Source organism: Balaenoptera ricei, chromosome 15 (genome assembly GCF_028023285.1).
Source record: "Balaenoptera ricei isolate mBalRic1 chromosome 15, mBalRic1.hap2, whole genome shotgun sequence".
Taxonomy (NCBI): domain Eukaryota; kingdom Metazoa; phylum Chordata; class Mammalia; order Artiodactyla; family Balaenopteridae; genus Balaenoptera; species Balaenoptera ricei.
In genome coordinates, this window is record NC_082653.1 from 50,776,264 (window position 1) to 50,890,758 (window position 114,495).

The 114,495-nt window shown below is 53.8% G+C and overlaps 2 protein-coding genes and 1 long non-coding RNA gene across 12 annotated transcripts; 2 read left to right on the forward strand and 1 right to left on the reverse strand.

The window, feature by feature from the left end:
- The first annotated feature begins 4,885 nt into the window (after nucleotides 1-4,885).
- Nucleotides 4,886-86,844, forward strand: RAB11FIP3 (RAB11 family interacting protein 3). Of its 7 annotated transcripts, none has more exons than XM_059896385.1 (16): nucleotides 4,888-5,501; nucleotides 46,507-46,600; nucleotides 55,317-55,411; nucleotides 63,702-63,859; nucleotides 67,802-67,951; nucleotides 70,818-70,952; nucleotides 74,156-74,191; nucleotides 74,640-74,675; nucleotides 77,849-77,942; nucleotides 78,785-78,888; nucleotides 81,737-81,877; nucleotides 84,057-84,138; nucleotides 84,706-84,843; nucleotides 84,937-85,092; nucleotides 85,179-85,319; nucleotides 85,394-86,844. In XM_059896385.1, exons 1-16 carry the CDS (start codon nucleotides 4,935-4,937, stop codon nucleotides 85,505-85,507), a joined length of 2,241 nt encoding a protein of 746 aa, XP_059752368.1. In that variant the 5' UTR covers nucleotides 4,888-4,934; the 3' UTR covers nucleotides 85,508-86,844. The 7 variants fall into 7 exon arrangements, with proteins under 7 accessions (XP_059752373.1, XP_059752368.1, XP_059752369.1 ...); XM_059896386.1 differs by having other exon boundaries at nucleotides 55,320-55,411; XM_059896387.1 differs by lacking the exon at nucleotides 74,640-74,675 and having other exon boundaries at nucleotides 4,889-5,501.
- On the reverse strand, nucleotides 82,684-90,812 carry LOC132348650 (uncharacterized). The gene is made up of 3 exons (XR_009497515.1): nucleotides 90,608-90,812; nucleotides 85,365-85,662; nucleotides 82,684-85,190 (listed from the first exon to the last, which is right to left on the reverse strand). It is a non-coding gene; the product is annotated as an uncharacterized LOC132348650 (long non-coding RNA).
- A 257-nt stretch (nucleotides 90,813-91,069) lies between these two features.
- Nucleotides 91,070-112,562, forward strand: CAPN15 (calpain 15). 4 transcript variants are annotated; one of them, XM_059896381.1, is made up of 13 exons: nucleotides 91,070-91,324; nucleotides 99,219-99,513; nucleotides 105,073-106,501; nucleotides 107,288-107,496; nucleotides 107,580-107,763; nucleotides 107,843-108,066; nucleotides 108,785-108,910; nucleotides 108,982-109,134; nucleotides 109,505-109,666; nucleotides 109,779-110,005; nucleotides 110,202-110,368; nucleotides 110,447-110,625; nucleotides 110,707-112,562. In XM_059896381.1, the coding sequence occupies exons 2-13, from the start codon at nucleotides 99,332-99,334 to the stop codon at nucleotides 110,882-110,884; spliced, it is 3,420 nt and encodes a 1,139-aa protein (XP_059752364.1). In that variant the 5' UTR covers nucleotides 91,070-91,324; nucleotides 99,219-99,331; the 3' UTR covers nucleotides 110,885-112,562. The 4 variants fall into 4 exon arrangements, with proteins under 4 accessions (XP_059752364.1, XP_059752366.1, XP_059752367.1 ...); XM_059896383.1 differs by having other exon boundaries at nucleotides 110,711-110,801; XM_059896382.1 differs by lacking the exon at nucleotides 91,070-91,324 and adding an exon at nucleotides 97,528-98,141.
- Nucleotides 112,563-114,495: the final 1,933 nt, after the last annotated feature.

Genomic DNA, 114,495 nt, shown 5'->3' on the forward strand with positions numbered 1-114,495 from the left:
CTGCTCAGTATTCCATCGCAACAGACTTCCCCTCAGCCAGCCAGCAAGCTCTTCACAGGACTATGGAAACCAGGGCTGCCTCAAACACCCCTTTCCTGCCTCCTCTTGGACCTTGAAGGTGGAGAAGCAGGAGTGCCAGGTTAAGGGGACACAGAGCTTCAGCTGTATTAGTTCTGTGAATCCCCACACTTGGCTGACATCAAACTTAATTTCTACTGATTGATGTCAAATGCTGTCATTACTCATTCCCCTGATTATCAGCGTGGTTAAGCATCTTTTTATATGTTTATTGGCCAATTGAGTTTCTTCCTCTGGAACTGCTTATTTGTATTCACTGCTGATTTTTCTACTAGGTTGCTGTTCTTTTACTGTTTTTTGAGGGATTCTTGTGTATTCTGGAAATAAATCCATTGTCAGTTACATCTGTTTTAAATATCTCTTCCCAGTTGCTATGGACTGAATTGTGTCCCCCCAAATTCATGTGTTGAAGCCCTAGCCCCCAAAGCAATGGTATTTGGAGATGGGGCCTTTTGGGAGATAACTACCATTAAATGAGTTCATGTAGATGACCTCCCATGATAGAATTGCTGCCTTATAAAAAGAGGAAGAGGGAGAGATGGCTCTCTTCACCATGCTAGGACACACCTAGAAGGAGACCCTCACCACAAGCTAGGAAGAGGGCTCTCAACAGGAAGGAATTTGCTGGTGTGAAAAGTAATAAAAGGAAACCTCACCAAAATGGAACCAGGGTTCCAGAAGGGGGAGCTTTCATGCACATACCACTCAACATCAGCACAGATCCCAACATGTCCCAGCAGGAAGGGATACTACTTTACTACCCAGCAGGAGGAAGAAAAATTTCTCTTTGACCAGCAACAGTCCAGCCAATGAGAGACTGTCACAACTCAGCCAATGAAAAGCCACTGCACCTAGGACTCCCAGTTTCCTCCAATGGGCTCTTTGTTTATGACAGCTCCTCTCAACTCCTCCTTCTCCCCTATAAAAGCATTTCCTTTCCTTTGCTGGACATAGTCTCCAATTACAACTCTTTGTGGCTTCTGAATAAACCCACGTTGCTGGTAAAATAACTGGCTTTATTTAGGTTAACACTGGCATCTTGATCTTGCATTTCCCAGACTGCAGAACTATGAAAAATAAATGTGCTTTTTAGCGAACCAGTATATGGCATTTGGTCACAGCAGCATGAGCAGACTAAGACACCAGTCTATGATGTGTCTTTCATCAAACAGAAGGATAATTTATTTTTAATTAATTTTTACTAAGGCATAATTTACATACAGTAAAATTCATTCTCTGTAGCGTATAGTTCTGTGAATTTTGACAAACACATTCAGTTATAGAACCACCATTACAATCAAGATATGAAACAGTTCCTTCACTTCAACAAATTTCCCTCTCCCCCAGCCCTCCCACCCCCTATTTGATTTGTGTCCTTAACTTTTGGAAAGCTTAAATTTTAAAGTATTTAAGTCATTGTCTTTTTTTTTAATGGTTTGTAATTTTTATTCGAAACTTTCTTGCGCCAAGGTCATAAAGATATTTTTCAATGTCTTCTAAAAGTTTTAAAGTTTTGCTTTTTTTTTTTTTCTGGCCACACCTTGTGGCTTGCAGGATCTTAGTTCCCTGACCAGGGATCGAACCTGCACCCTCAGCAGTGTGGAGTCCTAACCACTGGACTGCCAGGGAATTCCCTTGCTTTCCACTTTTATGTCTTTGATCACTCTAATTATTTTTGTATCTGATATGACATAGGGATCTAGTTGTAAGGTTTCTGTACAGACAACTAGCACCAGCTATAGGAAAGTCCATCTTCCTTATGATTAGCAAAGCCACCAAGGATAAAAATGATGGGTTTGACTACCCAAAATGAAAGATTTATGTCTAATCTTCCCCAACAGGCAGAGTTCATGAAGGGGTCACAGGCAGGGAGAAGATACTTGCAACATCAAAAACATGAGGGATTTTACCTAAAGAAAAAGTCAGAGAACTCAAAAGAAAAGCAAGTGCTACAACTGGGCAATTCACAGATCCTAGTGGTCAGTAAACACAGTAAGAAACACTCAACCACATTAGCATTCAGCTAAATTCAAATAAGACAAGATGAGCTGCCATTTTAAGTTCATCAGACTAGCAAAAATGGGGGAAATCATATGTAATGTCTACTGTAATTTTGGTGTATTTCCTCCTGGTTTTTAAAAATGTGCATTAAATAAGATAGATTTGTGATCAAATTTAGCCTTGCCTGTCACCTTCCCCTTCCTCCTGTCAGTGGCCAGATCTCACCCAGATGGTGGAGAGGCCCTATCCCAGGAGAGACATGTGCATTCTTCCACTGAGGCTTCCTGACCTACTTTCCCTTTGCTCCCTTGTCAGGTCCTACAGGGCTGTGCTACACAGCTAAGAATCTGCTGAGTCACCTTGCTGGTCTTCATTTTCCCATCTTTCTCCATAGGTCAAAGGTCACCAGGGAAGAGGGATCAAGGAGACCCATTTGCTTGAGAGTTCCAAAAGGTAAGTGTTTAACCCAGGTACCTTTCAAAAAGAAAGACTCACAGAGGGAGGTTTTCACAGACATTCACTCAGACCCAAAAGCCAACAACTGTGAGCTGCGCCCCATCCTCTCCCTTCCTCTTCTGTGTACCTGTTACATGGCTAAATTAAAATGTGCATGGCGTGGGCGTGGAGGAGCAGGTTAAAATGGCAGCAGGGGCTGCTTCCCTTGAGCTGGTTCATTTCATCTTGAATGTTAGAGATCAAAAATGTCTAAAGGGAGGACTTCCCTGGTGGAGCAGTGGTTGAGAGTCCACCTGCCAATGCAGGTTTGCTCTCTGGTCCGGGAAGATCCCACATGCCATGGAGCAGCTAAGCCCATGCACCACAACTACTGAGCCTCTGCTCTAGAGCCTGCGAGCCACAGCTACTGAAGCCCACATGCCTAGAGCCTGTGCTCCACAACGAGAAGCCACCGCAATGAGAAGCCCGTGCACCATAACGAAGAGTAGCCTCCGCTTGCCACAACTAGAGAAAGCCCGTGCGCAGCAACGAAGACCCAACGCAGCCAACAATAAATAAATAAATAAATAAATAAATAAATAAATAAATAAATTTTAAAAATGTCTATAGGGGATGCTCGAGGTCCAAACGCCAAGTCCAAGTGCCCAGGAACTTGTTACCTTTAATGTTTCAGGAACAGTCTCTTGAAGTGGTCTAAGCAGGAAGGTGCATGCTTTCCATGCTGGGGTTCTGTTTGGGTGCATCAGCCAGCCAAGGAATGCAGATTTTTCATGAATTGGCACAGCAGCAGTAGGAGTGCTGCTTCCTCAGGGCGCAGCCCTCGCCTCATTTGGTTTTACCTCCCCCACATTAATACCCTTATTTAGAAAGGTTGACACATCACTATAACTACCTCTGAAAACTGTATCTGGCCAAAGGCACCAGTCCAATTTCAGATTCTTGCCAAACTGGAGATAATTTATTTTCGTCGAATGCAGTATCTTCCTCATGAAAGCATACAGCTCTTATAAGAAATTGAGAATATAGTTTTTGGGTTGCGGGGTGGTATTCCCTTGCCCTTCTTTTCCCCAATGCCAACCTCACAAAATCTGGTGCCACGTGCCCTGTGATTTTGTCACGGGAGATGAATCAGTTAATTAACACACTGCTCCTCACGGTACACTTGGAAACAGGTTCAGTTTCCTTTGGTTCTTGCCAGAGATGCTTATGAACATACCCAGTGCTGGTGCTTTCCCCGATACATCTCATTACAGGCTCTAAATGGAGCCTGTAATGTTAAGTGCACCTCGCCTGAGGCCTGGCAGCTCACCGGCTCCTATCCAGCATGTCTCCGCTTTCATGCCTGCTTCAAGGTTCCCATGTTGCTGCCTGGCGCCCTGTGTCCCCACTGACGATAGTGACATCTAGAGAAACAGATGTCAGTTGTCAAAGACAGCCGCAGTGCTTGGGAGGCTTGACTGTACACTAGTGATGAACACTGGATATCCTACGGGGAAAAAAGCCCTTGTCATAGATTTAAAAAAAGGTCTCAGTGTTTGGCCACGCGTTCCTTCGGTCATAAGTTTCATTTTCAGGGCCCTTCCAGACTCAGGCGGTGGCTGCTCTTGCTGCCGCAGGTCAACGCCTGGACTTCTCCGCGCGGCGGGCGTCTGCGGAGGGCGCCACTTGCACTTCCCCCGCCCCATTAGGATCGTGTTTGCTGCTTATCAATTTGTGGGAGCGCTTTACACTTGCAGGACTCAGTCCATCCGTCCCGTGCGTGGGTCGATGACGTCACGCCCGGGCCCACAGCCTCCGAGCACACCCGCCTCTTGCTCCCAAACGCCGGTACACGACGAGGGACCGAAGACCCCAAACCGCGCGGCCGCGCCGGCGCCTGCCTTTAAAGCAAGGCGGCGAGGGGCGGGGCCAGCGTGCGGCGCGACGTGCTGACGTCAGGCCGAACGGAGGGCGGGGCGAGGGCGGTGGCGTGCGCTCCGGTACCGCGGGTGCCTTCTTGTCGTCCGCCTAGGCTGCATCCCCCTCAGCGTCTACCTCCGCGTCGTCGTCCTCATCAGGGTCTTCCTGCTCCTCCTCAGGGTCCCCTCTTCGGCGTCCCCCTCCTCGGCGTCCTCTCCCCTCCCTCCCCTTCGACTTCCCTCGGCCGCCCGCCGCCGCCATGGGCCCGCGCCCGCCGCGCCGCCGGGCCGAGGACAGCTGAGGCGCGGCGCGAAGATGGGCGAGGGCGGAGCAGGGCCCGAGCGCCAGCCCGAGCAGTCCGGGCGCCCCGCGCGCGCCCGCCCGCGCCGCCGCGGGGATGCCCGCGCCCGCCGCCGCGCCTTGAGCGCCTTTGTCTGCCGCCCGCGCCGCCCGCCGCACCACTGGCCTCGCGGGCCCGCGCCGCGGCTGGGGGCGCGCCCATGAAGATGGACCCGGGCTGGCCGGCCTCCCCAGCGGGCGGCCCGGGCCCCGACCCAGAGCCCGGTGGGCCCGGAGCGCCCGCCGCCCCTGCCCCGCGCCCTGGGCTCGGCCCGCAGGACCTCGCGGCCGGCGCGGATGCTGGGCGAGCTCCGGGGCGGGAGCGGCGGCCGCAGCGCTCGAGCCGGGACCCCGACCCCGACCCGCCGCTGCCGGAACTCGGTCCGCTCTTTTCCTGGACGACGGAGCCGGAGGGTGACGGCCCCCCGCACAGCGCGTCTGTCCGCGCGCAGGACTTCAGCCGCAGCCATCACCTGAGGGGCGAGGTCGACTTCTTTCCTTCCTTCGCGTCCCCCGCGGTGGGCGAGCCGGCCCTGGAGCTGGGTCCCGGGGACCCGGACCGGCACTCGGACTTTAGCCAGACCCGCCCCCTAACGAGCGAGCCCGCGGGGTGTCCGGAGGACGGCCCCCGCCTCCGAGCCGTATTCGATGCCCTGGACGGGGATGGGGACGGCTTCGTCCGCATCGAAGACTTCGTCCAGTTCGCCACCGTCTACGGGGCAGAACAGGTAACTCGCAGCGTGGCAGCCGGGCCCCGCGCGGTGGTCGCGGAGTGCAGGTCCCGCGTTCTCTTTTGATTCATTTCTGCTCTCACCTCTGGTTGAATTTCGCTGAAGCACCTCTTCCCCCTTTAAAGAGGTTCTATTCCCGGGAGTCAGTTTCTTTCCCTGCCATCCCAAGCCACACAAGCTGATCTTTCCTAACTTGAGAGGAGCTCCTGGCGTGGGGACATGCCCCTAGGTTGCCGGATAAAAGTACCCCCTGGATGGAGAAGTGCCAGCGGTTCCCCCAACTGAGGGCCCAGGTCTGGTTTGGCTGAAGTAATTCACTTCTTCGGTCTGCAAAGGCCAGGCTGCACTTGGACGCTTAAGATCATGTTAATCTATTTTGAGCGTAGTTACTTTACTGTGTATGTTTGGCTGTTTTAGGTAGATTCGTTGTTGGGGAGACAGTGAACGGGAAAAACGGTCATTTCCATACCTTCTCTGCGGAAGGGAAAGGGATGAACCCCAGCGGGAGGGGAATGAGCCTAAGAGCACAGTGGTGAATACAAACTCGAGCAGAACTCCATCAGAGCCATCTCCACTCTTGTAGGACAGGTGAGGTGCTGGACAGGTGACGGGAATGCACAGGGCAGTGTGGCAGGAGTCCTGTGCAGCTCCCAGGGCTGCGGCTGCTCTGGGAGAAGGTGGGCCTCAAGATCCAGGCCTTCCCCCATCTCAGCACTTATGAAAGTTTATGTGGAGACAGCAGCAAGGCTGTGTATGTTCTGCTGTTAACCCAAATAGACATCAAATAGGTTACTGGTGTTCATTTTTAAATATTTTACTTAGTAGTGGGAAATCACAAAAGGTTGATCTGCTAGCTTCTGTATTTTATTGACTTTTCATACATGTGGGTATTTGTTAAGTGGGTGTTCAGGTACATATGCATGTTTAAGCCAAGAGGTAAAATTGACATCCTGCTATTTAGGGTGTCTGCCATAACCTTAAGAACCTTTATAAAGGATCTGTGTGCCCCCTGAGTATTCACAGTGTCCATTGAGCTGTCATGTAAAGAACTGGGTCGTCCTGAGTCAGGGCTGCTTGTTGAGTTTTCAGCGTGGGCATGTCCCTGTGGGCATCCTGAATGTTGGCGTCTAGGTCAGTGTGAGCTCCTGTTTAGCTCTGGGTTGAAGACATTGCTCAGGACAGGTCTTCCATCTCTTAGTGTAATGGGCAGAGAGAGAGATATGTGACTGCCAGTTTCCTGTATGGTTAGTATGGATTGTGATTGCTGGTCTAAGTTTTTTTTTTTTTTTTTAATAAATTTTAAAATATTTTATTTATTTTTGGCTGCGTTGGGGCTTTGTTGCTGCACGCGGGCTTTCTCTAGTTGTGGTGAGCGGGGGCTACTCTTCGTTGCAGTGTGCATGCTTCTCATTGCAGTGGCTTCTCTTGTTGGGGAGCATGGGCTCTAGGCACGTGGGCTTCAGTAGTTGCAGCACGTGGGCTCAGCAGTTGTGGCTCGTGGGCTCTAGAGCACAGGCTCAGTAGTTGTGGCGCACAGGGTTAGTTGCTCCACAGTGTGTGGGATATTCCCGGACCAGGGATTGAACCTGTGTCCCCTGAATTGGCAGGTGGATTCTTAACCACTGCGCCACCAGGGAAGTCCTGGTCTAAGTTTTTTTGATGCTTTTCCTTCTTGCCCCTCGGCTGGAGAGCACCTTGGGTATCCTTGGTTGTTTCTCATTAGTGTGATGTGTCTTCTCTGCAAACATTCCCTTCCTCATTACACCAATCAAGAATGTTAGGAAAGTGGCACATTTGTTCTTCTTTTTTATTTATTTGTTTATTTATTTATGGCTGTGTTGGGTCTTCGTTTCTGTGCGAGGGCTTTCTCTAGTTGCGGCAAGTGGGGGCCACTCTTCATCGCGGTGCGCGAGCCTCTCATTATCGCGGCCTCTCTTGTTGCGGAGCACAGACTCCAGACGCGCAGGCTCAGTAATTGTGGCTCACGGGCCCAGTTGCTCCGCGGCATGTGGGATCTTCCCAGACCAGGGCTCGAACCCGTGTCCCCTGCGTTGGCAGGCAGATTCTCAACCACTGCGCCACCAAGGAAGCCCTATTTGTTTTTCTTTACCATAATCTGACTCTTAATAGAGTGCCTTATAGCTTATATGAGGCTCATTTATGTTTTCACTGGATTATCAACCTTTCTCTGAGGTGGTAGGAGGCAAAAGGGATTCATCCCACTTTACAGATAAGAAACTGGAGGCCCAGAAAGGTTAAGTTACTTTCCAAGGCCTCACAGATTGTCAATGCAATAACAGGGACTACACCTAGATCTTCTGGGCTCATAATGTTTAGGTGGCTCTCAACTTCCTAGGTTTGGTGCTCCTAAATAATCTCACAAAGTTTCATCTTATTGACTTTCATAAAACCATTTTCATTTGAGAATCACCTTTTGTTGTATCATTCTTACTGATCACAGTGGGAAAAATTTGGGTTGTTATTTGGGGCTGAGCTTTTTCTAAATACAAAGTAGAAATGAGTCAACATTCTTTGCTCTGGTAGCCCCTGGTGGAATTTTAAGTTTGGGGGTAAGGCCAGGATGACTCAGGATTTGGTGGGGATAGGCAAGTGAGGGAGATCTCCTGTGGCATTGCCCCTTCTGTCTGCTCTCCCAGACTTCTCAGGAAGAAGCAGTGTTGGATGTGATCTAAGTACTGGACTTGGACAGGCTTCCTGGGATGGTGGAGGAGAGCTCTTGTTTTGGAGCAGATAATTAACAGTGTAGCAAAAGGTTAATTTTTGTGTCTGTGTAAGCTTTGCTAGCCTTTATTATGACTCAGTCTTGGTTTTCCAAGTCCAATGTCAGAATACATTATAGAGGAGCAAAGAGAAGAAGTATTCCTTGATAGTGAAATAATTTAGAGAAAAGTGAAGAATTCTACCTCATGATAAATATTTTTAATTTTTTAAAATGAAAAGTATTGAACATACATAAGAGTAGAGAGCATAGCCTAGTGAAACACTCTACCTGCCCCCAAGCCATTGCACAGTTTCCGAAGTCTTGGTTCATTTGTGAACTCCCTACTCCCCACCCCCAGATTACTTTTGAAGCACATACCTGACATATCATTTTACCCATAAATATTTCAGTATATATCTCTAAAAGATAAGAATTCTTTTTTAAACATTTATGATTTTTTTTTAACTGTAGGAACAGTTTGGATAAGCTGGATAACAGCAATAAAGACCGTAAGTTGCTGTACTTTTCCACCTTGAGATTTCAAAATACTGAGTTCATGAGTCTCTTAGGCCGGTCACATTACTGTCCTTGATGATTGCAACTCAATTATCTTGATTATTGTCAAATTTTCAAAGGTAGCACTTTCAGTATCTTTTATGTAATCTGTTTATGAAGGAAGTGTTTTAAATTATTTAAGTGGATTATCTGAATTTTTAATAGAAGCAGTTCCCATTCATAATACAGGCGGCTTTTGTGTCCCTCTTTCTTTAGCAATGTCATGGTGTGTTTGGCTCTCATTACCTCATCTGGTGATAGATCAGGTGTGGTGTAATAGAACACAGTGTTGGCAGGAATTGAAAGGGGAAAGAAGACTACAGCAGAGCTTTCTGGTTGTATTTTCTTGACCAGGAATTTATAGTCACATGTGCCCAGGCACTAGTTCTGAAGTTGCAATAGGTTATCTTTAAGGCCTTGACTATCTATGAAGATTCCTCATTGACGTGACCCCTTCGTACTGAGAGGACTGATGCTTTTGTAGTCATCACCAACTTATCATAAAGCAGAAATTGTAAAATAAACTGTGAGAGTATTGTGAGAAAGGATTCATTTCTTTTGGTGTTATTTTTCAAAGGAATTAATTATAATTGTAAAGATTATTTTCACAGTATAACACTCACTTAAGCATTTACATTTTAACAGTCACGGGTCCTTTCCAGAGAGCCCTGCACGTTGGAGCTGTGAATGCCCTTCAGTAACCTTGTGGGCCCTGTCCATCTTCCTCAGCACTTGCAAAAGGAGGCTGCTGGAGGAGGTGTCAATGCACAGAAGGTCTCCCTGCTTTTCATTCCTTTCCATTCCTCTGCTGGTGGGCAGTTGGAACTCCCTGGGGACGTTTGGCCGCACCTTTTAGTTGCTTCAGTTTCCTTTCCAGTTTCTGTCCTAGTCTTGGGTTTGCATGTGTGTGTGAGAGAGAATGAGTGTGCGTGCGGGAGCAGGTGCACGTGAGAGCTGGTGGTGTGTGTGTGTCTGGGTCTGTGTGTCGGAGGAATTGCTAAAAGGCAGATGACGTTCCTTTCTGTGCTTGGATCTCAGGCAATTTTGTTACTGTCTTAAAAAATGCCTTTTTCATAGTATAAAAGTAACACATGCTTATTATTTTTAAAAACTGGAAAATACAGAGTGTTATAAAATATAAAACAAAAAATGACCAATAATCCCACTATCACAAGAAAAGCACCATTAGCATTTTTGTGCATTTCCTTCCAGACTTTTTTGTATACACACACACATAACTGTATAGAAGTACACAATTGAGGTCATATTGGGTAGAAGCTGAATTATTTTTATAGATGTTTATTGTTTATTTTCTATTATTATTTTTAAATGTTTATTTATTTATTTATTTATTTGGCTGTTCCGGGTCTTAGTTGTGGCATGGGGGACCTTCATTTCGGCATGTGGGATCTTTTAGTTGCAGTGTGCAGAATCTTCAGTTGCAGCATGCGACCTGTTAGTTGCGGCATGTGGGATCTAGTTCCCTGCCCAGGGATCGAACCCGGGCCCCCTGCACTGGGAGCACGGAGTCTTAGCCACTGGACCACCAGGGAAGTCCCAGATGTTCATTGTTTAAAAAAATAAAAGTAAGTAACACCAGTAAGCAAAATATAAAAATAAGAATCACCTATAATCCACCATCCAGAGATAACTATTTAAGTATTTAATGTGTAAATTAAAATATATGTAATAATGCTTCATTGTCCAAAAGTGGTATAATTCCATGTCTGTTGTTTTGAACCTGCTTTTTGACCTGTTTTTTAAAATTGAAGATCTCAGATGTATACATTTGTCCCTCTGTATGGAGGGTAGGATTGGTTTCAGGACTTACCCCCCTTGGATACCAAAATCCATGGATGCTCTAGTTGCTTATACATAATGGTGTGATATTTGCATATAACCTATACACATCCTCCCATATACTTTATTATTTTTTGTTCTATAGTATTTTTTATTGAAACATTGTTGATTTACAATGTTCTGTTGATTTTTTTGGTTTTGTTTTGTTTTATAATTTTTTCCTCCTATATGCTTTATTATTTTTTTTTTTCTCCTATATGCTTTAAATCATCTTGTTTTTTTTTTTTTTTTTTTAATTATTATTTATTTATTTATTTTTTGGGGCTGTGTTGGGTCTTCGTTTCTGTGCGAGGGCTTCCTCTAGTTGCGACAAGTGGGGGCCACTCTTCATCGCGGTGCGTGGGCCTCTCACTATCGTGGCCTCTCTTGTTGCGGAGCACAGGCTCCAGACGCGCAGGCTCAGTAGTTGTGGCTCACGGGCTTAGTTGCTCCGCGGCATGTGGGATCTTCCCAGACCAGGGCTTGAACCCGTGTCCCCTGCATTAGCAGGAAGATTCTCAACCACTGCACCACCAGGGAAGCCCCTCATCTCTGCTTTACTTATAATATTTAATACAATGTAAATGCTACATAAACAGTTATAAATACAGTGTGAATGCTATGTAAATAGTTGACAGCAGGTGACAAGTTCAAGTTTTGCTTTTTGGAACTTTCTGGAATTTCTTTCCCCCAATTTTTTTTTTTTTTTGGCCACTCTGCACAGCATGTGGGATCTTAGTTCCCCGACCAGGTATTGAACCCATACCCCCAGCAGTGGAAGTGCAGGGTCTTAACTTAACTTCCCTGGACCACCAGGGAAGTCCCCCCAGCCCCAGCCCCCAAAATGTTTTTGATCCTTGGTTGAATCCGTGGATGTGGAACCCACAGATACGGAGGGCCAGCTGTACTTTAATGGAAGCCTAAGGCTTACTTGTCCTCAGGGAGATTCAGAGTCATGTGGGATTATTCCAGTGTAGGATCTAACATTTAGGAAGAATTAAATTCCATGTGGAGTACACGGACCACATTGTAAAGGGCACCAAGTTAGGGGTTGCTTCCTTTTCAAACACTTATTTCTTTAAATTCTGGGCACAGGGTCTAAACATTAATTATAATCGAAATATCAGACAAAAGGGTTAGGCACCCACTGAAGACTGTTTAGGTGGCCATTGAAAGTACTTTCATGATAATTGCAAAGTCTCCAGAGTAGCCTAGATTATCACTTCTGATATAAGTGAATAGTCGTATATAAATTCATTGTATGTATACCACAATTTTAACTGGGTAAAAGTTATCCATGTGAAAATAAAAGTCTTAAAGGAAGTATTAAAAATTATTTTTCAGGGCTTCCCTGGTGGCGCAGTGGTTACAAATCTGCCTGCCAGTGCGGGGGACACGGGTTCAAGCCCTGGTCCGGGAAGATCCCACATGCTGCGGAGCAACTAGGCCCGTGCGCCACAACTACTGAGCCTGTGCTTTAGGGCCCGTGAGCCACAACTACTGAGCCCGTGTGCTACAACTACTGAAGCCCATGTGCTGCAACTACTGAAGCTTGTGTGCCTAGAGCCCGTGCTCCGCAACAAGGGAGCCCACTGCAATGAGAAGCCCGTGCACCACAAGGAAGAGTAGCCCCCACTTGCCGCAACTAGAGAAAGCCCGCGTGCAGCAACGAAGACCCAGTGCAGCCAAAAATAAATAAATAAAAATAAATAAATGTATTTTAAAAAAATATTTTTCGTTGTGTGGGTGCATGTGGTGGAAATGGGGTGGTTTTATTTGAAGTATTGGCCAAATTCTCTATTATGTTACTCATTTTATTTATTTTGAAAAGTAGTGCCTGTACATATACCATAAATTTCAAACAGTATAAAAAGGAATCTAGTAAAAAATTTCATTGTCATTTTTAGAAATAAAAAATGTAAATAAACCCGAAAGACAAAATATTTACATGTTTTACTTTGACTCTGTTAAGGTATTAGATCAATATACAAAATACATCTAAAGAAACTCAGATTTTCTAGTAAACTTATGCATAGAACGTTGAATTAGCATGTTCAGATGCTTATTGAAGATGGAATTTTAATTTTAATTTTAAAAATTTATTTTATTTATTTTAAAAATGTATTTATTTATTTTTGGCTAAGTTGGGTCTTCGTTGCTACGCGTGGGCTTTCTCTAGTAGTGGTGAGCGGGGGCCACTCCCCGTTGTGGCGCGCAGGCCTCTCATTGCGGTGGCTTCTCTTGATGCGGAGCACGGGCTCTAGGTGCGCGGGCCTCAGTAGCTGTGGCTCATGGGCTCGAGAGCGCAGACTCAGTAGTTGTGGCACGCAGACTCAGTAGTTGTGGCTCACGGACCCAGTTGCTCCACGGCACGTAGGATCTTCCCAGACCAGGGCTCGAACCCGTGTCTTCTGCATTGGCAGGCAGATTCTGAACCACTGCGCCACCAAGGAAGCCCTTTAATTTTTATTGATATTTGGAGAAATGCGTATGAAAATGCCTGTAATTCTTGAAGGTTGGCATTGAGCTTTCATCAGCATCTAACATAAGTAAGTACGAACTTCCTGGTGAAAAGAATTGCACTGATTGCATTGGAAGTTTCAAAAGCTTTTGAGATTAGTCGATTAGTGTAAATGGATTCAGTATCATGGTTAGGGAGAAAAAGAAATTTTTTCAGTAGGTACATTTTGTTTCTTCTGTCTAAATATTTAATACTTGTTTTTGGCAAGTTGGTATTACTCTGGTTACAATCGTGTGGTGGTGTGTTTTTCGTAAGTTTCAAAACCAGGGCTAATGTTGAGCCAGTGTCCTGTCTGTGCTGATGGATCAGCTGTCCTGGCTCCTTGTCTGTAAACCTCTTGCTGGGCAAGCTGAACCTTGGGCTGAGAGCAGCAAGCCTGGAATGGGTGCTGCCCCCTTTCAGCAGGGACATATTGTGGGCAAGGTGTCCTGGATGGCTGCTCTAAATATGAGACAAACCAGAGGGCCAATAACATTTTAGTATTATTAGCTGTAAGTTACAGGAAGCACTGTCACGATGCATATTAAGTTCTTTTGCATACAGTGTCTGTATGTCTATTACTTGGGATTTCTAAAATCCCAGGTATTTTTAGCTATTTTCTTGAAGTCCCAGCTATTTTTTAAAGACCCATGTCTTCAGAAGGATTTAAGGGTATATAACTCCTGTAATTCTAGTTTGTTAAATGACCTACTTTGCTTTTTCTTTTGTTGGATAATTTTTAAAAGCATTTACAAAAGTTTTAGAGCCTTCTGTGCCCACAGGTAAATAGTCCTGCTGTAGTCAGAAGTAAGCTTGCCTGTTCATATCCCTGTTCTGAACTAGGGCTCCATGGTGTTGGGACCTCACCCAACCTCACCTCATCCATGGTGTGGATGTCAGAGGCTTTCATGATCCATTGTTCTTTTTTATTTCACATACTTTATTCTGATTTTTCTTTAAGCGAGTTTAACCAGCTTAAAGCCTAAAACTCCGGTTGTGAATGATGTGGTGGCACCTGTTGGCTGAGTGTGTTGGCAGGTGGTTTATGTGTTTGGACCAGAGGCATTGTTCAGGACTGTAAAGGCCTTTATTGCCATAAATCACTGGGTCAGTAAACAGAACAGTGGCTTAGCATTTTACTGTCACTAGCAATCCAGGGATGTTTTATAAACCTTTTTGTTTAGATTAAGCTTCTTGCCAGTGAACTGATTAATCATATATATTTTAATTTTTTAATTTTGAATTTTTTAATTAAAATTTTTTATTGAAGTATAGTTGATTAACAATGTGTTAATTTCTTCTGCACAGCAAAGTGACTGAGTTTTGTGTATATATTTACATTCTTTTTCATATTCTTTTCAATTATGGTTTGTCACAGGATATTGAATATAGTTCCCTGTGCCACGCAGTAGGACCTTGTTGTTTATATATTTGTCAAGTTAATTGGTAATTTTGGGCTTCCCTGGTGGCGCAGTGGATAGGAGTCCACCTGCCAATGCAGGGGACATGGGTTCGATCCCTGGTCCGGGAAGATCCCACATGCCGCAGAGCAGCTAGGCCCGTGCACCACAACTACTGAGCCTGCACTCTAGAGCCCGAATGCCACAACTACCGAAGCCCGCGTGCTTAAAGCCTGTGCTCTGCAACAAGAGAAGCCCCCACTCCCCGCAACTAGAGAAAGCCTGCGTGCAGCGACGAAGACCCAACGCAGCCAAAAAAAATTTTTTTTTAAATGGTAATTTTTATTTTACTCATAGATTGCTTGAGCCACAATAAAAGTAAATAAAAATTTACACTGATTAGAGAGATTAGCATTTCCTTTGAAAGCCTACTAAAGTACCTTTAAAAACTTCAACCAGTGAGAATATTTTTCTCACTTGACGAACAGATGAGGATGGTTCGAAGGTGTGAGTTGCGGGAGAGATCTGAGCAGAGGATGGCTGGCCTCCTGGCTCTGCCAGAGTTGATGGCTGGCTCTGTGTCAGGTCCATCCTGGACTTCCTGACCACGCCCGCACAGGAACACAGGTCTTCATCTGGGAGAAGCGGGAAGCACAGCCAGCCCAGGACACCTCTTTGGCCCCAGTGTTCTGGAGTAGGAGCTCTTAATAAAATTTTTTAAAAACATGTGAATCACAGATAAAAGGCTGATATAAAAACTCTTAAAAGTCAAAAGGAAAAGAGACCAAAGGTGATAGAAAAATGAACAAAAGATACGAAGACATTCCACAGAAGAAGGTACACAAATGGCCCTTAAATATATGAAAAGATGCTCAGCTTCACTTATGATAAAAGAAATGCGAATTAAAATCGCTGGGATAGCATTTCTCACTCTTGGCATATATGTAAAAGCTTGAACACATTCTTTTGGTGAGGCTTTGGGAAACAGGCACGCTCTCGTATTGCTGTGGGAGTGCAGGGTGGTACAGTCCTCTTGGAGGGGAGCTTGGCAGTATCTGTGTGTGCATTTGCCCTCAACTTCACAGTCCCACTTCCAGTCATTTACCCTGAAGATGTACCTCCCCAGGTGCAAAACACCGGATGCACGGGGTTATTCACTGCAGCATTATTTGTGATATAAAAATGGAAACAACCTAGATGTCCACCCAGGATGAGTGAACCAAGGTACATCAACTTAACTGAGAACTGTGCAGCTGCAAAAATAAAAGAGGAAGATTCCTATGAACTGGTAGAGAGTTATTTCTAAGATGTATTAAGTGAAAGAAGAAAGTATTGATACAAATTAATATGCATACTATGCAGTAGGAAAGAATGGGTGCTTATAGGAGGCCTGCTAGAGTAAACAACGGATATAGAAAGTAGAATGGTGGGTGCCTGGGGAGGGGGATTAGTGTTTGATAGGTAGAGTTTCAGTTGAGGAAGATGAAAAAGTGCCAGAGATGGATAATCGTGATGGTTGTACAACAGTGTGAATGTACTTAATGCCACAGAGCTGTATACTTAAAAATGGTTAATTTATCCCAGTTTAAAAAAGAAAAAGAAAAAAAAAAAGATCTGAGGTCCAGAACACTGAGTGACGGACTTCAGTCTTCAGTTCAGAGGAGGAGGAACTGACGGGAAGAAGAAGGACCCTCCTGACCCCCAGAGCAGGCTCTTCTCACCTACCCTCTCAGCCTCTAATCTGATCCTCAACCCATCCGAGGTTTCCATAGTCAGAGGCTCCAGGACAGGGCCTGACTGAAAAGAAAAAAAGGGAGAAAGAATGTGAAATAAGAAAGAAGAGGAAGTAAGAATATGTGTATATTGTAAATCAAGTATACTTCAATAGAAAAAATTTTTGACTATATATATTGCTTCTCTTAGCAAAAAGAAACATAGGAAGGATAGACTAGAAACTAATTAAAATAACTTATCCAAGTAGGTGGGGGCAAGGGGTAAGGGATCTGGATGAGAGTGAAACTTATCCGAGCATGCCTTTTTCTTGAGGAACTTATAGTAGGTACAGCAGCACCATAAAGCCTTTTTAAAATTTTATTTATTTATTTATTTATGGCTGTGTTGGGTCTTCGTTTCTGCGTGAGGGCTTTCTCTAGTTGTGGCAAGCGGGGGCCACTCTTCATCGCGGTGCGCGGGCCTCTCACTATCGCGGCCTCTCGTTGCGGAGCACAGGCTCCAGACGCGCAGGCTCAGTAACTGTGGCTCACGGGCCCAGTTGCTCCGCGGCATGTGGGATCCTCCCAGACCAGGGCTCGAACCTGTGTCCCCTGCATTGGCAGGCAGACTCTCAACCACTGCGCCACCAGGGAAACCCCCCCGAGTATGCCTTTTTATATAATTCTGACTTTTTAAACCATGCAGATATTCTGCATATTCAAAAAGTAAAACAACAATGATAGAAAAAAAGACTAATATTGAATTCAAATAGAAACAGGTGAACCTAGAAGTATATTGAATTAATAACATAACCACGTAAGAAAGAGTAATTCCAATCACACACACAGTACTCTGTATTCCTTTAGTGGGATATATTCAGAAGAAAAAAAAGAACTACAGAGAAATATACTACAGAGTAGGTTTGTTGTTGATAGAGTAGTAGTTCTGAAGTGACTTTGGCTGTATTTTAGGATAAAATGAGCACATGTACTGGTGTTGGGAACCAGGGTTCTCTGGGAGGAAAGAGATGAAATGTGAAGAAGAGGTGAGGAAGAACCCTGCTGTCTGGTGATTTAAATCGGAGGTATGAGTATGAATACATGATTAACAAACATTCCTAACCCTGTTTTCTGAGAGGGTCTAGGGGCAATGATACCCCAGTAGCACTGAGTACACCTAGTCCCCAGATCTTGGTTGCCAAATACCATTTTCCACTAAAGGGATCAGGGATCCTTGGAGAAATGACGTATTCCAGGTTCTGGGCAGGGAAAATTCAATGTGAGCCTGGATTATCTTGTATCAGAAAGCAAGGAAGTGTTCAAAAATTGATGGGGACATGTCAAAAAAAAAAAGAGCAGCTTGAATGGGTTCCTAATGGGCAAATCTGGGGCATTTTGAGCACAAAAAAGAATAACGATCATGGATACGTTGAATTAAAAAAGTCCATGGCACAGAGAGTAAAAATCACTCATAGTGATACTCCAAAGGGGGTGCATGGGGCTTCTTATAGACAAATGCCAGTTAAGGTAGAAAGTGGGAAAGATTTATACAATCAGTATTTTGCAACCACCAAGGTAATAATTGATTCAGGCAAGGATCATCAGTGGTTGTCAAAAAACGTGGTTTAAACATTTTGTTGGCGGCAGGGACGGCAGGATACTCACACAGTCTAAAGTGTCTTTCCAGTGATGATTGATTACAAAGGGAAAAGATCTCTTTACGTTGGAGAAGTCTGGTGGCTTCCGCCTTGAGCACGTGATCAAACTCAGACTCCCCAGTAGTGGACAGACTATGCCCCTCCATGGGATGCAGTGGGAGGGACAACATTCTTGCCAAAAATGTTTGACCTGAGTCAAGTAATGAGAAAAAAATCAGATACATGCTGTAGGGCATCTACAGGACAGCTGCTTGGACTCCTCAAATATGAGTATTGTGGGACTTCCCTGGTGGTCCAGTGGATAAGACCCTGCACTCCCAATGCAGGGGGCCCAGGTTCGATCCCTGGTCGGGGAACTAGATCCCACATACATGCCACACTAAGAAGTCCGCATGCCGCAACTAAAGATCCTGAGTGCTGCAACTAAGACCTGGTGCAGGGCTTCCCTGGTGGCACAGTGGTTAAGAATCCACCTGCCAGGGCAGGGGACACGGGTTCAATCCCTGGTCCGGGAAGATCCCGCATGCCGCGGAGCAACTAAGCCCATATGCCACATCTACTGAGTCTGTGCTCTAGAGCCAGTGAGCCACAACTACTGAAGCCCATGTGCCTAGAGGCCGTGCTCCGCAACAAGAGAAGCCACCACAATGAGAAGCCCGCACACAGCACAAAGACCAGTGCAGCCAAAAATAAATAAATAAATAAATAAATAAATAACGACCTGATGCAGCCTAAATAAATAAATAATAAATATTAAAAAACCCCTCATATAATAAAATATCAGTGTCGTAAAAAGGGTCGGACACGTAGATTGAAGAAGACTAAAGAATCATGACCACTAAGGCCTGGCCCTTGACTGGATGCTGGATTAAAAGAAAACAAAACAAAACTACAAAGGCTATTATTGGGATGGTTGGGAAATTTTGAGTATAGATGGAACACTTGATAATAACTGTTAAATTCCTTGTGGGTCATAATACTGTTGTCATTATGTAGGGGGGTCTTGTTCCTAGGAAATACATGCTGGAAGGGTTAGAGAGGTATCAGGACGTCTGTGGTTTACTTTCAACATTCCCACAGAAAAAGCACGTGTGTGGAAAGAGACTTATAGCAAACGTGGAAAGACGTTAGTCATTGCTGACTCTAGGGGAGGGATGTAGGTGTTTCTTGTGTTCCTCGAACTTTTTCAGTGAGCTTGACGTATTTAAAAATAAAAAGGAAAAATACAATATGGGAAGTTCATTGATGTAATCTACACTACATCTTGTACGGAATGTTAGGTTGTGTGGCTTTTATCAATCTTAAAAACAGCCAACAAAAAGAAACAAAAACTCCTTTATTCCCAAACAAGTGAAAGGAATGTTACACCTATGCACCCAGGTTTTCCTTCTTATTGACTCAGTGCCCCGTCTAGCATTGTTGGTTCATCAAGTACACAGGGTATGCCATGACCCCTCTCTTTGACACAGGGGTTGAAATGGGAAATTAAAACTCCTCTTAAACTAGGAATAGCTATGTGATAAAACCATATTCTTATTTATCAGGAGATTCTGCTTCCCCAAGGGGCGTGAATATCTTGTTCAGCCCACAGGCTCACTGAGAAGGGAATTTAGAGAGAGCCCCTTTCCTCTCTCTGGTGACAGTGCTCAAATGGGATAAACCCATACTTGAACAAATGTATGAAAGGACCTTAGAAATGCTTAGGGACCTAAAAATAACTTATTGTTTCAGGGCAACTTCATGTATTTTATGCTTTGTGTTTTGTCATGAAAATGGCTGGGTGCTGCTGTGGAGCGTGTACATACACATACCTTGAGTGTGTATGGCGGGTGTTGCACATTGCGGTCCTGAGGTTCGTTCACTGTGGGTTTTAGGTATCAACAGAGTGCAGCAAAATGGACTTGTGTGGGGTTGGTTTAAGCCACAAAGATCCTGTTGTCACTGCTAGTGATGTAGAAAGCCTTTAAAGATGGTAGAGTATATATTGTGACCTTTGGGTGATGGGCAGGAGACTCCTTGTGTATGTAGGTTGTCAATGCCTTAGACCACTGATTCATCAACTTTTTGTCTCAGACCCCTGTACATTGTTCAGTGTCGTTGAATACCAAAGAGACTTTGTTTATTTGGGTTATTTCTGTTGGTCTCTGCTGTATTAGAAATTAAAACTAAAAACATTTAAAGTATCTTTTTTTTTTTTTTTTTTGCTGTGTGGTGCAGCATGTGGGATCTTACTTCCCAGATCAGGGATCGAACCTGTGCCCCCTGCTTTGGGAGCGTGGAGTCTTAACCAGTGGACCACCAGGGAAGTCCCTAAAGTATCTTTTTATTAATTCATTAAAAAATAATCTATCACATGTTAACATTAATGGCATTTTTTTGAAAAATAACTGCTTTCTAAAATAGAGGAGTGCGTTATTTTACATTTTGGCAAGTGTCTTAAATGTCTGGCTTGATTGACGAGAGCTGGTTTCTTTAATATCTGCTTCTGCAAGCGATCTGTTGTGTCATGTAGCCTCTGGAAAACTCCACGGTACATTCGGGAGAAAGTGTGACGAAAGAAGGCAAAGGACGTCTTAGGATGTTATGGAACTAGCGTTGATCTTGCAGACCCTCCTTCCTCAGACACTAGGGTCCCCTGGGGTCCCTGGACCACTGGTTGGTTGAGAACAGCTGTCTTACACTCCTGAAGTGGCTGAGTTGTGGCTTGATCTCACATGTTTACATGCATCCGAATCACCTGTAGATCCCGTAAACACTGGCTGCTGGTCCGCCCCAGAGTGTCTAATTGATTTGGTCTGAGTGGGGCCTGTTTCCTTGGCACAGTTCCTGGCGATGTTGCTGCCCCTGGTCCTGAGGTCATGTTTGGAGAGCCACTGTCCCAGAGAGTTTTGAAAATGTTTGCATCTCTTTAAAGTCCACGCTCCCCAGTCATATTTTAACATCCCTCTTTTCCTCACTGCTGTATTTATCTGGACATTAATTTCACCAGTGTTTACTTGGGGCCCACTCTGCCGGCCCCTCAGGAGGCCTCTGGGCTGCCCTCTGCCCTCTCTGCTTTGTCTGGTAGAAAAGCACAGACAAGAAGCCAGGACCCCGGCGGAGAAGTCTATCCACCTTGGCCCGTTCTTCCTGACGTGTCCCTGCTACTCTCTCACTTCAGCTTGCTACGTGTGTTTGGTAATTACTTTATATTCTTTCTTTCTTTTTTAAAAATTATTTATTTATTTATTTATTTATTTATGGCTGTGTTGGGTCTTCGTTGCTGCATGCAGGCTTTCTCTAATTGCGGCAAGCGGGGGCTACTCTTCGTTGTGGTGCGCGGGCTTCTTATGGCTTCTCATTGCGGAGCACGAGCTCTAGGTGCGTGGGCTTCAGTAGTTGTGGCAGGCAGGCTCGGTAGTTGTGGCTCATGGGCTCTAGAACGCGGGCTCTAGAACGCAGGCTCTGTATTTGTGGCGCACGGGCTTAGTTGCTCTGCGGCATGTGGGATCTTCCTGGACCAGGGCTCGAACCCGTGTCCCCTGCATTGGCAGGCGGATTCTCAACCACTGTGCCACCAGGGAAGTCCTATTTTATTTTTTTCTTTTTTTTTTTTTTTTTAAAGACTATTTTTCGAGGGGATGATTTTTTTTTTTTTTTTAATAGCTACTTTATTTTTTATTTATTTATTTTTGTTTGTGTTTGGGTCTTCGGTTCGTGCGAGGGCTTTCTCTAGTTGCGGCAAGCGGGGGCCACTCTTCATCGCGGTGCGGGGACCGCTCTTCATTGCGGTGCGCGGGCCTTTTCACTATCGCGGCCCCTCCCGTTGCGGGGCACAGGCTCCAGACGCGCAGGCTCAGTAGTTGTGGCTCACGGGTCCAGCTGCTCCGTGGCATGTGGGATCTTCCCAGACCAGGGCTCGAACCCGTGTCCCCTGCATTAGCAGGCAGATTCTCAACCACTGCGCCACCAGGGAAGCCCTATTTTTTTCTTAATTTATTTACTTGGCTGTGCGGGTGGGCTCCTTAGTTGCTGCAGGCGGGCTCCTTAGTTGCGGTATGCGAACTCTTAGTTGTGGCATGCATGTGGGATCTAGTTCCCCGACCAGGGATCGAACCCAGCCCCTGTGCATTGGGAGCATGGAGTTTTATACACTGCGCCACCAGGGAAGTCCCTACTTATTTTAATTTTACGTTTCCGTTTGATTTTTTGTCACGTGTATAGTTTAAAAAGTCAAATAGTGTACCACACGTCATATGACGAAAGTAGCTGCACTCTCCTGACTGCCACCTCCCGCTCCCAGGCTCCTGGCTGTTTCCTCTGTTGGTGTTTTCCTCCAATTTTAGGTACTTTCTATTGACTTTTTCCTGTGGAAGGTACACCCACGTATTTCCCTTCCGTCTCCTCCATTCTTTCAACACGGTTAATCCCAGTCTTGGCTAAGTAGGCATTCTGAGTTTATCTTATTTTGACCACAGATATTTTTGATGGCTGACCCGTTTAGTGTGCTGTGATTACACTTCCTTTCTAATACAGCCTTTTGCTTTTCCTGGAGTTAGTGATCACATTATGTTTCCCTTTGCTCAGTTTTCTGCATACCTGTCAGTAGTTCTTTCTAGCCTGTCTGCTGGGGTCTGACTGTTCTGCTTGTACCCTGGGGCTCCAGCGGGGCTCACCTCCCACCTCTAGGAGTACCTGTGGTTGCATCTCCTAAGTCGGCCTCCCTGCCGGGGCTTCCCTGTTAGACCCTCTACCAGGCTTTCCTTTTCAGGTATGACGCCTAGTGCTGGGTCGTCCGGCATCCCCTCTGTGCGCTTACATCTCTCTGTTCTCTGCTCTAAGCAACTTCCTGCTTGTCTGTTCCTGTGCATCTTCTGGAACCTTGGGGCCTTGCCTCTGGAGTTGTGTTTTCCTGGACTTCGAGAGGGAGTGGAGAGAAGCTCCCGTGTTCTGCATTTAACTCCGTTTTGGCCCTTCTCTCTCCTCAGTGTCCCAGACATGCATTTGTCAGGACAGGCTTAGGCATCTGCCTGCAGGCTTTTCTGTCTGTTCCACCGTCATCCTGTGACCCAGGCAGAGCAGGACTTGTCAGTGTCCCCTGGCTGGGGGGACAGGACCAGATGCAGGCTCTGCTACCCCTTTCCATTGTCCCCCAAATGTTATCTGCAGGAAATCTGGGTCAACAGATGATTTGATTTAGCCTTTCTCGTCTGTATTTCACATGTGTGTGAAAGTTTTCATATTTTGACAAAATCCACAAACATGAACTTAGGTTGTTTAACCTTAGAATATTCCATTACATTGCTGTGCTGTGATTGGTCAGCATTTATTTTTTCCAGTGTTTCTTTACTAGGAGTAATGCTGCTGTACCCCCAGCTACACGGGTCACTTTTCATGTACCTAAGTCCTAAGCAAGAGCTAATTTTTGTGATGGGGAAATGGAGGTTATTGCCTTGTGCTTGGAGTCGTAGACATACGGAAGAGTTTTACTCAGGCTTTTTTGGCATTTCAGAGCTTTTCTGTGGGAGCCGAAGTAGGTACTAAAGAGAGGAGACAGAAAGCCCTTGGCTGTGCTTCTGGAAATACCTCAGCTGCTCAGCGAGGGCTTCCTGTTACTGGCTCTGAAATGCAGTCCCTGGAGAACCTGCAGGCAGTGCTCCCTGCCCACAGGTCCTTCTCTTCCCGGTTTGCAGGAGCTCAGCCCTGGACGGTGCTGGGAGTGTGACCCCAGGGCGCCGGCACTGAGGGAACTGAGCCCAGGGCATTAGGAGTCCTTTGTGCTGTAGCACGTGGCCTCTGGATGTAGTGTTCTTTCATGTTTGGGGCCCCTATTTTTCCATCTATAAGGTGGATGTTATATGTGTTCAAGGGCACAAAACCGTCAGAGGGACCTGGGTGTGGCTTCAGGCTCGGGCACCTGCCATTCGTTCACTCAGCATCTGTGTGCAGTGGCGTCTGTGAGCACCTTCCCCATCCAGGCGGTGCCGTGGGTGCGGGGACGTGGGGACATGGTGGTGAGGAGGGCTGGCCCGCTTCCTGCCCTCCTCAGGACGTGGGACAGGTCGTCCCCAGGAGCTGCAAGCTGATACAAGTGCCGCGCAGGAGAAGCAGAGTGTTTGAGGTTGTGTAACAGGGAATCCAGCCTAGTTGGGAATGTTTCCCTCAGGGAAGTCGGTTTATTCTTGTTTATTCTTCTTCTTTTTTTTTTTTTGAGGTAACTCTTGAGCCTACATACTGAGGCTGAGTGGAATTAGTGAAGCAAAGGGTCGGGAGGAAGAGCACTCCAGGTGGAGGCACAGCCTGTGAAGAGGCCTGAGTGGGAGGAAAGAGGGCGCTTGAGGGGGATGAGGAGCCGCGGGGGCAGAGGAGGCGCTGGGCCAGGCCTAGCAGGGGATTTGGTCTTTAGTCCTAGGGCGGGTTGAAGGCGCCGAGGAGTTTAAGTAGAGAAGGGTCGGAAATGAGACTGACTCTTCCAGAAGATGGTTTGTTTGGAGAGGACAGGGGTGGATGGGGAGACCCGACAGGAGGCCGGTGAAGGGTTCGGCCAAGGCTGGTGACCGCTTGGACTAGGTGGTGCTCAAGGGGATGGAGCGGGGGGAGGCTAGAAGGGACCCCGGGGGGCAGTAATGGTCCCATCCTGTGGCCGAATAGGTGTGGGCGGGATGGAGGGCGTAGGCCTGGGTCTGGGGGGCATTTCCATGGATGTCCAGTGCTCTCTGGCCTGGAGCTCAGAGACCAGTCTGGGCTGGACGTAGAATCTGAGAGGTCAGTATGTAGAAGGACTCAGCAGCACATAACACAGCCAGGCTCCAAGAATGAAGAAAGTGCGTCCTCTCAACACCGGACAAGCCTCCGGCGGGTGACCCTTGACAGCGTCCTGAGATCCTGTCCGTCTGGGCTGCAGCAGCCGGGTCCCTGTGTTTCTGTCTAAGGAACTCTCCCCCAGTCTTCCCAAGGCCCACTGGACCCCCTCCCCTTTGTTGGCCAGTTTGCTTGTAGGCACTCCCCGGGCTGGTCCCTGCAAGTAGGGTCCCTGGACTGGCAGCAGGGCCCAGAGGCTTGTTAGGGACACAGCATTCACTCTGCAGGGTGAGGCGTGTGAGAACCACTGGGTGACCAGTCAGGACCACTCTGCTGGCCTGGCTCCAGGCAGCCTTGCTTGCTGGGCCTCCCCTGCACTAACAGGCCATTCCTTGCCTCTAGCATTCTCTGTTCCCCTTTCCCCACTTTGCTTTTCCCCTTAGCACTTGAACCATCTAGCAAAGTCCATGTTTTACTTATGCTGCTATTTGTCATCTCTGTCTCCATTCCCACCTGCCCACCATGAACGTGCCTGGTGGGCCTCCCAGATATTTGCAGACACACATGGATGAAGGAAGGAAGACCTGGACAGGATGGGGGTCTGTCAGCAAGGACAAGGGGGAGTGGTGTGGGCGACCAGCTGTGGCCGATGGTGTCCAGCTGGAGTCACCAGTGAAGCCTCTGGAAAACACGAATGTTGAGGCCCCTGGGGCATGGAGATCGCAGAGGGGGCTGAGGAAGGGGGTGTGAGGGCCAAAGGCTGGTGGCCCTGGCAAGATACTCACCTGCTCCAGGCCTCTGTCCAAGTGAGGGTCCTGGCAGTGCCTGGTTCACAGGTGCTTGAGAGCAGTGAATAAGGCAGGTGTGGTGCTGACACAGGTTGGGGGGTACTCTGAGTGACTGAGGGCTCACTGCATGCAGAGCCGTGTTCTCTAGATTTTAATTCCCTTTGGGACGCCCTAGAGGAACTTTAAAAAGCTGCATGTATATTTATGGCCTGTGGCTCAAGGGCCCTGGGGCGGTGTGTGGTTACCTGAAAGGTGTGCAGGAAGCTAGTGCTGGCCTTTTAGGGGGAGTTGCCAAAAGAAATTAGGAACACATTTCCTGCCTTCTAGGAATTAATGGTTTGGGGGCTGTTTGAAATTGGGTAGGAAGAGTAAATACTTTTCTTTTAAAGGGAGGCTCTGTTTCTTGTCTGTGGTTTCTGTGTGTTTGTTTTTGCCGTGTCTTGATTACTTGGGACCCTTCAACAGATCAGAACCTATTTTTTCCTTTGGTTGATTTTTAATTAATTTCTATTTTGTGAAAAACATTTATTCTGCCTCCTAAGAATCTCCTGTTTCCAATTCTGTATGTATGAGTAGCATATTCAGTGTTAACCTTTTCATTTCCTAAGTATAGTCATGCTCCAAAACCATGTTCCATTTACCTGGTTATGTGTTAAGTGTTATTATGTTGTATTATTAATGTTACATGTGGTGAGCTTGTAAATAGTTTCAAAAATTGGGAACTGCTTAAAATGTTTCTGGACCTTACCTTGCTGTGTTTCTTTTCTTTGTATTGAAAACTTACTAAGTGGCTCAAAAGACTTGGGATACCATGTTGGGGATGAAACTGGTTTCTGTGGAAGCCAGAAGTGCAGGGAGAGGTGGACCAGGCGGCTCCTTTCTTCCCCTCCTTCCCCTCTCCCCTGAGGACAGGTGATGGTGGGCACTCCGTGGCCTGGCTGGCACTCTAACTTCCTGAAGGACGCCCTCTTGCTGGAAGAGAGCCCCTTGCTTTGCCCCAGCGTCCTGCCTCTGGTTTCTCAGAAAGTCGGAGATGCATCTTCCTCACAAAGCTGCTCAAGAGACACAGAGAGACCCTTCTATCCCTTAAGGAAAGACAGACTCACTTCTGAAGATGCTGTGTGCTGAGTCTGGGCGGCACAGCTGGGGAGGCGAGCTCTGTCCATGCCTGCCCACCTTCTTCCTCATCCAGCCTCTTGAGACCTGAGAAGATCAGCTTGGGTCCGTGTTCCTTCAGCCTTTGATGCTCCTGATGACTGAAGTCATATTTGTCCATTACTGAAAAAACAAATGTTCCAGAAGTGTACATCCTAGGACATGAAATCTCCCCCAGTTTCTGTTGACAGTGGAGCGTGTTCTGTCTCCACATCCACCCCCTCCCCGAGAAAGTGCTGCTTATTTATTTAAAGACCCACAGATAGACAAGTCACAAAAATTAAATATGGATTTGAAATTTCCTGTAATGGTAATAAAATAATCCCTTATGTCTGATACTCTGTAGTTTCCACTACAAAGAGATTTTGTACACAAACCCTCCTGCGAGCTGGGACGTGCCCAGTTGGTGGCGCCGTGCATGGGCTGGAGTACTTCGCCCTGCCCTGCTCTCTCCTGTCCTGAGCCATACACACTCGTGGCCCCGGGCCCTCTTCCTGTGATGTAATAACACAGTCTGCCCTTTGATTGTGTGTTTAAGGAAGGAGGAATCCAGGTTCAGATTCACAACCTATGAAATAGGAGGGTCCCTACATGGCACTGTTTTTTGGAGGTGGGGTTAATATTCCCGCTTGTGGGTGTCTCGGGGAGTCTGGGGATGGTGGTTGGAGTTACTTTTTTTTTTTTTTAAATAAATAAATAAATAAATAAATAAATAAATAAATTTATTTATTTATTTATTTATTTTTGGCTGCGTTGGGTCTTCGTTGCTGTGCGCGGGCTTTCTCTAGTTGCGGCGAGCGGGGGCTACTCTTCATTGCGGTGCGCCGGCTTCTCATTGCGGTGGTTTCTCTTGTTGCGGAGCATGGGCTCTAGGCGCACGGGCTTCAGTAGCTGTGGCTCAAAGGCTCTAGAGCGCAGGCTCAGTAGTTGTGGCGCACGGGCATAGTTGCTCCGTGGCATGTGGGATCTTCCTGGACCAGGGCTTGAACCCGTGTCTCCTGCATTGGCAGGCGGATTCTTAACCATTTTGCCACCAGGGAATCCCCTGGAGTTACATATTAACAAACAGGTTGTTTGGCTCCTTCAGCCCCGTCCTGTCTGGTCCCGTGAAGTCCTCCTGGGGCCAGGCCTCTGCTCCTCCTTCTGCTCAGAGAGTCTCAAGCTGCAGTGGCATCGGATGGCCTGGATGGCTTGTTAGAACACAGTGCCAGGTCTCACCAGCAGGTCCCCTTTTCAGCAGGTCCTGGGTGGGACCTGAGAGTCTGCATCCCTAACGAGTGCCCAGGAGGTGCTGCTGCATCACTGGGAGACTTCTGCCCCAGAGCCGTGCATCTGGACCCTGGCTGCACACAGTGACCCGAGGGCCCCGCTGTGCCGTGGGCACTTTCCGTCCCACTCTCTGGGGTGGGACCAGGAACAGAGGTGGAGAGCTTGGCTGCGAGGGAAAACCCTTGTCCTGCCCAAGCAGATGTGTCGAGGGTGAGACCAGGATGTTGTTGCGGAGCCGCTCTGAGAAGACACAGTTGCTGAGAGAGGCTGCATCTGAACCTGGAGCTGTCAGACCCAAAGTCCCATTACTTTCCACTTTGGGGCGCTGCCTCCTGGGGAGAAAGTCCCAGCACTGTGGTGACGGGTGACTGGGGCCTCGCTAGCTGAGTGTATTAGTGGGGCCTTTGAGGCCTTTTTAAGTCACCAGTAAACAAGTATGTTTTTTGGTCAGGCTTGAAAGTCAGTGTTTGGGCCTGGGCACAGGCTTCCTTTGTGGCGGTCACCCTGGAGGTTCCCTCCTGGCTCCTGCCCCTCTGCCTCGCCCAGGCCCAGTCAGTGTGAGGGGTACTTGTGGAGAGAATGGGGGGGCGGGGGCGCACATACTTTGAATTAAAGCACTTTTTCCTTTCCTTCTGGAGCCTTGGGTACTTCTCGTGAAGGCTGCTGCTGTTTGCAGAGAAGCAGAGGCTGGGCAGCGCTGTGTGCAGGAGCTGGCTCTCCTACTCAGCTGTCCACGGTCCAGGTGGTGGTGCTTTCCTGGGAGCAGCACTCCAAGGGAGTCGGGAGGAGATAAATTGTTTTCTGTGCTGTCGGAGCAGCCCTGTTTGCTGAGCTGTGGGAAAGCACAGAGCTGTGCTTCCCGTGTGTGCATGGGGTTCACGGGCAGCGCCTGTGAGTGACCCTCTGGGCAGGAGCTCTGGCTCCGCTGGCTGCTTATCAAGTGGCTCTTTGACCACAGAGGGGACCTCAGGACAGTCTCCCTTGTCGGGTGTGGTTCTCCCAAGAGTCAGGAGAGACGCTGCGGGGGCAGGTGGCTCCCTCTCCTCCCCTCCTCCACCCGCCCTTCTTCTTTTTCCACTTGTTTACGGTTGTGTTTCATTCCAGTTTTGGGTGGGTTGGTTTACTCTACTAAAATCCAGGAAAAACAAGGCTGACTTTTTTGCTGTGGGAAACAGAAAGCCCTTTTATGAGAAAGTCCATCCTTATCAGCGTGATACACTCTGGCTGGTGAGGAGAGAAAAGCCACAAAGTCACCAGACATTTTCCTCTTGGTGATTTTATTTTTAAAAACTGCCTTCAAGGAGCCTGCCTTATGATGCCTTTTGCGAGAAGTACTGGTTAGTGGGGCTTAATCCGCATTTGGAGGAACATTTGGCTTTCTCTTTTACACTAAGAACTTTCTCGTAGGAGGAATCTTAGCATTTGTAACATGTGAATCAAGAACCTGTTCTCAGGTTGGTATTGCCTTTAAAGCAATAACAAGATAATGTACATTTACATAAAAACATGCAAATAAAGGAGAAAACGAAAATCTCATCTGGCATTGTGAATCATTTCAACCTTCTAGGCTTTAAGTCATTATTTATATAAGAGAGATAAATAAAACCAGAGTCACAATTAACTTACAGTTTTAATTTACTTTAAATCAGTATATTGTCATCATCTCTCAATGTTGGCAGATTTACTCCTACAACATGATTTTAATGCCTACTTTTCCATCATATGAATGAATGTGCTAGAATTTATTCAGTTAATCCTCTGTCTTTGGTATTTTAGGTTTTCATTTTTCTGCTGTTATAAGCTTTCTCCTAGCTGAATCTTCCTGCACAATCTTTATTATGTCTTTAGGTTAAAGTCTTAAGAATGGAATTGCTGGGGAAACATGTATAAATCTTAAATGATTTTTTAAATGTTTTTAACACCAAATTGTCCTCTAGAAAAGTATTGCCAATCTGATACAGGGACAATGGTATATCAGTGTAGTTTTAACTTGGATTTTTCTTATGAGTGTATTTGACCTGATGTTTCTCTAAAAGTGTTAGTGAACAGTATTTTTGTGTGTGTATCTTTTGTGTCATAGTGAGTGCTGACTGGCCTCCATTTCTTAACCTGTGATGTGGGGGTCGGCTCAAGCAGCCTCTAAAATCCTGTGGAGCTGTAAAAATGTTATGAGTTTCTGTAGAGTTCCTTTCTTTTGTGCTATTATCCCTTCTTATATATTTCAGATGGATGCCATCAGTCTGTATCATTAAGGAATAAATACTGTCTTTGTTTTGGTTTAGCATTCTGCTTTTAAAGAGCAAAGTGCAGAAGATGAAGGCAGAGAAAACAGGATGATAGTGGACAGAATGAGAGCCTGAAGAATTTTCATTTTGTGCTGACTTAGAAGTTTTCTCCACTGTTGCATGATCTCTTGATAATTTTTAAAAAATTGTGATGATCATAGACATTAGGCCAGTTCTACAGTTAGCTTTATTTAGCTCCAAGGTTTAACGCTTCGCATTTTAGAGCTTCTGGAGTTTTTTTTCAGTCCTCTCAAGATTTGTCCTAGGTACTCTCACAATCTAGGAACTGTCACTTTTAGGTTTAAACAAATCTCAAAACAAAACAAAACTACTGAAACCCAACCACAGACTACATGGGTGTGGCTGTTTCTGACCTGGTCTGGTGCTGGGGAGTGACATCTGAAGGGCGTTGTCCCCAGTCAGGTGGCTGAACCAGGTAACTGTTGGCTCCTGTACTGGGTTTCCTGTGGGGAAACGGTTCTGCGAGAAGACCTGAAGGACTGCGGGAGAGAGCCTGTCTTCTGGGCACTCGCGCATTTGTTCCCAGCTGTGTGCCACCCTGGGCCAGGTGCAGGTCGAAGCCCCAGCGAGCAGGATGGGGCACGTGGGGGGAGAGACTGTGCTGAGTGCAGTGTGGGGAGTGGAGGAGGTATGTCCTGATGGTCCTGGGCTGGGGGTGTCGGTCTTCCTGGGTCTTCTGGGACCTGCATGGGAGGATGTTCTTTTGCGTCTTGTCATCTCTTCTTTCCCCTGCTGATTGCCTTGGCCTCTCTGGCCCGCGTCACAAGTCGGTTGTCCAAGTGAAGCAAAACACTGGCACTACTTGAGGGCGGGGCTCTACTTGAGGTTTGCCTTGTTTCTGGTGGTGACTTTGCAGCATCAGCTCTCCTTGTAGAGGGTGTCTTCTTCCGGGGACTTAAAGAGTGACGCTCGCAGGCCGTCTTCCCAACGTCGCCCTTGGTACAGCTCACCTGGGGGGCTTGGCTCACCTGGGCAGCCTGCGAGGGGCAGAGGACCATCTCAGGGCTCTTTGTTTAAGCAGAATGATCACATAATGAAGTCCTTGTGCCACTTGTAAATCTGTGCCTTCAGATACACCCAGGAGGGAGCTGAAGGCACAAGGGAAAGAGTTTTGGGTCCCAGGCTGTGCTTACCCAGTGCCCTGGGTTGTAACCGTCTGGAGCACACAGGGGCAGCCTTAGGGCCAAGGGCGGTCAGGTACCTTAAAGTAGGGGTTTTATCTGTTGTTTCACATGGCCTGTGGCGCTGTGTCTCTTCTTATCTAGAAAAGTGAGTATGTGCAAATCAGAGGCTTTGCCATGTTCTGGAGCCGTAGCTGCTGGAAGGCCCTGAAATGTGTGCCCCCAGCTCTTTCCTGTGCTCGTGTGATCTTCCTAGGAACAAAGCGAGGGTTGTACCACACTTTTATGAGAAAGTCCATCCTAATCAGCGTGATTCACTCTGTGAAGAGCTTGTTTTCAGTGGCGACTCATGCCATGCCAGCCTGGGCCCAGGAGCCACCAGTAGCAGCCTGGGCTTCTGTGGTGGTGTCTTTCTTAGACACTGTCCCTACATGGTGACTCTGGGCTGCCTGCTCCACCAAGGAGAGAGAGGCCTTTCCTTGAGGCAGAGCACAGGGTCCAAGAGGACATTGGTTCCCCAGTGGGGAGGTGGGGGTCTCTCCCCATAAAGGGGGACATGAAGGTCCACTCTGGGCAGCCACCTGCTCTGGGAGACGCAGGTGTTCTTCTGGGGCATGGTTTGATCTGGCTGCATTAATGGGGTCTCGACCAGCCCCCCGCTGTTGCGTCCAGCTGCTGGTCCCTGTGACAGAGACCTCCTTTCACTGAGTAAATGTTTACTGAGCACCTGCCATGGGCCAGGCACCATTCTCACCCTGGGGTATAGCATTGAGCAAAATGGACCATGGCAGTGGGCCCCTGCCAAACGGATGAGAATAAAGGTTTAAAATCAGCATTCAGTGCAGCAACATGGATGCAGCTAGAGATTATCATACTTAAGTGAAGTAAGCCAGAAAGAGAAAGACAAATACTGTCTGATATCACTTAGATGTGAAATCCAAAATATGATGCAGATGAACCTATCTGTGAAACAGAAGCAGAATCACGGACATAGAGAACAGACTGGTGGTTGCCAAGGGGGAGGGGGTTGGGGGAGGGATGGAGTGAGAGGTTGGGGTCAGTAGATGTAAGCTTTTATATAAAGAATGGATAAACAAGGTCTTACTTTATAGCACAGAGAACTATATCCAATATCCTATGATAAATCATAATGGAAAAGAATATATATAAAAAAGAATATATATATGTATAATTGAATCACTTTGCTGTACAGCAGTAATTAACATTGTAAATCAACTCTACTTCAATAAATAAATATATAAATAAATGTTAATAAAGTAAAATAAAATCAACATTCAGGTAAGCTGAATTTCTTCCAAGAGGAGTGGATTGACTTAAAACAGTAAGGGTGGAAATGGTATCTCAATAAAGTGTTATTTTAAAAAAGTAAGTTGGGTGTGGTCGGTTGACAGTGGCCCCGGAAGACATCCAGGTCCTATTCCCTGGAGACTGTGAACATTACCTTACATGGCAAAAGGGACTTTGTGGATGTGATTAAATTAAGGGTCTTGAGATGGGGTTATCCTGGTGGGCCCTCAGTGGAACCACAAGGGTCCTTATAACAGTGAGGTGGGAGGATAAGAGAACTTGGCTGTGTGGCGATGGAAGTCGGGCTTGGGGTGTCCAGCCTCAGTGAATGCTGGCAGCCAGACGGCCAGGGGGCAGACTCTGCCCTGGAGCCTCAAGGAGGGACCAGCCCTGGCAACTCCTTGATTTCAGCCTAAAGACTCATTTTGGACTCTGACCTCCAGAACTGTAAGAGAATAGGTTTCTGTAGTTTTAAGCTACTAAGTTTGTGGTAATTTGTTATAGCAGCCACAGGACGCTAATACAGTAGGGGAAAGTGTCCATGATCCAAGAAAGGAAAACAACCAGTTTCAAACAGAGGACATAAAATTCAAAGCGCTTCAGTAGCTGTGGAGGGAGACTAGGAAATGGGAAAAAACCACTAGCGTTTTACACGTAGACCCTCTTGAGAAGTAATATGATAATATTTACCCAGGTTGCTAAATGTCATTGTGTTAGAATCACACTGCATGTACATTTTTTCTTCTTAAAATTATACCATTATATATTTGCACATCCTTGTTCATAGCAGCACTATTTACAGTCAGCAAAAAGTGGAAGCAACACCAGTGTCCATGGTCAGATAAATGGATAAACAGAATGTGGTGTATGCATACAGCGACTGCCATTTATCCTTAAAAAGGAAGGACATTCTGACACACACTGCAACACGGACAAACCTGGAGGACATTTTGCACAGTGAAATGAGCCAGACACAAAAGGACAAATCCTGTATGATCCCTTCTACGAGGTCTCTAGAACATCAGATTCAGAGACAGAAAGTAGATAGAGGTTGCCAGGGACTGGAGGAGGGGGTGGGGAGTTACTGCTTAGTGGGGACAGTTTCAGTTGGGAAGATGAGAAAGTTCTGGAGTTGCTGGGAGTGATGGTGCACAGCAGTGTGAATGTACTTAATGCCACTGAGCTGCGCACCTAAGAATGGTTAAGATGGTAAATTTTATGTATATTTTATCACAACTAAAAGATTTTTGAAAGCGTGCCATCATAGCCTTTCTGAAGGTAAAGTAGCAGTAGGCATTAAAAGCCTTCGGAAAGTGAAGGCTCAATGAGGCAGCCCCATTTCTAGGTCAGAGTGAGGAAAGCCGCAGAAGCTCTGGACGCCTGCGCTGTCATGGTTACATTGGTTCGTGATTGTGCGTCACCTGCCTGGCCTGCCCTGCCGCATGCAGCACTGAACACCGCTGGCTGTTGAGTCTCACTTCGCTAGTTCCTCACCCAGGGCTGGAGGCCCAGGGCTGCTCCTCCCACTTTGGTCTCACTGACTCCCAGGCTAACACTGTAAATGTGGCCTCTGTGCTGATGACCCCCAACATCACTTCTCCATCCCGGCGCACTCCTGGATGCTGGGCTCATGCTGGGATGTCAGATGGACGTCTCAGACTCATGGCTGAAGCTTTGAGTGCCACCTGTAGTGTCCCCATCTCAGTAAACAGCAGTCCCACCCTTTCAGCGACTCGGGCCAAAACGTCTTTCTCTCACCTGACTTCTGATCCATTTGGGAAATGCTGCTGGCTCTGTCGTCAGGGTACGTCCAGAGTCCCACCACTTCTCAGGCTTCGCCTGTTGCTCTGCTTGCCTTGTGGGAGCACTGCCTTATTGCCCCACCCTGCAGCCTTGGCTCACAGGCAGCCAGATAGTAGTGTTAAGGCAAATCCTGTGACTCCTGTGCTCGGAGCTCTCCCAGGGCACTGACCTCCTTTCTGCTGCCAACCCCTCACTCCCTCTGCTCCAGCCACTGGCCTCCTTGAGGCTCCCTGTGTGCCATGGGCTCGCCTCCTCCGGCCCTTTGCACTGGCCGTGCCCTCTGCCTGGTGTCTGTCCAGGCTGCATTCCCGCCTGGGACTCAGGGTCCTCCACCACGCTCATTCAGTTCCTTGTGGTTGTAGGGCTGATATCCCTGTTTTCTTGCTGGTGGTTGGCAGGCAACAGCCCTTGGGTCCTACTGGCCACCCTCAGGTCCAGCCACGTGGCCCTCACAGCACAACAGCTTACTTTTTTGTGACCAGCTGTCTGCTACAGTTAACACACGCACTGGCCTTCATGTTTGCCGCACACGGCTATCCCATCATATTCACGAGCCCTCTCAGGACCCTGTCCCCATAGCGTCCAGTCCTGGAGCAGCGGACAACACAGAGCCAGGTCTCTGCCCAAGGCACCTGTAGTAAGGTCCCCAGTCGACAAGCCCAGCTCGTCAGCTTTTTTTTTTTTTAAAGATTTATTTATTGATTGATTGATTGATTGTTATGTTGGGTCTTAGTTTCTGTGCTAGGGCTTTCTCTAGTTGCGGCAAGTGGGGGCCACTCTTCATCGCGGTGCGCGGGCCTCTCACTATCGTGGCCTCTCTTGTTGCGGAGCACAGGCTCCAGACGCGCAGGCTCAGTAGTTGTGGCTCACGGGCCTAGTTGCTCCGCGGCATGTGGGATCTTCCCAGACCAGGGCTCGAACCCGTGTCCCCTGCATTGGCAGGCAGATTCTCAACCACTGCGCCACCAGGGAAGCCCCTCGTCAGCTTTTTAGTGACCACTTTTAAGTATAGAGGGACGGTCAGGGACCTCAGATACTTTAGGGAAGCCTCCAACAAGAAAGGCAGAGACCAAAACCAAAAACAAAAAAGAAAAAGTGGAAGGCACTTGAAGGGAACAGAGTCAGTGCAGAGAGCAGAAGAAAACTTGGAAAATGAAACTTGATTTATGTTGTCAGATTAAAGAACACATCACATTCAGAGAACTAGAACACACCCTCAGAAATTAAAAACGAAATAAAAGCATTTCTTTAATAAGAAATTAAAAACAAAGATCAAGTCAAGAATACATCCCAGAAACTTCTTTAAAAGGCAGAGATACTAGGAGATGAAAGATAAGGACGAGGGCGTGATTAATGAGGTGCACTGCTGGACCAACAGGTGTGGGGAGGGGCCCAGAGACACCGTCATAGGGACCTTCAGGAGGACTGCGTCTCCAGGTGAAAGGGCTCTTCCTGTGAGGAGAAAGTACCCCCAGCAAATATGGCGAATCCTGCCAATAAAGAGAAGGAGATTAAAACAGGCCGCACACAAAGCATTACGATGGGGTTGGTATCAGAGGCCACAGCACGTTCAGGAGTGGGGTGGATGGCCTTCCCACTGCATCGGGACAGGTTTCCACCCTACAGCCGGGTGCAGGCACCTGCCCAGGTAAGGGGAGAGTGCTGGCCTCAGATGAGGATGCTCAGGGTGCACACCACACACCCCCTCCTCACGAAGCTGCAGGGCCTTTTCTGAGATGAGGGGCACTAAGAAAGGAGGATGCTCAGGGTGCATACCGCACACCCCTCCTCACGAAGCTGCAGGGGCTTCTGTGAGATGAAGGGCACTAAGAACGGAGGACACAGGGTTCCCAGCATGGAAGGTGGGAACGCAGGCTGGGAGCAGCGGCATGAGAAAACACAAGGAGTCGGGTGGGGCCGGGGGGTGGGGGTCTGGGGAAGGTTGGATAGAGCAGTAGGTGTGTGGACAATGGAGGCATGGAAAGCAAGGGAATTGCTAAGCAGAGGAAGAAATTATGTAAGAAAGGCAGTGCTCTCCAGTGAAAAATATTTCTGTACTCCATGATGTGAACGCTGCAGAAGGCCTAGCTAAACTGGGGTGGGAGGGTGGTGTTGAATTCTTGCTTTTCACCATAGGAGGCCAAAATGCAGCATGTAAATTTGACAAGCCACGAAGTAGCGCCAGGAGCACATTAGTTAGACGTAGAGGCAGTGAACCCCCAAAACCATCCGAAGCTGAAGAGCAGAAAGAAGGGCTTCCGAACGGAGCCAGGCGGGCGGGAGTGAGGGAGGTCTGTCCTGCTCCAGCTTGCAGCGCCGCGGCTGCTGAGCTGCATACCTGTGCGTACCTGTGCTGGATAACTGTGCGGTTTCTTCTTTTCCTCCTTTACTTATTCTAAGGGGCCTAGGTTAGGCTGGGAGTCCAGGGGTGTCCTGTAAGGAATGACGCCTCCACTTCTGTTATGTGCGGAGAGGTGACAGGCTGGAGGGCACACTGCACGCTGCCCTCACGTGTCCGGGAGCAGGGCCTGATCGTCCTTGATCCAGAGAAGGGCCATGAGGGGGACCCTTTCGTAGCCCCTTGGGGGGCCCATAGTGCCCCTTCTGGGAGTTGAGATGCAGGGAGGGCTGGAGAGGCCTCTGCGTCCAGCAGTGCCTCCTCTTCACCCTGATTAACGTGGTTGCATAAGTTGAACAGACATGTTCTCTGTTACTCCTGTAAATTCTGTTTCATCTTTTCAGCACGTTTGCATAAAGCTTGAGTGTTTCCACTTGACTATTTTCCCGAGTATTCTCATGTGCATTTTAAGATTTTATTGTCTTTAAAATAACATGGAGACGGCTCTGTGAATATACGAAAAACCACTGAATTGTACCCTTTAAATTGGTGAATTGTATGTCCATAAAGCTGTTAAAGAAATAAGGTGGGAGGAATGGCTGCATCCCCTGAAGTGGCTGGAGGTGCCCCTGCCCCAGACCCCAGCCTCCCTGACCCCCACCTCCCGCACCAAGATCTTCAAACAGCAAGCCTCCAAACTCCTAGCGATGACAGACGTAGGGAGACAGCAGCTTCTGGTGTCCCTGTCCCAAAGCACAGCAAGAAGAGCCTCCCAGTCACAGGGTACAGCTGGGCTCTGAGTGGGCGCCTTCCATCCACAAAGGACACGGCTGGCGACACTGCAACACCTGTGTCTAAAGACAAAAGTGGATTCCTGAATGTGATACATGAGGAATGACCTTGTCCATCTAAGACCAGCACGATGCTTTTATTTTAGAATTTTCTAAGCCCTCCCTCTTAAACCAGGTGTGGTTAATCAGTTCATCGTGACAGGTGATCTAGGATCACCCCTCCAGGTGCAGAGGCAGGTGGCCTCTGGCTGCCTCGGGCGCTGGCTGGTCCCTCCAGGTGCTTGGGCAGAGCAGCCCAGGACAGCTGAGAGGAGTTCTTGGCAGCAGGGAAAGCCATTGTATATATACGGCACGTAGTTTAGCTGCTTTATAGATGCTCCTAGAAAGCAGGTCAGATGTCTCTAGGTGGGCGAGCTGCAGCGCTCATTGTGGACATTCGGGATGAGCTACCATCAGCTTCTCTCCCACCCACGCCTGCCCACCCTCACGTCGGTATGAAGTTTATGTATTGCTACAGGAGCCCCTAGAACATTTTGCTTCTTGTCACCATGGCTGCTGCTGCTTATTTTTTCCCCCCATGGAATACCACATTTTATACATTCTTGGGTGGATGGACATTTGGGTTGTCTCCATTTTTTTGACCATTACAAATAAGGCTTCTGCTATCCTTCGTCTACAAGTCTTGCTTTGGACGTCTGTTTTCATTTCTCTTGAGTAACACCTAGAAGTGAAATGACTTCTTTTGTGTGATTGTGTGGTAGGAATAAGGCTGACCTTCTTAGGAATTTCCAGACAGTTTCCCAAAGTGGTTGTGGAATTTTCCAGTTGGCAGCAGAGTGTAGGAGAATTCCAATTCTCATCCTCCAAACACTTGGTGTGCGTGGTGTGGCCAGTCTTACATTCTGGCCATTCAAATACACATGCACCTCACTGCAGTGGGAATTTACATTCCCTAATGGTTAATGACGTTGACTTGAGACCTGAGTCTTTTGAAACTTGTTCTATGGCCCAGTATATAGACTGTCTTGATAAATGTTCCATGTGCACTTGTCAGGATTCTACTTATGTAGGCTGGAGTGTTCTGTAAATGGTTGAGGTGCTTCTGATAAAACACAAGCTATTTTGAAAATGTTACAGTTCAAGGACAGTAGTAACGAGCAGGTGCAGGAAGAAGGGTTGCTCTCCTTGTGAAGGGCTGTGCTTTCCCATGATTTCTGTGACTGGGGCTTCTGTGGCTGGAGTTAGCTGTGGTTGAAGAAGTTGTTCTGGCTTCTTCTGCAGATTATGTCTGCACGTCTGTAGCAGAAACAATATAATTTGCCAGTAAATTTCTCTTGTTAGAATAACCGCGTGGAAGCTGGGCCCGCCTGCCTGCAGCTGGTTGCAGAGTGGGGTTCTCTCCTGGGGTGTTTCTGTGGTCTCCTGTGTCTGTCTGCCCGACGGGGTGTTGGCTGGCTTGGATGGGGTGTACTCCTCTGAGCTTGGTTTTCTGTCTCTTCTTTGCAACAAAGGGCAGGTTCTTAATTTCCAGCCTTGTTGTTTTCCTGAAGGCCTCTGAATGGAGTACTTTTGGGCTTGGAGAATAGAACCATCCCCCAGTCATTAGCTGCATGGACATTGATTTATCCTCCAAATCATAGAGAAAAATAAAGTGGATTTTTTTTTTTTTTTTAATTTTGGCTGTGTTGGGTCTTGCTGCGCATGGGCTTTCTCTAGTTGTGGTGAGTGGGGGCTACTCTTCCACGCGGTGCGCGGGCTTCTCATTGTGGTGGCTTTTCTGGTTGCAGAGCACGGGCTCTAGGCGCGCAGGCTTCAGTAGTTGTGGCACTCGGGCTCAATAGTTGTGGCTTGCGGGCTCTAGAGCACAGGCTCAGTAGTTGTGGCGCATGGGCTTAGTTGCTCTGCGGCATGTGGGGTCTTCCAGGACCAGGGATCGAACCCGTGTCCCCTGCATTGGCAGGTGAATTCTTAACCACTGTGCCACCAGGGAAGCCCTAAAGTGGAGTTTAAAAAAAATGAATGCTTTGATTCATCCTTGCTCTTTCTAACATGGTAACTATTTAATAATTTGTTTAAAAAGCATTGGTTAATGTTTAGGAATGAATAGCTTGGTACTTTGTGTCCAATAGGTAGCTTCATTGTTGAAATTCTTAGGAATCTTAAGGACAGATTGGCCACTGTGGATTTCAGGTCCCCAGCAAGCGAGGAGCTTTAGGAATGAAGGCCTTCGTGAGATAAGGAGGGAGGATTCAGACTCCATGGTCTCAGGAAGTCAGCTTCTGAGTGGACTTCCAAGCCCAGTGTCTCAGGAACACACAGGCCCTGGGATGGGGGAAGGCTAGAGAATCCTCAGCTGTGGGTCCGTCGGCTTGAGCTGGTCCCTGTCCACGCACGTCAGCAGATGGGGGAGAGGGCTGACTGTGGCAGCGTCCACCAGCCTGCCCAGCACAGAACAGTGCTTGTGGGGGGCCTTGGCCAGAGTGGGTTCTCCACTGCTGAGCGCCCTGTTTGCCTGTACCCCTCCCCGAGTGTGCCCTGTCCATGCGCCAGCCCTTTGTGGTCCAAGGTCCGCCCTCTCCCTGGCTGACTGCCTCCTCTTTTGCTCCCTCTCCTCCCCCCGTCTTTCCTCTCTTTCTTTCTTGCTCTTCTTTGGTCTTTTTCTCCTTTTCTCTCTTATTTTCATTACGGAAAGTTCAAGCCTATAGAAGACTAGAGAGAATTGTGTGATGCCTCCCTGGTGTGTGCCCCCCTGCTCTGACACTTCTCAGCCATGCCAGCCGGGTACATACGTGTAACCACATATATGCCTTACCCCCTAAATATTTCAATAAGTATATATCAAAAAAGCAATGCGCTGGGACTTCCCTGGCCGTCCAGTGGTTAAGACTCCATGTTTCCAATGCAGGGGGTACGGGTTCGATCCTCGGTCGGGGAACTAAGGTCCCACATGCCACATGACGTGGCCAAGAAAAAAAAAGAAAAGCAATGCACTTGGAAAAATTACCAAAATATCATTGTCACACCTATAAAAATTAACCACCATTCCTCAATATCATCAAATAATCAGTATTCAGTATCCTGCATCAGTCAGTATTCAAGTTTCTAGTTATCTTATAAATACGATTAAAAGCTTTAAAAATGTGAGTCCAGATCCAAAAAGTCCCTGCATGGTAGTAGGTTGATGTATCTCTCCTGAGTCTCTCTTTTTTTAATTAATTAATTTAATTTATTTATTTTTGGGTGCTTTGAGTCTTCGTTGCTGTGTGTGGGCTTTCTCTAGTTGCGGCGAGAGGGGGCTACTCTTCGTTGCAGTGTGCAGGCTTCTCCTCGCGGTGGCTTCTCTTGTTGAGGAGTACAGGCTCTAGGCTTGCGAGCTTCAGTAGTTGTGGCTCGCAGGCTCTAGAGCACAGGCTCTAGTTTTGGCTCGCAGGTTTAGTTGCTCCACGGCATGTGGGGTCTTCCCGGACCAGGGCTCGAACCGGTGTCCCCTGCGTTGGCAGGCGGATTCTTAGCCACTGCGCCACCAGGGACGTCCCTCTCCTGAGTCTCTCAATAAAGGTTCCTCTCCATCTTTTTTTCCCTTAAAAACAGCAGGTCCCTTGTCTGTCCCTGTCAAGGGTCTCACGGACTGGGTTTTGTTGATTACACCCCTCAGTATTGTTAACACATGTTGATCATTGTATTTCCTGTAAATTGGCAGTTGGATTCCGGGTGGATTCAGGCAGTGTCTCGCGGTTCTATCAGAGACACATGGTGTCTGGGTGTGTCTTCTGTGCCCTTGGGGGCACTGAACATCGTATTGTGTGATGTGTGACGTGTTGTTACCTCACCAAGGATCGCGGGCAGGACCTGCTGTTCTGATCCCATCGCTGCTGTGCTTAGTAGATGGGATGTTCTGTACAGAGCTATTGCCCTCGTTCATCTACTGTGGCCCCATTATGCCTGTGTAGGGAAGGCAGGCCCACCGCTGGATTCTTTCCCTTTATGGGTTAATTTTCACAATAATAAGCAGGTTCCCTAGTGTCTCCAGTGATAAGTGGTGACTTTTACTGCTGTCACTCCATTGTGGGTTGAGGCGAGTTTGGTGTGTCCAGTCAGTGCTCAGGTCAACTCACTTTCAGGTTGGCTCCTGAGTTCTTTGATGTGACCTGACAAAGTCTTTCACAGCATCTTTGCTCTCAGGGATGACAAGATAGTCCAGGCTCAGCCTGCACTTTCCCTAGCACTTCTCCAAGGGTCCTGGTTCCCTCTAATGGGAATTGGAATGTAAATACCTTCACCTGGGTGTGAGGGGTGCTGACTGCTAAGTGGACAGAATAGAAAGCGATTGTTTTGTTTTTAGTACATCATGAGTGATGCTTCATGGTGGTACTTAAAATTCAAAATCAGGATAATAGGGTATTTGCCTGGCATCTTCAGTCTTATATCTTTTTCTCCTTTTTCAGTCGTGTTGGGGATCCCAGTCCTCAACAACACATGGGATGGTGGAATTCGAATATCCCTTGTTACTCGGTGTTGCTGCCAGAAAGGTTAATGATCATCTAATTTTCTTTTATAAATCACTTGATTTTTGCATATTCAAAGGATTTTTTTCTTTTCCTTTAAAGTCTAAGAAATTCACCAGAGTAAGTCTTGTATGAGGTCTTTTGGGGATGGGAGTTGATATTCTTAGGGACGTGATATATTCTCTCAATAGGTAGTTGACACCTGAAACATGGTAAGTCAACTGTACTTCAATTAAAAAAATAATAAAATAAAGTCTCAAGGAAAAAAATAAGGAAAAAACCAAATATGTAGTTAAAAACATTTTTTTTATTCTAGGGAATTTTTCTTAAGTATAGTTTTTTCTTTTTAAAATTACTTTTTTTTCTTGTTTTTGAATTTTATTTTTTATACAGCAGGTTCTTATTACCTATCTATTTTATACATATTAGTGTATATATGTCAATCCCAATCTCCCAATTCATCCCAGCCCCCCACCCTTGGTGTCCATACGTTTGTTCTCTACATCTGTGTCTTTGTTTCTGCCTTGCAAACCGGTTTGTCTGTACCATTTTTCTAGATTCCACATATATGCATTAATATACGATATTTGTTTTTCTCTTTTTGACTTACTTCACTCTGTATGACAGTCTCTAGGTCCATCCACGTCTCTACAAATGACCCAATTTCGTTCTTTTTTATGGCTGAGTAATATTCCATTGTATATATGTACCACATCTTCTTTATCCATTTGTCTGTCGATGGGCATTTACATTGCTTCCATGACCTGGCTATTGTAAATGGTGCTGCCATGAACACTGGGGTACATGTGTCTTTTTGAATTATGGTTTTCTCTGGGTATATGCCCAGTAGTGGGATTGCTGGGTCATAGGGTAATTCTATTTTTAGTTTTTTAAGGAACCTCCATACTGTTCTCCATAGTGGCTGTATCAATTTACATTCCCACCAACAGTGTAGGAGGGTTCCCTTTTCTCCACACCCTCTCCAGCATTTGTTGTTTGCAGATTTTCTGATGATGCCCATTCTAACCCGTGTGAGGTGATACCTCATTGTAGTTTTGATTTGCATTTCTCTAATAATTAGTGATGTTGAGCAGCTTTTCATGTGCCTCTTGGCCATCTGTATGTCTTCTTTGGAGTAATGTCTATTTAGGTCTTCTGCCCATTTTTTGATTGGATTGTTTGTTTTTTAATATTGAGTTGCATGAGCTGTTTATATATTTTGGAGATTAATCCTTTGTCTGTTGCTTCATTTGCAAATATTTTCTCCCATTCTGAGGGTTGTCTTTTCGTCTTGTTTGTAGTTTCCTTTGCTGTGCAAAAGCTTTTAAGTTTCATTAGGTCCCATTTGTTTATTTTTGTTTTTATTTCCATTTCTCTTGGAGGTGAGTCAAAAAAGATCTTGCTGTGAGTTATGTCAAAGAGTGTTCTTCCTATGTTTTCCTCTTAAGAGTTTTATAGTGTCCGGTCTTACATTTAAGTCTTTAATCCATTTTGAGTTTTTTTTGTGTGTTTGGTGTTAGGGAGTGTTCTAATTTCATTCTTTTACATACAGCTGTCCAGTTTTCCCAGCACCACTTATTGAAGAGACTGTCTTTTCTCCATTGTATATCCTTGCCTCCTTTGTCATAGGTTAGTTTACCATAGGTGTGTGGGTTTATCTCTGGGCTTTCTATCCTGTTCCACTGATCTGTATTTCTGTTTTTGTGCCAGTACCATATTGTCTTGATTACTGTAACTTTGTAGTATAGTCTGAAGTCAGGGAGTCTGATTCCTCCAGCTCTGTTTTTTTCTCTTAAGACTGCTTTGGGGGCTTCCCTGGTGGCACAGTGGTTGAGAATCTGCCTGCTAATGCAGGGGACACGGGTTCGAGCCCTGGTCTGGGAAGATCCCACATGCCACGGAGTGGCTGGGCCCGTGAGCCACAACTACTGAGCCTGCGCGTCTGGAGCCTGTGCCCCGCAACGGGAGGGGCTGCGACGGTGAAAGGCCCGCGCACCGCGATGAAGAGCGGTCCCCGCACCGCAATGAAGAGTGGCCCCCGCTTGCCGCAACTGGAGAAAAGCCCTCGCACAAACTGAAGACCCAACACAGCCAAAAATAAATAAATAAATAAATAAAGTAGCTATAAAACATACAGGAAGCCAATCCTAGTTAAAAAAAAAAAAAAAAGATTGCTTTGGCTAATTAATTTATTTGTTTGGCTGTGTCAGGTCTTAGTTGTGGCATGCAGGATCTTTGTTGCAGCATGCGGGACCTTCATTGCTGCATGAGGGCTTCTCCAGTTGTGGTGCATAGGCTCCAGAGCGTGCAGCCTCAGTAGTTGTGGTGTGTGGGCTCTGCAGTTGTGGCACGCAGGCTTACTTGCCCCGAGGCATGTGGGGTCTTAGTTCCCCGACCAGGGATTGAACCTGTGCATTGGAAGGCAGATTCTTAACCACTGGATCACCAGGGAAGTCCCTTAAGTATAGTTTTTTTTGTTTTGTTTTGTTTTGTTTTCTTTTTTTAGTTTATTTATTTATTTTGTTTTTGGCTGCGTTGGGTCTTTGCTGCCGCACGCAGGCTTTCTCCAGTTGTGGCGAGCGGGAGCTACTCTTCGTTGCGGTGCGCGGGCTCCTCATTGCGGTGGCTTCTCTTGTTGTGGAGCACAGGCTCTAGAGCGCAGGCTCAGTAATTGTGACACCTGGGCTTAGTTGTTCCACGACATGTGGGATCTTCCCAGACCAGGGCTTGAACCCGTGTCCCCTGCATTGGCAGGCAGATTCTTAACCACTGCACCACCAGGGAAGTCGCTAAGTATAGTTTTAATATTTGCTCTTTGCTTTGATTTTTCTTCTGAGGGACTTCTAATATCCATATATTAGATCTTCTTTGCCTTACTTCAGTATTTGTCAGTTTCCCTTGAATCCTTTTTATCTTTCTATTCATTTGTTTCTTAAGAGCTTTGTTGAAGTATAACATATACACCAAAAAATTCATCCATTTAAAGTGTACAGTTCATGAATTTTAGTAAATTTATAGAGTCATGCCCTTCACCTCAGCCTAGTTTTATAACATCTCTACACCCCAGAAAGATCTCTTGTGCTGTTTGCAGTCAACCCTTGCTTCTACCCTAGAATCCCAGGAAACCACTGAGCTCTGTAAGTTTGTCTTTTCTGAAAATTTTCTGTAAGTGAAAAGATATGATTTGTAGTCTTTTGTGCCTGGCTTTTTATCTAGCAGAATGTCTTTGAGGCGCTTTCACATTGTATGTGTGTCAGTATTTCATTCCTTTTCATGGCTGAAGAGTAGTCCTTTGTATGGAGGGACCACATCGTGTTTATCCGTTCCTCAGCTGGTGGACATCTGGGTTGCTGCTGCTCCTTGGCTGTTTTGAATAATGCCGCTTGCTGGAAACATTTGCATACACGTCTTTGTTTGGACCCACGTTTTCCTTTCTCTTGCAAAGATCCCTAAGAGTAGAGTTTCTGTGTTGTGTGGTTGGCCATGGTTTTCCAGATTTCCCAGACCATTTCCCACCCTTCCTGGCAGCGTCGGAAGTTCCTGTGCCTCCACTTCCTCGGCAACACTTGTTGTTGTCAGTTGTCTTCATTACAGCCGTTTATGGTTTTAGTTTGCATTTCCCTAAGGACTCAGGATCTTGACCATCTTTTCATGTGCTTATCAGCCATTTATATATCTTGTTTGATGAAATGTCTATTTAAATCTTTTGCCCATTAAAACGAATTGTGTGTGTCTTCTTGTTGAATTTTAAGATTTCTTTATACATTCTGGATGCAAGTCCTTTATCAGATATATGATTTGCAAATATTTTCTCCCAGTCTGTGTCTTTTAGTTATACTAATGGTGTCTTTTTTTTAAAATTAATTTTTATTGAAGTATAGTTGATTTACAGTGTTGTCTAAGGGTGTCTTTTAAAGAGCAAAAGTATTAAATTTTTATGAAATCCAGTTTATACTTACAAACAGAAACTTATCTTCTTTTTGGAGAGTTTCATTCTCTGGAACATCATGTGTGAATTATCCCACTTACTCTATTATTTCTGATGTCCAGAGTCTACTTGCTGGAGTCAGTTTTACTAAGGCCTCTGCACGGCTGGGGTGCCTGTTGGGATGGGCAGGTCTGTGCTGTGCATAGCGCCTGGATCCTGACTGCAGTAATGCCTAAAACTTCAGCACACTCAAGAAGCATGGCTTTTGGCCTGAGAGCAGGGTCTTATTCCGTGGTTTGTGGTTCATGGTTCTGGGTACCGTTGGCAGCATCTCCCCAGATGCCACCTGTGCCCTGGCTGGAGCTGTTGCTGGCACTCCAGTCAGAGGACCCGATGGCCCTTACTTTCAGCACCGCCCCTTGCAAGCTTCCTGCTTCTCTGAATGTGGTGAGATGTCACATGCACGACCTCCCGACCACCCAAAGTGTGAAGGCTCCGATAACATTCTCACTTGGCCATTGCAGGTGAAGGACTTAACGAGGTACTTGGATCCCAGTGGGCTCGGCGTGATTAGTTTCGAAGACTTCTACCGAGGGATCACAGCGATCAGAAATGGAGGTCAGTCACCCCACCGTGTGCTTCTGTCGCCTCACTCCTTCCTTAGCCCCCTCCCTCAGCCCCCTGCCCCCCGATTAGTGACCCTCACTCCTCAGACTCCTTTTGCTGAGCTTCACAGCCTCCTCCTCCTTAGAGCCCCTGAAACATCCCAGGTTTCAGGAGGCCCTCTCTCCCACCTCGTTCTTTGCTCCTCACGCCCTGTACTCCAGAATTCACTGACTCAACTACTTATTTGTAATGTTAGAAGTCTACTGCCCCTTTCCCCAGAAGTTTTTTTTGTTTTTGTTTTTGTTTTTTTAATTTATTTGGTTGCACCAGGTCTTAGTTGCAGCAGCCTGGCTCCTTAGTTGCAGCTCCAGGGCTCCTTCAGTTGTGGCTTGCCGGCTTCTTAGTTGCAGCACATGGGCTCCTTAGTTGCAGCTGGGGGGCTCCTTAGTTGTGGCATGCATGTGGGATCTAGTTCCCTGACCAGGGATTGAACCCAGGCCCCCTGCATTGGGAGCATGGAGTCTTGTCCGCTGTGCCACCAGGGAAGTCCCCAGAAGTTTTTTTTTTATGAAAACTTCCAAACATACAAAAACATTGCAAGACTTACACAATGAACACCCACACGTGTGTTTGCTGTCCACAGTCTGCAGGGAACATCTTCCTGCATTTGTGTCATTATATATCATATATCCACCCATACATCTGTCCAACAATCCATCTTTTTTTTTTTAAATGGGATGCATTTTAGACAGGTATACTACCATACACTCCCCCAAACACCTCGTCCTGTGTATCAGTCATTACTTAGAGTTCAGTATTCGTTTGCAGTCTTATTTTGAGTCAAAATTTACCTTTTGTGAACGCACAAATCTTGTGTGCCCATCTGTGAATGTTGATGTTCTCCTGCTGGGATGCAGACCCCTGCCCAGAGCCTTACTGCCCCCAGAGACAGCTCCCTGCCGGCCTTCCAGTGATCCCCTCCCTCCTGCCGGCATCTCCTTGGCTGGTTCTGTCAGCATGGATTAGCCTTGCCTCTTGTGGACATCACATAAATAAACCATTGGCCACACTCCTGTGTTGCGCTCGCCCGCGTGTGATGCTTGCGACTCACCCGTGCTGCCGCGTGTCAGGGCACTCTTCCCGTGTGGAGCTGTGCTCGCCTGCATGCCTATGCAGTTTGTCTGTCCGCCCCCCAGGTGATGGACAGTAATATGTCTCCAGTTTGGGGCCACAATGAATGAACCTTCTAGTGACGCTGGGGTCCAAGTCTTTGTGTGGACAGTGTTGTCATGGCTTTGCGGCCTGTGCCCAGGGATGGGATGGCTGGTCGCGTGCTGGCTGTGAGCTTAGTTTCGTACAGAACTGCCAGAGCGAACACTTCACACTCTCACTGGTTGCCCATATGCTGTCCTTTTAAATAAAATCCCGAAGCTCTGAATAGAGCTTTCCTTCTCATTCCCCATCTGTGGCCATGTGCTGGGGTGAGGGTGGTGGGAGGTCCCAGTCTCAGGCTTGTTCCCTCCTCCTGCTCTCGGTGGAGGAAGAGGAGGACGGACGTGCAGACCTGGGTGGGGCCATCAGTTACCTGATGGGGCTGGGTCAAGGGATGCCCTTGGGTCTTATCAGCAGTTGTTGGTAGTGTCACCTGTCTTGTCTGTCCCCGCCCCCAAGTTATTGCCTAGCAGTGTCACGTGGGCAAGGTTTCCTAAACCCCAAGTCCCCACTGGCTCTTTCTCCCAGTCAGTCTGCACGCACGCCATCGGAGGCCCCGCACAGCCTGGGGACCCCATGCGTGCACGGCACATGCCCAGGCCGTGTAGCTGCCCTCAGTGTGGTGGGTGGGGCCGGGCTGGAGGACCCCACGGGCCAGGTCCGGGCTGGCAGCCCTCTCTGGGCCGGCTGGCACGAGGCTGGTCCAGGTGGGGGGCAGTCCCAAGGCCCGTGTGGTGAGCTGGGTAGTACCACCCAGAGGTGGTACTGGGGTGGGGGGTGGGCGAGGTGAACCCTGGGCTCCAGGCTGAGAGTCCGCAGGCGGAGGCTTCGTGCCTGTGTCTGGATCTGTGTAACCAGTGGGTTGTAGTCCTTCAGTGATTTTTTGGAGGTTAGGTGTGCGGTTAAAACAGAAAGTTGTTTAAAACTTCATCCCTTGCGCAAAGTTTTTTGGTGGCTTCATGCAAATTTTTGCTTCTCCACCTCCAGTGTGTCTTGGTGCTTCCTGATATGGTGTGCTCACCGCCCCACAGCAGGCACCCGAGCCAGGCCTTCGGGAAGGTCACCGGGGGCTGGGGCCACCGCAGGCACGCCCAGGACGCTGGGGGCTGGCTTGTCCGCCCACAGCTTCCTCGGTTAACCTTTGGGAAACTCTAGGTGTGGGCTTTTTTCTCTTAGTTTTAACAAACCAGTGTGATTTTTTTCTTTGACTCATCAATTATTTTAAACAATTTCTAAATGTATTTTAAGATCTTGTCAATAATTTGAATCTAATCATGTGTGTGATAGTCAGAGAATGGGATCTCTGTGCTGTGCCTGGAGTTTGAGGTCTGCCGTGTGACTGGTTTTCACGCGTGTGCCGCGTGTGCTTGAGAGCTTCCCGATGGGTCCCTGGGTGTCCGGACCCAGCGGGGCTGGAGCCGCTGCGTTGGGTTGCCTGGTCTCAGTCCCGGGGGTCAGTAAGGAGGTCACATGTCCCGGAGGAGGTGGCTCTGTGGGTCTTTGTCTTCAGCAGCTTCATTTCACCTTCACCCCATGTGATGGGTTGGCCGCAGGTTGGTGGTGATGGGAGCCAGGGCCCCAGGACTGGTGGGTTGTTGGAGAAGGATTTGCAGCTCTGCCCGAGGGCTTGGGGGTGGGAGGGTGGTGGGTGCATAGGGGTCAAGCCCAGGACACCAGCAAGCAGTCACTCATGCCAGGAAAAACAAGACATGGAGTAAGAGGAAAATGTGCTTCTGGAATACTCTCGGCCAGAGGGGATCAATGTTTATGTGGTCACAGTAATTAAACAAATTGAATATTCAGGTAAGTAGAGACTAAGCCATTTTGTGGGGAAGAAGTTGCTAAAGTCCCTGAGTGCTGTTCCGGGACGTCAGCAGAACATTCTAGAATTCAAGAACTTACAGGAATTGCTGGGACACTCGGCCTGACATGAGCCAGGCTAGGCATGCTGCTGCCCACCCTCAGCCCATGGCCTCGGGGGGGAGTGGTGTGGACCATTCCCTGGGGTGACCACGGAGCAGCTGCTGACCACGGGGCACCTTCCAGCCAGGGCCGAGACCATGCTTTCTCTGAAGGGTCAAGGCCCCTGGGTGTGGGCAGAAAGGAGCCCAGGACAGTGGCCAGCGAGAGACAGTGCCGGGGCTATCTGTGTGGCTCTGAGGCCCTCTCTGAGCCTCTCTGAGCCCACATCCCCAGTTCTGTTGCTGGGCAGTGGCTGCTCTGTTCTGATAGGCCCACAGGTGACGAGAAACAGAGCAAGCTCAGCTGTAGGAATTCCTGGGGGGTCCTGACCTATGGGGTCCCAACCCTGGGCCTCAGGAGTCAGAATGTGCTCCCTGGAAAACTCATGACCAGGCGGGCGCGACCCAGTGCGCTGTCAGAGCTCTCCAGCCACCAGCCCGTCAGGCCCCGGCGTGGGAGCAGAGTGACCCCCATCTGTTGAGCCGGAGGGGTGCCAGCTGCTGTCCCCGAGGCTGTCCCCTGGTTGCACGTGTCTCGAAGTTTCGTGTGCATAGATTTATCAACCTGGTGAGAGAAGATGGTTGTCTGAGAATGTCTTGTCTCCTGGGTCCTGCTTGTCCCTTGTGGTCAACCTTCCACCTGATGCTGAGATGGGGCTCGCCACACCCCTCCTCCCTCCTTGCCTTGGCCTGGGCCCTTCCCTCTGCAGCTGCGGGGCCCTCTGTCCTCACTTCCTCCCGAATCAGAGCCTCCAGGTCAGGACAACTTTTTTTTTTTTTTTTTTTTAATATGTTTTTGGCTGCGTCGGGTCTTGTGGCATGCGGGATCTTTCGTTGTGGTGCGCAGGCTTCTCTCTAGTTGCGGCGCGTGGGCTTAGTTGCCCCACGGCATGTGGGAATCTTAGTTTCCCGACCAGGGATCGAACCAGCGTCCCCTGCATTGCAAGACTGATTGTTAACCAGTGGACCACCAGGGAAGTCCCCAGGTCAGGACAACTAGGTGAAAGTTCCGCCTCTGGGGCCCACACACATCACTGAGTCTCATTATTTTTACGTTCTTTTTTGGTAACATTTCCACTGTAATTAAAAATAAAAGCTTCCTAGGCTGTCCCAGAGTTAGCCTGAATGCTCCGGGAAGTGGTGCTGTGATTCTTCAGTGGCACGAATATTCTGGAACAGCAGCGTCCCACGCGGTGGTGTGGGAGGGTGAGGCTCGGTCTCAGCATGATGCCACACTGCAGCTGGTGTCCCCCTGCCCCAGTTTAGCCTATGCAGAGCAGACCCCACTCCTGAAGTGTGTGCCGGAGGGAGCAGAGAGGGTGGGGGGTGGTGGGCAGGGTTGGTCAGGGGCCCAGCCTGGCCAGCAGATAGGGCGGGGTCCTCGGGTGGGCAGGCTACGGGGAGGCTGCCATGATGAGAGCTTGAATCAGGCGGATGAAGGGGCTGCGGCTGTGGGAGGGGGCAGCTGAGACCTGTCAGGGCCGTCGGCTTTGCCGAGAGGACCATTCCAGGCTCGGGGACACAGCACCCGTGGAGCTGGCTTTCTAGTGGAGGACAGCCCGGACAACCCCGGGAGGTGATGGGACTCGGGGGACGGTGAAGCTGGGGGCACACAGGTCTCCCGGAGAGCGTCTGGGAAGGGGACCTGGGGTCACGCTGCACATTTGGGGCTGCAGGGAGGCCGGGGGGCTGGGCTGGGCAGCGTGGGTGCCTCAGGAGACTTGGCCTTTTCTGGAGTGGGCAGTGCTGGTGGGGACGCCCCTCCCCACACAGTGGGTGAACTGCTGGGCAGTTCAGGGCTGTGGGCCCTGCTTTTCCTTTTTTTTGTTTTTCTTGTTTTTTTTTTTTTTTGGCCTCACTGCTTGTGGGATCCCAGTTCCCCAACCAGGGATTGAACCCAGGCCCTGGCAGTGAAATTGCGGAGTCCTAACCGCTGGACTGCCAGGGAAGTCCCCCTGCTTCTTTTTTTTTTGGTAATTTGACGTCATCATTTAACTTTTGTTACGAATGGAGAGTGAAAATAAAATTAGAATAAAAGCAAGTCAGAGACGATTTTGAAATTGTTAACTCGTAGCATTTGGGAGAATGGGAGCATGATCACCTGAACTGCTTTCAGCCAGAGCTCACCTCACGTCTTCCTGCCGGCACGCCTGCCATGACCATGGCCGGCCTGTCGCGTCTGTCAGACTTTCGTTCTGCGTCCTGGAGTGGAGCACTGACTCCGTGTACTGACCCAGTTTTGCAGAGGAGTGCAGGAGTCTGCTGTCCTCACCACAGGCCTCGTTTCAGGAATAGAATGAAATCAAGGGTGGTTGTTACAAATGGGCCATTGCTCTGGCTCATCCCCCACCCCCAGGCTCTGGAAGAATAAGATAAATAAACAGTAAAAACTGATACTTAATTGAGAAAACTGATAGAAGAACCATATTTAGTTCCCATCAAGATCGTAGAAATGTGAGCTGCGTTCACATGTTCCTCCACTGCATGCGGCAGGACCGCCCCCCCGGAATCTGAGCTCGTGTCCACCATGGCTAAGATGATTGGCTGCTTTCTGAGAGTTTTGAATTCTCTGTTTCAGTTTTTGGAAGTGCAAGCAAGACTTAACATTTGAAAGTGGAAAGATAGGCAGAGTCAGCCTAGCGTTTTACAGCTTTGCGCCGGGGTAAGTGGTCTTCTCCCTCCCCTGCCCCAGATGCCAAAGCCTTCCGTCCACAGTCACCTTCTCCCCATGGTTCTGCCATAGTTCACCTGCACCAAAGACCAGGCCTCCAATGAGGGGCTGCAGGGCTGTGGGCTGGCGTGGTGGGCAGCGAGCACGGGGTCCAGGTCCAGCCTGCCACGCTCTGAGGCTCCTTCACTCCAGCCACCGTCTGAGCCACACTCCCCTGGGGAAAACGGTACAAAGCAACAGCAGCAAAAGTACCTGTGATTCTTTTTTTTTTTTTTTTTATAAATTAGTTTATTAATTGCCACAATGGTATAATGCAGTATTTTTTTTTTCCATTTTTTTTAATTTATTTATTTATTTATTTATGGCTGTGTTGGGTCTTCGTTTCTGTGCGAGGGCTTTCTCCAGTTATGGCAAGTGGGGGCCACTCTTCATCTTCATCGCGGTGTGCGGGCCTCTCACTATCGCGGCCTCTCCTGCTGCGGAGCACAAGCTCCAGACGCACAGGCTCAGTAATTGTGGCTCACGGGCCCAGTTGCTCCGTGGCATGTGGGATCTTCCCAGACCAGGGCTCGAACCCGTGTCCCCTGCATTGGCAGGCAGACTCTCAACCACTGCGCCACCTGGGAAGCCCTACCTGTGATTCTTAAGACGGAAGCAGCCAAAGGGCTTTTGCAGTCTTGAATTTGGAGCAGCATCTCACGGTTACTGAACGTGTAAATGTTTGAATCCGCTTGACTGTCGAGGGGAAGCATGATTATTCTGTTCAAATTGAGAACTCTTCAAAAACAGGACATAGGGCTTCCCTGGTGGCGCAGTGGTTGAGAATCCGCCTGCCAGTGCAGGGGACACGGGTTCGAGCCCTGGTCCGGGAAGATCCCACATGCCGCGGAGCAGCTAAGCCCATGAGCCACAACTACTGAAGCCCGCGCGCCTAGAGCCCATGCTCCACAACAAGAGAAGCCACTGCAATGAGAAGCCCGTGCACTGCAACGAAGAGTAGCCCCCACTCGCCACAACTAGAGAAAGACCGCGTGCAGCAATGAAGACTCAACGCAGCCAGAAACAATAAATAAAATCATAAAATAAATAAATTTATATAAAAAAAAAAAAAAGGACATAGCCATGTGTCCTTCCGCTGAGGGTCCGGCAGCATCCATCCCCCTCCCCAGGCTGTCCTGTGGCTCCAAGCCTCAGAGCCCAGCTGGGGACGTGGTGTCCAGACGCCAGACAAGAGCGTCCTCTGGCCAAGGAGGCCAGTACTGACCCTTCAGAGTCCTTTTCCCAGGAGCATCAGGAGGCTTGCTGGTCCACTTGGTCCTCAAAGGCCTCTACTCCATACAAATAAGTGACTGATGTTTTGTTAGGTCACGTGAAACACACTCGACAAGGAACTGATGTGTTTGAGTAGTCACTGCTGTGATCCGTGTTGTGGGTTTTCCTCACCACGCAGTCCTCTGTGCTCTGTGGATACCACCTGGGACACCAACTGCCCAGGTGCCCGGGTCATCCTCCCTCCTGTCTGACTTGACTGCAAATCGAGAGTTCCCACAACTTCCTCCGCAGGTTTGATAATTTGCTAGAATGGCTCATAGAACCCAGGGAAGCGCTTTACTTACTGTTACCAGTTCATTATAAAGGATATTATGAAGGTTACAAATGAACAGCCAGGTGAAGAGGTATATGGGGCAGGGTCTGGCATGGAGAGGTTTCTGTCCCCATGGAGTTTGGGATGTGCCACCCTCCTGGTATCTGAGTGTGTTCCCAACCCGGAAGCTCCCCGAACCCCTTCATTTGGGGTTTGTGTGGAGGCTCCATTACACGGGCAGGACTGTTTAATCCCTGGCCATTGGAGATTAGCTGTGTCTCCAGCCCCTCCCCCTCCCGGGAGGTCAGAGGTCAGGAGTGGGGCTGAAAGTTCCCCTGGCAACCAGCCCCCATCCTCTGAGAGCCACCTCACTGGTGTGAACCCAGGTAAGGCTGAAAGGGGCTTGTTAAGAATAAAAGATGCTCCTTTCACCCCTTCACTCAGGAAATCCCCGGGGTTTTAGGAGCTCTGTGCCAGGAACCAATGGAGACAAAGACCAAATAAATATTTCTTATGATATCACAGTAATGAGACAGCTTCAGGAAACATAGGCGTCTTGCATGCTCTTTGGGACGGGCTATGCCCTGACATTGCCTAGAGGCCGTGGGAGCAGAGCTTTTCCTGCAGAAGGGCCGCTGCTGTGGGCTCGTGTCTGAGAAGTGGGGTCTCTGGTGCTGACGTCAGCATTATCCAGCATGAAACAATAGCGTTTCCTTCAAACTTATTATAAAATAAAATGTGTTGTAGAAGATAAAGTTAAGTAAAAAAGGAGAAAATAAAAGCTGCCGTGGGTCCAGCACCTTGGACAGATGTTACCACACTGACACCTCCCCAGACAAGACAGATTCTTTAAAACGTGGAGTCTGGGACTTCCCTGGCGGTCCAGTGGTTAGGACTCGCGCTTTCACTGCCAAGAGCCTGGGTTCAGTCCCCGGTTGGGAAACTAAGATCCCGCAAGATGCGTGGCGTGGCCAAAATAAATAAATAAAACGTGGAGTCTGGCACCTCATTCCTTCTCCAGCCGGGGTGGCGTGGCAGAGCTTGGTGTCTTACTCCTTCTCTTTACAATACTGCCAGCTCTTTAAGGAACAGCCCTCTTGTCATTCGGGCTCCCCCCCCGGCCCCCTGAGAGCTGGCCCAAAGCCTTGTTTCCCTGGGGGCTGCACTGCTTGCCTCCTTCCCCCCGGGTTTCTCATGGCCAGTCCAGGTCCCGCTCACGTCCACCATGCACGCACCTTCCCCCTTGACCTCTCTGGGGATACTCTGGGCCACCTGCTGAACAGGGTCTTCTTTCTCTAGCAGATCCCGACGGCCAGCTCTGCAGCGTCACGCCTGCCCCTGACGAGGAGCCGCCAGCCTGCCCCGAGGAGTTCGATGACTTCGTTACCTTTGAGGCAAGTGGTCTTCCCCAGAGAGCTGAGCGGGCATCTGACAGATACACCCTCTCTTCCTCATGTACCCTAAATCCTGCTTCACTCGTTGGTCCCCACGGCTGTTTCTTTTTTTTTTTTTTTTAATAGATCTTTACTGGAGTATAATTGCTTCACAATACTGTGTCAGTTTCTGTTGTACAACAAAGTGAATCAGCCATATGCATACATATGTCCCCATATCTCCTCCCTCGTGAGCCTCCCTCCCACCCCTCCCTATCCCACCCCTCTAGATCATCGCAAAGCACCGAGCTAATCTCCCTGTGCTGTGCTGCTGCTTCCCACTAGCTAACTATTTTACATTCGGTAGTGTATATATGTCGATGCTACTCTCACTTCGCCCCAGCTTCCCCTTTCCCACCCCGTGTCCTCAAGTCCATTCTCTGTATCTACGTCTTTATTCCTGCCCTGCAACTAGGTTTATCAGTACCATTTTTTTTTTTTTTTTTTTAGATTCCATATATATGCGTTAGTATACGGTATTTGTTTTTCTCTTTCTGACTTAACTTCACTCTGTATGACAGGATCTAGGTCCATCCACCTCACTACAAATAACTCAATTTCATTTCTTTTTATGGCTGAGTAATATTCCGTTGTATATATGTGCCACATCTTCTTTATCCATTCATCTGTCGATGGACATCTAGGTTGGTTCCATGTCCTGGCTATTGTAAATAATGCTGCAGTGAACATTGTGGTACATGTCTCTTTTTGAATTATGGTTTTCTCAGATATATGCCCAGTAGTGGGATTGCTGGGTCATATGGTAGCTCTATTTTTAGTTTTTTAAGGAACCTCCATACTGTTTTCTATAGTGGTTGTATCAATTTACATTCAGCAGTGCAGGAGGGTTCCCTTTTCAGCACACCCTTTCCAGTATTTATTGTTGGAGATTTTTTGATGATGGCCATTCTGACCGGTGTGAGGTGATACCTCATTGTAGTTTTGATTTGCAGTTCTCTAATAATTAATGATGTTGAGCATCTTTTCATGTGTCTCTTGGTCATCTCCACGGCTGTTTCTGTGGGGAATGGCATGAAGGGCAGGCAGGCAGGGCTCATTCTGACACTGGTGGGGACGCTGTGGTTGGCTGGTGTCTGTTGTCCATGCTGTGCACCCGGGGCTGGTGGCCTGTTGTCAGCAGAGGGACAGGCTCGCCTGTGACATTGCTGTCCCCTTCTGCCAGACTGCCAAGCAAGGCCAGAGCACGAGCTCCTTTGTGAAATGAAGAGCTTCTGAGAGTCCCTGTGAATGGTAACACCCCACAGGATCCCACTGCCCTCCTCTGTGTCTCTGTAGCTTGTTCCCTGCTCTGAGAAACTGCCCAGGTATTAGTCATCCCTCAGATGACACAGGTTCACTTCCTGACTGTCTCTCACTTCTGCCAGCACAGGCCTCCAAGCCACCTGGGAGCGTTCACCCCTCACAGCTTTGTCCCAGAGTCCCACCTGGGCCTGAGCCCCTGAGGGCAGGGACCACCCCACCTTGCGTTCCCCATTCAGCAACAGCTGGTGTGTTCATTCTGTGTGTGGCCTGGTGGTGCCAGGCCCAGTCCTGGTACATGGAGGCCAAGTGCCCAGCTGGGATGTGTGCTGGCTGTGGCATGGTGTGGCTGCGCAGGGCTGAGGATGTGCAGACCTTGACGTGTCAGCTGTCAAGTCAACTGCCAGACCCCGAGACTGTGGGATGGCGAGGCATGGAAGGCTCTGTGTGGAATGACACACCTTGAACTTTCCAGAAGTGCAGCTAGGTCGGGGGAGAGCCTGCTTTTCTTGTTCAGAGCGTCTGGAGAACCCCGTCTCCTCACTTAGTGGTCGGCCAGCAGCAGACCTCTCCAGCACGTTGACACACCAGCACACACTTTACCATCAATGTCGTCCGTTTTGTTCTTCTCTCGTATTTCCGTGTGGGCGTTATATTGATTCTTTGTATTTTATGTGTAGGTGTCATGGGTTGAATGGTACCCCCCAAAAGGTCCATCGGAACCCGTGAACGTGACCTTATTTGGAGAAAGGGTCTTTGCAGATCTCATTAAGGATCTCAAGATGGGATCATGCTGGGTAGAGTGGGCCCTGAATCCAATGACCAATGTCCTTTGAAGAGGGAGATGACACATGGGGGAGAAGACGGTATGAAGACGTGGGCAGAGCTGGAGGAACACGGCTGCCAGCCGAGACATCCCCTAGCCACCAGGAGCTGGACGAGGCAGGAAAGGTCCTCCTCTGGAGCCTCAGGAAGAATTCAGCCCTGCTGACACCTTGATTTCCAACTTCTGGCCTCCAGGTCTCTGAGAATATATTCCTGTTGTTTTAAGCCACCAGTTTATGGTAGTTAGAAATTGGCAGCCCTGGGACTTCCCTGGTGACGCAGTGGTTAAGAATCTGCCTGCCAATGCAGGGGACACAGGTTCGATCCCTGGTCTGGGAAGATCCCACATGCCACGGAGCAACTAAGCCCGCGAGCCACAACTACCCAGCCCACGTGCCACAGCTACTAAAGCCTGCGCGCTCTAGGGCCTGCGTGCTGCAACTACTGAAGCCTGCGTGCCCAGAACCCGTGCTCCGCAACAAGAGAAGCCACTGCAATGAGAAGCCAGTACACCACAACAAATAGTAGCCCCTGCTCGCCGCAACTAGAGAAAGCCCACGTGCAGCAACGAAGACCCAAATGCAGCCAAAAAAAAAAAAAAACCAAAATTTAAATTAAATTAAATTAAATTAAAAAAAAAACAAGAAATTGGCAGCCCCAGGGAACTAATACAATGAGTTTTGTTACTCAGGATAGTAAAAAGTGTCAACACATTTGATCCAAAAGGGTGAGGCCCACTGATGCTGGGGCTGCCTCCTGAAGCCTGGGTGGAGCAGGCTTGGGGTGCTGTCCGACCGCTGGCTCCCGTCCTCTGCAGGGTGGACCCCCCTGGCATCCCACAAGTGTGGCCCTCCCACCTTTATGGTGCCTCACCTCTCAGGTGTGCCAGCCCCCACCTTGCGCTTGTCACCTTCTGAGGACGTGGGTGGGAACCTGACATTTCAGAGTATTCAGCAGGAATGCTTCTCAGGTTTTCAGATCTTCATTTTTTTTTCAACAAGGAGGGAATATTTCTTTTTAAGTTTTTTGGTTGCTGTAAAAGAATTAATACACTTTACATTTTAGCAGTTTTAGGTTTTCTGCTCCATAGAAAATGGAGCAGACGGTACAGAGAGTTCCCGTTACACCCCACACACATACACAGTTTCCCTGCAGTGAACATCTTCCATTTGTTATAAAGGGTGAACCAATGTCGATACACTGTTACTAACTGAAGGCCATAGTTTACATTAGGGCTCACTCTTGGTGGTGTACATTCTGTGGGTTTGGATGAATTCATGACATGTATCTACCGTTGCAGTTTCGCTGCCTTAAAAATCCTCTTTGCTCCCCAGATTCGTCCCTTCCTCCCACTAGCACCTGGCAACCTCTGATCTTTTACTGTCTCCATCGTTTTGCTTTTTCACAATGTCATAGAGCTGGTTAGAATCATACAGTGTTGGGCCTTAAAAGTTCCTCCGTGTGTTTTTATGCTTTTCAAGGTTTTTATTTTTTATTTTATTTACTTATTTATTTTTTTAAATGTATTTATTTTTATTTATTTATTATTTTTGGCTGTGTTGGGTCTTCATTGCTGCGTGCGGGCTTTCTCTAGTTGCAGCGAGCAGGGGCTACTCTTCGTTGTAGTGCGTGGGCTTCTCATTGTGGTGGCTTCTCTTGTTGTGGAGCACCGGCTCTAGGCACGCGGGCTCAGCAGTTGTGGCTCACGGGCTCTAGAGCGCAGGCTTAGTTGTTGTGGCACACGGCTTAGTTGCTCCGCGGGCTTAGTTGCTTCCCGGACCAGGGCTCGAACCCGTGTCCCCTGCATTGGCAGGCAGATTCTTAACCACTGCACCACCAGGGAAGCCCCGTTTTCAAGGTTTTTATATGTAATTTTGAGGGGAGTGGAATTAGGTGCTATACAGAAACTTGTAGAAAGCTGTTTTTTTTTGTTTTTGTTTTTAGATTGATTGATTGATTGATTGCTATGTTGGGTCTTCGTTTCTGTGCGAGGGCTTTCTCTAGTTGTGGCAAGCGGGGGCCACTCTTCATCGCGGTGCGTGGGCCTCTCACTGTCGTGGCCTCTCTTGTTGTGGAGCACAGGCTCCAGACGCGCAGGCTCAGTAGTTGTGGCTCACGGGCCTAGTTGCTCCGCGGCATGTGGGATCTTCCCAGACCAGGATGCGAACCCGTGTCCCCTGCATTAGCAGGCAGATTCTCAACCACTGCGCCACCAGGGAAGCCCTAGAAAGCTGTTTTTAAAAAAACTTTTGAATCGTGTAATCCCAGTAAGTCACATAACAATATGAGTGAAGATTATGTGTATTATATCCAGTACCACATCTGGAGACCCTCTGCTGGCGATCTTCAGAGATAAATAAGCCTTTTGTTGGACATTTTCTGTCTGGGCACACAGCGGTGCTGGTCAGGGTGCACTCTGCAGTACCACTTGGTGGACTGCTGCTCCCGAGTCCTTTCCTGCTGGGAACGCTTTGGGGGACCCGTGGCTTCCGGTGTTTGACTGAGCATCCCTTTGGCCCCAGCTTGTAGGAGAGCTCCTAGGAGAAAGTTTTTATTTTTTTCATTTTTAAAAAAATTTTTGGCCTCACCACATGGCTTATGGGATCTTAGTTCCCTGACTAGGGATTGAACCTAGGCCCTCGGCAGTGAAAGCACGGAGTCCTAACCACTGGACATCCAGGGAATTCCCCAGGAGAAAGTTTCTGATTCTTTTCTCCCCAGGAGAAAGTGGCGATTCTGAGAAGGGGAAGGGCGGGGCGGTGAATGAGGGTTGTCCCTGACGTTCTGGGGATGAGAAGGTGGTTCCGGGTCTGAGAGTCTGATCGAGGTGGAGGGTGGACTGGCAGAGGACCTGATGCCCGCGGGGACGAGTACATGTCAGGACTTCTAGAGGGACGATGGGAAAGTCGCAGAGAGCAGGCGCCAGCGGAATGATAAGTGTGGTCTCTGCTGTGCCTTCTCCGGCCTTCCCTTCTCCTCCAACTCTTGGCCTTAATAAGATGATGGTGAAATAGGTCTTTTGTTCAAACTCTTATCAGAAAGCTTAGAAAATCAAGAACAAAAGCTGCTCTGTTTTGAGATCTGACTGTTAAAAACCCAGCAAGCACTTCCTGAACTTTGCTCCCCTTGCCAGCTAGCGCAGTGGGTTTAATGGAGCATGTCTGGGAGCGGGTTAAACTCCTTCCGAGACAGTGATGTACCTTCAGGTGGACACACAGGTTTTGCAGAACCTCAGCACGATGGGCAAATAGAAGGCCGCTGGAAGCTGACGACCGGTCTGGACAGAGTCCCCGGCACTCCAATTCCATGGGAAGGCTGTCTCCACGAGCGCGCCCTTCCTGGAGCTGGTGTGAGGAGCCAGGCCCTGGCCAGGCTGGCATCTGAGGGTAAGAGGAGGCTGGACACTGGCCACGGTCTGCCCGGCAGCTTGTTCCCCTTGGAGGGACCATGACCAGACAGCGAGGGCCCCAGGCAGGCCTGGGCACCCTCGAGCCCCTCACTGATGGCCGTGAGCACGGGCTTCCTTGTCCACCCGCTGGCCCAGCGTTTGTTAACCGGTGAGGAAACACAGCCAAGCTTTCTAAAGTGCACTTTGATTTCCACATGAGCTTATCCTAACGTGTAATTTGTAATCATTTTTAAGTTGGCGGCATAGACGGTGGGCTGGCAAAGCGAGGTCCTGTCTGGCAGCACATGGGGGCCGCTGGGGTGCCTCTCTGAGCCCTCGGTGTTCCTCCAGTGGACCACGCTCACAGACAGTTTTCTGCCCTCTTGAAAGGCAGGTGTTCGCCCGCCTGCCCTAGAAAACTATCTGGCTTGCTGAAATTTATTCAGGACAGCCTGGACTTCAGGGGGTGAGCAGGTGGGCAGTGTCTGTGAAACGAGCTGGCCCCGTCCTCCCGGTCCCCTCGGCCCTCCCTGGGCCTTGCCCTGGGTCCTCTTGGAGCCTCTGGGCCTCCTGCCCCTGGGGCTGCTCTGTGTGCCCCCGGGGCCGGGCTTGCTTTAGGAATGAGGATGGAAGGTGGGCGTGTCTGCTTGCGAGGTGTGGGCGCAGTCGGGTTTGCATGGCATCTGCCTCGTCCTGCATTGTGGGGAATTACTTCCACCCTGAACCGTCCTCCAGGCCCCAGGGAGGGTTCCGGCTGCAGCCCGGCCTCAGCGGCATGACTGCGGGTGAGGTCAACAGGCCTGAGCTCCGGGCCTCCCCTGGCACCGAGCTGGCCGTCACTTCTGCGCACCCCGCTGCCTGCGAGGACCTGGGGCCACACTGGCCAGAGGAGCCTCTGCTGGAAGTGGTGGTGGTCGGCTGTCTAAACGCTGACCTCAAGAATCATGTTCTGTCCCCTACAGGAAGCCATCTCTGAGGCCCCCAGTCCAAGTCTGGGGTGTGTGGGCCCCGCCTGCTTCCAGCTCGAGGGCAAGCAGAGGGGAGGGGAGGGCTCCGGGCAGCTGTCCCTCGGCCCAGGAGCAGCGGGCCCAGCCTCGCACATGGCGGAGCCTGCCTGGCTCGGACAGTGTCCCTACCTGCAGGCTGAGCCCAGAGCTACCTGCTTGGTGGTGGGGAGAAAGAGTGGGGGCCTCTTGAAGGGATTTCCTGATTTCAGATTTTGAAGTGAACGCTCTTTGTGAATTACTTAGTTGCCTGAGATTCCAAGGAATATGGGGTTTTCCCTTGGAAATAAGGAGCATCATGGAATGCCCGCAGTAGGTACCTCGGGTGCCTTCCCTGCTTCATTCTGTCCTATGTGCAGGAGGCAGGGGTTGCACCACCTATGACACGTGAGCCCCCGGCTTTCAGGCTCTATTCTCGCACCTGCCTGTGTGATCTCTAAGTCTTGAGTGGTTGCGACCTCTTGAGATCAGCATTGCAGCCCCTGATCTACAAATGAGGCAGCACAGCTCGGATGCTCGAGAGCCCGGGCTGGGGTCACACAGTGGACGGCAGACCGAGGATGGGCCCTGGGTCTCCATTGGGCGCAGGCACGGAGACAGCCATCAGGGGCCCTCTTGCCCCCCTCACCCCATCCTCATCTTGTGGCACCAGAGCCCGAGGACAAAGTGCACCGTCTCCAGTTGCTTCTCTGAATTCTTGTTTGCAAATTGTTAACCTCAGACTCTTTCGAGCATGAAAGGTTGGCTATTTCTCCTAACCAATGAAGTTGCCCTTCAGTTAAAGCTGAGATTGTAAATTGAAAATGGCCTGTTTAATGGTTCTTCAGTTTTAAGTTCATTTGGACAATCCACAAATATCTACTGTCTGCTGTGCGCCCAGCCCTGTGCTCGGTGCTGGGTCCACAAGAGTAAAAACAAAGATGTGTTTAGTGGGAAAGTAGACATTTTTAAAATTAATTAATTAATTAGTTTATTTTTGGCTGTGTTGGGTCTTTGTTGCTGCATGCGGGCTTTCTCTAGTTGCAGAGAGCAGGGGCTACTCCTCGTTGCAGTGTGCGGGCTTCTCATGCGGTGGCTTCTTTTTGTTGCAGAGCACGGGAGGGCTCTAGGCGCGTGGGCTTCAGTAGTTGTGGCACTTGGGCTTAGTAGCTGTGGCTCATGGGCTCTAGAACGCAGGCTCAGTAGTTGTGGCGCATGGGCTTAGTTGCTCTGTGGCATGTGGGATCTTCCCGGACCAGGGATCGAACCCGCGTCCCCTGCATTGGCAGGCGGATTCTTAACCACTGCGCCACCAGGAAGTCCGGGAAAGTAGACATTTAACTAGCAAACATAATTGGTCAAATAATTGATGAATTCGTATTTTGAGGTTAGACCACGTAATTGAATTTCAAAGCAATAGCTTGCACGTACATAGCAGATACTGATGGGGACTTTTAAAAAGACATAGTCTTACATTATTGAACATTAGTTCCTGGGGTAGAATTCATTCCAGTGCTGGAAAGCCACAAAACGGGCTGTTCTGGCATGTATCCTGTGATGTTGGGATACTTTGTGTCCGTTTTAGGCATATTTCTATAACTAAGTTTAAAAATCACTCCAGTCATTTTTTCTGCTCTTGAACGTGTGCCTATTTTTCATTTTTTAAAATACTGAAGTGTTTTGTAACCTACTGTTTCTGCTTAGAAGTACAGGAGGGACATCTCCCACGTGCAAGCTCCTCCTCCACGGGGTCCTTTCCCGGGCCCTGGGACTGACTCTTGGCTCTCTCTCCTAGGCCAACGAGGTGACAGACAGCGCATACATGGGCTCCGAGAGCACCTACAGTGAGTGTGAGACCTTCACGGATGAGGACACAGGCACTCTGGTGCCCCCCGAATGCCTGGACGCCACAGAGGAGCCCAGCCACGGCGCCCTGCTGCTGCTCCCGGGCAGGTCTGTTCCCATCTATATGGCCCGGGGCTGATGGCAGATGGATTCATGGGGGGGTTCATGTCGGGTGATCCAGAGGGGAGTGTGAGCCTGTGGAGGGCTGCGGTCCTGGGAAGAGCCTGCACCCAGCTGACCGTGCAGCCTCCGTCAGGAGGTGCTCCTCTGTACAGATAGGAATCCTAGGAGACAACGTTCGCTTAGTCTTTTGGATTTTGTCATCACAATTCTTATGACCCAGGGCGAGACACACTTCAAACGTCTTCATCTTTATGGCACCCTGACTCCATGCGTTTGAGGACAGTGAGGGGAAAGGGCCGGCTCAGAGAGGCCAGGTGCCAGGTGGCCCATGTGGGCCCAGGTGACGGCTGGCGGTTCTGCCCTCGGCTCCCCGGGATGCCTTGAAACTGGAATTTTGCTTATTGTATTTCGTTGTGTTTCTTGTTTGGCCCCTGCAGAGTTTGTGTTTTTCCTCCGTAATTGAAGAAGGCATGCCTGTCCCAGGCGCCAGCCCTCCCGCCGCCGCCCCCCCCACCAGCTCCTTCCCTGGTACCCTGGCTTCTGGTTTGTTCCTCACTCAAGGGTCATCACACAGTGTGTATCCTTTCTCCACCTGGCTTCTCCCACTTGGTATCATGGCTGTGAGGTTTATCCATGTCTGTGTGCACCGTTGTGAGTGGTTTATTCTGGTTATTATTGAGTGTTCCACTGTGTGAATGCCCACAGCTTCTTAATTTCCTGTCAGTGGGCATTGGGGCATTGGGTTTGCTCACAGTTTTGGTTTCATGAATAAAGCTGCTGCATATAAGCATCACGTCTTTCGGTGGCCGGGTTTGTTCCTCGGTGGCGTAGGGCGCACCTGGGGCACAGGCTCCTCTGTAGGAGTTACTGCAGGTCAGACACTTACGGGTGGGGTTTGGTAGCTCCCTGCCTGCCAGCCGCCTGCGGGTTCCAGCTGCTCTCCATTCTCGCAGCGCCTGGCATCCTCCGCTTCTTCACGCCCGTTGTCCGAGGGCGCGCAGAGCAGGTGGTCCTCACTTGGGTTTCCCAGGTGCCTGACGGGGGCAGTGCCTTTCTTGCACTGGCTGCCCACGTGGAGACCCTCTCCTGTGCGGTGCCTGTTCCAGGCTTTCGCCCCTTTGTTGATTGCAGGACTCTGCAAGCTTTTCCCTAGAGGCCAGATAGTAAACAGGCTCGTGGCCTGATGGTCCCAGCACTGCTTCTCAGCTCTGCGTCGGCTGCCTCTGCGGATACAGGCGGTGGGTGGATCTGGCCTCCCCGGGTCCCGTGGGCCGTCTTTTCCTCCGTCTTCAATTGTGGGAGCTCTTCCTCCGTCTCAGGGGACTCCTTTGTCCCGAGTGTGTTGCAGGCATCTTTTTCCCCCTCTGCAGGTCATCTTCTCACTTCCTTGGGGTGTCTGAGAACAGACGTTTTTAATTCTACTGTAGTCCAGTGTATCTGTTTGTCTTTTGTGGTTGGCACGTCTGTGTTCTGCTTCAGAGGTCTCTGCTTACTCTACATCACTGTGACGTTTACTTCTGCTTTTCTTTAAAAGCTTTATTGTTTTGCCTTTGTTTTCAGCTCTTTCATCTCCCCATAAGGGAGTTTTTGTGCATGGTGTGAGGCAGGGGTCATTTTACCTGTATAGATGTCCATCAGCTCAGGCTCGGTTTTGAAGCTCCCTCCTTCCTCACTGCCCCACAAGGTGGCCGAGTGCATGGGCTGTGCTGGACGCCCTGCTTGGCCCTGTGTGCCCTGCGCAGGTCAGCACCACTCAGTCCTTCTGCTCCAGGCTTGTCGCCCACCAGTCCTGCCGTTCGGCCATGTGCACCCTCCAGCCTCGTTCTACAAGGCTGCGTTGGCACCTTTGGCCTTCACATTTCCATGTGGATTTTATATAGATTTAGCTTGTTAGTCTCTGGAAAAAAGTACCTGCTGGGATTTGGATTGGGATTTTGCTGGATCTGTAGATTATTTGGGCAGAACCAACATCTTGTCCCTATGGGTCTCCCAGTCTTTGAACATAGTTTATTGCTCCATTTATTGGGGTCTTTCCTTGATTGCTGCGGTGTGGGGTGACCGTCTGGTGGAGAAGGGGGCGTCGTGTGTGCACATTCGGCCATTGGGCTCTGTTGGGACTGAAGGAACACTTTCCAGGGCCACCAGGGGCCAAGCCCAGCGTGTGGAGATGGAGCCCGGAGTGGCTTGCAGTGACCAAGGAGGGAGGTGTGAGGGTAAAATACATGGGGTTGGGGATGCCACATTCGCTGTAGCTTCCTGATCAGTACTTTTTTTTTTTTTTTAAAGAATTTATTTATTTATTTATTTATTTATTTATTTATTTATTGGCTGCATTGGGTCTTTGTTGTTGTGCGTGGGCTTTCTCTAGTTGTGGTGAGCGGGGGCTACTCTTTGTTGCGGTGCGCGGGCTTCTCATTGCAGTGGCTTCTCTTGTTGCAGAGCACGGGCTCTAGGCGCACGGGCTTCAGTAGCTGTGGCTCAAAGGCTCTAGAGCGCAGGCTCTGGCGCATGGGCTTAGTTGCTCCGCGGCATGTGGGATCTTCCCGGACCAGGGCTTGAACCCATGTCCCCTGCATTGGCAGGCGGATTCTTAACCACTGCGCCACCAGGGAAGCCCCTGATCAGTATTTTTTTAAGGTAATAAGGTAAGTTCTTTTAAATTTTTTAAAATATTTATTTATTTATTTGGTTGCACTGGATCTTAGTTGTGGCTTGCGGGCTCCTTAGTTGTGGCTCGCGGGGTCCTTAGTTGTGGCACGTGGACTCTTAGTTGCGGCATGCATGTGGGATCTAGTTCCCTGACCAGGGATTGAACCTGGGCCCCCTGTATTGGGAGTGTGGAATCTTAACCGCTGCACGACCAGGGAAGTCCCTAAGTTCTTTTAATTAAATTCAATTTGGGTCAAGTAATCAAAGTTGAAGTGTCAAATCTGGGAAACCATTATGAGGTCTTAGTTTTTCTCTGGAAGTTTCTAGGCTCTGGGCTGTTTTGCTGCTTAAGCAGTGACTTGCCCTTAGGATTTGTTGAAGTCACGTTGGTGTCAAATGAGAAAATCTTGAATTGCCACGAGGATGCCGATTGTAATCTAAAGCCACCCGTTTTCTGTCGATGCGGTGCGTGACAGCTGCGTGGTCTGCCCTGGGTCCCCAGCACCAAGCGCGCATCCCCTCTGACATGAGGACAGGCGCTGGGCTCCTTGTTGCCCACGAGCGTCCACGTCCGGCACGTGGAGGCTGTGCATGGTCCCTCTCACTTTGGGGGCAGCTTCTTCTCCCGGGGTCTGGGCACATGGATCCACGAAGCAGCTCATCTACAGAAACAGAAAGCAGCGTAGCGTGAAATGGTGTCTGTCGGAAGGAATCATTTCTTCCTGTCTCTGTGTGAGAAGGCAGTCAGACTCGGACATGCTCTTCAGAGAGCCGTCGGACGTCCCGAGACCATTGGGGTCAGGTGCCTCGGGGAGCTTGCGCTGTGTGTCGTGCGACTGTGGGTCTGGGCAGCGGACAGAGACTGGCCCCTCCTGACTACCAGGCCTGCCCCTCTGAGGGGGCAGCTCCTGCACCTGCTCACAGGATCTCGGGGGGTGGGGGGGTCCGTGGTGAGGTGGTGGCCCGGCCCCGGGGCAGGGAGCACCTGCCATGTGCCCGGGGTGCAGCGAACACCAGATTCAAAGGCTTATTATGACACAAGGACATAGATAATGTGAAGATCTTGTTTTGGAAGTGATGATTTTGGGTATGTTGGGCCAAGTGAAGTACATTGTTAAAGTGTATTTCACCTGCGCATTTACCTTCCCTAGTGCGGCTGTTAGAACACGAATTCACACGTGTGGTCACCGCACGTTTCTGCTGGAGGCTCAGGTCACGTCCGTGGCTCTGGGGTGCCCGCAGCCCATGTCGGCAGCTGACACTAGTTTGCCTCTGCAGGTCCCACCTGCACAGCCAGTCGGTCGTCACGGTGATAGGAGGCGAGGAGCATTTCGAGGACTATGGTGAGGGCAGTGAGACGGAGCTGTCCCCAGAGACCCTCTGCAACAGGGAGCATGGCTGCAGAGACCCCGTCTTCCTCACCCCCAGGTAACAGCCCTGCACCAGGGCCCTGTCTCTTCACGTTCTCTTCTGTTAAGGGGGAGGGTCCTCTTTTGGTTCACAGAGAACTTGTTTTATACACTGTAATATAATTGAACAATGCCACAGTCAAAATTTTAAGATTTCTATTGGGATAACAGCTGGCTGTGGTTCCTCTCATCGGTTATGGTCCCAGTCACTCCCCGTTTATGGGGCCTCAGCCGAGTCCCAGGGCACGGAGCTGGGGCTGGGAAACTCGGCTTTACGGGTTTCACAGTGCTGTTTGTGGATCACATTGTGGTTTGCAGTGAGCTTGAGGGAGGCTGTGTGTGTGTGAGAGAGTGTGTGAGTGTGTGAGTGTCAGAGAGTGTGTGTGAGAGAGTGTGTGTGAGAGAGTGTGTGTGAGTGTGTGTGTGTGAGTGTTGACACCCTGCTCAGCAATCTCAGTCTTGCTGTGCAGGTGGACCTCGTCCTGCACTTCCCTTTGTGTTTTTAACTCACTGAAGGCCTGTGGAAGCCCTGCATCATTTTTCCAAAGCCATTGCTTGCACCGTGTCTCTGTGTCACATTATGGTAATTCTAACAATATTTCAGACTTTCATTATGATTGTTTGTTGTGGGAATCTGTGATCAGCAATCCTTGATGTGACTGTTGCAAAAGGATTACAGGGCTTCCCTGGTGGCACAGTGGTTAAGAATCCACCTGCCAGGGGCTTCCCTGGTGGCGCAGTGGTTGAGAATCTGTCTGCCAATGCAGGGGACACGGGTTCGAGGCCCGGTCTGGGAAGAGCCCACATGCCGCGGAGCAACTAGGCCCGTGAGGCACAATTACTGAGCCTGCACATCTGGAGTCTGTGCTCCGCAACAAGAGAGGCCGCGATAATGAGAGGCTCGCGCACCGCGATGAAGAGTGGCCCCCACTTGCCGCAACTAGAGAAAGCCCTCACACAGAAACGAAGACCCAACACAGCCATAAATAAATAAATAAATAAATAAATAAATAAAAATTTTTAAAAAAAGAATAAAGATGTTAATCTGAAAAAAAAAAAAAAAAAGAATCCACCTGCCAGTGCAGGGGACACAGGTTCAAGCCCTGGTCTGGGAAGATCCCACATGCCGTGGAGCAACTAAGCCCGTGCGCCACAACTACTGAGCCTGCGCTCTAGAGCCCACGAGCCACAACTTCTGAAGCCTGCGTGCCTAGAGCCCATGCTCTGCAACAAGAGAAGCCACCACAACTAGAGAAAGCCCATGCACAGCAACAAAGACCCAATGCAGCCAAAAATAAATAAATAAATAAATTTATTTTAAAAAAGAAACAGAAAGAGCTCCTCTCCCCAACAGGGAGCAGCCGTCTACTTAAAAAAAAAAAAAAAAAAAGATTACAGCTCCCTGAAGGCCTAGATGCTGGTGAGCATTTTTTAGGAATAAAGTATTTTTTAGTTAAGGTATGCATGATGCACATGGATTTTTTCTTTTCTTTTTCAATTTTTAATATTTTAATTTTTGGCTGTGCCATGTGGCTTGCGGGATCTTAGTTCCCTGACCAGAGGGCGAACTCGTGTCCCCTGCGGTGGAAGTGCAGAGTCCTAACCGCCAGGGAATTCCCTACGTTGTTTTTTTAGATGTGATACTTTTACACACTTATTGGACTACAGTATAGTGTAAACATCACTTTTACATGCACTGGAAACCAAAAACTTCACATGACTTACTTTATTGCAACACTCACTTTATTGCGACAGGCTGCAGGTGAACCCGCAGTATCTCCAAGGTCTGCCTGCACAGTGTTATCATCTGTGGTGTCCTCGGACCTTATTCCTCTTGTAGGTGAAAGTTTGTGCCCTTCAACTGGCCTCTGAGGGAGGTTTAACATCACAAATGGCTCTTCGGATTCATTTTCTTATGAATCCCCAAACTCCCTGGAAAATTCCGGCTTTGAATAAACTCAACTGTGGCATCTAAAGGGCAGGACCTTCGCTCAGAGAGCTGGCTCCTGCCCGGCTCTCCTGCCTCTTCGGGCTGCAGGAGGCCCTAGGAGAAAGTACCCACCCTCGTATCCAGGTCAGGGGATGTGCCGGCCCCTCGGGGAGACCCTGGCCTGGTCGGACAGCCTGCACATGTCAGTCACCTCTCCCTTCTGCCCCCAGTTCTGGAAATTCTCCAGCTGTGCCAACAGCAGAGGCCGAGGGCCTGGGCGGGGGCCAAGCCAGGAGGGCTGCCTGACGTGCTCCCAGTGGTGCTGCCCCGAGGGCCAGGCTGTGGCCCCACGGGACGTGTGTCTCCCCATTTTGGTGATCTCTCCATTTGTTCCGTGTCTCCGTCCCTCATCCCATGTCCGCAGGGTTACTTCTGCGCTACGACTGATGTCTCACTTTAACTTTTCTGTAGCCTGGGGTCCTAATGCCCCCAAGACGTGGCTGCCGTTACCAGTGCCCTGAAAGCCCACTGAGATTAGGTCGCGGCACGGCTAACGGAATTATGAGTTTTTAATGAAAGTCGTCCACCCATAGTTCTTGGTTCTGGTGGTTCTTAGACAGTTACTGACATGGTTATAGAAAAGGAAGTAAGACGCCCCCTGGCCATGTGTGTTGCTCTCGCGCTGACGTGTTTCTGACAAAGGAGGATGCAGTGTGTCCAGTCATTTACTTCTTGGCAAAGCAGGGTTCTTGTTTTACAACGAAGCCGCGGGGCTGCACCTGCGTCCTCTGAGAGCCTGACCAGGAAGGTGCCCCCAGCCACTGCGCCGGGCGTTGCGGGTCCCGGAGGTGGTGCCGAGGGTGACAGAGGCCTCCGCGTCATCCGCCTGACAGCTCACCCCGTGCAGCTACCCGGTCCTTGCTCTCTCCTGAAGCCACACCTCTCGTCCCTCCAGCGCTGACCCGCTTGCCGCCAAGCTGCACAGCATCCTCACGGATGAGGCTTTTGAGTTTTACTGTAGCCAGTGCCACAAACAAATCAACCGCCTTGAGGATCTTTCTGCTCGCCTGAACGATCTTGAAAAGAATAGGTAACCTGTGCGGTGCCTGGCCTGCTCTCTGTCCCAGGGGAGGCAGACTCCGCCTGCCCGCAGCCGCCCCCACTTCCCTGGCCCAGGTGCCACTCCCTGTGCCCGGCCCACTCCGGGGGCTTCCTCCAGAGGCCGGGCAGGTGTGCGGACAGCAGAATCTTCTCCGGCCCCTGCCCTGCATGTGCTGTTCCTGGTCTGGTGCCCCGTGTGCATGCCGCGGTCCAGTCCCCTGCCTCTGCCCTGCCTGAGGACAGCCAGCGTGTGGGAGAAAGTCTGCTTTTAGAAAGATGTGCTTTCTCCATTTTACTAAAAGATGTTTGAAGTTGAGAATCACAAGAAGCAGCACTGGGAAATCTAAAGTGAGAGTAGGTCTTCAGTGCAGACTTGTGAGCAGCTGTCAGAGGCGTCAGTTTGAATCGGGGTGAGCCCTGCCCTGAGCTGGTCTCCGGGAGGCTGTGCAGCCTCCGTCAGCGGCAGGGTCACTGGCTGCTCTGTCCCCAGAAGGGGCCGCTGGACCCACCATGCCTGCTGCTCTTCGCCTCTCCCTCTCCTCATCTCCTGGTTCCCTCTCCGCCCCCTGTACCCACCCCCAGTCAGAGAGAGTCCCAGGAGGAGGCACCTGGCTCCTCACAGCCTCACAGGCTCCAGCTGCAGGAAACATTTTGGGTGGTTTGCACATGCTGACGTGTCCGTTAGGCAGATTGTTGATTAGCGTGTTGTGTGGAGGAGAGATGGGCCCTCGTGCGGCGCACCCCACAGCCCCAGCCCAGCGGAGGGGGTGAGGGACTGCCAGGCGCTCTTGTGCGGGCAGCAAGGAAGGGGTGGGACGTGCCAACCAGTGCTGTGGGCTCCCAGGCAACCTCCTGGAGGAAGGGGCCTTGGACTGGTGGGAGTTGCATGGAAGGTGAACCATCCTAATGGTTTTGGCATGTACGCTTCCTCCCGGGCCTGCCATCTGCCCTTGGGGCTTGGCCTCGGCCGCTCAGTCTGCCTGGTGGGCCCTGCGACCGACAGCCAGTCGTTCCCCGGTGCTGGTTCAGACCTTCCTCCTGCACTTGTGCAGCTCAGAGCTCGGGCCAGGGTCCAGCCAGCACCTGGTCAGGTGAGGGATAGGGCGATTGGCAGCTTCAGAGGGGAGCTGGGGATGCCAGCAGCGCTGAGGAGAACTGGAGGTGCTCTTTGAGGGGCTTCCGGGGAGACCGGGGATTCCAGAGACCCGCCAGCCTCCCTTTACCCATCGTGTTCAGCCCAGTGCTCAGCGCTCCAGGATGGCCGCTCAGCCTGGCTGGGATGGTCATTTGTCCTTCCCGAGTGGGGACCTGTCGTCTCCGTATCTCAGCTCTCACCCTCCGAAGGTTCTTGATGTGGAAGTGATCTTTTCCCACATTGAGGACCTGCCCCAGGACGGCCATAGTCGCCTCTGCTAGGCTTTGTGGGGCAGAGAACAGACCGGGACGTGGCCGAGTCCAGCCAGCAAGTCCAGCGGGTCTCATGTCCAGTTTCAGCCACCTGTTCCCTAAGACAGGCACTAACAAGGGGGTTAATATGCCATCAGAACCCTCATTATAATCAGTCAGGAACTTTCCCCTACACACTCACTTAAGGAGATGTGAATTTTACCCATTGGTTTCCATGAAATTGCCTCAAAATAAATGTATTTGGTCATGCTTTGTGGTTGGTGAAAGGTGATTTAGTCCAAACCATATTCAGACAGCAGCTTTGACATCTGATATAATTTCTACCCATTGAACCTCAGAACATACATATTTTCCACATACCTGGGAGCCTCTGTAAAACGGTTCATTTTGTAGAAACTGAGAAGTCTGCTTTACCAAAGGTGCAAGTGATGCCAGCCCCTGGAGGGGGACAGTACACTGGACAGTGGTCTGTCCTTTCCTGTTGCTTCAGGATGAAATTAGACTTGTGTTAAATGTACAGCATCAGTCAGGGCCCAGTCAGAAGAGGGGACCACACAGTAACTTGAATAGGAAAGTTTAATAAAGAGAGTGACCACTGTAACGGGGGATTGGAGTAACGTGGCATTGGCTGGGAGGAGAGCTCAGGAGGAGACGGGGCAGCAGCTGTGAGGGAGGAGCAGCGGCTCACGCCCACCGGCTGCAGAGGGCGTAGCCGCACCTTCTAGAACTTGCCGAAGTCCACCCGCTGGCTTCTAGGAAAGCTGTTCGCTGGGAGGGGTCTCACCAGAGGGACTCCCACCACGGAACTGCCTGGGAGGTGTCAGGGGCAGCCGCCCAGGTGGGATTCGGGAATCTGGGGATCAGGGCCCAAGTTCAAACCCTGGTGCTGCCCAGGCAGCAGGGGCACCTGGAAGCAGGCCCTTTCCTGGGTCCCTGTCCAGCACCCTCTGCCGACGCAGCATCGCAGGGGCCAGGAGCTGGTAGGCAGGACGAGCCTGGAGCAGAGAGGCAGTGCGTTGGTAATGGGTACAGTTGCTGGTGATGGGAACAGCGTGTCTCCCCAGACAGGGTTTCCTGCCCCAGCCTGAGGGGGTCACAGTAACTGACGGGGGTGTGTCTGTATGGCCGTGACACTGTTCTTGTTCTCATAGGTTGAAGCTAATAGTTTAGCAGTTAAATTGGGAAGCAAAACGAGGGGTACGGTAAGCTTGGCCCTTTTGCCACTGCAGGTGATCACGTCAGGCAGGCAACATGGGGCTGACTTTCCTGTCCTGAAACGGCGGCAGGAAAGCTTTGCGAGTCTCTGAGCAGCTGGGGTGGTAGAGGGTGAAATGTCAGTGCCAGAGTTAAAACCCATGACAGAGCTTTCCTGTACACATGGGCCCGTGTCACACCTTGTGTGGAGCCTCTGACGGCCGAGGCTTTGGAGGGCAGTGTGGCTCCAAAAGCACTTGGGACGTGCCGGTGGCCGATGGCTCGAACCCAGCATGGCCACCTGTGGGTCCAGGCGCTGGGGCCAGCCCCTGAACCGAGGCCCGGTTGTGACACCATCTGAAACTTCCTTGAGGGCTGGGACCAGGTGACAGGCCCCTGAGATTGTCCCCGTGCCCCTGAATGTTTTGCTGAGCAAGCCTTTCCGTGCATGGAGCTGGCCTCGGGAGCGGGTGCTGCATGCCTGCGGACGCGCCCCTGCCCCATATCTCTTTCGCCTGAGTTTCCTGCTTCCTCTTCATCCTCCCTGTCTGTTCTCTGACACCGTTTTCCTGTTTGTTTTGATTTCTGCAGTCCATCGAAGCGGCTCTCCAGCAAGAAGGTGGCAAGGTAGGAACCCTGGGTGCCCACTGAGGTGCTCTTCTGAAATGTGTCACTGGTCACAGTGCTTTAAAAACTTGTTTAGAAAATACTGTTTTCAAGGTATTTTTTAAAAAACTTCTGAAAGTTACTTCTCATGGTTTGGGATTGAAAATAGTTTGAGGGGACGGGTTGTAAAAAGAATTTCCAAAGCAGTAGATTTGGACCTGGGTTTGTGGCTGGGGGTCCGTGGTGAAAACTTTTGTCCTTCCTCCTGTTCAGTTGAGTCTTTCCCATGTGAGGGCTGTAGGCTAACCTGGTGGGGAGGGTCAGCGGGGGCCCTGATGCCACAGCCCGGGTCTGGGTCCACCTCCTTCAAGGGCTGCGTCCTTTCCACCCCTGCTGGCTCCCCAAGGTGAGGAGGAGGTGGAGGAGCTTCTAAAGAACAAGCGTTGGTGACCATTTCTTCATTTTTCAGTTTTGGGAGCTGCCCACTGGCTTCCTGCAGTGAGAGGTAACAGCACATGCGTTCACCCCTCCTGCCAGGCCCTCTCTAGGCTTGTAAGACGCCAGCAATCTTCACAGGAAGCCATGTGATGTGTTACTGGATTTCCTTTCTAAGATGAGTTGTTGCTTCTCCTGGAGGCAGTGCTTGCCTTTATGTTTTTATTTGCATCGTCTTCTGCCTCCACTGCCTGGCCCTGCCGCTGCCTGGATGGTTCCCCCAGAGCCCTAACCCTCTCCGCCCGTGCTGTGTGGGCTGCACAGCTGTGGCCCCGCGTGTCTCCCTGACACCGGGTCCTGGTGTCTGTTTCAGGTGCCGGATCATCTCACCCCCTGAGCCCCTTCTTCCGTTTTTTAATCTCCATTTTCTATCCAGCACGTCTTCTGGTAGCTTCTTGAGAAAAGACATGCCCAGGAAATAAATTTTTGAGCCCTTGTTGGATATTTTACTCCTGTGGTTTGGCTTGGGGTAGAATTCCAGATCAGAAGTGGTTTCCGTTTAGCCATTTTGAAGGCGTTGCTCATTATCCTCTAGTCCTGGCGCTGCTGCAGGACAGTCTAGTGCTTGCTGGTTTTTCTTTGTGACTGCTTTTCCCTTCTGGAAGCTTTTAAAAGATGTTCTCCCTGTCCCTGAAGCTCAGACATTTCAGGGCGAATCCTGTGCGTCCTTTCCGCCGTTAATTACGCTGGGTGGAGTGAGAGGCGTGGTTCCAGTCTGGAAGTGCCTGCCCTGAGCTCTGCGGGCCTCTCTGGAGGGCGATCCGCAGAGCCCTCCACCCCACCTACTGGTCCTGGAGCTCCTACCCCTGGAGCCCCTGCCCCCAGAGCCCCTGACGGCGGCCGCTCTGCTCTGGCTCCCCCACCCTTCTTTGAGCTCTGTCTCTCTTGCTAGAGGTCTCCCTCTGAGCGGGGTCCTGCTTGGCTGCCAACCTTCAGGTAGTTCACAGGCTGTGGTGCAGCCCGTTTGGAGGCCCGCAGTCCTGAGTCGGGCGCCTGGTGGGGGCCGCCCCTCCCCCATCTGAGCTCCTCCCTGCTGCCCCTCAGGTGCCAGCTGCCTGGGCTCTCCTCCAGCGTCCGGCGCCCTGGACATCTCATCTCTGGTGCTGTCCTACTCTCCTGCTTCTGTCCCTGAGGATGTAAAACACTTGTTTTTCTTTTCCTATCATGTTAAGGGCTGAGGGTCCAGGGGAAGCAGAGGTGAATCCAAAGGCCCACCCTCCTCACTTGCTCTCTCCATCACCTGGGTCTTGGGAGCGTCCTAGTAATTCCAGACCATGCTTTGATCATAGTTTCAGCGTTACTTCCCTTCTCGCTCCACCTTTTACCCAAACAGCCTGCAGCTGGTGAGACTAAGGAAGCTGACTTGCCCTCCCTGCTCCCACACCAGGCACGTGGATGGACCTGGAGCCACCAGGGCCCCGCTCCTCGGCTTTTGGCCTCTGCGGCTGCTGCTCTGAGAATTCATCTTCCTTTGCAGATACCCATTGGTATAAAAAAGGCCAGCCTGCAGGTGTTTGTTGTTTACAAACAGGCATCGTCTGCATTCGGTGCACACACACTCACACACACGTGCACTTTGAATCTGCTGCTCTTCTGCCCTTAGAACTGCCACCAGCCTTCCAAGGAAACTCAAAATGCTTGCTGTCATTTCACTCTTGTGGCAGCATTTCAGCCCAGGCCTCTGACCTGGGTGTGTGCTCGCCTGGGAGCAGATGGCTCTGGAATCGGTGTGCCTGGGGACCCCACAGGGCGACAGCAGGTCTGGGGTCGGGTGACATTTAGGGTGCAGTCCCATCCACGGGCCAGGCTTGACCTGATTCCCTTTGGGGTGGGTCAGGCATCCCCCCTCCCTTCTCCTGGTGGGTCTCCTGAGCCGGGATGGGCTTAAATAAACAAGCTCCCCACCCACCATGGGAGGAACCTTGGCCTTACCCTAAGGTGGCTACATGCTGTGGCCACACACCCCGACCCCAGATTCAGCCCTTGGAAAATGCCTGAACCCCTGGTCTGAGATCAGGATCGGGTGTCAGCCCCCAGGCTTTGGCCCCTCCTCAGGGTGGTCTCTGGGTCTGGGGTGGGCAGCTTCCTGCCCCAGGAGTGGCGTTAGGAGCTCACATTTGGGTCAAGGTCATGGATGTTAAGAGGAGTGATTAGATGGCAACTTGATGGTCTGTCCTCCCCTGGCCCTTGGGATTCAGCGCCCTCGGGGAATTGAGTGAAATCCACAGAAATGCGCTGATACGTACCCCCCAGGGCACAGTTGGGGGTTTGTGGTCTACAGGGATAAAGATGCCCTTCCTTTTTGTTCCCCTGAGAATGTTTCTGGAAAAGAAATGTAAGGAATGCGCAAGCTCAGTCAGTGCTGAAAAGGAAATAGAACTTCATATGTTTGGTAAAGAGACTGTACTTTTTTTTGGCCATGTGGCATGGCATGCGGGATCTTAGTTCCCCAACCTGGGAACGAACTCGGGCCCGCTGCAATGGAAGCACAGAGTCCTAACCACTGGACCACCAGGGAAGTCCTGAGAGTGTACTTTTTAACAGTGTTTTATTGAACTGGATCTGTGCTGTGTCCTTAGTTATGTGGCAGCCTGCAGATCCCCGTTCTGTAGCATAGTGAGGGTGCCTAGCTTCCTCAGGGTCACACAGCGCTGAGGCTCCTCCCGCATGTGTCAGAGCCAAGGGCCTGTGCCCTTTTCACGCTTGGCCCCCAGAGGCCCCGAGTGTGTCTTGCCGTGCCTGCCCCAGGAGGTGTGCTTGGAAGTCAGAGATGGAGAGGGCGTGGAAGTCATGGTGTGCCCACAGGTTGTGACCTTGAATTAATGTTTCACGGCTCGGGGGGCGGGGGGGTGGGGAGATGAGATTATTTCGTATCACCGAGAGGAGTGACGTCCTGTTTTATTGCCCAAGTTCAAAGTATCTTGGCCCAGTAGCTGGTAGGGAAGGAGGCCGGGCCCGTTGGGCTCCACAGACTATGGCCTGTTCACCCAGCCCTCGGTAGTGGTGTCCTGCCCGGAGTCCCCTTCGGTGGAGACCTGCCCGCCTGCTGCTGGGTTCTGCTTTCCAGACCGGCCTGGGGGTGTTCATGTGTACAGGCCTGGCCGTGAAGTTGTTCCCCTTCTTTGCTCTCCTTGCTCTGCTGAAGGACCTTCTCTGGACAGGGCTGTTGTTTATTCTCCCCAGGCACCTGCATCAGTCAGGGGCCCTGACCATGGAGGCCCTGCAGGACCCTCCCCCAGACCCCGTGGAGGGCATGGAAGAGGACATTGCTGACAAGGTAGGCCCTGGATGCATGGCAGGGCTGGAGGGCCACGTGTGGACAACTCAGCGGCCTCGGGCGCAGGCCCCTGGTGGGTGTGTTGGGTGAGGTGTGCAGAGGGCACAGCGGGAGGTGGTGATGGCACCGTCGGGGCTGCGCCGTCCGCCAGCCCTGATGATCTCTGGCGGGTTTCCTCGGGTTGGCAGCCGTGGGGTGAACAGGAGAGGTGTCACATTGTCCATGGAGAGGTGCCGGCCAGGGAGGCGGGAGGGCCTGCAGCCTGCAGTGATCCTAGAGCCAGGATGGTGGAATCGGCCACTCCTGAGAGGTTGCCGGGGGCAGGGCAGCCTCCCCGTGGCCAAGGCCCCGGGGCTCCAGGACCAGCTCCAGGAAGTGCAGGGGCAGGGTGGCCACAGACCCCGCCCACCTTCTCTCCCACCTCCGTCTGTCCCCCTCGCCCACCTCCCCCTGCCCCCCACCTCCTGGACCTCTACAGCACCTCCAGCATCTCAGCTCTGCAGAGCCCTCCCCAGCTCTCTGGTCTGGCCGTCACGCCTCCCACCGCCTGGTGAGCGTGTCTGGCTCCAAACCCTGGGCCTTTCTGTCACTCGAGTCCCCAGCGTGAGCCGCCTCTGTGGGCTGTGTCTGGCAGAGCAGTGGCCCTGCCTGCGGCCCCTCAGCTCCTCTGCCTTTGAGGTTCGAGGGCACCGCGTGCTCCATGTCCTCACTGGTGCCCGTGGGGCTGCGCTGCCTCGTTCACGGGGCGTGTCCAGCCTGGTGGGCGTGGCCTCCGGGACAGTCTGCGTAGGGCACACACTCTCCCGCCCCCTTGATTCTCAAGCCACCATCTTGCTCCCCAGGTTGTCTTCCTGGAGAAGCGAGTGTCGGAGCTGGAAAAGGACACGGCTGCCAACGGGGAGCAGCACAGCCGGCTGAGGCAGGAGAACCTCCAGCTGGTGCACAGGTGAGCGCAGGCCTCTTAGTGCCTGTGGGGTGTGATCCACCCCCTGGTTGTTCTCCTCCCCTCAGGTTCTCTGAGCACCACCCTCCATCCAGCTGCTGGGGGCCAGCTCGCTGGATGATGTGGGGTGAGCAAGGCTCTCGCGGAGGGCTCTCCCCAGAGGAAAGGGTGAGGGAGGGACCTCTCAGGAGAAGCCGGGGCCGACACCCTGCCTGCAGAGTGCCCGGCTGGGATTCCCGGCTGGGGGTGTCTGGCGTGTGCCCCGCTTCCCAGACCCGTCCTGACCAAAGGCGCGCCCCCCACCCCACGCAGGCTTGCTTCCATCTCCGCATCTCCTGGACGAGGAAACCGAGGCAGCAAGTGGGGGCTCTGGGGCGGGGCCAGTGCCTCCAGAGCTCCCTGTGCTCGGGTACTTGACCCACCCTTGAAGCATGGGGTCCTCCTGGGGTGTAGCAGCGTGACCGAGCCCCACGTGGGAGCCGCGAGCTCTGAGTTAGAAATAACAGCCCTGTGGAAGTCGGTGTAAGGAGGGAGCAGGCGCTTCCCCATCTCCGGTTTTGCAGACTTTTCACAGCACATGGTGTGGTTTTCGGTGTTGGGAAGCCGGTCACGCTGTGTACCTCACCCCAGTTTGCATCGCTTCTCCTGCAGAGGACAAGGGACTTGGCCCGTGTGCAGCCGGAGGCTTGGGGTCACAGACCCCTTTCAGGAGGTCCAGAGGCTGGGAGCACGGCATGTGGTCTGGGCGAAGCCTGGCCCTGGCGAACCCTCTGCAGCCCCGGACTCCTCGCCCTCCGAGCACTTGTACCAGCGCTGGACACGGGCCCCGAGGCTCCGGGGGACGCTGGCCTCCTGTTGTGGCTTCTCCTGGGCGAGATGGGCCTTCATGACCTGTCCTCCTGCTCTTGGAGGCTGGGAACCGGGATGTGCCATGTTGTCCTGGGCGCCTCGCCCGCTGCTATAACAGAGCAGCAGAAGCATGTTCTCCTGTGTGGTCGAGACCCTGGCTCGGGGGCCGCCCGCTTTCCTGCCCGTGGCCCTGCTGCAGAGCCAGGGGTGGGGTCAGCCCTGCTCGTGCGAGGGCTGGGGCTCCAGTGCTGCGTCTGCAGGGCATTCCTTACTCCCTCCCTGTCCTTGTCCAGGGAGATCTGGATGGGCCACCAGACTCCCTTCTCCAGCTGACCGGAGGTTCATCTCATCCAATGGGCATTTATCAGTTATCCACATATGTGGTGGAAAGTCCACACTTTGTGCCCCGCCTGGCCACCCAGCCCCGGGGCCTGTCATATCCACTTCCTGGGGCCGTTTCTGCCAGTGTTTGCCTAAGTTCCCCTCAAGCACACACTCCTGCCGCTGCTGCTTGGCGTTTCCCAGCCGCACTGACCCGCCGCACTGCTCTCCTTTCCCTCCATCCCAGGAGTTCCACCTGCTTTCTCCACATCTGGTTTCTTATTCTCCAGATCCCGCATTTCTTCTTTGCTTACTCGCTTTCTGAGCAGATGCCCTGCTCGCAGCATAGGAGCCAGGCTTCCTAAGGCCTCACATGTCTGAAAACGGGGTTGTGTCGTGTCCCCCCGCCACCCCCACCATCGACAGTGTGGCTGAGTCTGGGATGCCGCTGGGAGCTGGGTCCCTGGGAGCTGGCTCCGCTGCCGTCTGTCCCGTCTGTGACCAGGGCCCTGGCACCGCTAGGCTCACTGCTCTGTGAGGTCCTGTTCTCTCCCGACGCTGTGAGGGTCTCTTGTTTCCTGTGCTGAGGGCACGTGGTTTCCAGCCTTTAAATCTGGAAAACGTGTCTCTCAGAGTTTCTTCCATTTTCTTGTCTGTCTGAACTTCTGTTAATCAGATATCAGACCTTATGGACCTTCCTTCTCATTTTCTTTACTTCCTTATTCTCTACCTTTCTCATTTTTCTTTTTTTCTGTGTAATAATCTTTGGTTTTCTCCTTCAGTTATTCTGTTGAATTTAAAATTTTGTCGTGTCGTAGTTTTAATTGCTAAGAGTTACTTCTGTTACCCATTCCTTCTGCGACAGCTGCTCCTGTTTCGTGGACGTGGTGTCTCAGGCCTCTGAGGGTGATAGTTACAGGGCTTCTGTGGTATTTCCCTTGTGATGTGTGTCTCCTTCAGGTCGTTTTTTCTGTTTGCTTTGACCACTTTGTATTAAGAGCTTTCCTGTGATGTCTGGTGGTCTTTGGCTGTCTGTTCACTCTTGGGTGTGAAGTACCAAAAAGCAGATGAGAAGCCGTGTGTGGACGGGCAGCTTGGGGGCATGGGCTTCGGCCATCCACAGGCAGGGCCTGGAGCCCTTCTCTGTGGTTTGGTCCGTTCCTGTCTCCTGCACGTGGGAGTGGTGGTCTGGGAAGAAGCCAGGGTCAGGGTCCCCATGTGTATCTTCCTTCTGTCCCCATGTTCTTGCTATACCTGCCTTCGAGTCTGCCACGGCTGACCTGGGTGGGGTGGGTCTGTACACCATGTCTCCAGCCTGGAGTATCAGTGCGAGGTGCCCTGGGGCCAGGCACCTTGTGGGCTTGTGCCCGGGAGGGTCTCCTGCCCACACCCAGCGAGCAGGAGGCAACTGTGGGTGCAGGCCAGGATGGGGGTAAGTTCCCCTGGGAATGATGTCCTTGCTGTCAGGACTGTGCCGTGGTCTGAAGGCCAGGCACCCTCAGTGTGAGGTGAAGGCTGTTTGGGGGATACATGTCCTGCTTCAGAACTGCCCTTGACTAGAGCTGTGGGCCATTGGGGGATGTCTCAGTGCCTTCCTGTCCCCCCTCTGGGCAGGGCCGCTCTCTCCAGCTCCAGGCGCAGCATCTCAGGACGGTTTCTCCCCTCCCCCTCTGCCTTGCAGAGCCAATGCCCTGGAGGAGCAGCTCAAGGAGCAGGAGCTGAGAGCCTGCGAGATGGTCCTGGAGGAGACACGCAAGCAGAAGGAGCTCCTGTGCAAGATGGAGCGAGAGAAGAGCATCGAGATCGAGAACCTGCAGGCCAGGTGGGGGAGAGGGGGGACGGGGGACCCGTGGGCCAGGTTGGGGAGAGGGGAATAGGGGACCCGCGGGCCAGGTGGAGGAGAGGGGGACCAGGGACCCGCAGACCAGGTTGGGGAGAAGGGGACGGGGGACCCGCAGGTCAGGTGGGGGAGAGGGCTGATGAGAAATGCAGCTGGGCTCTCACCACAACAGCTGGCCACCCCAGGAGGGCACGATACCTAGGAACAAATTTGATTTTACAAACAGTGGAAAAACCTTCGTGAAGAAAACTAAAAAATTCTACTGAAGGCCACAAAGTATTTGAAGGCAAAGACTGACACTACCTGGATGTCACTTTCTCTAATCTTTCTCCAGTGGATGCTGCACCATTCAAAATCAAAGTCAAAATCTTTTTTTAAGGCAACTTGAGAAAATTACCCCTATGCTTCCCTGAAGGCATAAGCCTTAGATGAGTCAGGAAAAGGGGAACATACTCTGTGCAGACACCCCACAAAGGCACAGGAGTGGACCAGGAACTCAGGCTGGGGGCGTTCACTCACGGTGACACGTGGATCTCAAACGTTGTTTGTCAAAGAAAACCAGCAGAGAACCTAAATGTCCACAAGTCAACAGTCACCTGGAGGTTCCTGCTCGTCCTCCCCCTGCAGAGCTCGTTCCTGGGTGGGTAGTGACGGGGAGGCGGGTATTTCACAGTCTTTAACTGAACAGGCACCACTCTCAGCCTTCAACGTGCAGCCGTTTTACACTCGTGAACGACAACTCCAGGCTCTTTAGCATGTGTTTATCTCCAGCTCTTAAAGCTGGAAAATAAATTTTGACACATTTTCAACAGTGGGAGGTGGCAGGAGGGGCTGCACACAGAGCTGTGCTGGGGTCTCCCTGGACGGGAGGCCTCCCCGGGGGCAGGCCTGCGGTGTCACCTCCCGGGAAGGCCTTCTTCCTGGGCCTCGGCACAGTGCCGTCCAGTGGACCCGCGGGCCACAGCCTCTCCGTGGGGCCCTGTCCACCGGGCTGTGGGTGCCTAGGGGCGGGCCGTCCTGCCTCCCGTGTCTGCCAGCACCAGAGCCTGCACGGCAGGGGGCATCCTGCTGGCCAAGTGGGACATCCTGCTGGCTGAGTGGGACAGCATATGCAGGGGCCCGAGGTGGACAGGGCCTCATGAGGCCCTCACAGAGCGAGATGGGACTCGGGGTCACCACTGCCTGCTCTTTGCACCTCAGTTAGCAGCTCCATGTGCCTGGACCCTGATGGCCTCCCTCAGCTCCCTGGGGTTCTTGGCGGGGTGAGGACAGCGGGGCCATGGAAGGAACTGGGGCTTCTTGGAGAAGGGCTGGGTCTGTGGCTGGCACAGAGGAAAACTGGCAGAGCCTGGAGTGCCAGGAAGCGGGGAGGCGCTTGAACAGAAGCACACACAGACGACGGTGTGTCATGGCTCCCAGTGGGCATAGCTGGGGCACGGCAGGAACCGCCATCCAGAGTGTAACCCAACGTGGACTCCTGCAGAGGAGACCAAATAACACACAGACATGCCCGCTCGGGGGTCCCTGGAGCGTGGACTGGACCCCGTGACTGGCCTCCAGACGACAGAGAAGGGACAGGAGAAGGAGAACTCGACAGAGGAGACACCTGGCAGACACACCCCAACCAGGCAATCCAGGTCAACATCACCCGTGATGCAAAGGGTACCTCTCCTCTGTGGGATTCTCCCCAAACCCACAACCTTTCCAGTCATGAGAAGACACCAGACAAGCCCAATCTGAGGGACATTTTACCAAATACATGACCAGACCTGCTCAGAACTGTCAAGGTCATGAAGAGCCAGGGAAGTCCAGAGGCTGCTGCAGACCAGAGGGGACAGAGGAGCCATTACGGCTAATGCGGTGCGGGGACCCCAGACGGGAAGGGGCGCTGGTGGGAAAGCTGTGTTGAGTCCATGGGTTGGTCATTCGCGTTTCCAGTGTGGGTGTGATGAACGCCACGATGCTGAGCAGATGCCTGGAGAAGCCGAAAGGGGCTCAGGGTCCGTGGGACTCGCTCTGTGTCTGCAGCTTCTCTGTAAACCGGAGGTGTGTGGAGACACCATCCTGGCTTACGAGAAGCTTTGGCCCAGGACCCTCGTGTGGGTGCGTGTGGCGGTCGGGGGACAGCTCCGCGGGTCCCAGCCTTGTTCTTGTGCCCCAGGCTGCAGCAGCTGGACGAGGAGAACAGTGAGCTGAGGTCCTGCACACCCTGCCTGAAGGCCAGCATCGAGCGCCTGGAGGAGGTGAGCTGCCGGCAGCCTCCGCCCCGGGTGCCTGTGGGCCATCGGGACCTGAGACAGGTTCTCCAAAGCAGGGCAGCCGCACTGTTGGCCGATGGGCCTGCGGGGGTGTGGCCGGCCAAGGGGTGCGCCTGCAGGCCAGGGAGCTGTGCTGCTCGAGAGTAGGCTGGTGACACCGGGCCCTGCGGCCCCGGGGGTGAGGGAGCCAGGACACGCTGGGCCTGGCCGTCCCTTTGCTGGAAGATGCGCGACCCTGCCCGGCTTCCCGGCATCCTTGGGCCTGGAGAGTCACGCATAGATTAACCCCTGGTTTGAATCTAGGATGATGTCCTTGAGGGGCTGACTTCAGCTTGACCCCCTGTGCCCCGTGGTCCCCTCCCCACCCAGGGACCCCTGGGCAACTCTGCACCCTGAGGACATCTGAGAGCACTTGGGCTCTGGCCTCCTCCCAGAAACCATCCCAGGCGCCTCGCAGGCCCACCTGCCACGTGTCGGGTGCAGACAGCTGAGGAGAGCTGCATGGACGGGCGGCAGACAGGCATGTCTCCGGCAACTGTTTCGTTCTCGCAGGAGAAGCAGAAGCTGCTGGATGAGATTGAGGAGCTGTCGCTGCGGCTCAGTGAGGAACAGGAGAACAGGAGGAAGCTGGGGGACAGGCTGAGCCACGAGAGGCACCAGTTCCAGAGGGACAAGGAGGCGACCCAGGAGGTGAGCACAGAGCCCCGAGGTCCCCCCCCCCATTGGCATTCAGACCGCCCCAGAGGTCCTGAAGCCAAGCTGAGACAACCCCCGCTGCTGCAGCTGATCGAGGACCTGCGCAAGCAGCTGGAGCATCTGCAGCTCTTCAAGCTGGAGGCTGAGCAGAGGAGGGGCCGCAGCAGCAGCGCAGGCCTGCAGGAGTACAACAGCCGCACGCGGGAGAGTGAGCTGGAGCAGGAGGTCCGGAGGCTGAAGCAGGTATGGGCTGGGCTCACGCTTCCGGGGGCCGGTGCCGGAGCTGGTGGTCCTGCCTCGGCCCAGGAGTGACGCCCCGTGTCCCCCAGGACAACCGCAGCCTGAAGGAGCAGAATGACGAGCTCAACGGGCAGATCATCAACCTGAGCATCCAGGGCGCCAAGAACCTCTTCTCCACGGCCTTCTCCGAGTCTCTGGCCGCAGAGATCAGCTCCGTCTCCCGCGATGAGGTAACACCCCACCCCATCCCCTGCGGGCGTCCGCAGTCTGGGCACCTGGCACCGACCCCTGGCTCCTCCCACAGCTCATGGACGCCATCCAGAAGCAGGAGGAGATCAACTTCCGCCTGCAGGACTACATCGACAGGATCATCGTGGCCATCATGGAGACCAACCCGTCCATCCTGGAGGTCAAGTAGTGCCACTTGGTGGGGCTCCAGCACAGCACGCACGCGGCCGAGACCGAGGTCCCTCGCCCACCGTGGAGCACACAGCTGGGCAGGGCAGGGTGCGGGAGGAGGGATGCTGGGGCCGGAGCCCGTGGTGGCTCTGGCCTCTCGCTACGCCCTCCTTTCTGCAGAGAATGAGAGACAGACTCTCAGGCTGGGGTGAACCCCTCTGTGACCTCTCCCACGCTTCCTGCCTTGTCAGGGAAGAAAGGAATGAAATGGGTCCCCGCCAGGCACCCTGACCTGGTGCCGTCCAAGTCTCAGCCGCTCCTGGATGGCATAGAAGCCCCAGGACCCTGGCGCCAGACATGGTGGGGCAGGGGGAGGACAAGCAGGAGAGGCCAGTGTGTGTCAGGGTCTGGCCAGGAGCTGCAGGGCCCCCCCCAGCTTTCCTGGAGCTGCTCAGGCTGGCACCCAACCAGAAGGGGCCCCTTGGTCCAGATTCAGGCCCAGGGGCCTCTAGGCCATGGGCCTGTGCTCACGGCCAGCCCCTCGCTGCAGTAACCCTGGGCGCTGACCCTCCTGTGACTTGAGAGTCATGGCGTAGAATGTGCTGTCTGCATCGGGTGGGTGTTGCTGTTCCCCTCTGACTCTGGGGGTTCAGGCAGGGCTGTGGCTCCCAGGGGTGTGTCCTCTCCTCCCTGTGCGGATCTCCGCTGGCCCGAGGAAACCAAATGTCTGGAATCAGTTTCCTCTGGGAGTTTGAGGTCTTTAGGAGTCGTCCTGTCTCCACAAGGTGCACTTTGCAGCAGGCTGGGGCGGGCAGGCTCTCACAAGTACACAGTTCAAGGCCTTCCTGGTGGCTCGGGGCTCCTTCAAGGAAGCCCCTGCCCGGCACCTGCACTGCCAGGAGCAGCAGCATCACCCACAGGGGCTGCTGGGCCTGCCCCCCCGAGCCTGAGCGCCAGCCAGGAGCCTCCGGGTGCTCCCAGGTGGGCCAAGACCCTGCACACAGGCGGGCCACTGCTGTGTGCGAGCGCATACGTGAGGGTGTGTGTGTGCGTGCGTGCGTGAGCGAGCGTGTGTGTGGCTCTGTGTCCCTCCACCCTCCACATGGCCCACCTTCTACACTAAGATTTAAGATGTTGCCTCGTATTGTATATTTTGGGGAAAGCTTTGGGTGTAAATCAATGTAAACTTGGAGGAGAGATTTTTCTATCGTGTAGAGTAGGTATTTTTTATAGATTGAAGGTTGATCAATTTTTTAATACTTCTAAGAGAGAAAACTATCTGTGTATACACATGAAATATATATATGTACGATAATAAACACTGGAACTCTGCTCCCCGCCCTGCTGTGCCCCGCACACAGACTGGGTCTGTTTCTGTGAACACAAGCTGCTCTGAGACCTTCACGCAGACGCTGGGCACTGGCTGGCACGCTGACCCTGTTTTCACCCCTCGAGAAAGATCTCCAGGCCAAGCTACAGTGGCCTGGATGACGTAGGAGCATGAGGCCAGGGGACCCAGCACTGATGAAAGTTGGTGCTGCATCTGAGGGGGCTGAGGGGCGGGCCAGGAGCTCCCCATGGCGTCGTCTGGGCTTGGACAGCAGGAGGCCTTCTGGTCCAGCCAACCCCTCCCAGAGGCGGCAGGATTCCCCCTCCCGGCTGGGCCCACAGGGGAGTCCAACTGAGGATGCTCCTGGGGCGGGGCGACGTGGTGGGGACCCAGGGCCACATGTTCATGGTAGGACACAGCCCCCAAGTGCAACCTGGCTGCTGACATGGTGCTGAGGGCCAGCCAGGCAGAAGTGGGTAGGGGCAGACAGAGAGTACCCAAAGGAAGACACAGGAAAGGCAAAGGCACCATGGGATTGGGCAGGAAAGGCTTGGCAGGGAAGCCAGGGAAAGAGAGCTCAGGTGCGCCACTGCAGTCATGGGGGTGCCACCAAGGAGCTTCTAAGGGTGAGTGACCAAATCTCACTTGAAGGGGGGCTGTTAGCTAGAAGTCCCCCAAACTTGATTCCCTGGCCCAGGCATCTCCCACCCCCTTGCACTGAGCTACCTACGTACCAGACACAGATGGAGAAACTGAGGCCCCACCCGACCACCCAGTGGGGCAGAGAAGGGCTTGAGCCCAGGTCTGCTGCCCACTCAGCCCCCAGGTGATGAAAGGTTGGCCTGGCCTGCAGCAAGCAGGGCCCCCAGGCCTTGTCCTCAGCTGGGGGTGTGGCATTAAGACTCTGAGGGTCGCCAGGAGCCCTGGGTGCTGTGTGAGTAGCACCGAAGGGGCAATTGGAGGGTGTGGACGTGTCGCAGGAGTTCCTGCCTGGAGCCGGCATCCCTGCCAGGATTCGGGGGAGGGCCTGGAGAGGATGCAGGCCCCCAACCATGCTCCTGGGGCTCAGAGGGGGTAGCTCCCCAGAGTCAACACATGCATCATCAAGTTCATTAGTGGGGCTGGGACTTGTACCTGGCCACCCCCAGGGCCCAGTGCTTGCCAGGTGCAACCAGTGGGCCACGTGGCCAGGGCAGCCAAGGAGGGCAGCATTGTGGTGGGGCCTGGGGTGTGGGCTTCACCCCCAGACTCCTGGTGGAGTTGCACAAGGGGGCCGGCTCAGCACTGGGGGTGCCGGGGTGCTCCAGCAGGTTCAGGAGGTCAGTGGGGGCCTGGGAGGGCCTTGTCCCTAGCCTTGCTGCACTGGGGATGTCTCTACTGACCTGGGAGGAGGCCATTGCCTCCAGTGCCTCTGCTTTGACACCAGGTGATGTCCCGGGCCTGTCTGTCAGGAGCCTGAAGGGCCCGTCTCTGCCTAGGAGGAGAGGCTGGGTGTGGGGAGGGGCCTTTCCATCACGTGAAGCCAAAACTAGGAAGGGGCTCCTCCCCGTACCCCACTGAGGCCTGCCAACCCGTTCCATTTCCACTCTTAAACATGGGGGCCTGTCCGCAGTCCAGCTGGTCCCACCAGGCTAGGCTGAGATCCTTGCCCTGGTCCTGCAGGGGTCCCAGCCCTACTAGAGACAGAGCCCCCTTGGGACAGGGTGGGGTGGGAGAACACATGACAAAAACCCATTGTAAATGGAAACGGCAGTGCCTGGCTGCTGCCCAGGAAGAGCTTCCTGGAGAGCCTCTTACAGAGGATGGCCCAGGCGGAGCGTGCCCAGAGAGTGCTGGAGGGGGCTGCAGGGGACACGTGAGGCCAGTATCAAAAGTGCATCTCTCCCGTGTGGGGACCCTCCACCCCCAGCCCCAAAGCAGATCCTGTCTCAAGTCAGCTCCTCCCTCACGTTGCTAGAGCCCCGGCTTCACCCTTCGAGGTCTTGGCCAAAGAGCACAGAGCAAGACTCTGCCCCTCCCCTGGAAGCAGACTGCTGGCAGGTGGCTGCACAGCCGGCCCCAGCCCCTGGTTCCTCGTGCCCCATGTGTACTGCCCGGGTCCTTGGCTCAGGCCTGCTCCAGCCTGTCCACACTAAAGGAAGGGGTGCCCGCCTTCACCCCCAGCCCTGTAGCGCCAGTGCCTGTCACTCCACCTGCTGGTGGTTCAGAGACCAGGAGATGGAGGCCCTGTGAGGGCGTCTCACAAAGCAGGTGATTACGGGTCTTTATGTAAAACCTGCCAGAGCACAGGTGTGTCCTGTCCTCAGCCGCCTGCTGGCCTCAGCTCCCACGTGCCTGTCACACCACGGAGGGTCCCTGTGCCCTCATCCCCATAGAATCTCCACTCCTTGAGAGCGTTTGGGTGTCTTGTTCACTGCTGTGTCCCAAAGCCGCAAAAAGCGCGAGTGAGACCTGCACAGGGACACTTGAACTAATGCCGCCCCCCACCCCCTCTCCCCTCTGGGTGGCTATCTCCTGAAGGTCACTTATCTTCTGCTTTATAGTTACTTAAAAGTTACACCTGTGTGCCTGAGAACATCTAAGATGATCACAGGTTGATTATACAGATGCGTCCCTAGTCTCGCGGCTCTGGTCCTCCTGCTGCCCCTGCACATGAAACCTGTTCCTTCCAGTTCCCTCCTGGGACAGTCTTGAAGAATCCTCCTGAGGCCCTCTTCTGGTGACTGGGCTTTCTCCCTATGACAGCAGGCCTTGGCCCCTTACTGGGGAGAGCTGGGATGCTCCTGCTCTCTCCCCACCCCCACGTAGGGACTGGCTCTGCAAAACCCTGAAGTGAACTGGCAGGAATCTCAGCTATCAGGTCACCAGGCTCAACTTCGGCTGTTTTTCTTGTTGGGAGGTTATAGGGCTGTGGACACCGGTTCTGGCCCAATCACCCCAGGCAGTGCAAACGGAAGGGGGCTGGGAAGGAAAGGGACTTGTGGTCACTGAGCCACCACTAGGAGTCGGCCCTTGACTCCATCCTCTAGTGATTCTGCAGCCACCAGGCCTTGGTCAGAGGCCTGTCATTGTCACCTTCGTGCAGGTGAGGAAGCTGGAGATGGGCTGAGTCCCCAGAGGCACTCAGGAAGCAGCTCTGTCTCGGCTGTCTGAGCCCAAGCACCTACGATTGGGACGTGGGTGTCCTGGCTGCAGCACGTGGAGAGTAAGATGGAGGTTTTCCAGGAGCATTGAGCGCTGTCCCTGAAGGTCCTACTGACTGGACGCTGGAGCAAACATTACCTAACCTCCCCTTGCAAAACTCCTCTCCATCTGGAGGCAGAATTGGACCACAACCACTCTCCTTAAATCTGTCTTAGCTCAGGGGCCTTGCTTCCGTGTCTCCTGCATGGGCCGTGCCTTCTCAGGATCCCCACGCGCCCCTGAATACCACGGTCCCTGGAGCTCCGCCCTCAGCATCCCCACTCCCCGCCGTGGCTTCTCCGTGCTTCGTTTGTGCCTGGTAAACCGCTGACACCAAAGCTCTTTCAGCAGGTCCTGCTGCCTCCACAGCCTCTAGGCGACAGAGGGACCTCCGGCTGCCCAAAGGGCAGGGGGCGGCCGCCCCTGAGGAGGCTCTTTGCGAATGGGGGCGGATTCTGCTCAGAGGCCCCCCGCTCACCACACCGGCTTCCTTCCTGCCAGGCGCCAAACTGCGCCTCCCTCCGTCCTCCCAGCGGCGCGGGCGTGCTGGTTTCCCCGGTGGCCGAGGAGAAACTGGGGCTCAGACAAGAAACATGCCCAACTCACACTGAGTGGCGCGGCCTTGGGTCAGCCCAGGTCGGTCCCAGCGAACCGGAGCTTCGGACCATGAAGCCTTTGCGGGGACCCGAGGAAGCAGACAAGTCCAGAAGGACCCCGTCAGGGAGCTGGCGGGTCTGCGGTCAGGGGCCCGAGAGAGGCCAGCGGCCGCAGCCCCGCGCCTACCGGCACAGCAACCGGAAACGCCGCGACCGGGGAGGGCTGGAGGTCCCGCCCCTTCCTCCCGGCGGGGCATTCTGGGAGTTGTAGTCCCGGTCCCGTCGGGGCCCCCTTCAGCACGCAGCGCCGCCAGGGACCGGGCTCGGCCACCTCCCTGGGCGCCCCGGGAAGTCGGAGAGCGCCAGTGGAGGCGGCTACTGGCCATCGCCCCGGACTCCGCCTCCCGGCCTGCCTCGCGCGCCGCGCCGCCTTGTGGGAGTGGTAGTCCGGGCGCGGGATTCACAGCGCCGCGTGCGCCCCGGGCGCGCCGTAGCCGCGGGGCCCCGGCAGGGCGCTACGCTACGGAGGCGGCGCAGGGCGCTGCGCGGGACGGGTCGGGCCGGGTCGGTGCGCTCGCCCGCTCCGCCACTCAGCGCGGGAGGCCGTCGGGGCAGCGCGCCGGCGGCAGAGGGCCCGCCCGCTCTCCGAGAACAAGTTGTGGGTTGGCCGGCGCAGGCGAGCGAGCCCGGGCCGCGGGGACTGAGGAGGCGCCGCGGGTTTGCGGAGGTGAGTCCCACTCCTGGGCCAGGCCAGGGCCGGGGGCACGGCCTGGACCCCCGAGGGGCCGTGGCTGACGGGCGGCGCCTCCTGGGCATTGGCCGGTCCCGGCCGGGCTGGGGGCGCTGCTGGAGAGGGGAGCCGGAGGGACCTCGGGCAGGGGGAGACCAGCCCAGGGTGTTAAGGACACGGGAGGCGGCCTCAGCCCCTCCTGCCCTTGAGTGCCCTTACCTCCGAGCAGTGTCCCGGCCCCGGCGACGTTAGGGGATGTGTCCCGGGGCGGCCCCGTGGAGTGGGGGAGCAGGCGCGCCCTGTGTGCCCACTGGCCACCAACCACACTTCCTCCTCCCGTCCCTCTCTTGCTGGCGCTGGAGCGAACCGAAAAGTTACCCATGGTGGCCCTGAGAATGTTTGCTAGGCTGCCGGCTGACCCAGCTCTTCCTGTTGCCCACAGGAGGGGCCCTTCTGACCCTGACCAGCGCAGCCTTGTGTGGTCAAGTGGCCCTGACTGGGCTGGCTCTCGGGACCCCTTAACACACAGGAATTTGTGACCGGATTCCAGGCAGCAGGACCCCAGTAAGGCCAGGCCTGGGAGTTTGGGGTCCTGTGGCTCGGAGCCATGGCGTCCTGTGAGGGAAACGGGCTCAGCTGGGTGCTTGGTAGTTCCGAGCTCTTCCTGGGAGCCCCTCCTTTGGAGATCCCTGAGTTCCTCCCTCTGCCTGGGTCTGGGGGACTGTGTGAACCACTGTTAGGAGGATGCCGGTAATCACCCTCCCGCCCCCAGAGGCTGGGGGGAGGGGGTAAGTCGATCCTTCCACTTCTGAGTGCTTTTCTCAAATGTGGGGAGAGAGGTAGTGTTTCCCTGGCCCAAGTTGCAGAAGGAGGGCCCCAGATGGACGGGGAGCCTGAGAGCCACTACTCTGCAGCCTGGCTGGTGGGAGCAGGTCTTGGAGAGGCCAGCTCAGCCTGGCCTTGGTGTTGAGCTCCCCTTACTTCCTCTCAGGTCGTTCTGCTCCCGGGAGGAGCACCCCTCTTTTTTTCTGCATCTGAAACTCTCTAGAGCTGCTTCCCCTGAGCAGCCAGGCTGGTAACCTCATGACCTACTGAGAGCCAGGCTTAAGCCCCGCTGGGCCCAGAGCTCAGTGATTGCACAGCTTTAGACAGGGACCTTCGGTCTCGGATCTTGTGTCTCTGCTTTGAGCCCCCCCCCAGACCACAGGCTCTGAGAGCAGGAAGTGGCTGGGCCCTCCGATCCTGCATCCGGAGGATGGCTCCAAACCCCTCTGCCCTTCTTGATGGGGTAATTTTGCTGAAACTCCTTGCTCTCAGGCCCTGCATGAAATTCTCTGGGCCCCTGTCTCTCAGGTAGCACTCTACTAAGCCCCACTTTACAGACCCGGAGGCTGAGGCTGAGGGGCAGCTGTGGCTGTTGGGGAGGGTTGGATGGGGCTGCACATCCAGGTCTCTGATCCACGAGGATGCCTTTCAGCCTCTTCCTTCCACCCCCGACAGTTTGTCTTTTATACATGGAGTTGAGAAGAAGGACTCTGCTGCCCTAAAAATTCTCTGAAACCACAGATGTTTTCACCAGCCTGAGCTGGTTGGTGAAGAGCCTAAGGGGTGCAGCCCAGACCCTGACCAAGGGTGCTCCGTGGCCTCCGGGTCAGCTGGCTCCTCACCCCGCTCTTTTGCCTGGACTGCCTCAGGCCCTCCCACTCGGCACCCACAGGAGCATCCCAAAGCAGGAATATGGTTTTGTCTCTCTTGCCTAATCCTTTCTGCCAAGTTCACAGGCAGGGACCACTCCCCCCCACCCCCTGCCCCGCTCTGCCGAGAATGCCCAGCAGGCCTGTGGTACCCCTTTGGCTGTCCCCAGCTCCCCCTGTGCCCAGCACTGCCCCATTCGCACCAAGGCTGCTCGCTGGCAGGCAGCTCTGGTGACCTAGCTCTGAACTCGGAGGGGAACTCCGGGGTTGGAGGGGGAGGCATCCAGAATGGCCCCTCTCAGCCTCTCATGGATGAGGAAGGGTCACTGGCCTCCACCTTCTTTGAATGAGCTGGAAGGAGGCTGTGGGTGGAGTTTGGGCTTGGAGACCTGCCCAGCCACACCCTGTCATCCTGGGTCACTCTGCAGATGGCTGTGCTGGTGCTGCCAGGACAGTGCAGGGAGCCGGGGGCTGTGGGAGAGCAGCATGGGGCCTCCCGATGCCTGCGGGATGTGCTGTCCCTCCAGTAAGGACTTGTCTGGGGCACCCAGGGTGGACTCGCACAAGGCCGAGTGGGACACACGGCCTCACTACCTGTCCTGGCAGCACCATCTCGCTTGAGCAACTGCTCCACACCCTGCTGTCTGCTTCCCTGAGGTCAAGTGCTGCAACCCCCTTTTGCTGGTGGCCAGGCTGGGGGACATGCCTGGATGGTGCTGCAAAATATCAGAAGGAAAATAGGTTGATAGCTGCTGTTGACAAGAGTCATGGTGTCTTTGTCCCGAGGAAGGCATCCATGGCTTCTGCTCCTCTGGGTCGTCTTGGCCCAAGGCCAGAGTAGGGGAAGTCCTCCCACACCCGACCCCTCCACATCCACACTTCTAGGACCTCCTGCCCCTCCCCCCACGGAAGGGGAAAGGCCACGTGTTTGGAGCCCCTGCAGCTCCTGAAAAGGTACCTCCCTTTGGGGTGAGTTCGAGGCTCCAGTGCCCTCACTGTGAGGTGGCTCTGCCACCCTCGAGGCCCGAGGTCACTGGGCTGCCCGGGCCAGGGCTGCTCCTGCTGCCACTTGGCGAACAGAAATGTGGCAGTGCCAAAACCAAGCACACACATCATCAGACGGCAGTGAACTCGTGAACTAGAAACGAGATCCTGGTGGCATCCCTGATTCCCTGACAATAATTTCCTTTTTCATGACGTACGACTGAGGCGGGTACGACTCCAAAGACAGAGGACAGGCCATGACCCTGTCTCCTTCCGGGAGGCAGCCCAGACCCCCACGGCTTGTCCTCCAGCCTCCGTGCTGACAAGCTGCCCCTCACCCACGGGTTTGATTTTGAGGGGCCTGTCTCCACTCCTCCCTCCCCAGAAAGCAGGGGCCCTAGGAGCAGAGCAAATCCCACCTGACACCTGCTGGTCGTTTATGTGACCAGTACCAGTGGGGCCCTGAGTTCTGGCCTGTGGCTGGATGCTTCAGGGCTGAGGTGCTGGACAGACAGAGAAATCCAGAAACGCCAGCAGAGCGGCCACCTTAGAGTGTGTGCAGGCAGGGATCTGGGGCTCCAGCATTTCTCCCCAAGTTGGATGACAGGGAGTGCTCATTACCATTTTGTTCCTGGACCTGGTTCTTGGGGGCGTTGATAGCAATTTTCAGCAGAACCTCCACAGTTCTCCTCTCAGAGGTTGACGATGCTGTTGTGGGGTTCTGCCCCGGCTTGGGAGGGCACCTGGGCCTCACAGCACTCCTAGAAAAGACTGGCAGGGGGACATGTGCCCTGTGGGCAGTTGGAGTGGCCAGGTGGTGCCAGGACCTGGGTCCAGATGAGTCTCGATGGCTACTGGCTGCTTGCTCAGAGCTCTGCCCCACCTGGGCACCTTTCCCTGGTGGCCCCAGCCATGGGCAGAGCCAGGCTGAGGGAGACCTTGTTCCCTATGGCCCTGGCTGGCCTAGAGGTAGTTGTGGCCTTGGACCAGGTAGCAAGGAGCAGCTGAATCAGGCCACGCCCCTGGGGCCTCCAACCTCTGGGTGAGGGACGGATGCAGCTTCTAAAGGGTCATAGTCCCTGGCCACTTCCCATGGGAGTGTTTCCCTGGGGCAGTGGAGGTGGGACGGCCTCTGTGTGGCCTTTGCCTCGGGGTTGGCCCCAGTCTCGGGGTGGCAGGCAGAGTCATGTGGCCGGTCGACACCACTCTCCGACGGACTCTGGCTCCTGCCGATAAGCCTGGGGGCTGGGGCTGCTGCTCCAGGGGCCAGAGTCCAGACCCTTCCAGGAGAGGGACAGGGCATGCCCTCTGGGTGGATGTGCTCTTGGCAAACCTGCCACGAAGCCTCACCTCCCAAGGCAGAGCCCAGGCACAAGCACCGTGGATTTGTCCGGCTGCAGTGGAGCGGTGTGGGCACCCCCCTCAGAACCCTGGTCCTCACAGCCCTGCAGGCCGCCATGCCCCTGAAGCTTGGGGCTGTGGTCCCGGCATTCCGGGCACACTGCAAGGCAAACATGTCTCCTGGACTGTGTCTGCTGTCCCTTTGGTGCTCCCCAGGTAGAGCCGCCACGTCCCCAGTGGCCCAGCCCCTAACTCTGCACCCCACTGCCCTCCCACCTTGCGGGTTTGGGCCCATGAGCTGCTGATATGGGCGCCTGACCCCTCGAGGGTGGCCGTGGGAGGATGCTGTCCCACCCATGCTGGGACAGGGCCCTCCTGGCATGGGGGGGTGTTGTCCCAGCCCGGTTTCTGGAAGGGACGTAGGTGGGTTCATTCACTGTCCTGGCCTGTCCCTCCCTCAGGCAGGAGTACCAGGCTTCACATCTGGTGGGTGCAGCTGGGGCACCCGGGCACAGGGAGCAATGCTCTGGGAAAGCCTGGGGTCCCCTCACGGCTGCTCTCCCTCCATGCCCTGTCCGGGCTGGTTTTGGGCGGCCTGTTGGGGTTGCTGCAGTTGTGAAAGCACCGTCGTTACAAGATGAGATTTAACGAGACTTGTGCCCGGGGCCCTGAGTGGGAGGTGGTGTGCAGTTGGCACATGGCAAACCAGCCAGGCGTGGGGCACGTACACCGTGAACACGGCTGGGTGAAGCGTGTACACGCGTGTGGAAGCATCATCAGGCGGCCCGTGTCTGCAGAGCCTGGCTGTCCCATGGGACTCTGGTGCCCTGTGTGTGCGCCCCACAGGCTAGCAGGGGCAGCCTGTGCTGATGCCCGCAGGACTCGCGGGAGCCCCCGGAGCGTTGGGGGTACAGGGAGTAAGGATACCGTGCCTCCCCGCCCTGGACCTGGGGTTCAGCCTCTGCCAGGTGTCGGCTCAGCCCTAGTCCTCAGTCGGGTAACTTGCTGTGGGAAGTGCCCTGAGGGCAGTGGGACGAGGTGAGCTGGGTGAGGCTGTGGGGTGTCACCCCCGGGACCCGGTTTGCCACCACCAAGACAGGTGCGTCCCACGCAGGGTCCTGAGGAGGGGTCACCCTCGTCTGGCCCTTCGTGCTCTTGTCACTCTGGGGGAGGGTCCCCTGCTGTCCCCAGCCGCTGCAGAGTGCTGGTAACGCCGGGTGGGGGGTGGGGGGCTGCCGTAGCCCCATGCCTGCACTTCCCTGAGGCCAGATCTAGGCCACCATCCCGCTCAGATCTAGGGCAGCGGTTCCCGAACAAGGGCAAGGAGGCACTGGCTTGGTCTGGGCGGTGGGACAGGCACACCCACCCTTCGGGCCCTCAGGAGGCTGGCATTGCCAGCGTCTGAGCCCAGGCTTCTGCCGGGAGACGCGATTATGTTGCATTGTTCCTGAGACAGAGCAGCCAGGGAGCGGCCCTGGGCAGTGCCGTCGGAGCCCAGGTGGCCTGGGCGCTGGTGAGTGAGTGAAGGACACAAGAAGGCATGGATGAAAGGACCTGACTTGGGGCGGGAGCACAGGGCCTGGGCCAGGCAGCCAGGGCTCCCCATCACCCCGGCGGGCCGAGCAGGGTGTGGGGGTGTTGGTGCTGCCATCCCCAGAACTCCCCAGAGAGGCCCTTCCAGGTCACCCTCCCCCAACCCTCTTGATTGCAGGGTCAGAGTTTCCTGAAGGTGTGTCGGGAGGCTGGCACGTGGGGTACAGCTGCTGCCGGGCTTGGGTGCAGAGCTGGCCCCTCTTGGTGCCTCGTGTGCTGTTCACATGCGGTAGGGGCACCAGCGTGCACCCCAAGTGTCTGTGACAGGCCTGAGTGCTCAGTCCCCCGAGGCTAAGGGCGTCGGTGAAGAGCAGGCGGGTCCTCACAGGACCTTGGTGCTCCTTCCTCCCAGCGAGCCAGGCCCACAAGCCCCCGGGAGGTCCAGGGCTGTGTCCTCACTCTTCCCTCAGCTCTACCTGCGTCAGGCACACGTGATGCCAGCCCTGACCTGGCTGCAGGTGGACTGTCTACCCTCACCCGTCCTTTGTTCTCACAGTGGCCACAGGCCTGGACCCAGGCTTGAGTAGTCTTGCTCCATGGACACCTTTCACTGGGCTCAGCTTCAGCTCAAGCCCTCATCACCTGCTCAGGATTTGGCTGTGAAAGGGGAGTGTCAGAAACGCTTGGGCTCTTTTCCCATGAAGGGTTCCTATGTGGAGTGGGGTTCAGGAACCTAGGGGGGCTGTTCTAGTTGTTGCGGTGTCCAACTCGTAATCATGGGAGAGACAGGTGTCTTGAGTGACCCTGCTTGAGATGGACGTGACCACTGGGAGTGTGCTCTAGCACAGCCCAGTACGGAAACCTTGGGCGGCCATGGCTGCTGCCCCTGGAGTGTGGCCCATCTTCGTGGAGGTGAGCATCAACCACAGTAGAGGAAGGACCTCAACTCAGCATAGGTGGTACGTGGTTCACGCGTGTTTCATCCTGATTCCAAACCGACTTGGCAGCACATTGGACATGTTGGGTGATGTAACATATGCTACAGAGATTCCGTTTACTTGTCCTGCCTTTCTTTCGTGGCTGTCGGAGGGTTAGAAATGACACCTGAGGCTCGTGTGATGCTCCCACTGGACGGCACTCCTGTCGGCAGGAGCCTCAGCCCTTCCTTCAGGGTCCAGGTGGGCAGTGTTGGCTTTAAAGGCCACTGGGGCCTCTGCCCCCACCGTCGGCTCTGGTCGTGCTGAGCAGGGGAGGCCTGAGTGGTAAGTGACTTTCGGGATCTCCAGGCCTTTTGGGCCCTATGCTGCTCTATCCTGTCCATGTCCCTTGGAGGAAAGGGTCCAGGTGAACGGTATTGCCACAGGGGACTCGGCTGGTCTGACTGAAGCCGTTATGGGGCAGGGGCCCAGACTTCTTCCACCTCTTCAGCCTCCAGAGCTGCGTGTGCTGCTAGTCACTTAGGTGTGGGCATCCCCACCCGTGTCCCCTGGACGCAGCATGGACCAGTGCTTCAGAGGCCTGGGCGCCCTCCAGCCTGCCTGTGTGCAAGGACACGTCCACCATTTCCACCCCTGCTGCTGGCCCCTGTGTCCAAGGGACTTGTTTGGCAGCTGGGAGAAGGGTGTCATTGGGTGACGGTGGACCTGGGGGTGGGGGCAGGGCTGCTGGTCACCTCTTTGGCCAAAAAGCCAATTGGACGCCCACCTTGGCCCAGAGCCTGGCCCAGGCATCTTCCCTGAACCTGACTGGAACGTGCCTTATTTGAAATGAGATGCACCTGGCCTCCCATTTCAGGGCGGATGCTCTTGGGCCCATTGGCCTCCCCTTGGAAGGCGGGCAGCCTCCCGGGTCCCTCCCTGGTCACCCATCTCTGGGTGCGGGGAGCTGTCCCTTCGGAAGGGCCATGGTGGCGACTGCACCTCCCTGTGACTTTGGACGGTGCCCAGTGCCCCTCCCAGAGGCCGTCCTGCCAGGGCTCACCTGCCCCGCTGGGTTCTCCTCCCTTGTTTTTCTTTTCTCTGGCTAAATATCCCCTAAATCCTTTCTTTTAAGGCTGATACTCTTTTGGCCAGCGACCGTGGCACAGCCGCTCCTCCCCTGTGGGAGCAGAGAGGGGGTGCCACTCCAGGGCAGAGGCGAGCTGAGCGCCGGGGCTGCAGCCCTGTCGGGACCCCGGCTGTGGGGACCCCTAGTTTGGGCTCTCCTTTGCCACCCCAAGGCCACTTGTGTGCTGGGAACCTCCTTGGGCTCCTGGGGGCTTGGTGCCTGTGAATCACGCTGTTTCTTCTCTCTCTTTATTCTCTGTGTCATTTCTGTTGTTGTTGTGTGACTCGGACCAGCCCGGCCGCCTTGTCTCCTGCGTGGGTGCCCTCCTACATGCTCCACCTCGCCAGCCGCCGCCGGCCACATGTGACCAGGCCTGGCTCTCAGCGTGGCCACCGTCGCGGGGGCCATGGGGAGCTCCGCCTCCTCGCTGGCCACTGAGACGGAGTCGGACCACGGCTTCCCCAGGGGACTGCCCTACCCGGGGCCCCCGGCAGCGGCCGGCTGGTGTAGGAGCGGCCCTGGGGGGCCTGTCTGGGGTGACACCCTGGTCACCCGGCAGCACCAGCCCCCACGCCCCCGGGCCCGAAGGTAAGAAGGTGGAGATGGCGTGGCCCCGAGGGGCCCTGAGGGGCGGGTGCTGCTGTCAGGTGCCCCTTCCTCATCAGAGGGACTTTCAGAGAAGTGGGGTCCCTGTTCCTTAGGGTCCTCTGGCGACTCACATTCCCCCAGACACCCGAGAGGCTCTGGGGTTGTTCACTCAGTAGAGAAGGCCCGGGATGCCGGCCCCTCCTGGAGCTGGGCTGCAGGTCTCGCCCGGCTGGTCGGAGGTGGTTGGGACGGGACCTTTCAGCCCACCTTGAGCCCGGGGCTTGCTTGTCTGCTGGAGCTGGAGCTTCTTGCTGGGTGGGGAGGGGCAGGGGCACAGCATGCACCGAGAATGCTGGCTTGCTTCCCATGGGATTTGGGGGGCACTGCCCTGGCCCCCCACCCATGCGTGGTGCCCTGCTCTGATGTGGCTGCCTGCAAGGGAGCAGAGGGGGGCATGGGTCCCCGCTGGCAAGGCTGCACACGCCAGCTCCCGCCAGCTGCAGCTGTGGCTGCGCTCAGACCCGCCCTGGCTGCCCTGGATCACCTGGAGAGCTTCCCCTTGGGGTGCTGGGGTGACGGGCGTGGGGCAGCCCGGGCACTGTGCCCACTGCTCACGTCTGGGTGAGTTGGGCTCCGACGTCAGCCACGCACACACGGACGCCCCCGCCTTTGCCCCGTCCTGTGGCCTCACTGGAGGGAGAGGTACCTGGTGCACAGCAGACACTCAGGGTCCACGGACCTCCAGCCAGAAGCAGCCTCACTCTCCTGGGCCCCCACACCTGGGCTTAGTGGGTAGCAGACACCCTCCTCCATCTCCCGAAGGCCCCTGCCAGCCGCCCTTGGCTGTCACTTCTCTCGGACACAGCCCACTTGTGCAGGACAGTTTCCTGGTGTCTGTGGGCCCCACGCATGTCCTGGGCTCACCGTCTAGGTGGCCAGCAGGCGTGTGGGAGCAGGACCCGCCTCCTGGGAAGCTTCAGGGGTAGTATAAGTGGTCTTGTCTGAGTTACCCTAGTGGACGGAGTCATGAGGGCTTGAGGTCCAGAGGGATGTGCTGGGAAGCGGATGGTGGCAGGGACCAGGAGTTAGCAAATCGCCTCAGTTCGCTTGTTACTGTATCAGTGACGCGTTTTATCGGGGTGTAACGTAACCCACCGCCAGACCCTCCACTCCTAAGCCTGCGGCTCAGTGGTTTTAGTCCACGTGTGCGGTTGTGCAGCCATCAGCGCGATCCAGTTTCACAGCATCTCCAAGACCCCATCTCCTGTCCATTTGCGGTCACCTCCCACCCCCTGGAAATCACTCATCCACTTGGTCTTTGTGGATTTGCCACAGAGACCAAAAGTGGACATTTTACGTTTTACGTCAAGGGAATCACACCTTTGTGTCTGCCTCTCTCACCGAGCATTGTGTTTTCCGGGCTCATCCACGGTGTAGTATCAGTGCTTCACTCCTTTTATGGCTGAATGATGCTCCACTGTGTGGAGTTTACCTGCTTATTAGTTGATGGACATTTGGGCTCTTCGCCCATGGATTTTATGAATCTGCTGCTGTGAACATTTGTGTACCGGTTTTTGCATGGATGTGTGTTTTCACTTCTCTTGGGTAGATACATAGAAGTGAGTTGCTCGTGTTTATTGTAAGTTTATGTTTAACTTTCTGAGAAACCGCCAGGCTGTTTTCCACAGTGGCTGCAGTGTTTCCCATCCCCACCAGCCGGGCAGGGAGGGTTTTGGTTTCTCCCCACCCTCCCAATGCTGTTACCGCCCACCGTTCTGATCCTGGCCTCCTGGTGATTTGAGGTGGTCGCTCATGCTGGTTTGATCAGCTTATCCCCAGTGGCTGGTGCACCTCTTCACGCCTTTCTCCACGCACACGTGTCATTTTATTTCTGCGTATTTATGTCCTCAGGATAAATCGCCAGGGGTAGAATTACTGGGTCCAGGGGGCGGGGGGGCTGCGGTGAGCAGCAGAGGTGGTGACCCTGTGCCCCAGCGTGTGTGTGCCTGTTGGATCTTGGCTCACACTGACCAGCCAGTGGCCTGGGCAGGCAGCGCCCTCTCTTACTCTCTGGCCTCCCGCCAGGCCTCTCCGCGGGCTGGCGCATCCGGCCTGGCACTCCAGGCAGGTACTGTCTGCCCCTGGGAGCAAGTTGTGGGAAGAGCTGCCAGTGACCTTGAGGAATCCAGACACCCAGCATGGACACTAGAAGGAGCGGCGCGGGGGGCTGGGCGCCACAGATGCAGGAAGAGGGGCAGAAAGGCCGGCTGCTAGGACCCCTCCCCACACCCATACCTGGACACGTGGACATGCACGTGCAGATGGTCCGGCTGACTCTTCCCCTGCTCTCATGGGCCCCGGGCATCGTGAGGACACCTGCCGCATGCAGCCCACCCTTCACTGAAGAGCCTCCAGGTCTGGGCGTGACACCCACCACCAAGCCAGGCCAGGAGCTGCGAGGCCTTGAGGAGTAACGGGCATCCACCACCTACGAGCTCGGGCCTCCCCTGGGGACACAGAGGCGGAGAGGACAGCCCAAGGCTGGCTGAGGATGACGTTGGAGGGAGGGGCCCACATGCCCCTCAGAACCAGCAGGGGGTCAGGTGGCCACATCCTGCCTGGGAGCCTGGGCTCGGGTCTGCTGGCCTGACCAAGCAGGGTCCTTGAGTGGGGACAACACTTACTCCTCTCAGCTTTTTTGGGGAGGAAAAGGCCGTCCCCAGGCTCCTGCAGGCCCTGCGTGTCCCAGGCCCTTCCATCACCTGCCTTTTGAACTGGAGCTGAGTGTTGCAGCCCCAGGGAATTGAGGGCAAAGCAGGTATTTCGTGTCCGTTTCCCACTTGGCTGGCCTTCCTGTCGTGCGGAGTAACGCCCGTGTCCTGGAGTTCGGTATGCTGGTCTCTGACTTCCAGGCTTTGTCTGGTGCTCTGGCCTCACCTCGGACACTCTAGGGATCCAGGTCCTGGGCCCCCAGCACACCAAGGTGGCCGTGAGGGTGACCCTGTGTGTGGAGACCAGAGCAGGGTAGTTGAGGGGGTGGGGGTGAAGGCCCAGGGCTCCTCCGGACACCTGGTCGCTGACCCCAGAGCCACTTCATCTCCGCCCACCTGGTGACGCTGAGGTGCAGACTGAGGTGTGGGCCGCAGGGGTCCCTGAGGGAGCACAGCTCCCACCGCCTCCAGGTGTCACTTGCTGTGTGTCCTGGGTGTGGCCTCATGTTCATCCGGCCCAGGGACTGGCCAGCTGTTGGGTCATGAGAGTGGGTGGGACTTGGGCTCTCTCCCCCTCCTGTGTCTGCTCAGCATGTCTGGGACCACCAGGGGCCTGGAGCTGAGGGCAGGTGTGTCCTAGGAGGGCCCCAGGCCCACCTGTCCTGTGCTGGGGGCAAGGGCCCAAGTCTTCTCCCTGGACACCCCTGCCAGGAGCAGGTGGTCCACAAAGCGTCAGACCAGCTCTGCAGGCCAGGTGGGGCACCCAGGGCAAAAGACCATCCTCTGAGCCTGGGGCCCACGTGGAGGCTGCCCAGGACCCAGCGTGCGTGTGCACGTGTGTGTCTGTGTGGGCACACATGTACCCATGCCTTGACCGTGGGCCTTTCTCTCAGTGGGGAGCAGCGGGGGAGGCTCCAGTCATCTCCAGGCAGATTTCTTAGGCTTTTGGTAGTGCAGAAGCCAAGGCCAAAGCTGACCTGGCCAGGCCGCACCCCCGTGCTGGTCACCCCAGGGCCCGTACACCCACTTGGGTGCTGTGGGCAGCCTGTGAGTCTCAGCCACACGCCCGAGAAGGCGGCTTCACGGTTTGCTCTGGGCCAAGGAACAGTGCGCTGCTTGGGGGACATTGTTTATTTGTTTGTTTTAATATTTATTTGGCTGAGCTGGGTCTTAGTTGCGGCATGCGGGATCTTTAATTGAGGCATGCGGATTTTTAGTTGAGGCATGCAGGATCTTTAGTTGCGGCATGTGGGATCTAGTTCCCTCACCAGGGATCGAACCCAGGCCCCCTGTATTGGAAGTGCAGAGTCTTAACCACTGCACCACCAGGGAAGTCCCTTGTTTGTTTTTTTTGAAGAGGGAACTTTTCTTTCTTCCTGAAGGATTTGGCACAAACATACCATAAGAAGCACAAGCTTCATGCCTTGTTATAAAGAACAGTTGAATTTTCTGCCAAGCAGAGCAGCTACAGTCAGGGTAGGAGACTGTGTGTGTGGAGCGTGGACGCCCCTCGCACCCGGGTTAGTCCTCAAGAGGCGGGTTGCGGGGCCAGCTCTGCCCACCCCAGAGGCTCCCAGAGCCCTGCTCCCACCGACCTCCTCAGCCCCCAGGAACCATCAGGCTCCTCTCTGCCTTTGGGTTTGCCCGTCCTGAACATTTCCCGTGGATGGAATCACACCGCGTGTGGCCTCTTGTGTCTTTCGGGGCTCGTTGGTGTTGTGTGTTGGTGCTTCGTTCTTCTTGGTTGCTGAATGATACTCCATGTTTCGTTTATCCATTTATTCATTGATGGATACTTGGGTTGTTTACACCTTTTGACTGTTGTAAGCAGGTCTGCCATGAGCATGTGTGGATGTGTGTTTGTGAAGAGCACCAGTTTTCAATTCTTTGAGCATATACCTAGGGGTGGAATAGCTGGGTCACAATTGTGGTAAGTCTGTTTAACTTCTTGAGGAACTGTCAAACTGTTTTCCAAAGCAGCTGTAATATTTTACATTCCCACCAGCAACGTAGGGAAGGCCTGTGGTTTCTCCAGATCCTCGCCAGTGCTGTTACCATCTGCCCTGTTGGGTATGAGGTGGTACCTTGTAGTAGTTTGATTTGCATTTTCCTGATGGCTGCTGGTGCTGAGCATCTTTTCATGGGCTTTTTGTGTATCTCTGGGGGAAAGTCTCCTCAAGTCCTCTGCCCATTTTTTTAATAATACTTATTTATTTATTTGGCTGTGCTGGGTGTTAGTTGCAGCATGTGGGATCTTTTAGTTTTGGCGTGCGGGATCTAGTTCCCCAACCAGGGATCGAACCCCAGTTCCCTGCATTGGGAGCATGGAGTCTTAACCACTGGACCACCAGGGAAGTCCCCATCTCTGCCCATTTTTAAAAACAGGTTGTTTGTTGTGTAGTTATAAGAACTTTTTATATATTCTGGATACTAGACCCTGATCAGAAATAGATGATGGGCATATATTTTCTCCTCTAGGTTACCTTTTCACTTTTTTCATGGTGTCCTTTGAAGCATGGAAGTTGTTAATTTTGATGAAGTTCTTTTTTTTCCACTTTGTTTGCCTGTACTTTTGGTATCGTATCTAATAATACATTGCCAAATCCAAGGTCATGAAGATTTACTCACATTTTCTTCTTCGAAGAGTTTTATAGTTTTCGTTCTTACATTTAAGTCATTGATGCATTTTGAGCTAATTGTTGAATGTGGCATGAGGTAAGGCTCTGGCTCATTCTTTAGCATTTAAACCCAGCTTTCCCAGCACCATTGATTGAAAAGACTGTCTGTTCCCCATTGAATGATCTTGACACCCTTGTCAAAAATCACTGACCGCGGCCTTCCCTTGCAGCCACACGCACTCGCCCGGGCCCATGGCTGCGGTCGGGGAGTGGTCCTGCGCACGCTGCACCTTCCTGAACCCGGCCGGCCAGCGCCAGTGCTCCATCTGCGAGGCCCCGCGGCACAAGCCTGACCTTGACAAGATCCTGCGGCTCAGCGTGGAGGAACAGAAGTGGCCCTGCACCCGTTGCACATTCCGCAACCTCCTGGGCAGGGCGGCCTGCGAAGTGTGTGGCTTTGCCCCCGAGCCCATCCCCGGGGCCTCCCTGCTACCCGTCATCAACGGGGTCCTGCCGGAGCCTAAGGGCAGCTGCGGGGAGGAGGCAGGGCCTGCGCGGACGGCAGGGCTGGCGGCCGTGGAGCCAGTTGGGGGGCGGCCGGAGGAGGTGGAGGGGGAAGAGGGGAGTGCGGCCGCATCCGGGAGTGGCTGGGCCTGCCAGCGCTGCACACTGCACAACACGCCCGTGGCCAGCTCCTGCTCGGCCTGTGGGGGGCCGCGGAAACTCTCGCTGCCCAGGATTCCTCCCGAGGCCCTGGTGGTCCCAGAAGTCGTGGCTCCTGCAGGCTTCCCCGTCATGCCTGCCCCGCCCCAGCCCGGGGAAGGTGCCGATGCCAACCCTCCCTCTGCTGCGGACCAGGAGCCTCCCCGGGGGCCACCCTTCAGCCCCTTCTCGCCTACCCTCCAGAACAACCCTGTGCCTCGCAGCCGCCGCGAGGTGCCCCCCCAGCTGCAGCCACCGGTGCCTGAGGCCACCCAGCCCTCGCCCTCTGCCAGCTCCAAGGGGCCCCCCCAGGGCCTGGGGCGGACCGCGGCCGGGACCTCCCGCCTGGCGGAGCTACTGTCGGGCAAGCGGCTGAGCTTCCTGGAGGAAGAGGCAGCTGAGGGTGGCACCACGCTGCGCCCACCTGGTCCCGCCAGCCCTGCCCACTGTGAGGCTGGTGGCGCCACACCGGGCAGCGACGTCATTGACCTGGCCGGCGACACCGTGCGCTACACGCCCGCTAGCCCCTCCAGCCCTGACTTCACTACCTGGTCGTGTGCCAAGTGCACGCTCAGGAACCCCACAGCTGCCTCCCGCTGCACAGCGTGCGGCTGCTCCAAGCTGCATGGCTTCCAGGAGCACGGCGAGCCTCCCACCCGCAGCCCCGACTGCAGCGTGGACAAGCCCGGGCCCTGCTTGGCCCACAAGGCTGGCCGCCTCTTCCCCACAGCACCATCTGAGCGCCCGGGCCAGTGGGCCTGCCCTGCCTGCACCCTACTCAACACGCCCCGAGCCAAGCACTGTGCCGCCTGCCACACCCCCCAGCTCCTGGTGACCCAGCGCCGGGGTGCAGCACCCCTGAGACGCAGGGAGAGCATGCACGTGGAGAAGCGGCGGCAGACGGACGAGGGCGAGGCCAAGGCCCTGTGGGAGAACATTGTGGCCTTCTGCCGGGAGGTGAGGCCCCTCTGCATCGTCTGTCCTCCCCCGCTGTCTCTTCTCCAGCTGGGGGGAGGGTGGTAGCCTCTTCCCGAAGCTCAGAGCACCCGCCGGCCCTGAGCTTGGGTGGGGCCACCAGGTCACTGCTCGCCTGAGTGTGCTGGACCATTCTCCCTCTGTGTCCACAAGGGTCCATGACCCTACAGTCCGTGGTCCTGACCCCTCGGCCCCACTGTGAGTTCCTGCAGATGGTGGCCCCACAGGGAGGTGGGGACAGGTAGCGGCTTCACGCCAACAGGCAGGCCTGGTGCTTCCCGAAGCCGCAGAAACCCTGCTGAAACTCAGGGTTGGGGTGCCCCTTCATGCCTTCTTCCCTTGGAGCTGCAGGAGGCCTGAGCCCAGGGCATCACCCACCCCCAGGGGCACCTGGAGAGGGTGTCCATTCCCCCTCATGCTGCTACCCTCTGTCAATGCTGGCAGCCCATCCAGGAGCTTGTGTTCTGGCTGCCCTGCCCCTGTCAGGTCCCCCCACTTTTCTTTCTGGGGCCTTCAGTGCAGTGGGCTGTGCAGGGAGGCCACCCAGGCCCCCTGCAACCCATGCCCACCACGCAGCCTACAGGCTGGGCGCTGCACCCTCTCCCTGGGGCTCACATACTTCCCACTGACCTGTTGCCCGGCCAAGCCATCCACAAGGGTCAGGGGGCTATACATGTGCCCACCTCTTCCTCTGGGGCTCAGGCAGCAGGGTGCTGTCTTGGGCAGTGGGTCCAGCCTGACCTGAGCCTGTGGCCATGGTCTCTGCAGAATGGCGTGAACTTTGTGGACGACAGCTTCCCCCCTGGGCCCAAGTCTGTGGGCTTCCCCGCGGGCGACAGCGTCCAGCAGCGTGTGCGACAGTGGCTGCGGCCCCACGAGATCAACTGCTCCGTGTTCAGGGACCACAGTACCTCGTGGTCCGTGTTCCACACTCTCCGGCCCTCAGACATCCTTCAGGGGCTCCTGGGGAACTGCTGGTGAGTTTGGGGCACCCACTCGGGGCGGGCAGTGGGCGGCAGGCAGGCGGGCCGTGTTCTCCGTGAGCCTCAACCTCACGCAGGTTCCTGAGTGCGCTGGCGGTGCTGGCCGAGCGGCCGGACCTGGTCGAGCGGGTGATGGTCACGCGCAGCCTGTGTGCAGAGGGCGCCTACCAGGTGCGGCTCTGCAAGGATGGCACATGGACAACGGTGCTGGTGGACGACATGCTGCCCTGCGACGAGGCCGGCTTCCTCCTCTTTTCCCAGGTGGCGCCGGCGGGCACGGGGTGGGTGGCAGGCGGGGGCCGGGCGGCAGCAGGCCTCACAACTCCAGCCCCCCCTGCAGGCTCAGCGCAAGCAGCTGTGGGTGGCCCTCATCGAGAAGGCTCTGGCCAAGCTGCACGGCTCCTACTTTGCCCTCCAGGCCGGGCGCGCCATCGAGGGCCTGGCCACGCTCACCGGCGCCCCCTGTGAGAGCTTGGCCTTGCAGGTCAGCTCCACTAACCCCCGCGAGGAACCAGTTGACACTGACCTCATCTGGGCCAAAATGCTGAGTTCTAAGGAGGCTGGGTAAGAGGAGCGGCCATGCTGGGGCATGGAGTGGTGGGAGAGGCGGGGCCAGCGCCCTCTGACTTGTACCACGTCTCACAAGATATCTCGGGCATGGGCTGACCCCAGCTGGAGCCTGGCTCCCCACCTGCCCTGGCAGGGTAGCAGCAGGCAGGATGCTGTCCGTTGGCCTGTACCTAGAAGGCCCTGTCCTGACTTGGGCCGGTGATGACCATCAGCGTCCTCATGGAGCTGTGTGGAGTGAGCCCCACAGAGGCACCTGGCGGCAGCAGCCGGGGCAGACGGGTGGGGGGAGTCGGGGGGACTTCTGAGCCCCAACATGCATTGGCCAGTGTCTGGGGGGGTCCCGGACCCCAGGCCTGGGAGAGACAGCTCATTGGTGCTAGGACCCTTGCACTCAGCTGTTGCTGGGCAGTTAGGCGGCCCCACCCCTCAGGGAGCAGCAGCCCTGAGCTGGCAGGATCAGCCGGCCTCACCAGGCCTCCGAGGGCCCTGGGTCTGCCTGTCCCCCAGCGCAAGCCCTCTGAGCTCTTGGGCCAGCACTTCCTGAGTCCCATGTGTCTCACGTGGGTCTCCCAGAGGCAGGGAGGGCCCCCCATCTCGTGCTGCACCTCCCCGGAGGCAGGTCCGGGCCGGCAGGGGTCCCCTGGAGAGTGAGCCCACCCCCCCGTCATTGAGGCCCATTACTGAGGCCAGCGGGGCTGCTCTTCCTGCACAGGTTCCTCATGGGCGCCTCCTGTGGGGGAGGCAACATGAAGGTGGATGATGCCACCTACGAAAGCCTGGGCCTGCGCCCCCGCCATGCCTACTCCATCCTGGACGTCCGTGACGTCCAGGGCTCCAGGTAAGTGTGGGTGTGTGGATGTGGCAGGGGCATGGGGGCATGAGCGTGGCCCTCAACCCTGTGGTCTGCAGGCTCTTGCGCCTTCGTAACCCGTGGGGCCGCTTCTCCTGGAACGGCAGCTGGTCGGACGAGTGGCCGCACTGGCCGGGGCATCTGCGGAGCGAGCTCATGCCGCACGGCAGCAGCGAAGGCGTCTTCTGGATGGAGTACAGCGACTTCATCAGGTACTGGAGGCTGGGCAGCCATGTCCAGTGTCGGCCCCACGGCTGCCCTGCTTGCCCCAGTGTATGCGGTGTCCTTCCCCGGGGAGCCTGGCCTGTCCTTCCTGCCAACCAGAGGCCTGGTCCATCCTGGAATCCGGGTCAGCACAGGGTGGGGGTGTTTCTGCCAGGGCTCTGTCTGTGGGTCAGCCTTAGGGCCTCACGCCCCCTGGTGGTGTCCACAGGCAACAGCCAAGACCAGGGCTTCTGGGACACTGATCCCAAGAGATCCCGATGGGCAGAATGCCTGCTGGGGTTACCCTGCCCAGGGACGAGCGCCGTGTCCGGAGCGAGGGTGGGGGCTGCTCAGCAGGGCCGTCCTCTTGCTGCCCAGGTACTTTGACTCCGTGGACATCTGCAAGGTGCACTCGGACTGGCAGGAGGCGCGTGTGCAGGGCTGCTTCCCCAGCTCGGCCAGCGGGCCGGTGGGCGTGACGGCCCTCACGGTGCTGGAGCGTGCGTCCCTGGAGTTCGCCCTCTTCCAGGAGGGCAGCAGGTGGGTGGGGGCGGGGCGGCAGGGGTGGGGCCTGGCCGGGGTGGGGCGGGGTGGAAGGGGCGGGACAGCTGGGCAGGGCCTGGCCACCCGTGACCCCTGTGGGCCACTGCAGGCGCACGGACTCGGTGGACAGCCACCTCCTGGACCTGTGCGTCTTGGTGTTCCGGGCTTCATTCGGCAGCGGTGGCCGCCTGAGCCTGGGCCGCCTGCTGGCCCACAGCAAGCGTGCAGTCAAGAAGTTTGTCAACTGCGACGTGATGCTGGAGCCTGGCGAGTACGCCGTGGTGTGCTGTGCCTTCAACCACTGGGGCCCCGCACCGGGCCCACTGGCCGCACAGGGTGAGTGACCCGTGCCCGCTCACACAACCCCCACCCAGGCCCGCTGGTGGGACCCCTGCCCCACCCAGGCCCAGCATGGACCCCCACCCACGCCTTCCAGCCACTCCACAGGGTAACCGCCCTGCCACACCAGCACAGCCCTGCCTGCACCCAGCGGGGAGGTCTGCCCGCTCTCCTCACCCAGTGTCCCCCACAGTCTCCGGCCCCTCAACAGGGGTCCCACGCGGCACCCCGGAGCCACCCGGCCACGTGCTAGCCGTGTACAGCTCAAGACTCGTCATGGTGGAGCCCGTGGAGGCCCAGCCGACCACGCTGGCGGACGCCATCATCCTGCTCACGGAGAGCAGGGGCGAGCGGCACGAGGTTGGCGTGGGTCCGGGGGGGAGGGGGAGGGCGACGGCTGCCCACCCACCCACCCACACCTGCACTACCTGCACCCAGGGACGTGAGGGCATGACCTGCTACTACCTGACGCACGGCTGGGCGGGGCTCATCGTGGTGGTGGAGAACCGGCACCCCAAGTCTTACCTGCACGTGCAGTGCGACTGCTCAGACAGCTTCAATGTGGTGTCCACGCGTGGCAGCCTGCGCACCCAGGACAGTGTGCCGCCCCTGCACAGGTGGGCACCCCTGCACCACCACCCCCCCACCGCCCCGCGGCCCCCAGCCTCCACAGGCCCTCATCGGCCCCCCTCCCCCAGGCAGGTCCTGGTGATCCTGTCCCAGCTGGAGGGCAACGCCGGCTTCTCCATCACCCACCGCCTGGCGCACCGCAAGGCGGCCCAGGCCTTCCTCAGTGACTGGACGGCCTCCAAGGGCAGCCACAGCCCCCCACTCACGCCCGAGGTCGCTGGCCTTCATGGGCCTCGGCCGCTGTGACCACCCTGCCCCCACCTGCCTGCCCCCACACGCACTTTACGAGGGAGACCCCAACACAGGATGCTTGAACCAGAATCTCAGGACCCCCACCCAGGGAGCGCCAGCGGCATGGCGCATCTTCCCCTGGGCCTTCCTTCCTGCCCCTCCCTCCTACCCAGGGCCTCATAACCACCAAGCAGAATACCTCGAAGCGGCCTCTAGCTCGAGGGAGCTGTGTGCCAGCTTCTCTGACCAGCCCACCTTGAGGTCTGGCTCAGATTGCCAGGGCCAAGGTAAGGCTGCCCCTTCCCATGGCTTGGGGCCTCCTGCCTGGGTAAGGCAGCAAAGAGCTCCATTCACAAAACCAAATCTGGCGGGTCAGAGGCCAGGACCCCAGCATAGGAGCAGGGACCACCCCCGTTTTGGGGGGGTCAGAGAACAGGACCCTGGGGTGAGCAGGGACCACCCCCCCTTGAGGTGTCAGGCCAGGACCCCAGGATGAGAGCAGGGACCACCCCCATTTTGGGGAGTCAGGCTAGGACCCCAGGATGAGAGCAGGGACCACCCCCATTTCAGGGGCTCAGAGGCCAGGACCCTGGGGTGAGCAGGGACCACCCTCCTTGTGGGGTCAGGCCAGGACCCCAGGATAAGAGCAGGGACCACCTCCATTTTGGGGGGTCAGGCCAGGACCCCAGGATGAGAGCAGGGACCACCCCCGTTTTGGGGGGTCAGAGGCCAGGACCCTGGGGTGAGCAGGGACTACCCACAGTTGTGGGGTTAGGCCAGGACCCCAGATGAGAAAAGGGACAGTCCCTTTTTTGGTGTGTCAGAGGTCAGGGCCCCAGGATGAGAGCAGGGACCACCCCCTTGTGAAGGTCAGAGGCCAGAACCCCAGGTGAGAGCAGGGACCCACCCCCTTTGTGGGGCACGAGGTCAGGAGCCTTTTCTCCCCAGTTTGTCCCTAGGTCCCATCTCCCCCCAAGCCCTCATGAGGCAAGCAGGGGTTCCTGGAGTCCCAGCAGTGTCCCAGGAGGCAGGTGCCTGGCGACCATGGGCTCAAGCAGGGGTGGGGAGGGACACTATGCAATTCCTGGAGCGCCAGCCAGGATCGAAGCCATGCCCCAGGCTGGGGTTGGGGCAGTGGGTCAGGTGGTCCTGAGCCCAGGCCCAGCCCTGTGCTTGGTGAGAGGGTTTGTCCTCAGCACCACCTGACCTCTGCTGGGAGGAACAGTCCAGGAGAAATCCTTGGCCAGCCCTGTCCAGGCACATGCAGGGTGTGGCCCTTCCCAGCCCCTCCACGCCTCAGAAGCCCAGCGTCCTCCCTGTGGCTGCTCAGCCCTGAGTTCTGTGTCTGCCTGAGGATGATTGAGGCCGGCTTCCTGGGCCACCTGGCCTCACTGTCCTGCAGCCCCCAGGCAGCGGGTGGCCCAGTCTGTGGCCCCTCGCTTCCCATGGGACTTGTAGGGGGGTGGGTTTACACCTGGAGAAGCACCCAGAAGCACTAGACTCCCCTTTGGGCCTCCTTTATGTTTCTCCTTTTACTCTGAGCTGTGAGTATTTTTAACCCTGTACATACAGCAGCTCTTCTGACACAGAGGCTATTTTATCAATTGTCAGTACCATCCCTGTAGGATGATTCTCCATGGGTGTTTCCAGACTCAGGCTCCGATGGACCAAATAAAAATGTTTTGTTTTGTAAGGATTCCTCCTCATCTGTCTCTCCCAGGGGTTCCTGGCCCCTCACCTCTCCTCCAAGGGCTGAAGGGCACCAAGACCCTCCTGGTGACAGCTCCTCGGGGTGGCTGAGCCAGTGCCCAGGCCAGCCTCACAGGGAGCCTTTAGGGGTACCCTGTTCACCAGCTGCCTGCACCCCAGGAAGGACTGGGTATCCAGGTAGGACAGAGGCTCAGGCCAGACCCCACAGTGGTTGGCAGACTGGTCCCCACGAAGCCTCAGAAGGACCGTATGTGTGCTCGGCTTTTCCCAGAGAGACATCTGCGTTCAGGGCGCCTTTCTGCATCCATCAGAGTCATGGGCGTAGCAGAGGAGTGAGGGGCAAGGAGAAAAGTTTGTCTCCCACGGGTGGTGGGGTCCTGTGCCCCCTCCCTCCTGTCCCATTTTACAGATGGCGGCCAGGACCAGGCACACAGCCTGCAGTCCCAGCCTGGGCTCCCAGGTTGGAATGGCGGCGGGCCCGGCCTCCTAGCCGAGAGGGGGGCTGGGGTGCAGAGGCCGCTCGGCGGGTGTAAGAGGCCTGTCACAGGCCAGCCTATCGAATGTGAAAGCAATTAAAGCCACCAGCAGTGTTGGCTCCAGGCGGGCCTCGGGCAGCAGGGGAGCTGCCACAACACATCTCCCCTCAGCACCCAGAGATGCCCGCCCTGCTCCACGGCTGCGTGGTCACGCCAGACCTTCTCCCGTGGGGCGGGGGCTGGGCTCCCCCGTCACCACTGGGACGTCCCGGGCAGCCTGCACCCACGTTCCTCCAGCCCCAAGATGGCCCAGGAAGCAAGATCAGAGAGGCCCAGCAGGGGTCTCCACAGTGGGGTGGGGGCTGCGTGCCCACCCTGTCGGCTGGCCTGGAGACCCCGGCTCACCCCAGCCAGCGCCCGCTCCCCTGGCACCCCTGCTCCAGCAGGGAGAGGCTGAGGGGAATGGGAGCTGGGGGCCCCCCGCAGGCGACACCCTTGGTGGGGACGCGGCAGCTCATGGGAGGTGCTGGCGGGGGCTCAGGTGGCGGTCCAGCCAGGGGCAGGGTCAGGGCCCTGGGTGGGGTTGGCCACTGTGATGCGGGAGAAGGAGGGGGAGCCGGCTCGAGGAGTGGACTTGGCCTGCTGGGCCTTCGGCCTTCGTCGGGTGGCACCTGGACCCAGGTCTGTGCAAGGGGTGGACGAGGGTCGGAAGAGGGCAAGCCGCCTCCACACTGCCCAGCCCCGCTCCCCGCCTCAGCCACTGCCCGCTGTGTCTTTGACCCTCCGGCCACAGGGGCCCCTCGTCCGGAGCCCACCTCCACTCCCCACATCCCCCGTCTCTGCTGGGCCAGATCCCCCCACGACCCCCTTCTGGCCCCTCACCCAGGCCGCCTGGCTGCCCACCCGTTGGCCGCGGTGGCCTTCCTGAGGCGGGTGGTGCTGTGTTCTCACTTGTGAGGCATCCCTGTCAGAAGCACTTAGTGTACAAATTAGCTGCGGCCTCCCGCCTCCTCCGCACGGCTCTGGGCTCTGGGCGCTGGGCTGACTCTCCCGCCTGCCCTGGGCGCCCACCCACGACGGAGCAACGGGGCTGGTCCCGCTGACCACCTCCTCTCCCGGGATCCTCTCTGGGCCCCCAACCTTGACCTGGACAGGGGTGATCGCAAGGGGCGGGCGTCTGGCGGGATGTCGGGGTCTCCCACTCCAGGCCCGGCACCTGCGTCTGCCCCGACTGGCAGGGTCAGTGTCGAGAGCCATGGGGGACAGACCCAGAGTATGCACAGGCTCTGCAGCCCCCATCCGCCCCGCCCGCTGGCCGGCCTGCCACTCAGGCAGGGAAAATCGCCTGTGACAGGCCCAGGAAGGCTGGGCCCCAGGGGCCGCAGAGGGACTTGCACAGCTCCTCTTCCAACATATGGTTGCTGTCGGCCCCGGGCGCTG

What these genes read in the sequence shown, in the direction of transcription:
- RAB11FIP3 (XM_059896385.1), top strand. Translation starts at nt 4,935, where the DNA reads ATGAAGATGGACCCGGGCTGGCCGGCCTCCCCAGCGGGCGGCCCGGGC. An exon ending in CACAGCGATCAGAAATGGAG is followed by an intron (nt 46,601 to 55,316) that starts GTCAGTCACCCC and finishes TTCTTTCTCTAG; the next exon opens with CAGATCCCGACGGCCAGCTC. An exon ending in CCCGTCTTCCTCACCCCCAG is followed by an intron (nt 67,952 to 70,817) that starts GTAACAGCCCTG and finishes TCGTCCCTCCAG; the next exon opens with CGCTGACCCGCTTGCCGCCA.
- CAPN15 (XM_059896381.1), top strand. Translation starts at nt 99,332, where the DNA reads ATGGGGAGCTCCGCCTCCTCGCTGGCCACTGAGACGGAGTCGGACCAC. An exon ending in GAGTACAGCGACTTCATCAG is followed by an intron (nt 109,135 to 109,504) that starts GTACTGGAGGCT and finishes CTTGCTGCCCAG; the next exon opens with GTACTTTGACTCCGTGGACA. An exon ending in GCAGGGGCGAGCGGCACGAG is followed by an intron (nt 110,369 to 110,446) that starts GTTGGCGTGGGT and finishes ACCTGCACCCAG; the next exon opens with GGACGTGAGGGCATGACCTG.